Here is a 141,235-nt window from a genome sequence, read left to right on the forward strand (position 1 = left end):
ATGGTCTGGGGCTGTTTTTAATGGTTTGGGCCCCTTAGTTCCAGTGAAGGGAAATCTTAATGCTACAGCATACAATAACATTCTGCATACAATAACGATTCTGTGCTTCCAACTTTATGGCAACAGTTTGGGGAAGGCCCTTTCCTGTTTCAGCATGACAATGCCCACGTGCACAAAGCGAGGTCCATACAGAAATGGTTTGTCGAGATCGGTGTGTAAGAATGTGACTAGCCTGTACAGAGCCCTGACCTCAACCCCATTGAACACTTTTGGGATGAATTAGAACGCTGACTGCAAGCCGGGCCTAATCGCCTACCATCAGTGCCCAACCTCACTAATGCTCTTGTGGCTGAATGGAAGCAAGTCCCCGCAGCAATGTTCCAACATCTAGTGGAAAGCCTTCCCAGAAGAGTGGAGGCTGTTACAGAAACTGTATTGAGATCAAATGTTTAATCGATGAGAATATTAGCAGAAGGTTGGCCAAAATACATCTCACTCCATCTTCCCCCACTGCCGGCCACTGGGCTTCCTCTCATTACCATATTTGGTACTGAGTGGAATCGCCAACCGGATGCTTCACATTTATACATCTGGTGAAACATCCGTCTCATTGTTCCATCTGTGAAACAACTGTTTGAAGTCTCCATTAGTACAATGCCATATACAAACACAAGAGGGCAGTACACACTAAACAATTGACCTTGTGAATGGTTACAAGGCACAACATTAAATGTTTTAAAAGACAAAGACACAAAGACACAATGTTGACAAAGACACTGAACAGAGGCAGCCAAGGCAGCAGGGGCACCTAGAGGGAAGAGGTACAGGTTAGTCATACTTTTACTGCATATCAAGCTGGATTATAAACTGGTTGTAAGACATGAATAAACACTGGACCTGTTTAAATTAAATAAACACTCAGAAACTGCCCTTGAAGGTGAGGGCTTCCGTGCTCTCTGGTTGTCTCCAGATGATAATGGCACAAAGGGTACAGAGCAGGGCCAGGAGAATCTGAACGCTTGTCATGTTTAACACATGAACCAAAATAAATACTTTCAGGTAGATAGATATTAGGCATGCAATGCCATTCCAAAAGTTGCAACGTTTAAGTGTTGTGAATCTGTAGATGTGGAGGAAATGGATATGGATTTTCATTCGGTTTGATAAGCTTATTGATTTTTACATTTTTATATAATTATTTAAAAAAATACTCAAATAATTCCATCTACTGTTGAGAATCAACAAAGGCATAGAATGTCATTATAATAAACATTTATTTAGAAAAGACAACATTGAAAATACAGCTCATTTCTACATGACAGACATATATTCACAGTATATAAAACCAAAGACAAAAAATATCATTCATATTTATGTGACAGCATTTAGAGTAGTACTGATCAATCACTACTATGGCCTGATAGGAGTCTTGGTTTACCAGCCCCTGGTATCTGAGGCGGGCGGTATTTTCAGGCACTGGTTTCTTTTTGAGATTCTTACAAGTTCTCAAGAAACAATAGGTTGTTAAAATGTGTGTTAAGAAGCACAAGTATAAAACACCTCCTTTGAATAAGTGTCCATTTGTATAATATTCAGCATTATACAAATATGATACAGCTATTCACATACTGTACATTAGTTATTACTGTACTACAACTCACTTAAAAGGAAAACTCCACACAAATACTATTTTGGTATTTGTTTCATTAGTCCATTGTTGATATTGGCCCAACATCTTTTGCAAGTCAACAATTAACTTTAGATATCATTTTTCTAAATACAGAAATACAGTTGTTATGATGCATTTTGCATCATATAATGCATCAGGTTTTGTACGGTATTTTCCTTTAACAAACCATAGAACTCAATTATCCTCACCAATTCCAGTGTCTTTACAGATGAGCACAAATATACTTCAGATTTAGAGAGCAGATTTTGCTGGTCAAATTCCTTATGTCCTTGACCTAGTGTCTCCAATGCACACTGCATTTTGGTCAAGCAGCACCACAACTAGTGATTAATAGCAAATGGAATCACAAGTTGAAGTCTCAATCATTTGGTGGTGCAACAATTTTGCTATATAAAGTAAATCATTAAAGGTGGTTGTCAAGAGTACTTTAAAAACTGTACATGTAAGAATACAATAACATCTATAAAAGAACATTACTTTAACTTAATTTGAAAAGCATAAAATAACTACATATAAAACAATTCTACAGAATATAATGTTCAGATAAAATGATGCAAACTCGACAGCTAAGCTTCCAAGAACAAATTTCAACGGAAACAAAAAAAACATTTGCTAATATGTTTTCACAAGAATCTACAACTAAAGCTCCATCAGTGGTAGTGCATGACCAGGACTAAAGTCACTGCCTTTAAGATTCAACACAGAGCCACTGAATAGACCCCCAGGGTACTGGTCTTTATTAAACACCTGTAGAGACAGCTCAAGCATTGGAGGCAGGCAGAGATCTCAAACTCAAGTATGTTCATATAAAAAGGGTAGTTCTGATTTGTAAAGACAAACTCCAGTGAGATAAACAGAGATACATGAAGGGTGGGGGGGTACAAGAGTACAGTACGGCCTAAAATGTATCAAATTAAGATGACACAGCAGCAGCCAGCCACAGTGGGGCAAAACAGTATTTAGTCAGCCACCAATTGTGAGAGTTCTCTCACTTAAAAAGATGAGAGGCCTGTAGTAATTTCATCATAGGTACACTTCAACTATGACAGACAAAATGAGAAAAAAAATCCAGAAAATCACATTGTAGGATTTTTTATGAATTTATTTGCAAATTATGGTGGAAAATAAGTATTTGGTCACCTACAAACAAGCAAGATTTCTGGCTCTCACAGACCTGTAACTTCTTCAAGAGGCTCCTCTGTCCTCCACTCGTTACCTGTATTAATGGCACCTGTTTGAACTTGTTATCAGTATAAAAAACACCTGTCCACAACTTCAAACAGTCACACTCCAAACTCCACTATGGCCAAGACCAAAGAGCTGTCAAAGGACACCAGAAACAAAAATTGTAGACCTGCACCAGGCTGGGAAGACTGAATCTGCAATAGGTAAGCAGCTTGGTTTGAAGAAATCAACTGTGGGAGCAATTATTAGGAAATGGAAGACAAGACCACTGATAATCTCCCTCGATCTGGGGCTCCACGCAAGATCTCACCCCGTGGGGTCAAAATGATCACAAGAACGGTGAGCAAAAATCCCAGAACCACACGGGGGGACCTAGTGAATGACCTGCAGAGAGCTGGGACCAAAGTAACAAAGCCTACCATCAGTAACACACTACGCCGCTAGGGACTCAAATCCTGCAGTGCCAGACGTGTCCCCCTGCTTAAGCCAGTACATGTCTAGGCCCGTCTGAAGTTTGCTAGAGAGCATTTGGATGATCCAGAAGAAGATTGGGAGAATGTCATATGGTCAGATGAAACCAAAATATAACTTTTTGTTAAAAACTCAACTCGTCGTGTTTGGAGGACAAAGAATGCTGAGTTGCATCCATACCTACCTTCTGTGAAGCATGGGGGTGGAAACATCATGCTTTGGGGCTGTTTTTCTGCAAAGGGACCAGGACGACTGATGCGTGTAAAGGAAAGAATGAATGCTGCCATGTATCGTGAGATTTTGAGTGAAAACCTCCTTCCATCAGCAAGGGCATTGAAGATTAAACGTGGCTGGGTCTTTCAGCATGACAATGATCCCAAACACACCGCCCAGGCAACGAAGGAGTGGCTTCGTAAGAAGCATTTCAAGGTCCTGGAGTGGCCTAGCCAGTCTCCAGATCTCAACCCAATAGAAAATCTTTGGAGGGAGTTGAAAATCCGTGTTGCCCCGCAACAGCCCCAAAACATCACTGCTCTAGAGGAGATCTGCATGGAGGAATGGGCCAAAATAGCAGCAACAGTGTGAAAACCTTGTGAAGGCTTACAGAAAACGTTTGACCTCTCATTGCCAACAAAGGGTATATAACAAAGTATTGAGATAAACTTTTGTTATTGACCAAATACTTATTTTCCTCCATAATTTGCAAATAAATTCATTAAAAATCCTACAATGTGATTTTCTGGATTCTTTTTCCCTCATTTTGTATGTCATAATTGAAGTGTACCTATGATGAAAATTACAGGCCTCTCATCTTTTTAAGTGGGAGAACTTGCACAATTGGTGGCTGACTAAATACTTTTTTGCCCCACTGTAAATGTAGTGGTGCCAGGATGTCGTTTCAGCAACTTTAAGGTATAGCTACAATATCTCCACGTATTCTGTGGATGAACCTAATATGCATATACTGCTTCAGTTACACAGGGACTAACCACTGTGAAGACAATATCATCATTACTTGGACTATTTTACCATATGTTTAAAAACATTTTCAATGACAAAGACATCACTGGCAACAGATTGTTCATAAATGCCTTCAGGATATTTAGTTCCCACATCTCTGTGGTGATATTTCATCTTACAGAACAAGCTGACACCAACAATAAATACTAGTTTCTGCCACAAGGCGTACACTGTTAAATACATTGCTCTGTGACAGGTGATGGACAGTTTGTCTACGCCAGCAATCCCCAAAACACCTGCATCAGGCCTTGATCCACTAACCCTGTGCTGTTTACCCAAGTACACAGAGGTTCTGACCAAGATTGTAAACCCCATAGACCCACTGTTTACACATGGCCCTAACCAACACTCCTGGCCAGCTGTAGTTCATATTGCTGCTGGACACCAGGGGCTAACAATTAGAGGCACAGACACAATCAAACTTGGAAGAGACTAACGTCTAATAAATAAAATCACTAGTAATGTTAATAGTAATGTTTCAACTGTTAAAAATATAATTCCTCAAATGTCCAATAAAGCTTAAAACAGAGATATCCCAAAAATGGAAAAGAAAACAGATGAATTGTAGTGTCAGTCAGTTGAATTGTCTGCCTTCACTGCAGAGGTATTATGTGTGGGGTTTCATCCAGCTGTTCAGGGGCTCATCCCCTCCACCTCACTCTCGTCTCCCCCCAGGTAGATGTGCTTCTTCTTGGTCTGGAGGGCAGGCTCATATTTCCCACGGGTGCTGCTGGCTGCCGCACTGCTGTGCCAGATCCCATAAAAGAAGTAGATTGCGAATCCTGAGGGAAGGAGTAAGAGGAATGGTTAGAGGAGTCCACACAAACTAAGTTAATATTCTGCTGCTCATAAAAACAGACTTAGTTTTGAGATTCTATGGTGACTTTAGAAACATCTCCTATTGTGTAGAATGTCACGTTAACTCACCAATGGCCATCCACACAGCGAAACGGCACCATGTAGCCAGGTCCAGCTGCATCATGAGGTAGATGTTGACAAAGACACTGAACAGAGGCAGCCAAGGCAGCAGGGGCACCTAGAGGGAAGAGGTACAGGTTAGTCATACTTTTACTGCATATCAAGCTGGATTATAAACTGGTTGTATAAGACATGAATAAACACTGGACCTGTTTAAATTAAATAAATATTCAGAAACTGACCTTGAAGGTGAGGGCTTCCGTGCTCTCTGGTTGTCTCCAGATGATAATGACACAAAGGGCACAGAGCAAGGCCAGGACTACACACACTGTGACCCACACAGGCTGAACCTCCATCAACTCATCCAGCTTCCCTGCCAGCACCACACACAGCACAGTGATGAGCAACGCTAGAAAGGATGAAGAGAGAGCAAGTTAAAATCAGCTTTCTAAAAAAAAGAAGAGCTGCTTTGAAAACAACCAATGGTCAACCGCATCAGACGGCAAGTGTGGGTGAGAGAGGTGTCACTCACAGATAATGGCCGTGGTGGCATAGACGATGTTCCCGGAGGTCTTGGTAGGTAAGGCACCACTGGGGAAGAGGAGGAGGCAGGGGGTGAATTTTTCCCTGAGGGGGCGGTCCTCCAGATCCAGGCCGTACTCATCTCCACTGTCCCCCCGGGCCACCTTCTCCCCTCCAACCAGCTCCACTAGCTTTTCTGTCTGACTGGATGAGCTCAGGGTGCCGGGCTGGTACCTGGACAGACAGACAGGTCAGTCTCCTGGAACATGGGAGGTATTCACACTGAGCGTGCCATGTAAAACACCATAAGCAAATCCAGTATAGGAGGATAATCACCATTTCAATATCACAAATGCTAGGTTAGGTATTAAAGTATGTTTAAAATAATGTGGTATAAGTCATCACCTACCTAAGGATAAGCACACAGATGGCCACTAGTGAGTAGGCCAGCAGTGTCCCTATGGACATGAGATCAACCAGGGCAGCCAGGTCAAAGAGAAAGGCCATCAGAGCTACAGGGAGAGGTGACAAAGCAGCATTACTCACTACATAAAGACAATCTACTCCATGAAGTTGGTTCATTACCATCATACTCACTACATAAAGACAATCTACTCCATGAAGTTGGTTCATTACCATCATACTCACTACATAAAGACAATCTACTCCATGAAGTTGGTTATTTACCATCATACTCACTACATAAAGACAATCTACTCCATGAAGTTGGTTATTTACCATCATACTCACTACATAAAGACAATCTACTCCATGAAGTTGGTTATTTACCATCATACTCACTACATAAAGACAATCTACTCCATGAAGTTGGTTCATTACCATCATACTCACTACATAAAGACAATCTACTCCATGAAGTTGGTTATTTACACTAGTTATTCAAAAACAACGGAACAAAAAACAGCATTCCGTTGTTCAGAGAATATTTTCTACGGTCTTCCCTCATGCTGTACATTCCTACTTTCATACATAAAACACAGAACAGCAGGAGTTGACTACAGTGAAACCCAGCGGTAGTAGAGCAGAACCAGATGAATGAACAGAGAGGGAGGAGGGCTGAACTCACATGCCACACAGCCAGAGACTATAGTGGCCATCAGGGGGGTCTTGGTGCGCGTGTTCATGCGGGACAGGCCACGGAACAGGAGCCCATCCTCTGCCATGGCGTAGATCACCCTCGGCATGGGGAACATGGACCCAAGCAGGCTAGGAAAACAACAAACATTGACTACATAGCAAAGACAGAGTGACTTAAGTACCGATGAGTGTAGTGGATACGTTAAGGGAGCTATAGAACAGTAGCCATAGTGTGATCTCTCAGCCTAACTGACCTGGTGGAGAGAGCACAGAGGGAACCCACAGCCACGATGTAGCGAGCAGGATCCCAGCCCACGTAGTTGAAGGCCTCTGGCAGGGGGCTCTGGGTGTCCAGCATGTAGTAAGGCATCATGAGGGTGAGGGCTGCAGACACCCCGAAGTAGGCGAAGAAACAGATGAGCAGAGAGGCCACGATGCCCACGGGGATGGAACGCATGGGGTTCTTAGCCTCTTCGCCTGTGGGAAAATACAAGGCAGCACTATGAGAGAGGACCACCAAAGAGAACTACAAGGTAGCAACCATTTTAAAAGTGACATTTTGAATAACGGAAGGTAAGTGACTGTTGAGAAGAAACGAGGTGGACCCATCGAATGTTTATCGCTAGTGCAATGTAAATAGCTCAAATAACTTGATAAAGTACGACTAGAATTTATATATAAATGCCTTTAGTATTTTAATTTTGGAGAATCTCTTATACAATGGGGTAAAGTTATGTATAGTAACCCTAGGTGTAAAATAGCAAATAATGGCTACTTATCAGAAAAGTATTAAACTGTCAAGAGTTTGTTTAGCTCTGGAGCAGAGTAAGTAACTCACTGGTAGTGGCGATGCAGTCGAAACCGACGAATGCGTAGAAACAGGTAGCAGCACCGGACAGAATGCCACTGAGGCCAAAAGGAGCAAAACCACCCGAGCCAAACATCTTATCCACAACCCTGAGTGACAGAGGACACAGGGGGTTATACTGTTATGTTTCTGAAACCAAATGCAGAGATCAAACACAGCTAGTCAGATACAAACATGATTTACTCCGTACGATTGGTCTATAAGGGAATCTACAGCTAAATCTCAGCTGGTAGCCATATTAAATGAATGACTCACTCCTGGGATATGCTGGAGGTGTTGGTGTGGTTGGGGTAGGTACTAACAAAGTCCTCCAGGGTGAGGTTCCAGTGGTCTGGGTCTCCCTTCACAAAGCCTGAGATGATGATGAAGCCCAGCACCACCAGGTTGACCCCAGTGAAAATCTTATTGATCAAGGCAGACTCACTCACTCCAAATGCCAGCAGCCCTGGAGGAAGCAACATGATGGCATGATTAACACAAATCTCAATTTGTACATTGTCATTGGAGTCATTTCGCAGATGCTCTTATCCAGAGCAATGTACAGTTAGTTAAGGTAGCTTGGTGAGACAAATCAAGTCATATTACTATACTGTACATACAGCTTTTATGACGGGGTTATTAGTTATGTGCTGCCTCCCCGGGCCCCAACATTATCCATGTTGGTTGACAATGGGTCCTCACCAGTTAGTAAGAGCACGATGATGAGTGCAAACAGGTCAGGGTATTCAGCCAGCACGCCCCCCGGGACCTTCATGGCCATGGAAGACCTGAAGAAGAAAGAGATCTTCTCCTCCACTAGATTATCAAATGTAGAGCTCCAGGCTCGGGCCACACTGGCTGTACCTTAAGGACAGAGGACCAAGGAGAATAAGTTAACATGACGCAAAACATCAACCAAACTAAAGAGGATAAGCCATCCTAGAAATAAGCCTCCATCCATGAACATAGTGGCTCAATGCGAAGCCTTTGAATGCTTCACCAATTTCCAATCTACCAACTCACCGATGACATAGGAGAGGATGAGGTTCCATCCCGTGATGAAGGCCCAGATTTCACCAACCGTCACATAACTGTACAGGTACGCCGAACCCGTCTTGGGTACGCGGGCGCCAAACTCGGCATAACAGAGCCCGGCCAGCATAGAGGAGAGTGCAGCGATGAGGAAGCAGAGGACGATGGCAGGGCCAGCCTTCTCCCTGGCCACTTCACCAGCCAGGACGTACACCCCTGCCCCCAGGGTGGAGCCCACCCCCAGGGCCACCAGGTCCAGTGTGGAGAGGCAGCGGGCAAAGCGTGTTCCCTCATCGGAGCAATCCAGTGCCCTGCGTCGCAACAGGATCCGGCCGAAGGAGGCCATTTTTTCTATCATGGTTGTCTGTGGAGGGAGCTGGGGCCGAGGCTGTGATCAGTTGCTGATCAGAGCAGTGAAAATGCGTCACGAGCTGAGATCCAGCAGGAGAGATCCTAAGGTCAAACACAGTGGAGAAGCAGATTCATGAGTATATAAGAAAGTATATAGGCAAAACGTATGCTATTAGTTCTTGCTAATGACATGAAATATTATTATGATTTAAAAAAAATTAAACTTTAGTGTGTGTGTGCAATCCTGGTTTGCAAACCAACTGTCTCTGGAACAACAAACTGATTAACTGATCAGTTCTCGTGTACATGAGAGAGAGCAAACATGAACATTCAAGAAAATTGCCCTGGCAAAGGAATAGCCTACTACTAAAATGGCTAATATTTGGTCAAGCCGGGACATTACAATTGTGTTTGATGCCACACTAGTGGTTCCTCCTAATCTGGTAATTCCAGTAATTCTTCCATTTTGGCATTTGGTCCATGTTTTAAATCCCCCTCCTGCATGTTTCCAGACAACCAAACCACACATTCTTCTAAGAAACAGCATGCTGGTATTCTGGAACTTCCCAGAATTACATTTATTCACCTTAGGGCTTTATGAAAATAAAAAACAAACTGACACAGAGAGCTTTGATAAGCAGACATGGAAGTGAACACCAATATCTCTGTGAGTCATAATCCACTTATAACCTTCCTGGAGGACTACTGAGTTAAAGACATGCGGACCAACTTTCAGTCATCAGAAACAATTGTTTATGTAGTCTATTATAAACTGGGTGGTTACAACCCTGAAGGCTGATAGTCTGATATACCATGGCTGACAGCCAATCTACCACTGGTATGACAAAAAATTTATTTTTACTGCTCTAATTACATTGGTAACCAGTTTATAATACCAATAAGGCACCTCAGGGGTTTATGGTATATGGCCAATATACCACGGTTAAGGGCTGTATCAAGGCACTCCGCGTTGCGCATAAGAACAGCCCTTAGCCGTGGTATATTAGCAATATACCACATTTCCCCTTGTGTCTTATTGCTTAATTATACTCTAGTACCTAATAGGCTATATTCTATCACATATTCAAGTCCATATCAAGTTTCCAGAATACAGATAGTAACATTTTTTATCCTAATGAAATGATACCACGTGGTAAGACAACCACTTTGGCATTTAGCCTACCTACATTTCAAAAAAATTTGTATTACCAATTTCAACACTGTCACAAGGTTCATTTGCATTCCACCAAGAGCATGTATCAGCGTTTCCCCTATATTCATTTAGCAGCAGCGCCAAAAAATTGTCTCCACTCCAAAAGATGACTTAAAAAAAAAAGACACACACACACACGGTAAAAACGGTTTCAGTGTAAGCTTAAACGACTAAACTCATATATAATGTATATATTATAATGGAGCTATATATTTAGGAACTAGCCATCACCAAAATAAAAACTAGACAGTCAGGGAGAAACAAAAATCACAAAAATGTTATGGCATGGGGCCGCCACTGATTTTGTTCATGTTTGAGCCCCATGGCAAAAAGTGTAGAATAGCAGGAAATCATACTGAACAAAAATGATTTATGTCTGTACTAAAGCCCTTTTGTGGGTGGGCCTGGCTTCCCAGTGGGTGGGCCTATGACCTCCCAAGCCCACCCACGGCTGCGCCCCAGCACCGTCGTGTGAAATACATAGATTAGGACCTAATTAATGAAGTTCAATTGACTGATTTCCTTATATGAACTGTAACTCAGTAAAATCTTTGCAATTGTTGCATGTTGCGTTTATATTTTTGTTCAGTATAGCTTTAAAACAGCATTTTTTTTTGTTCAGCCCCATTACAAAATGTGTAGAATAGAGGGAAACTAGCTTTAAAACGGTAAAAGTATCTCTCCGCCAATGTCAAAATGTTTCGAATTGCAAGAAATTTGCTTTAAAAAAAAAATCTAACATTTCCATTTGGCGACTCTGCCATTGGCCACGCACAGTACTTAAGGTCATTATGGCTGCTGCTTATTCTACATATTGGAGACACTGCCTCTTCAGCAGCACACCACAGACACTATACAAAGCCTGGAGACTTGTAGCTTAGCCTGTGACACTTAGGCCTATAATAATAAATGTGTACAGGCCGATTCTACATGTTGTTATCCATAGAACACAGTGCACAATCACCGGAAAAGTGTTGAGAAAACTATTTGCAAACACAGAACAAAAAAAGGAATGGCAGTATAAAATAAACATAGCCCCTGGCCTCTGAAGGTATTGGGAAACTAAAACAATTGTTCAAAAATAACAACTTTCATGTATCGGGCATTGCGTCTGCCACATTAGTCACTGTCAACAGGGAAAATAGCCAAGCGGGTTTGATCAGGCTAGCAGCCGTGATTGGATCAGGATGGTGCTGGTATGGGACCAAGTAGAAAATAATTGCAGCCAACAATACTGTCTCCTTTCCTTGGACACGCACAATAGCTTCCCTCATTTCAGTCTGCATGGGCTTGGCATGTCCACCTTGTAACTTAAACCACTGTTCTAAAACACAGAAAGTATGACTGTGCTCTCTAGGGGTTGATTTAACAACTGAACAGTTACACAAGACTGACATGCTAAAACAGATACCGAGTGTGCTCTGCTCGCCGTAAAGAGTTAAACTAGCGATTAACCGCCTTGGGCCAGTAACCGAAAAGTTACTGGTTCGAATCCCCGAGCAGACTAGGTGAATAATCTCTTGATGTGCATTTGAGCAAGGCACTTATCCCCCCCTGGATAAGAGCATCTGCGAAGTTACTCAAAATGAAAACGTAGCCATTTTAGAGTTAGGCAGGCCGCATATGTGGCCCTGGGAATGTGCCCTCTGGGAGTCTCCCTGCCAGCGATTCATGCCCAGTGCCTGAGAGGTTTAGTCTGTTTTGTTCTGCCTACTCAGTAAGCTCTCGAGATAGCCTCTTTGGTCTGAGTGATGCAGGGTGGCTGGCCTGTGTGTATGCGTGACTGGATGTGTGAAACCAGGTTGTGAAGAAGCGAATGCTCAACTCTTCTAAATGTAACGTCTGAAAGCTCAAATCAGACATGCTCGTTGGAGCCTCCAGGCTGAAAGGGTTTAGTGTCCACCTGCCCTTCTCTGTAATAGGTAGGCTGTAGTATACAATGGATAGGACTACTTCAGCAGACCTAAATGACTAGGCCTAGGCTAATTGGCCTAATACCATTTGGATTGCATTTAGGCTTTTGCTGTGGTGCGTTTCACTAGCCCCCCACCTTCCCTCTGTAGTACAGTAGATAGTGACTATCAGGTGCCTCACTGAGCTTTTGTAAACATATCTAAAAGGATTATCCCAAGACTAACCAACCTGTTGATCTCATTAGGGACTGTTGCTCACTCTACACAAAGCATGTTATTGTTTTGACTCTCACTGTCGACAACATGTCTGTTTACTTCTTGTCTAGCCCCTTCTCTGCCAGTATGACAGTTTTTTTGTTATCATGGTGTCCTAAACTTGCTAGTGCTAAAAGATAAAACACACAAAACAAACACACTGAAGACCAAATGATTCGCTTAGTTATTATAGTGTACAAGAAACTGGAAAGAGTGGGTTCCCTTGGTGGTTATAGACAGAGTTCCTGCCCACTGGTAAAGTTCACTATTCTTATTTTTATACCCAACATGGCAGTCATAGACACTGAAATACATAGATATTGACTAACATTAGAAAACAATTAGGCTTACACACAATGTAGATGAGAAGACCCACAGAGATGATAATAAAGGTGGAAGTAGTGTGGTATGGGGGATTTATTGTCTCGCTCAGTCCCGGCGTGTGAGATAGAGAGGAGGGTTGGTCGACGGGTTGTTCTGCCGGTCACTTGCCCTCACCAGTCTCTAAAAGGGGGATTTGTAGAGAGATTGCACAGCTTGATCAATATTGTACTACATTGTTGAGGAGAGTTATGCAAGTATGCATATGCAACTAATAAACTTAGATTTTGCTCTACTCATAACAAAAAACATTAACTGTAACAAGCATACCCATTAATGAGTGCACTGTTCAACATGACTGGATCAGAAAATTGCGGCCCTACATTTCATGTTCGACTAACGACTGCAGACATCATGACCAGAAGAATCACGTGACAAACAGGATCACCATGTAATGTGGGTAGAGCAGCGTTAATTGGGGAGTGGATACTTTTTAAGAGGTTTGTACAAATGCAGCACTCTTGTCAGCGTAGGGAATTCAAGAGTGTCCTTTCAGCATTCTAATCTCAGTGGGTAGCTCACCCTTGGAGCTACGTGATGGGCGGCTACATTTCATATGTCATTGTCAATAGTTGTCCAGCTGTTTGAAGTCATGGAACAATCTGTTTTCTTGGCAAAGAAGGACATACTGCTGTGAGTGAACTGCACAACCCCTCAAACCAATGGAACCAAGCCAACAGGGTCCCTCCCTCCTTCCTCAAGGTCCAATACATTGCCTATGACAACTGACCAGTCTAGGACATACACCAGGCTAGGTGCAAATTTACCCCCGAACATTTCTGAAAAATGTCCCTGTAATTATCATTTATTTCCATCGATCAGCTTAGAATACTAAGGTGAACAAACACCTCCAATGCAAAAAGAGACCCCTTGAAAGAGTCAGAAGGTGAAAAAAATATAGAACATCATTTGTCCTCTGCATAATGACCAACCTGAACATCAAACTCAGTGAGTGCAAATAAAAATTGAAACCTATTGCCAGCTAAACCATTCTAAAGTGGTGGGAAGAACAAGAATAGCTAGCTAGGCCTATTGAGAGTGACATCATCCTGTTTATAGAAGTGACACCATCCTGCCATGCATAACTGGCATGAGACTGAAGTCAAACACCACAACACAAGACATGATCCTCAATTTGAAAATTACATTTAAAAAATGTTGCTACTGTAGTGGCTAGCTACAAATGTAAAACGCAGCCATCAAGATAACGTAAGCTACCTGCCAGTAGCCCAAACTGACGCAACACATCAAAAGGCGCTAGCTGTCATGCCAAGCCCAAAGACCTGTCTATTGGCTACTAAACTCAGTCGTAAAAATCCAAATAACTTCACAGACCTTCATTGTAAAAGGTTTAAACACGGTTTCCCATGCTTGTTCAATGAACCATAAACAATGAACATGTGGAACGCTCATTAAGACACTAACAGCTTACAGACAGTAGGCAATTAAGGTCACAGTTATGACAACTTAGGACACTAAGAGGCCTTTCTACTGACTCTGAAAAACACAAAAAGAAAGATGCCCAGGGTCCCTGCTCATCTGCGTGAACGTGCCTTAGGCATGCTGAAAGGAGGCACGAGGACTGCAGATGTGGCCAAGGCAATAAATTGCCATGTCAGTACTGTGAGACACCTAAGACAGCACTACAGGGAGACAGGATGGACAGCTGATCATCCTCACAGTGGCAGACCACGTGCAACACCTGCACAGGATCAGTACATCCAAACATCACACCTGCGGGACAGGTACAGGATGGCAACAACAACGGCCCAAGTTACACCAGGAACGCACACCAGGAACGCACAATCCCTCCATCAGTGCTCAGACTGTCCGCAATAGGCGGAGAGCGGCTAGACTGAGGGCTTGTAGGCCTGTTGTAAGGCAGGTCCTCACCAGACATCACCGGCAACAACGTCGCCTATGGGCACAAACCCACCGTTGCTGGATCAGACAGGACTGGCAAAAGGTGCTCTTCACTGACGAGTCATGGTTTTGACTTACATGGGGTGATGGTCAGATTCACGTTTATCGTCGAAAGAATGAGCGTTACACCGAGGCCTGTACTCTGGAGCGGGATCGATTTGGAGGTGGAGGGTCCATCATGGTCTGGGTCGGTGTGTCACAGCATCATCGGACTGAGCTCGTTGTCATTGCAGACAATCTCAACACTGTGCGTTACAGGGAAGACATCCTCCTCCCTCATGTGGTACCCTTCCTGCTGACTCATCCTGACAATGCCACGAGCCATACTGTTCGTTCTGTGCGAGATTTCCTGCAAGATAGGAATATCAGTGTTCTGCCATGGCCAATGAAGAGCCTGGATCTCAATCCCATTGAGCACGTCTGGGACCTGTTGGATCAGAGGGTGAGGGCTAGGGCCATTCCCCCAGAAATGTCCTGGAACTTGCAGGTGCCTTGGTGGAAGAGTGGGGTAACATCTCACAGCAAGAACTGGCAATTCTGGTACAGTCCATGAAGAGGAGATGCACTGCAGTACTTAATGCACCTGGTGGCCACACCAGATACTGACTGTTACTTTTGACCTCCCCTTTGTTCAGGGACACATTATTCAATTTCTGTTTCTGTCACAGGTCTGTGGAACTTGTTCAGTTTATGTCTCAGTTGTTGAATCTTGTTATGTCCATACAAATATTTACACATGTTAAGTTTGCTGAAAATAAACAGTTGATGGTGAGGATATTTCTTCTTTTGGTGAGTTTATTACACTAACCTGTGAAAGTTGTCTATGATCGGTTTGCTAGTTAGCTACCTTAGCGTGTGTTCGTAAATTCACTCTGGCTATCTACTCCGACTTCAGAGCACTCTCGTTTGAGCGTGCCAGAGCGATAAGGTGCTAAGTTGGACAGATCGAGTGAAAAAAGCTATTTTCCCCACACAACATCTCTCCTTCTCACTATCACGCATTAGTTTCGCTTCCCCACCCGCCATTTTTAAAAAGAGCCGATGGGGCTCCATTGTCTGCTTGAATTATGCAGAAACAGGCAGTGTTTAGGTCATGTAATTGATTATGTTGGAAAGGGGAGAAATTGTGCTTTACAATGGTATTGACATTACAGTTGATCTGGAAGTATTACGTTTTGGGGGCGCTAAAATAAGGGCAATTGTACGGACCAAGGCGATGTACGAGTTTACGTGAATTTACGTTAGCTAACAAGCTGGCCAACCTTGATTTGGGTGCTGGTCAGGACGCTCGGATCCTCCCTGGCCAGAGCGGCCAATTGAACGCTCCGAGAGCGAAACGCTCTGAATTTACCAACGCCCAGAGTGCACTCCAAAGCGAATTTACGAACGCATCCATATTTATGCTACACACATCCACATAGTTCATTGATGTGTTGTTTCCTAGCTAGTAGTTAAATATATAAATTACATTGATAACTAACATTAGTTAGATAACGTTTGCTAGTTGACTCAAGACTGTTTGTGTGTTTGCTAGCTAGCACGAACTGGCTAAACAATAATGAATTTACACTTTTTCACACGGCAGACAGTTGCAGTAATGTAAATATAAACTGCACGTATTTAATGAAATTGATCATTACAATACAATATTAGCAATATGCTAGTTAGCTATCGTCTAAAACAATCGCATAGCTAGCAATGCTGGTAACGTTCGTTGTAAGATGTTAGGTTTGGTAAACATTTGTTTCAAACAAATAAATACCACTGATCATTCGAACACCGAAACAATATCCTTGAATGTATTGTTTCAAAATTGAGTAACAGGAGTACATCTGACAGCACACGAGAAATAATTGCATCAGAGTTATATTAAAAGACTACGGAGCCTCGTGCAATTCATTCAAACACATGGACCACGATATCAAAAGGTATAAAGCAGACCTACTTTTCAGTTAAATGTGTGATGTTTGCAAGCTACTTTACCGTTGCTCTTCACTCTGAAGTGTTCGGAGGACCTAGCCACCGCACGACAAAATACTGCTGACTTCCATAGGCTGATGAAACATCCCGATTTCCTCGGTGAAATTTCCTTGTGGACTTTTGGATTTTTCAGAGGGCGGAGCCAGTGACGTGTAAATCATAGTATAAACAAGCCCTTCTTTATGGGGCAGTGCTATCAGGGATTCGTTGGACCTCCACACCCTAAACCCCACCTTAACCATTTTACATTTCAACTTCAAAGGGGGGTATGGACGTCCCAAGGATTCTAGATAGCAGGGACCCTTCTTTGAGGGGTGGAACAAACCATTCATGAATTCCAGGGTGCTTCTCAATGTTCTGAAGTGGCTTCCTCTGTGTGTGTGTGTGAGAGAGAGAGAGATTACACAAACCCACAAATAATTTGAAAATAAATCACATTTTGCTAAACTATCTATTGGGTGAAATACCACAGTGTGCAATCACAGCAGCAAAATGTGTGACCTGTTGCCACATGAAAAGGGCAACCAGTGAAGAACAAACACCATTGTAAATACAACCTACATTTATGTTTATTTATTTTCCCTTTCGTACTTTTACTTTAATTTGCACATCATTACAACACTGTATGTATACATAACATGACATTTGAAATGTCTTTATTCTTTTGGAACTTTTGTAAATGTAATGTTTACTGTTAATTTTTAATTGTTTATTTCACTTTTGTTTATTAGCTATTTCACTTGCTTTGGTAATGTAAACATATGTTTCCCATGCCAATAAAACGCTTTAAATTGAATTGAGAGATGAGAACTCATCATATTCATGTCTCCTTCGTCCAGATACTGGTTCAGGCAGCAGCCTGCCTTCCTCCAAAAGAGGCTTACCCAAGAATGGAAAGAGAGGGTCATTCTCTTTTCAAGATCTTTCAATCCAGCCACTGACCTGGCACCAAGGACTTTCCACGATATCCTCTGTAGCTTTCTCACCCAGATTAATAGAAGAAAAAGTGTTATTCATCTCCGCCCCCAATGCTCTTGTGTGGAGTGTTAGAGGTGCAATGACCATGTTAAATTAGGAAATACTGATGGTGAACTAAACCAAATAGAAACAAATGAGTCATGTGGGCAGAGCCAAGCACAAGTTTACGAGATCCTATTGCCGAATTTTTGCATATATTTGCATATTTACGTTAGGGAATGCCTACTCTGTGAAGTGTGCAGTTGCAATAACTCAATTCGCCTTTGCACTCCTTCGAAACAATAACATTTTTTAAACTTTAGCAAAAGGTAAAGTCTATCTTAATCCACTCTGGTCCTAACAGATTCTAGTTTTGGGAACAGAAAACGGTATTGAGATCAAATGTTTAATCGATGAGAAAATGTGCAGAATGTCAGCCAAAATGAATCTCGTTACAGCTTCTCCCACTGCCGGACACATGGCTTCCATATTTGGTAGTGAGTGGAAACGCCAAGCGGATGCTTCACATTGATACATCCGGTGAAATATCTGTCTCATTGTTCTGTGGTGTCACTATATGTATGACATATGGCCTCCCAAGTCCTCATATCTCATTGGGCATGCAAACTCTCCATAACAGACCATAATAAGAATAAAACAGAAATTAAAATATGCATTGACTAATTATATCCCACAGTGCTTCATTTGGTTAGTCTTTCTATTTTACTATTTTCAGTTTAACTTTGGTTAATACCCAACCTATTGTCCTTGCTCAGTGACGTCTGCCTCCCTCAAGGCCGGCATCGAGTTGCTCTTTCAATTAACTACCACTTTATCAAGCTAACAAAACTGCGTGTTTCCCTAAATAAAACAAGCATCGTCACCACTAGCCTTATGCTCTGGGATGGTATCGCCGTCTGCACCATTAACATAACACTGCTAATCTCACTACTGTCCCATGCAGTTCAACCATTCTGCCCCCTTTCATTGCACAGGACAAGGCCTGTAGATCAAAAGAGAGGCCTGTTTTTTTTGCCATCAGTAGATATTCTCAGTCTCGATTGACATCAAACATAAGCTCTGCAGTTTTGGTAATGGGTTCTCCAAAAACTCAACTCTTTACTTCACACATAATTTTTGTTTAGCACTATATTCTAAGAAATATGACATGGGGACGTGATCTAAAGCATGTTTAACTGAAAAAATTTGTAGTGTTTGTACTCAAGCATTATTTTATAGCATGAACAGCCCATTGTGAATAATTTCATCCCCTGCTATAGTAACTAACTGACCACACCTGCACACTGTATGTGGGGTGGCTACAAAGGAGCAGAAAATCCCATTATTTTAGTGCTACTTTCAATTAAATCTTAACAGATGGTTATTTGGGACAATTGTGTTGTATTACAGTCAACTTTAATTAGATTTTTGAGCCATGAACCATACAGGTCAGGTATTTTGGGGAGAAGTTTAATCCCCTTGACTACACTTTCCTTCCCCCTGTTAATCCCGCAAATTCCTAGAGTATGCTACTAAGAAATTAAAGTTAAAGTTTAACAGAGCAAGTAACCCCATTCATCCATCCACCAAACTACAGCACTCAGTACTTTGGTTGTCCATGGAGTGTAATTTTATATAACCATGCTGACCCATTTTTGAAGTTATTAGTTATACCAAGAGTTTACATTTTAACACGGATTATGATTGCTGGAAAATGCTTATAAAGGGAAAATAGCTGGTTTATTAGAATATGACTTGCTCTCGACTAAGAACTATGTTTCCATAAACTAATCTCTTGGAGCAACAGGGACTATTCTACTTCCGGAATCAGCTGGACACATACGAGGCCACCTAAGAAATGACATTCTAGTTAAAAATCAAATTCAGGAAATAAACAGTATGGTCCAGTACTAGATGCATTAGGAAACACATATCCCGACATGAATTTGAACAGACCATTTAAAAGAGACAACTGGACATAGCCCTACAGGTAGAGGGATTTTTATTTATGGTACAAACAAGGCAGCTCTTCTGAAAACGGAGATTAAATGTACAATGATAATAATGAAGACAAAATACATACGACAAAAAAGGCATTCAAGAAATACTTTAGGTCAATAAACTTCATGCCAAAAGCTTCTTTATCAATAAAAATGTGTGGATTATTCATCAGTCCCTTGTTTTCACAGTGGTTTGATTACCTGACATTACATTCCCATAAACAGACTGAAGACGATGCAAAGACTGGTAATGAATAATTCAAGGCAAACATAGTTAGAAAAAAAATCTGATAAGAAAAAGTAATCATAATAGAAAAATCTAACTGCATGAGAGCATGTTGGAAAGCCACAAATTCTTATTTGAATGGAAAATGCAAAGAAACATGGAATGTCATGTTAAGAGAAAAAGTATGGGAAGACCTCCCTTTAAAAAACGTATTTCCAATGATGCTACATTTTGCTTAACTTTGGAAGATACCATTGTTTACTGACATCCATCAGATATTTTAATCATACAATTGGAGAAACAATTTTGGTTACTGTGGGTACCAAGGGACAGAGAAAACCTTTAAGTATTCAATCATAATGTAAGAAATTAGACTATTACAAAAGTGAAACGTCTCCAGAAGGAATGACAGAAATAGTTTTTTTAAAAATTATTGATGTGTGAAAAAAAATGGGTAACCCATGAACTGGAATTACAGAACCATGAACATATAATCCTTTAGGCTATGCTGGGCAGAGAGAGTATAACAATTTCCTCTCAAACAGCTATCATATATACTTTACACGTAGACACAGACAGTATTCTATGGATGAAGATCATTAGAGAGAGAGATTGTGATTTGTGGATTAAATCATTCAAGAAAATAATTTATTGAGGGAGGGACAAAGACGAGTGAAACAAATGTAGCTGGGAGGTTGGGCAGATTATGAGGCATAGCTGGAATTGATACATAGAGGTGGACTCAACTACAGTGTCAAAGTGCTTTTTTTTAGGGGGAAAATTCAGTCAGATACAGATTTTTAAAAAGAAAATCTAATTTCTGTTTATGTGTAAATCTGCAACAATGTACTAACTTCCCTGTAACACACCCCATTTAGTGTGCTTGGCTACACAAACATTATAGGGCTGCGGAGGGCCGTGAACCGGTGTTGCTGGGGTATCTAGAAGAATATACATGTATATACAGTACAAGGCATTAGAGAGACAGAGGCAGCTGTCAGAGGTGGTTGCGGCTGCGACGGGGACAGGGCTCTGTATGCTTTATCGGGACGAGGTGATAAATCAGACGGGTTCTGGCCGGTGCTATGCACATCTCGCCTCTGGATCACTGGATCTGGATCCCAAACAATTGTGCCACATATGATCAGATATCGTCTTTCCATTAGTGAAAGAGATGTTCCACACATTGTGTAAAGTCAGGTCAGATTTATTTTATACTAATTAAGCAGCACAGATATAGTAGCTATGTGAACTGTCACTAACATCACAAGATTTTGTGGCCATGCTATCATCTGACTTCCAAAAGATTTTTGTGTTTAAAAAGTAAATAAACAGTCAAACTTACTTCATACCTGTATAAAAAGAGAATAAATAGAATCAGTAAACACACCACTCAATTCACCATACACAGTAGTTAGTATATACAACATATGAAATAAAACAATTACTGTAATTTCCGGACTATAAGCCGCTACTTTTTTCTCACTCTTTGAACCTCACGGCTTATACAATGACAAGGCTAATTTATGGATTTTTCCCGCTTTCACAAGATTCATGCCGCCAAAAAACTGAGCACCGTCAGATAATGTGACGTAAATCGAGCGCGCTCAAACTTCCCATCATTCTGATTACGGTAGTCATTTTGTCACCCTCATCATGGCAAAGACACGGAGAAATGCATATGATGCAGCTTTCAAGTTGAAGGCGATCGATCTGGCTGTTGGAAAAGGAAACAGAACTGCTGCACGGGAGCTTGGCCTTAATGAGTCAATGATAAGACGTTGGAAACAGCAGCGTGAGGAACTGACTCAGTGCAAAAATACAACAAAAGCTTTCAGAGGGAAGAAAAGCAGATGGCCCAAACTAGAAAATGAGCTTGAAGACTGGGTCAACACACAGAGAGCAGACGGCCGAGGTGTTTCAACTGAGGCTATTCAATTCCGACACCGAAGGAGATGACTTCAGTGGTTTCAGTGCACAGAAGGAGGAAGATAGTGACCAATGACTTTCTTGGTAGGCTACTGTTTACTGCAATTTTTTGTATTTTTGTTACAAGCCGTGTTTCGTTTAAAGGCCTATTAATTTTTGTAACAAGCCATGTTTAGTTTAAAAGCCTATTTATTTTTGTTACAAGCCGTGTTTCGTTTAAAGGCTGTGTAAAGTTCATTTGTTTCAATGTACCGGTAGGCACCTGCGGCTTATTTATGTACAAAATACATATATTTTTATAATTCAGTGGGTGCGGCTTATATTCAGGTGCGCTTAATAGTCCAGAAATTACAGTACTGCACTACTTTAAATGGCAAAGAGCTCAGTGGAAAAATAACAAATGAGAGAAGGGGAACAGAGCAAGGGAGAAGAGCAGAAAGCAGTCATTTCCACAGCCCATTGTCAAACCCAACAGCCGCACCTTTCCGGGAATGTAGTTACGGTCAAGGCTCTCGTCCTGCAAAAACATGTGAAGACAGCGCTCGTTTTGAGCGAGAGGATGACCTGCAATTCTAGAAAAAAAAGAGAAAGACATGAATTTATAAAAAAAAGATATGCATTTAAACATCTTGCCGACTGTGCATTTAAAAAATGGTGTCTAAAAATATCACTTTTAGTTATCCACACCAGCAGAAGCCAATTCCAAATCTGTCACCACAACATTGTTTCAGCTTACTTCACATTATTACAAAAAGGTTGATCTTGGTTAGCTCAAAATGTATGTTTTCTCCTGGCATCGGTTGTCTCAAGATGATCCTCTAATGTTTAATAAGTTAAGACCCACCTGTTAATGAACTGCTCAAGACCCACACGTCGCTCTTCGATGAAAGCCTCTTCAAAAATGCCTTCATCCCCACGGAAAGGTAGCTGTCTCTTCAGTGCCTTCCCAGGCAAGGGCGGCACTACAATCTGGAATAAATCAATAGCAATGTACTTAGTCCTTAGCCGTTCAAATAGCTGATTAATTTAACCATGACTAATTACATTATTATTTCTCTAACTAATGACATTAGTAATGTAATAAGCAACTTGTGTAGACGTCACCATTAAGAAAATCCTACTGTAATGATATGTAGATACAGTATTTATTATAGTCCATCTATATAGGTCCTACCCAAAATACATTTTAACCCAAAACAAATAGATACATCTTTCTCTCACCTTGCTGTCTCGCTCCAACTCATTCTTCAACCACTCAAAGTCACTGTATCTTCTTCGCACAATGGAATCCTTTAACTTAAAAATCGGCAGGTTTGTCTGCATTTAATGAAAACAGAAACAAGAATATTCTCGTCAAGAGACAGCCAACAAGTATATAACTAACGTTAGCTAACCCTGTTAGCCTAAAAGGGCTAGAAAGTTAACGTTACCTCAAAGGGTATTTGAATAACTTCCCTAGCTGACAATGCTAGGTTAGCTAGCTAGTAGGCCCGTTCTTAATACCTCAGTGAGTAGGCCGGACTAAATCCTGGGCCTCGATTTTCATCCACCCAACGTTCGTAAGCTATAACTAATTAGCTAGCTGAAAATGTTTGTAGGTTTAGCTAGATATGTAACGACAGATATCTATCTTCAGCAACCTACCCGCATACGGACTTCGTAAGTTGTGAAACGGTTCCGCCCGACTCCAACAGTTTGTGGGTCATAAACGTCAATTTCAAGAAAATTGCTGGGGGGACCATAAGCATCCGTCAGGTCCTGAGGCTTTGAATTTAACCGGCGAGTATCAGCCACTGTGGGATCTGACATTTTCCTTATCCGACAACCCGGTGAGTTCACGTCAGAACACTCAATACTGAGAAATAATTATTAGATATCCCCTTTCATTAATTTTATGTGGTATGTAAATGTAGTGTAAATGAATCTACCCTGATTTAGAGGGCCACCCTGTGCCCTCTCTCGCTACACACACCCAGCCACACTGAGGGAGTTCGATTATGTGCACCGGGGCTATGGCCAATGACGTAAAATGGGTAAAAGCGGTGTCGAGGGGCGCCCTCTCAAATGGATGGAACTGTAATCTGCGCCAGTAGGTCCTGTTTTATCAACAAGGCAACAATATGTATCGTTCAAAAACATACAATATCTCCTTTCTTTAAAATATATGCTCAAATGTTACAACTAGTTTTCATTGGGAAGGTAGATAAAGACTAGAAAGAGGTAGAAAGAGCAATACATTTTGCATGTGAAAACACAGAATCATACAAATTACTCTACGTGCTTAACCTTGGTTTTGAGACGACTTTCGGTGTCGGCCTAAACGGGTTCTAAAACGAACGCAATCAACGCTAACCCGGGAATGCCCGGAGCATTAATCGAATCCCCACACTGACTGAACGTGCCACAGTATCAAATGCGATCAGTGATGAGTACGTCCATTCTGGAAATGTCAGAAAATAGATTCAAACGCCTCAAACTTTAGACAAACATACTGTACATGTCATGCAGTGTTTTCAGTTGAAGTATGTTATTTGTCAGATAAACTCACTTCTGGGGCGGGGGGGGGGCTAAAGAAAGCAGGGATCAAATGTGATATTATTTTGAACACGAGGCACAATTCAAGCATAGATGTATTCAAATATAGGTGTAAAATAAGCTAACAGAGGAATTAGCCAATTATAACAATTTCTTATATAACTCTTTTTTTTTAAACTGCATTGTTGGTTAAGGGCTTGTAAGTAAGCATTTCTTGGCTGATTCACGTGATGTGTTGTCTCTACCTTCTTGCCTTTGTGCTGTTGTCTGTGCCCAATAAGGTTTGTACCATGTTTTGTGCTGCTGCCATGTTGTCATGTGGTGTTGCTACCATGCTGTGTTGTCATGTGTTGCTGCTATGCTATGTTGTTGTCTTAGGTCTCTCTTTATGTAGTGTTGTGGTGTCTCTCTTGTTGTGATGTGTGTATTGCACTATACTATATTATTTTGAATCCCCCATCCCCGCAGGAGGCCTTTTGCCTTTCGGTAGGCCGTCATTGTAAATAAGAAATTGTTCTTAACTGACTTGCCTAGTTAAATAAAGGTTAAATAAAATAATAAAAATGTCACGGTAAGTCAAATCAAATTGTATTTGTCACGTGCCACCTTACAGTGAAACGCTTACTTACAAGCTCCTAACAAACAATGCTTTAAGAAGTTAAGAGTTTTTAAAAAGTTAAGTAAAAAATGGATAAGTAAAAAAAATAAAATTGAAAATAACAAATAATAAAACAGCATCAGTAAAATAACAAGCAAGGCTATATACAAGGGGTACCGGTACAGAGTCAATGTGCCGGGGGGCACCGGTTAGTCGAGGTAATTGAGATAATATGTACATGTAGGTAGAGTTAAAGTGACTACTTATAGATTATAAACAGAGAGTTGCAGCAGCGTAAAAGAGATGTCTGGGTATCCCTTTGATTAGCTGTTCAGGAGTCTTATGGCTTGAGGGTAGAAGCTATTAAGAAGCCTTTTGGACCTCGACTTGGCGCTCCGGTATCACTTGCCCTGCGGTAGCAGAGAGAACAGTCTATGACGAGGGTGGCTGGAGTCTTTGACAATTTTTAGGGCCTTCCTCTGACACCGCCTGATATAGAGGTCCTGGATTGCAGGAAGCTTGGCCCCAGTGATGTACTGGGCCGTACGCACTACCCTCCGTAGTGCCTTGTGGTCTGAGGCCAAGCAGTTGCCATACCAGGCAGTGATGCAACCAGTCATGCTCTCGATGGTGCAGCTGAAGAACCTTATGAGGATCTGAGGACCCATGCCAAATCTTTTCAGTCTCCTGAGGGGGAATAGGCTCTTCAGGACTGCCTTAGTGTGTTTGGCCCATGATAGTTTGTTGTTGATGTGGACACCAAGGAATTTGAAGCTCTCAACCTGTTCCACTACAGCCCCGTCAATGAGAATGGGGGTGTGCTCGGTCCTGGTAATCCATCTGGCCCAGCGGCCTTGTGAATGTTGACCTGTTTAAAGGTCTTACTCATATCGGCTATGAAGAGCGTGATCACACAGTCGTCCGGAACAGCTGGTGCTCTCATACATGTTTCAGTGTTACTTGCCTCGAAGCGAGCATAGAAATAATTTAACCCGTCTGGTAGGTTCGTGCCACTGGGCAGCTTGTGGTTGTGCTTCCCTTTGTAGTCTGTAATAGTTTGCAAGCCCTGCCACATCCGACAAGCATCAGAGCAGGTGTAGTACGATTCAATCTTAGTCCTGTATTGATGCTTTGCCTGTTTGATGGTTCGTCGGATGGGACTTCTTATAAGCTTCCGGGTTAGAGTCCCGCTCCTTGAAAGCGGCAGCTGTAATCCATGGCTTCTGGTTGGGGTATGTACGTACAGTCACTGTGGGGATGATGTCATCGATGCACTTATTGATGAAGCCAGTGACTGATGTGGTGTACTCCTCAATGCCATCAGAAGAATCCCGGAACATATTCCAGTCTGTGCTAGCGTAACAGTCCTGTAGCTTAGCATCTGCTTCATCTGACCACTTTCTTATTGACCGAGTCACTGGTGCTTTCTGCTTTAGTTTTTGCTTGTAAACAGGAACCAGGAGGATATAATTATGGTCAGATTTGCCAAATGGAGGGTGAGGGAGAGCTTTGTATGTGTCTCTGTGTGTGGAGTAAAGGTGGTAGAGTTTTTTTCCCTCTGGTTGCACATTTAAGATGCTGATAGAAATTAGGTAAAGCACCTGTTGTATACAAATACAATTGGATTTGAATACATTCTTGAAAACAAATGAAGTTAGATACAATATCAGATTCAATTTACAACATTATTTGATATACTGTATATGAAGTGTCAGCTGGTCAGTCAATTCCAATGTTTAGATTTTAGCATGTAAATCTTGGTGGGGAAAACTCCCCACATTTTTTAAAACATTTTTTTATTTATTTAACCTTTTTTAAAACTAGGGTTAAGAACAAATTCTTATTTACCATTATGGCCTATCCCAGTAAAACCCGGACAACGCTGGGCCAATTGTGTGCCGCATGACAGCAAAGCCACTACACAACAACACTAAACAATATATTAATTTCACTATAACGGTGACAAACGGTGCCCACAAACGGTTAGGGCCTACATAAAGCTGTCCCAACAGATCTTTCTTTTCAGCACAATGTAGTGCATCCTTAACACTGCTACACCTGGCTATCAGCGGAGCCTTGAATGGCAGCAAAAAAGTTAATTTAGCCTCATTTACTGCCTTTAAAAAAATGTATAACAATAACAAATGGGGGGCATATGAGCAGACAATGAAAGCTTTTACAATAGTCGATGATTACATTTCTCAAAAACAGGCTATAGGTTACATGTGCACCACAAAGTCAGAACAGTAGGCTACATTTTGAGAGGGAAAGGTATCAAATTATTAGGGTGAGGCACATGGGCTACTAACAGTTTACTACAGAACACACATTTAGTATTACTTTTTTAGCTACAGTATACATATCTCCCTGGCATATTACATCATTTATGCGGCAGCATACAAGACATTTTAGGACTCACCTTGTTGTTCTGTGCTCACTTTGAACAGGAAGGTGGCACGGAGGTCCTTCATGGGCAATTTTTTTCATCAAATTTTGTAATCAAAGTATGGGATTCTCTGGATTTATGGTGCTTTCAAGACAACTGGGAACTCGGAAAAAAAGAAGGTTGAATCATGACATCAGTGATTTTCAGGACGGAGCTCTAGAAAGAAGCCCAAGTTCCCGACTTGGAATTCCGGGATTAATGACTGTTCTTCCCAATCGGAACTCGTTTTTTTGAGTTGGATGACTGTTTTCCCAATCGGAGCTAGTTTTTTTCCAAGTTCCCAATTGACTTGAACTCACTGAAGTCTGAGATTTCCCAGTTCCGAGTTTCTAGTTGTCTTGAACGTGGCAGAACTCATGCTGGATTGACAGCATGTTCAATGTTGAATGTTTATCCTTTTAAGCTTGGAAAGAGACCCTTAAACCCAGACCACGCACCCATTCCACTTAATAGTAGGCTAGTGATTGCTTTGCAATGCTTGCAGTTAATCACTGATTCCTTTCAAACCACTCATTGTTGAATTTGTGATTTCTAACTTGTTGTGTAATGTTTTTGTCCAATGGCTTATGAGCACTGATACCTTTGATCTATAATTTATATTCATCATTTTTTTTGCCATTTGCCAGCTAAGATTTTGAAAGTACGATGTTGACATAATCAGTCCAATCAAAGCTACGGTAGATTTAACGTGATTTGACGTTATTTATCTGTGGCCAATTATTATAATAATTTTTTATTTAATTAGGCAAGTCAGGCCAATGACCCTTGACCCTTCTTGGATTGGCACCTCTAATGTAACTCTATGGCAGCACCCAAGGGTCTAGAATTTTCTATCTCTACCCATAGATTTTATGGTGATGTAGTGTCATCATGACTGACAGAACACTAAACCAATCACGGCGCAACTAGAGAACCTTAACAAACCATACGCTCCATATTTTCCGCTGCCTGCCCCACCACCACAGAAATCCCTGAGCTAGGCTGAAACACCTGCATTTTGGAGCTGCCTTACATGCTGACCAGACCGCTCGTGCGCATGCATGCACATGTTGATTTTGTCCACCCACACCAGACACAATCAGGACACGCAGGTTGAAATATCAAACAAACTCTGAACCAACTGTATTCATTTGGGAAATGGTCAAAAAGCATTAAACATTTATGGCAATTTAGCTAGCTAGCTTGCTGTTGCTAGCTAATTTGTCCTGTGATATAAACCTTGGGTTGTTATTTTACCTGAAATGCACAAGGTCCTCTACTCTGACAATTAATCCTCAGATAAAAGGGTACACCGAGTTAATTTCTAGTCACCTCTCCTCCTTCAGGGCTCTTCTTCTTCTTTGGACTTTATATTGCGGTTAGCAAGCAACTTTAAAGTGCATTGTCACCAACTGGACTGGAATGTGGACCTCAGTTCATCTTTCAATCACCCATGTGGGTATATGCTCCTAAAAATCAATGAGGAGATGGGAGCGGCAGGACTTGCAGCGCATCAAGTGTCACAAATAGAACCAAGTTCTATTTTATCGCCTGGCTACACAGACACTCGTTGACTCGCGCGAGCAGTGTGAGTTCAATGATTGAATAACATGTACGTGTAAAATTATTCCGCAAAGCTCGCGCACGCGACGCGAGTGGTGTGGTCAGCATGTTACTCAAGAAAGCAAAAAAAGAGACCATGTTTGTCTGCAGCTTTATTATCTCAATGACTATGTTATTTTTTTTACATTGTTTGCAATGTGGGGCACCTGCCCTGAATGACAGGTCGCCACTGGTAGGATTACAGGATATCATGCAACATTAGGAAGCAACGTTTATCATATTTATTTAAGAGGAAATAGGCCAATAGCCTATAGTAATTTTTATAGCAGTAACCCCCGCTTGGAAACAACATTTTAAAGAAAATACTATTACAATCAGATTTAAAAAAAACAGATTAAAATATACCTTATGGAACAGCGGGGACTGTGAAGAAATATACACAAAGGTACAGACACAGGCGTAGGCATACAAGCGCTAGCACACTCACTCTCCACACATGTACATTGTAATATTGTTGTATGGTGAAATTATACATTTTGTATTGTAGATATGCAGTGGTGTAATAATGTTGTATGATGTACTGTTTTATCTTTTGTACTATTTTATAATTTGTTTTATATGTAATGTAAGTGCCTTAATGTGTTTGGACCCCAGGAAGAGCAGTGGGTATCCCTAATACATTTAAATACAAGCTCCTTTAAAATACAATTTTAATGAAGGTATAGGCTAATATTCCACATTTCAGATGCTCCCTCGATTCCAACGAGATACAGTGTGCTATAGTACAATTTCACAAGGGATTGTTTATAATATTAAAACTGTCAGCTGAACACTCAATCGATTACAACTATGTTTAACCCTGTGCTAAGATAATTTTTTCATTAGCTTGTATATTTATAGATGTCTTTTTTTTTTAAATGACATTATTAGAACCATTTTAGACATGCACGCTCATAAGTAGCCTAGCTCATAATGCTACGCTATATTGTATGTGGTCAGTTTGTGTAATTAACAGCGTTTTTTCTCGCAATAGGAGGGTATGTCATTATTGCAATGTTCAGTGCATTTTACGTTTTATTCTCTCTCAAAAATCGATGCTTTTAAAAATCTTACAAATGGTTGAACATCAAACAAAAATGCTTGCGTTTATTACGAATTGGGTGCCGTAATATTAAGGATGTTCATATGTTAAAATTCAACAACAAAAAATATGATAGAAATTCCCTTTAGCCCATGCATACACCCATCTAATACGTATTATCAATGAGGGAGAGCAAGCAAGTGCACACCTAGGTGAGAAGGGTAATTAGAATGCAGCCATTGTAAGTCTCATTCATTACCAGCTTGTTCATTTTCACTTGTGACAGGAAAAGTGGAAGCTGAGGAGGAGCATGTGGACAGGCAATCTGACTGGTCTGTTAGGATGGAGAAGTTGCTCTCAGATTCACTGACGCTGCCAGTTTGTGGAACCAGACTGTACTCACGAACAGGACAGGCAAGCTCAGTGAAGTTAGACTGGAAGCAAATGTCCTTGGAGATTTGACGCCAGGCCTTTAAAGGTAAAGGTTACATGTAATATGTGAGATATAAGATGGGATTTACACTGTAGATAACAGAAATAGAGAAACAAAGATCATAATGAAGTGCAATGCATGGGACCAGGGATAAATATTACCTCTACATTCTCATCTAGGTTCTTTCCTGGATTAGGCACAATGGGAATGAGGATGAATCTCAGTCGTTCTCTACAAAGAGATAAGGTCAGTTCAGAATCAGAGTATCACTTTTTTCAGAGGAAGAATGGAGGAGACTTTGATTTTTTTATAATGTAAACTATACCCCTTGATTTTAGTCTTTATTTGGGGCCTAAGTGTGGCGTTAATTTCTGTTGGCAAACTCACCTTTCCCTGTAGACCAGCATGCAGGCCAATATGAAGAGTGTCATGGTACCCACTAATGACAATACTGGCTTCCACACAGACATTGAGCTGCCAGATATGTCTAGGCCAAAGAGAAAGGTTGACAAAGTCCTGACAGAAGTCTGAGCACTACTTTATAACCAAAAAGCAAAGCAGAGATTTTGTATGTATTTACCTGTGATGTTATTTCCCTTCATGGAATCCCATTGAATAGGCTGACTCCATTCACTCCAGAACTCGGACTCGCCACACATGTCATTTACTCGTGCTCTCACTTGAAACTCATACCGACTGCTCTTTAACGGGAAAGCCACAGCATACTTCTGTTCCTTGCTTGGAGTAGATGTCTGAAGAAAGGAACAAAGAGAGTGGAGGAGAGAGAGAGTTTTTTCAAAGATTTGTCCAGCATTTTGTTGAAAAATGACCAGTAGGCTAGTGTTCAAACAGTGGTCCAACTCCTGAGTCCTGATCCATGCCCACCTTCCACTTGTCGCTGTTTATTCTGTAGCGAACTTCACTCTCAATGCAGAAGGTGTTCTTGCTGTTGTTCCAGTACAGATTCAGCTCTGGGTCTTTGTTCATCTCAACTGACAGGTTGACAGGAGGGTAAAGCTTCACTAGAAAAAGCATTAAGGAGGGTCAAATGTTAACGACACATCAAATGAAGACTGAAATAGGAAAAACACAAGTTAAAAAGCCTAAAGATGACTATTGCTCTTCATGTTACATGCTGTTCTGTATGTAAGGTTCTGATTTGATTGAGAAAAAGAACCTACCCATGCTTTTCAGGTTATGGTCCTGCACATAACTCATGTTCTGATGGACCAGCTTGGTTTTCAGTGTTCTAAACCTGTCAGACTTGTCATAGGACAGTCTACATCCCACAGCATAACTCTCCTCCTGGAGATATGTTGTGCACTCCTCCATATTATCTTTGATGAACCTAAACACATACCATGTGAAATTGATGGATGAGAATTAGTACCAAAGTACGGATATTCAAGATTTGACAGAGATACACCCCCCCCCCCCCCGTTTGTATTCGGACAGTGAAGCGATTATAAATGTTTTGGGCTCTATACTCCAATATTTTGGATTTGAGATGTTTCCTATGAGGCAACAGTACAGAATGTCCATTTTTATTCAAGGGTATTTTCAAACATAATGTATGTATTTTACAGTTTGGAAATGAAAGCATTTTGTGTATCTAGTCCCCCCATTTGAAGAAGTCTTGAGTATTTGGGCAAATTAACTTATGTATTATAGTAGTCAAAAGTGACAAACTTGTTGGATGCATTTGCAGTTTGTTTTGAGTTATATTTAGCCTAATAGCAACTGAATGGTGAATGATGACTGGAGTCATTTTCTTTCTGTGATAAGATGTTTCTGAACACTTCTAAATTAATCCTGATAATGCCATGATTAAGAAAATAAATCATGAATAGTGATGAGTGAGAAGGTTATAAAAAGATACAACAAAACATACTAACCTCTCACCATTACCAATAACAGGGGAGGTTAGCATTGTTAGGGGGTATGATCTTTGTGCCTCTGCAACCTTCTCACTCATCATTTTTTTCAGGATTCATGATTATCCATAATCCATATAGTATCCACATTAATGTAGAAGTGTCCGGGAACATCTTCATTTCTTAATAACAATAAAAGTTACTCCAAAATGACATAATACATTATTCACCATTCAGTTCCTATTGGGCTAAATATAATCCGAAATACAAACTAAACAAAATGCCCATGCATTCAAAGAGTTTGTAGAGTCACAAGGTTGATGTGGTCATTGAGTGCTAGGAATTTGGGACCAAATACTTGGCAAGCATTTTGGGCAAAGACCTCAACACCCATCACATTGCACTAACCTGCTGCTGAAAAATGTGAAGTTGACCTCTGGGATGCTCTGTTCACTCCAGATGCAGTTGACATAATCCAGATTAATGATCAGGCAGTTTACATCTGAAAAAAATGGAACAGAACTTGAAAATCTGTTTCTAATATGACATTACACTGAATCTTTTAAAGGGGAGCTGTGTTATGATATCAAGATGAGTTGCATAATTACATTGGGCGTTTACAGTGTTTTAAGAGACAAATCAGATAATATATATTAAGGGTCTATACCTTCATGTATATCATGACTAGAGTACTTTTCCACCATCACATTGTATGTGAATGTATGAGACAAGATGGATGGTTTCCATGTTACAGGAAACCACAAAGTAGTTGACGTCAATCTCAGACTAGCAGGGGACTTTTGATGTCGCATCAGCAATAGAAATGGCACATGAAACTTTACTTTTCAGATTATTTTGTGTTTCTAGGAAGTTATGTAATAGTTTGATCAAATAAATTGCCATAATACCTGGTATAAAGTGTAATTTGTTTATTATTTGATGACTCTCAAATAAACAGAAGGGTAATTAAATTGGCATTATGTAATTACATTACATACCAGGTAAGTCGATGTACATCAATTCAATAAATATAGTTCACCAAAAACTCTCAAGTTTTTGGAATGTAACGATTATATTTCCTGAACATAGAATATGTGTCATAGTCTAAAACAGTTATTAATAACTGGAGAAAAAAAAATAATATATATATATATATATATATATATATATAATTTGCTGAAACACTTTTGTGAACATTGAAAAAAAATTCAAGACAAATGTCAACTGAGCGGAAACCATCCATCAACACGATAGATTATCTTCTGATCATTTTATCTTATTAACACAAATACATGTAAAAAAAAATATAATAAATCCTACAAAAATTATCTAAGATTAAAAACAGTATCAAAAGTTAAGGGCACATTGGCCGGATGTGTTGTTGTAGCACCAGGTCTTACAGGTTGAATAAATTAACATTAAAATAAATGGCACAGGTGTAGTAGCATCATTATTCCAACAGAACAATCTTACTGGGGGTGGAGGGAGCCTCATATCCTTGGAGAGAGATGAGGAGAAACAACCAGCTTCCAACCATCTTCATGTCAAAATGGATGACAGTGGGAATTAACGTAACCAGCTATACTCTAACGTATTTGTGTATGGCTGCTCAGTGACTTCCTCTTTTATCCCCTTTAGTTTAACTTTTTTTTAAACAGCCATGGTAGGCGTTACATTTCCTGTTCCACTGGCCACATCCTTAAATCTATGAAAAACACAGAAAGACAAACTACAGAAAAGAACATTACAGGGGGATTGTACAGACCATTAATAATCTACAACTATAAAGTAAATTAACTATGCACGTTCATTAACAGTCAATTGGTAAGCGATAAACACAGAAGCTTTGTGTGTTGTTCTGTGTTAATAACATTTAGACTACGTTACCCAGCAGGCTATGCGGGCGCGGGAGTTGGTTAAAGAATGCCTTGCATGGCTAAACATGGAGTTGTCTAGCTGAAGTATATGTTCATTAAAAGTAGTTAAACCTACGCCCGGTTTGTCATTATATAAGGAACAAACATAACATGGTATCAGATTGGTAGTCGCTATGACGAGACAGAGAAAAGAAAGGAGTAACTCTGCAAATTTCCGCGACGAAAATTGAACATGCTACCACAAGTCAAGTGACGTGAGTAGTCGAAGATGCTTGCTTGCAAGAGCGAGGACAACAAATTATTTAAGTAATAGTCCTGTACAAGCTATTTCCATAGCTGGTAAATAAATTATTATAAGCCAGCTGGCTGACGATACTACACTTTTTTTCCTGAAACCAAATTCCCATATCGATCAATGTGATACAATCCTTTTCCAAAGCTTCTGGTCTATATCTTAACATTAATACATGTGAACTCATAGCTGTCAAAGATTGTGTGACACCTTCATATTATGGTATTCCAGTAAAAGAAGAACTTACATATTTAGGCATAACCATTACAAAGGATCAGAAGTCTAGAGGCGTACTAAATTTTAACCCTCTTATTTAAAAAAAACCCAGAAGAAACTAAATTAATGGCTACAGAAGGACTTATCTTTAAAAGGTAGAGTCCTAATAACAAAGGCTGAAGGTATCTCTAGACTAACATATGGTGCTCTGTCTTTATATCTTGACAGTAAAATTAGCAAGGAGATAGAGCAGATGCTTTTCAACTTTCTTTGGAGAAACAGTACCCATTACATTAGGAAAACTGTTGTAATGAACACTTATGAGTATGGTGGACTGAATTTTCTGCACTTTACTACTTTAAATAATACTTTTAATATCAATTGGATAAAACAATTCCTAAGAAGACTCACTTCTATCTGGAATTTTATTCCTCATCATGTCTTCTCTACTTTTGGTGGCCTTAACTTCATGTTGTTTTGCAATTATAATATTGACAAAGTTCCAGTGAAACTTTCTGCTTTTCATCGGCAGGTTTTCTTGTCATGGTCCTTAATTTATAAACACAATTTTTCTCCACACAGATATTATATATGGAATAATCGGGATATATTGTATAAAAATACCTCTCTGTTTTTAGAATATTGGTTCCGAAATAATATCCTATTGGTGCCAACTGGTAAATGCAGAGGGTCTTTTACTCAGTTATAAAGAATTCTTATCACTTTACAAGGTCCCTGTAACACCTAAAGATTTTGCAATTGTTTTAGACGCCATTCCCTCAGGTGTTGCTATGTTATTCAGGAACGTGTCAAGGCCTGACCCTCAGAGCCTACCTTCTGTTGACCCTGTTGACTCATCAGTAGGAAAGATTTGTTTCTCTTTTGATCCATTCAACAACAGAGCGATACGATCCTTGTTTCAGCAGGATGTTGTAACCTTATGTCCTGCCTTATTGGAATGGATTTATTGATAATATCTGTTGGAAAAAAGTTTGGCTGTTGCCACACACATACCTTACTTGTTAACAAAATTAAGGAAGTTTCCTTAAAAATTATTCATAAATATTATCTTGCCAACCACTATATGAAGACGTTTAAGGAAAACATCAACTCAAATTGCTCCTTTTGTAATGACCACCCAGAAACAGTTTTGCATCTTTTTTGGCATTGTATGCATGTAAGAAAACTGTGGCAAGACATCAGTAGGTTTATAATTGAACACATTTATGAAGATTTTACACTAATGTGGAGAGATGTACTGTTTGGATTCTTTACATACAATAGAAATAAGAGGAAACATTTTTATGTAATTCATTTCATTATTCTTTTGGCCAAATTTCATATACACAAATGTAAATTTACAAACAAAAAAACACATTTTCGAACCCTACAAAAATAAATTGAACTGTATTTTAAGAAGGTTAAATGCTCTACTAACAAAAAAGCTGTTAGAGATGTAAGTATATGCATGTCCCTTAAGGTCCTTGTGTAGTTGTAATGTGATATTGTACCCCCTAGATCGATTGTTTATTGTTTGTAATCTATGTATGCTTGTGTTCCCACATGTGCTTTATGAATTGATTTGTTGTTAATAAAAAAAATATTTAAAAAAGAGCGAGGACAACGAGCCTCAGCAGCGAGAGTGACAGCAGCGAGAGTGACAGCAGCAAGAGTGACAGCAGCGAGAGCGAGGCTGCATTGGAATCTGTTGACGAGCAAGTTGATGAGCAACATACTGAATGAAGTAAGGGAAATTGACACTGTTCCTGTTTTGAGGATTCTGTGTTATGCACTATATCCCGTTACCATATATGTGATTGAATATTATCTGCTGTTGGCTTGTGTGGATGTATGTGTTTTGCAATATAGCTGACTTGAAACATTGTTAACAGTTTCAGGGCCATGGGCCTTTCTCATGTTGGAAAAATACAGAATAACATGAAGACAGGAACTGTGCAATGAGTTGGGGGGGCACATTCAGAACGTAGTGTTGTGAGAACAAACGGTCTTTTGCGAGATAACGGTATCGAACATGAGCGCATAGATATTCTTCACAGCAACAGTTACATCTATCAACTGAAGCGCTTAGGGGGCTGGGACCAGCCTCTGCGCCAACAATCAACGATAGGCTGGGTGAGTTTAAACCACGCCCAGTCTCTACTCTGACAGGCCGGCTCAGAAGCAGGAACTATTTCTGTCAGAGTATATTATAATATCTTTGTCAAGATCAAGTCAGTTCTCTGTTTGCCCTGCGAGGTGGGACAGAGAGCCCGTATATACGAAAATTGCATTTACCACTTATTGCTTAGCTAATAAAAAATACATAGTATACAATCGGTGACTCATTGTCATATTTATCCTGATACCAGATTCAAATTAACGCAAATCGAACAATTGGTGACCCCTGAATGTGATCTGGTGAAGGATTTCGCTGGACATTGGTGTGCCAGCTGATTGGCCAGTACTGTCGTCGGACGGTGTGTCTCACAAATCCTGACCGGTCAACTAAAAAAGGTAAGCAGCCACCTGTTGTGAAAAACTAAAGTTCTGCACATCGGCGTCATCCAAATGTAGTTTTGTGAGACACCTGTTTGATGTAAGTAACCCAATTGTATTCAGTTATATTGATAAAGGATCATAAGGAATGATGTGGTGAATGCAATTTTGAAACTGATCAGATAATTTGTGATATGACAGTAAATGTAATGTACTAGATACTGGGTATCAGGTTTGTTTGAAGTTAATTAGTCAGGGACTATTAACAAGTGTGAGTGTGGGTAAACGTAGGTATAACAACAAATGTAATGTACTAGGTACTGGGTGCCACGTGTATGTGGTGGGTCGGCGAACCTACTCGAATGTATGTGTAAACGTAGGTATAACAACGAATGTAATGTACTAGATACTGGGTATCAAGTTTGTTTGTAGTTAATAAGTCAGGGACAATTAACAAGAGTGAGTGAAGTTCTGGGGCTACTCAAGTGTGAACGAAAGTGTGTATGTATGTGTGAATGGGGTTAATAACAAATGTATATGCGACTGGTCAGAACGTGTGAATGAAGTACATTAGATATTAGTCGGCGTACAAATATCGGTTTGGATGGTCTGTGGATAACGGTACAGGCAAGAGATCTGTGTTATACTGAGAATGGTTTACTGACTGATTGTAGTACATTGGGTATTAAGTCGGAGCGCTACTACCAAGTTTGAATGACCTGTGGGTATTTCTTGAAGTCATATCATAAATTATTAGGGGTGGTAGTAACGTTTACATAGATTAGAGTGACGATTTTACTTTGGAATTTATCCTAAATTCATATTACAATTTAACCCCAATTTTGTTTAAATTAAATAAAATAGAAGGCAATATAAACGTTAAAAATGACTAATCAGGAGGTCGAAAAAGTATTGAAAACATTCAAGTCTATTCTGGAGAAAGATTGGAAGGAACGAGGAGAAAAGCTATACAGGGAGTGGACAGAAGAAGGAGGCATTGCCGCGCCCAACGGGCTCCCAGTCCACAGGGAGCCTGGTTGGATATTGGAGACGCTAAAACGGAAAATAAGGAGAATCCTCGCTGGGGAAAAGCTTAGACCTTTGAATGAATATTTTCTGGGAATTCTCGGTGCCGGAGTTTGCGACTACAGACAATTATAACGGTATGGTTATTGGCGGGAAACTCAAATCATTTGAATGGTGTTGGGGTAAAGTTTTTGCCTTCGATGCGGGGGACGGGTTCGTGTCTCAGCCTTGACATCGATAGACTAAAATTCATTCTGATTGTAATTCAAATATTTATGGGTTTTGCCCGGATTGATACGGTTATTAGTATTTGTTCAAGATATGACTGAACGTTTTGATAGTTTGTTTAGGTTGAATTGAGAGACTAATTCGTTCGAGATAATGGCGAGGCAATTTCTATGTAATACATTGTGTTTCCCAAATGATCACTGGAATAGCCCATTGGGAATGGAGTCGTATTTTTAAAAAACGGTGCTGGGTCATGGGATGAGACAGTTGTTATCTAAATCTGATGAATTCTAAATAATAATGAAGAGACAATTACAATAGATTTGTGCCCATCGAAATGTTCTTATGAATTTAGCGAAGTACATGGTAGGTTTACATTTTGGGGTAGAGGAAGTTGGAAGGTAAAACTGCGTCATTACGTTGAATACACAATAACGTTCCTCAAATTATGACAGAGAAAATTGGTTGTCATTTAGAGGGAAAATGCGTGCATTATAGCTTTACATAAAGAAAGTTCCAAATATTTTTATTTTTTTTATATATAAGTAGCTGAATATCGTTTTACAATAATTCCCGGTTATTGATTTTGGTTTAATTGTTCAGATAACACCATTTGAAATTAAACAGGAGGTTAAGGTATACTATCATTAGGATCTGTTTTCATTATGGGGAACAATTAAAGGCCCGCAAAGTGGATTGCAGGCTGAGTTTATTTTATGTTAAAGGGACAGTGTACGTTTATCACAGTTGTGTGAGGGTCTAATGGCTGGGTATTTAAGAAGTATTTTGGGGAGACAATTTGGAGAAAGATTGAATGAGTTACATGAAACATAGAGTAAATTTAAAACTAATGATTGGAGGGAGTACATTTCCATTTTCCCAGAGACATGATATCTTAAAGGGGTACACTCACATATGAAATATTACACGTTTTTATTTTCTGAGTCTTAATTAAATATATTAAATATTTTGATAAAGGAATGTTGTTTAATATAGTAAGAAACACTTATTTGGAGGGGTGGTATGACTTATGACCTCCATTGTAACTTTCCTTTGTGGTCTGATCAGCCTCATTGGAAAGCCATTTGGATGGAGAATCTAGGGTCATTTGTAATACTGATAAAGGTAATTTAATACAAAAAGGCAGTGAAATTTACATTGTAGTGTCATATTTTCTCTGATGAATGTGGTGTGAAAATTAGCTAGGATAAGTTTTAATTATGGTAGACTCATGTTAAGTATTTGGGACATATTTTGAGCCAACAGGGCAGGGACGAAATTGAGATATTTGTGTTTGGTTTTAACACCTGTGTACAGGAGGGTGCTAGTGTACCTGTGTAATGGGGGAGGGTGTCCGTATGGGGATTACATGATAACCAACTTGGGACAATTCTGGGATTGGAGAAGAGGGTATCCTCATAGCATAGGGGATCCCACAAAGGTGGATAGGTTTTCCATGATATGGGGGAAACCTGGGAGCACTGTTGAACTCTGTAAAGGTGATGAAATCGTACTAACCCTCCAAAACTATTAAGCTCTCTGATGCAGGCACTTACACCCTCGGACTACAAAGGACCGGGACAGACACGATGGGTGTGTTTTCTATTAAGGTGCTGCCAAAACCACAGAGGTCCCAGACAAACCAGGGCCAGACACACTCCTCTACCACCCCTGGACCGAGCCTGCCACCCACCACCACTGTGTCAAATCCCATTCAGGTAATTAACGTTAGAGAAGATTCAGCTATTGATCAATTAGGCACTGAGACTGGTTTTGATGGTAGGGACAATTTGTGGCTGTCTTATGAGGTATACAGCTAAGACCCTGAAAAGAAAGGACTGCATTATATGTGGTCATGCTAGACCTGTTCTGGCTACACACCCATTTGCTATAGGAGAGGGGTGGTTGTGTATTCTGAGAAGTTTTTACCAGATTAAGCCCAATTCAACCCTCTGTTCCTCTTTGAGCCTTGTGTTTCCTACAATACCTCCTCATCGGGCCCCTTGGGGTGTTAAGGCATATGGGGGCAATTACAGTTGCATCACAGGTACAGGTAATGGCATAGACTATTGGAGATTGCCTGAAGCTGATTGCAGTAGTAACATGACCATCAATGCCACTTGGACAGTTACAGGCCTAAACCAAACTAGTGGTCTGGCTGATGTGTGGTGGATATGTGGACCCAAAGGAGTACTGAGACCCATTCTTAGAGGAGACTGGCAAGGTACGTGTGCTCTGACCAGTTTGATAATTCCACTGACCATTGTTGATGTTACTGCTGAACAGCTGTTGGGTTCTGTATCCAGGGGACCTGAAAACATTCCATCCCATGGGAGACATAGACGTAGTGCTCCATGGACGGAGGATGTAGTTGACATACACACTAATCTGTTGGGGGTGCCTGTTGGGGTTCCTCATGAATTTCAGGCATTGGGTAGGAATGACGGACTCTGGAACTTACTACCTATTATAGGTCCAGCCATAGTGGATGCAAGACAGACTGCATGGATTAATTATATCTCCTACAATCAACAGCGTTTTGTGAATTACTCCCGTGATGCACTCACTGGTATGTCTGAACAGCTGGAGGCCACATCTAGGGTTGCCAGACAGAATAGACTTGGTAGTATATCTAAGGCCCTTAGTGGGCTTGATGCACTATCTGCTGAGATGAGGACCATGGCGGGGGTGGAGCAGTCTGGACTGTTCTCTTGGTTGGGAGCCTGGTTTGGTAAGTACACTGGTATGGTGGTTACTGGATTTCTGACCCTAATTCTTGTATTTTTATTATTGATGTGTTGTGCTGCTTGCATCATACCGTATTTTAAGAAGTCTGTTACAGATGTGGTGAAGGCTTCAGGCATGATGCCTTTGCTTGATGCTCCAGTTGGAGATGCTGATACTGAATCAAGCTTTCAGGGGAGGATGGGGCTGACTGAGGATGACCCCTGGTTTGCTGTGGGTGAGGATGGGGCTGACTGAGGATGACCCCTGGTTTGCTATGGGTGAGGATGGGGCTGACTGAGGATGACCCCTGGTTTGCTGTGGGTGAGGATGGGGCTGACTGAGGATGACCCCTGGTTTGCTGTGGGTGAGGATGGGGCTGACTGAGGATGACCCCTGGTTTGCTGTGGGTGAGGATGGGGCTGACTGAGGATGACCCCTGGTTTGCTGTGGGTGAGGATGGGGCTGACTGAGGATGACCCCTGGTTTGCTGTGGGTGAGGATGGGGCTGACTGAGGATGACCCCTGGTTTGCTGTGTGTGAGGATGGGGCTGACTGAGGATGACCCCTGGTTTGCTGTGGGTGAGGATGGGGCTGACTGAGGATGACCCCTGGTTTGCTGTGGGTGAGGATGGGGCTGACTGAGGATGACCCCTGGTTTGCTGTGGGTGAGGTCGTGGAATGATAACTTCTTAAATACATAACGTGTACGATATAACTTGTCCTCTCTTATGTGAAGGTTTAGAGTCCCTGGGTGGCAAGGAGCCCACCTGGTACAGGATATGAGTAGCTGAGAGGACCAGATGGTTTATAATAATGCTTTACTCTATTTTCCATGACCAAAGTTTTGTCCTATATCTTACATGTCAATAAACAATAAAGTTTTATCCTGTTTTTGGTCCTCTCAGCTACTCCTATCCTGTACCACCCTTATGGGTGTCAAAAGGGGGAGACAAAAGCATATATCACTTGTTGATTTTTTTCTTCTATTTTTCTTGGTTGATTTTTCTGTTTTTCTGTAAAAAAATATATGTTTTATTAATAATAAACGTATTATTTTTCTGAAATGCTATTAACATATTACTATGTTGGGACCGCTGAAATAAAGGATAATGAGTGACACCCTTGTGGGTGCCAAAAGGGGAATCAAAAACTCCAGTTAATATAAATGTTAATCAACAAAGGGACGTGCATCACTTCATATATTCACAAAATATAAGTTTAAAGTTCCTGGGTTCATCAGCAACCTAGTATATCGGATGGTGTGGTTACACCCCTTGGGGGTGTAAAAAGGGGGATTATGAGGATTCTGTGTTATGCACTATATCCCGTTACCATATATGTGATTGAATATTATCTGCTGTTGGCTTGTGTGGATGTATGTGTTTTGCAACATAGCTGACTTGAAACATTGTTAACAGTTTCAGGGCCATGGCCCTTTCTCATGATGGAAAAATACAGAATAACATGAAGACAGGAACTGTGCAATGAGTTGGGGGGGGCACATTCAGAACGTAGTGTTGCGAGAACAAACGGTCTTTTGTTAGATAACAGAAGCCAGGTGCGAGATAACGTTATCGAGCATGAGCGCATAAGATATTCTTCACAGCAACAGTTACATCTATCAACTGAAGCGCTTAGGGGCCTGGGACCAGCCTCTGCGCCAACAATCAACGATAGGCTGGGTGAATCTAAACCACGCCCAGTCTCTACTCTGACAGGCCGGCTCAGAAGCAGGAACTATTTCTGTCAGGGTATATTTATAATATCTTTGTCAAGATCAAGTCAGTTCTCTGTTTGCCCTGCGAGGTGGGACAGAGAGCCCGTATATATGAAAATTGCATTTACCACTTATTGCTTAGCTAATAAAAAATACATAGTATACAATCGGTGACTCATTGTCATATTTATCCTGATACCAGATTCAAATTGACGCAACTCTAACACTACTCCTATGCAGTTAACACGCAATTTAGCTGACAATTGGAAACGTTTCAAGCAGAGATTCAATATCTACCTAGCAGCCAGTGCCAGTGGTTCAAGGGGAGATGATGACAAATTGAAAGCTTCCATTTTTCTGCATGTTATTGGAGAGGATGCATTGGACATTTACAATAGCTTTCAGCAAGGCGAGGCAAACTTGACATTGACTGTGCTAATGGCTAAATTTGAGGAGTACTTTGTACCAAGCCAGAACGTCACGTTTGAGAGATACAAGTTTTTCTCTCATGATCAGAAAGAAGGAGTCCGTTTTGACCAGTGTTTGACTGAGCTGAACACACTGAGCAAACCGTGTGAATTTGAAAAGCTGAAAGACTCACTAGTGAAAGACAGGATCGTCTGTGGCATACTTGATAATGGACTCAAGGAGAGATTGCTGCGTGAGCAAGATTTAACTTTGGATAAAGCAGTGAATATGTGTCGAGCAGCTGAAACCACCAGAGCACCAGCTAAAGAGCTGTGCAGGGATGAGACACACAATGCCTTACAAAACAAAAACAAGCAAAAGAGAGAAATCAAAACACTACATGTGGAAAATGTGGATTTATCCACAAGCCAAAAGAATGCCCTGCATATGGCAAATAATGTAACAACTGTGGGAAAAATAATCATTTCTCAAAATGCTGCAAAGCTGAGGCTACAAAGAAAAAGGTTCACACAGTCAAGGAGATGGAAGAATTCTTTGTTGATTCTGTGGAAATATGCAATGCAGTAAATGCTGAATGGATTGTGCCATTGACTGTGAATTAAACGAATACCATTCAAGCTTGATACTGGAGCACAGGTAAACCTGTTATCGCTGGATGACTACAAAACACTGAAGGTGAAGAGCAAAATACACCCGGTGAAAATTAATATTACTGGTTATACTGGGGAGAACATACCAGTCAAAGGTAGCTGCATAGTAACTTTACAGCACAAAGGAAAACTGTTCAGAGCACAGCTGCTGATTGTGGAAAAGAGTGTACAGCCTATTCTAGGAATCAATGCATGTGAAAAGCTCAATTTGTTGAAAAGAGTATGTAGTGACATCACAGACTGAAAATGACCAAGAATCAATACTGGCTGGGTATGAGGATGTGTTTGAGGGTCTTGGATGTTTACCAGGAGAACACAAAATATGTACTGATGACAAAATTACTCCAATTGTGCATGCATGCAGAAAAGTTCAATTTGCACTGAGGAAAAAGCTCAAAGAGGAACTCGGACGCATGGAAAAGATGGATGTCATCACAAAAATGGATGAACCTACAGACTGGGTAAGCTCACTGGTTATTGTGGTGAAAAAGAACGGCGATCTCAGGATATGTCTAGACCCGAGAGATCTCAACAAAGCAATCAAGAGAGAGCATTTCAAGTTGCCAACCAGAGAAGAGATAATGTCGCAGTTTGCTGGAGCAAAGTGGTTCAGTAAGCTTGAAGCCTCATCAGGATTCTGGCAAATGAAGCTAGACGATGCAAGCTCAAGGCTATGCACATTCAACACACCTGAGGGCAGGTACAGATTGCTTCGTCTACCATATGGGATTCTCTCAGCGCCAGAGGTCTACCACAAGACAATCCACATGATCTTTGAGCACATTCCAGGAGTGGAGACTATGATGGATGACATCATCATCTGGGGGTCCACAAAAGAAGAACACGATGCGAGAGGGAGACAAGTGCTGGACCTGACACAGAAAGTCAACCTAAAACTAAACAAGGACAAATGCGAGTTTGGTGTGAAAACACTTACCTTCGTGGGAGATGTACTTTGAGAGGACGGAGTCAAACCAGACCCGAGGAAAACATCAGCCATCAACAACATGGAGCGCCCGAAGAACAAGGACGATGTGAGACGCTTCATGGGCATGATCACCTACCTTGCAAAGTTTATACCTCAACTGTCAACACAGTCCGCTCCACTCAGATGTCTTCTGGAACAGAAAAATGAATGGGAATGGTCCCATGAACAGGAAAAGTGCTTCAAAAACCTAAAGAAGACAATCACAGAAGAGCCAGTGCTCAGGTTCTATGATCCAGAGAAAAGCACAAGGATTTCTGCAGACGCGTCACAGTTTGGCCTGGGAGCAGTTCTTCTGCAACAGCATGACGACACATGGCAACTCGTCGCTTATGCGTCCAGAGCCTTGACAGGAGCAGAGACAAGGTATGCACAAATAGAGAAAGAACTACTGGCAAGCACATACGCTCGCGAAAGATTTCACCAATACGTCTACGGACGAGATTTCGAAGTAGAAACCGACCACAAACCATTGGTGTCAATCGTGTCTAAGCCACTGAATGATTGTCCAATGAGAATCCAGAGAATGTTGATCAGACTGCAAAAGTATGATGTGAAGATGATCTATACCCCGGGAAAGTTCATGTTCGCCGCCGACACTCTTTCTCGAGCAGTTGACAAGAAGGAGAGCTTCGACACACAGAAAAACACTGAGATTCTGGCCTTCGTCGACATGATCGTAGCATCACTTCCTGTGTCTTCTGAGAGAATGGAGCTGATCAAAAGAGAGACCGCAGCTGACCAAACAATGACAGAGTTGAAAGAAACAACACTGATAGGATGGCCTGCACAGAAAAACAACTGTCCAAGGAGAATACAGGATTACTGGATATGCAGAGCAGAGCTCACTGTTGTGGATGACATAGTGTTCAAAGGCAACAAGATTGTCATTCCCATGACACTACGCAAAGAAATGCTACAGAAAATACACGAGGGCCACTTGGGTGAGGAAAAATGCAAATGACGAGCACGAGAAGTAATGTACTGGCCAAGAATGAACCAGGAAATCAGCCTGACCACTGCTTCATGTGAACTGTGTTTGATCTAAAGGCCAAAGCAGCAAGCAGAGCCGCTAATGCCTCATCCAGTACCCAACAGACCCTACTACAAAGTTGGAGTTGACCTTTTTGACTGCAATGGCAAAAGTCACATTGTTGTTACCGACTACTACTCAAACTACCCTGAAGTAGCAACACTGCCAACTACCTCCAGCAAAGCTGTAATCACCTACCTGGATTCAGTCTTTGCAAGACATGGGGTTGCGGCTGAACTGTACTCGGACAATGGCCCGCAGTTTTCAAGTTCTGAATTCCGATCGTTCGCTAACAACTGGGGATTCTGACACAACACCTCCAGCACCAACTACCCAAGGTCCAACGGCTTAGCAGAAAATTGTCAAAGGTCTGATGAAAAAGGCACACGATGGAAAGGAGGACTTCCTAAAAAATCTGATGATCTACCGCAGCGCACCGCTGCAGAACAGACTTTCACCTGCACAAATGTTGATGGGACGTCGCATCAGAACCAACCTACCCATCCATGAGGACTTGCTAACTAACACCCAGAGGTGCTCAGAAAGTCAAACTCACAAAGGAAAAACAGAAAGACAAACAAAAACAGCGACACGACAAAAGTGCAAGACACTTACCTGGACTGAATGTTTTGTTAATGTGAATAGAAATAGAGCCACAATAGAGTATTGTTGGACAGACTATATTTAGTTGAAAAACTATTTTATTTTTGAGGGAAAAAAATTGGGGGAAAGAAATGTGTGTTATTGAAAATTGCATGTTATGCAGGTTGAGTAAACAAATATGCAGGTTGAGTAAACAAATGTGATGTGACGTGTAGTTACATAGAAAAGTAGTTTTCTTTTAAAGGAAAGAAGATGTGTTATTAACATTTAGACTACGTTACCCAGCAGGCTATGCGGGCGCGGGAGTTGGTTAAAGAATGCCTTGCATGGCTAAACATGGAGTCTTCAAGCTGAAGTATATGTTCATTAAAAGTAGTTAAACCTACGACCCGGTTTGTCATTATATAAGGAACAAACATTTTGTACATAATTAGATTATAAATAACACTTAATCCAATGTTTGTTAACAATCAAAAGTTAGTAAAAACCAACATTTAGTATAGTATATCCTTTTGAATTTAAAGTAGGCTGTCTATAAATATGCGTTGTGGTGATACTGATTAACTTGAAGCAAATGAGAAGTTCCTGTGTAAAAAAAAAAAAATTACATTTAAAAAAAGTTCCAGTTAGTGTCAGTTCCACTACTTAAGCTTCAATCAAGTTGCCAGAATTCATCAGCTACATCATCTGTCTTTTTTCTACTTAAAAAGGGTACAGGCACCAGAAGGAAGTCTGTGGCAGGGCTTTGACACGGAAACATACAGGTGTAGGATCTTAATGTTGTGACCCTGTTGTTGCAAGAACATTTCCTGCACTTCAGAAAATGCTAACTTGTTGTGTATTCAAGGTTTAAAAAAGGGTTCTAAAGTTTGTAATTTCCACTTTAACATTTCAGACTTTATTTGCTCTAACAAAAATGTATCAAACCCTACACTATTTTTTTTTTATAATCCACACAATAATTCTAATTTCTTATTGTTGCAGGATTAAACTCCTCAAATTAAGATCCTACATCTGTAGACCACAATTTAATCAGACCATACTATCTTGAGCTAGTGTGATAAAATGTCATGCAGAGACACAAAGCTGGTGAACTATAGTGTTGCTTTTATGAAGATTGACATACAGTACAATATGTTCTTTGCAGCATTTTCCTGATAACGTTTCATCATTTGTTGTATTTTCCCTGTATCACATTGCACACTACAATGCCTCCATTCTTGATTCTGTTTTCACAATGTAATAAAAACTCCCAAGAGCACCCATAAACAGGAAATGACCCAAAATCAACTATTGAACCCCACCTTGACCACCCAGGTCTCTGATCTACTCTTAGAAAAAACGGTTCCAAAAGGGTTCTTCCAGTTCTCCATAGGAGAACCCTTTCGGTTACAGGTAGAACCCTTTTGGTTCCATGTAGAACCCTTTGTGGGAAAGATTTTACATGGTACCCAAAAGGGTACCTGGAACCAAAAAGGGCTCTTCGAAGGTGTATCCTATGGGGACAGCCGAAAAACCCTTTTAGGTTCTAGATAGCACCTTTTTTTTTCTAAGAATGCACCTCCAATTCTCCTCAGCTGGAATTTTTTGGCATAGATGACTGCCTTTTCCATGGGTTACTTTCTGCCTAGGAACATTCCGTTGTGTTGCTTTCTGTTAGCTAATTGTTGGATGCTGATAAGAGAGAACCGTGACTGGTGGCCCTCAGACTGGTCCCTAGGTGACTTGTTATAGAAGCAAGGGTGGCACGATACCCATCCGTCATGCCGTTTCTGTGTTTATTCCGGGCTTGGGCGGTTATGGCGCCAGGCACTTTTGCAGTGTGGGGCATCACGTCCTCCCATCCTACAAACACTGCATCAGCTCCAGATGCCAATAACTTTACAAGGCCAACCAGTGGATGACCCGAGCATGGTCTGTGACCAGTGCCACCTGTTGTAACAGAGCTTTAGCACCTCAGGCCTATGAGCTGTTGAGCCGTTTTACCCCTCATCATTTATTCTGCTGCTCTCATTAGTTGAAGGCATATTGGTTCAAGTGGTTCTACCAGCTTGATTGGCTTCCCTTGTCCCCAGGCTATTGACATATTTCTTACTCTTGTCTAAGACTCATGCCCTTGCGTTCAGTGTATGGAATCTCCTACAAGTATCAAGGGTCCAGTCTCAATAAAAGAGATCCGGCTTTATGGGTTGTGCACCGCGTTGGACTGAAACTGAGGCATTCCAACCAAGCTGACCACAGGAAGACACTCTCTATTAATCACCACTACCTGTCATCTTTTTGGAATGGTAGAAAGCAGAGCTTCCCACTGCCTCTGCACACTGCCTCAGACAAACAGAGAAAGACAGCGACAGAAACGCAGTAGTTCTCTGGATGCGTAATAGATAGATGGAGACGTCTATATTTTATGTTCTATATTCTATGTTCTTTATATGACTCCTTCACTTGTCCCTGCAGATTTCTGGATAACCAGGGTACACTCATAATGGACTCATCTGGACTTACATTGTACTTCACGGTACATCCCAAGGATAATGAACACAGTTTCAAGACGTGATGAAATAAGCAGAAGAAAGAACAGAGGGAGATGGCTTTTTTTAATCGCTGCCTTTATCAAAACCTGTTGTACGGGATGAGACTGAAGTGCCCCTCTTTGATCATGAAGCTTCCAGTGTGAGAAGACTCCATTCAGTGGACAACCAAAGAAAAATAAAGTGGAAAGCAGCTTGTGTATGTATTACATCTGTCAAACTGAGTATTGATTTAAACAACTTACAGAGATGACAGCCTTGTATAAATTAGCCACTTTTATGAAACCTTTTTGAGCCACTGTATCTACTAACAGGGCCGTAGTTTATCCCTTCGGAATAAATTCTGTTTTAACAAGTTGATTGGATATAAAGGAAAGACACTGACAGCCCTTGATATCTAGTGGTCAGTGTTAATTATATAAAAGTGTATTTTTTATAGTATACTTAAGCAATGAGGCACGAGGAAGTGTGGTATATGGCCAATATAACACGGCTAAGGACTGTTCTTACACGCATCGCACCGCGGATTGCCCGGATACAGCCCTCAGCTGTGCTACATTGGCCATTAACCACAAACACCTGAGATGCCTTATTGCTGTTATAAACTGGTTACCAACATAATTAGAGCAGTAAAAATACATGTTTTGTCATAACCGTGATATGCGGTCTGATATACCACGGCTGTCAGCCAATCAGCATTCATGGCTCAAACCACCCAGTTTATAATGTTTACTTAGTATGTGTTTACTTCACTTGCACAACATTAGGCAGATAATGTGTATGTCTGTGCCCTTGTGTGTGGGGTGGGTGGAGGAAGTGTTTACAGCATAAGGCATGCAACTGGCGCCACAGTTTAGGATCAGGAATCATGCCAGATGTCCTGCTAAATCTTTTTAAAACACAAAAATTAGGGTTGGTCAATGTCTGTGCCAACTTTACCCTAATCCATCACCTCATGGGTAAGACAACATTTAAAAGAAAATACCATTAAGCAAGTTAGTATTTAGTTTTAGATTTCACTTTAAGAAAGGATAAACATCAACTTCACGATACAATCCACTAATGTATTGATAAATGCTACCGTGTTAATTTCTTCTACTGTAACACATTTGGTAAATGGTCATTAACTGATAGTTCTGTGCCCAAAGGAGATTGTTTGTAAACAAAGTGGAAGAGAGACCCTCCCTTGTGGGAGGTGGCATTTACAAAAGAGGCGGAGTCTCAGGAGAAAGATTAATGACTTGCCACTGGACATTGGTTCAGGAACCTGTTCTAGTTCAACCTCCAAAAGTACAAGTGGGACGAAATGCTCGCGACCGCATGACTGGCATGTGTCTGTGATTACTAGCAAGTGTCCATTCAGAGATTTTGGATAATGTTTCCTCATTTAGAAAATTCTCTGGAAGATGCTTGTGATCAAAAGCTCCACAAAACAAAGAGACAGAAGGACAGAATTAATGGACAGAAGAGAAGCAGGTGAGTTACTTATCTAATGAATTACTCTTAATAAACAAAACAAACACACCACTTTACTTAGGTTTTTATTTTAGACATGGGAAAGTCAGGAGTGGATTTAGCACTAACTGACAAAACATAGTCTATTTGCATTAGAAATGTACAGGATTGTTTTGGTCATATACCGTCAGGTCCATAATTATTGGCATCCTTGCTGGGGCTATTTTGCTTCTACTGGTCCTGTGGCCCTTGTTAAGGTCAACGACATCATGAACATTATTAAGTACCAGAACATTTTATACCACAACCTGGTTGCCTCTGTCAGGAGGCTGACTATTGGCAGCAAGTGGATCTTCCAGCAAGACAATAACCCCAAGCACACATTAAATTCACAAAGAAATGGTTAATTGACCACAAAATCAACATTTTGCAATGGCCATCTCAGTCTCCAGACTTGATTACCTGTTAAACAAAACCTCTTTCTCTGAGCAGCTTTATTAGTATAAAATAATATAATTCCCCTTTTTTTTGTTTCATACAATATAGCTCAGTATTTGTATTATTTATTTATTTTATACTTTACTTTTCCCCCCTCATCTTTATCAAGGGTGCCAATAATTATGGACCTGACTGTATATGATCCAAACAATTCTGTACATTTCTAATGCACTTCAGGACATTTTGCAATAGTTAGCTATACCAGATATGCTATAGCGTAGTAGTTAGTTGCTGTATCTCTGGAAGCAGACAACCAAGACTGGTTGTGATAAGCTAGCATGACGTAGCTGTGATGTTGTTGCCTCCCATGGCTGAAAGTCGCCCTTTATCTCCTCAGGAGGTTCACACTCTTAGCTTCCCTCTGGCAGAGATACCAGTGATTTGGGCTGGATAACTATAGAATGTATGTCATGGAAACTGTAGTGTTACGTAAACATCCCCTCAGTTTTTCTCCCTAGCAGGGGTTGGAAACAATTATTTTCCAATAATTTTGTTGTGAACAGAACCACTATTGTTTTTTGTTTCGTTCCACAGTTCCGACCAGCAAAATAAAGTTCTGAACCCGGTTCGAACCCCAAAAATGTACCGTTTTATATTGTTCCTTTCTAAAAATCTACAGTTTTTACGTTTAGCCCATTAAATGACTTCACCAATCAGTGCGGACAGAGCAGGCAAACTAGGTTTACATGCGTGATGGACAGACAAATGTAGCCTAACTATTGGAACAAGATGTGACTGAAATTTTGTGGGTAGGAAAAAGCGTGAGAGGGTTGTTTGAGGAGGAGGCTTGAAGCGCTGGGCACCTTGTTATGTCATGCATTATCTGAATGACATCCACAGAACTTTTAATATCCTTTGAGCTAGCTAGATAACTAACAAGCTTGAGCTATCTAGCTCATATGTTTGTGTGAGTGTAGAGCTGCAACAGAATTAAAAACACGTCTTACCCTTTTCTAGTTAATAAATCCAAGGTAAAACGGGACAAATACACCTTTATTATCCATAACTAGCAGTGTAGTAGTTAATCCATGATTCTATAGCTAATTAAAAATATCCCTCCCTATATTCTGAGGGGGGGAAGAGCCTGCCCCTCCCCCCTTAATCTGCAGGAACCCCTCTTATTGCTTCTATTCGCCATTTTTATTTATTTTTAATTTTTAATTACTATCTTGTCTCATCGCTACAACTCCCGTACGGGCTCGGGAGAGACGAAGGTCGAAAGCCTTGCGTCCCCCGAAACACAACCCAACCAAGCCGCACTGCTTCTTAACACAGCGCGCATCCAACCCGGAAACCAGCCGCACCAATGTGTCGGAGGAAACACCGTGCACCTGGCTACCTTGGTTAGCGTGCACTGCGAGCGAAGGACTCTGTGTGCTAGCTAGTCCTAAGGAGGACTCCGGTACACAGCAGGTGGAAGGCACACCGTTTCACTAACTATCAAGCTAGCTTGTCTCGAGGTATTGCTAGTCTCGAGGTATTGCTTGCCTGAGGTACAGTACCTTATGATAAGCTGTCGACCACACTATCTACCAAGAGAGTTCTCATCTGTATTATTCGTATTTACCACCATAAAGTGAGCTGGCACTAAGACCGCTCTCAAACAACTCTATAAGGCCATAAGCAAAGAAGAAAATGCTCAACCAGAAGCAGCGCTCTTAGTGGCCGGAGACTTTAATGCAGGCAAACTTAAATCAGTTTTACCACATTTTTACCAGCATGTCACATGTGCAACCAGGGAGAAAAAAAAAATCCTAGACCACCTTTACTCCACACATAGAGATGCATACAAAGCTCTCCCCCGCCCTCCATTTGGCAAATCTGACCATAATTATATCCTCCTGATTCCTGCTTACAAGCAAAAACTAAAGCAGGAAGTACCAGTGACTCGCTCAATTCAGAAGTGGTCAGATGATGCGGATGCTACACGACAGGACATTTACCACCACAAAGCGAAGCTGGCACTAAGACCGCTCTCAACCAACTCTATAAGGCGATAAGCAAAGAAGAAAATGCTCACTCAGAAGTGACGCTCCTAGTGGCCAGGGACTTTAATGCAGGCAAACTTCAGTTTAACCAAATATTTACCAGCATGTCCTCCTTATTCTTGCTTACAAGCATAAACTTAAGCAGGAAGTACCAGTGACTCGCTCACTACGGAAGTGTTCAGGTGACGTAGATGCTACACTACAGGAATGTTTTTCTGTAGCCGATGTGAACCAAACCTTCAAACGGGTCAACATTCACAAAGCCGCTGGGCCAGACGGATTACTAGGACATGTACTCAAAGCACGCGCGAACCAACTGTCAAGACACTGACATTTTCAACCTCTCCCTGACCGAGTCTGAAATATATAAAATGTTTGAGCAGACCACCACAGTCTGAAATGTTTGTCTGAAACTCCTTGCTTGGTGGGTGAAACAAAAACATTTTTGGGCCTCTCTCTTCCTTTTCCTCTCTGGTCCAGCCAGAGTCCATCGAAGAACAGGAAGTTACCAAACCACAGAAGAAGATAAAAATATGTTGTTTTCAGTGATGGCTTCATGGGATAGCTAGCAACTTGTAAACAATTACCCATTCCTATAATAAGATGACCAGATGTCTGAAAATAAAACCGGGGACATTTCCATTGTGCCGGCCAATATATCATTAAAATATCCAATATGATTATCTATGAAATAAAAAAAGAGGGACAATTCAGGTTTCATGTATTTAGTCTAACAGGCACACTGTGATAGAGAAAACAACTATACTACAGAAACACTACAGACAAGACAGAACTGTCTGATCTGAACAGCCATTCAGTGGTCCTGCTAGTCTGGGTAGAACTGATCTGAACAGCCATTCAGTGGTCCTGGTAGTCTGGGTAGAACTGATCTGAACAGCCATTCAGTGGTCCTGGTAGTCTGGGTAGAACTGATCTGAACAGCCATTCAGTGGTCCTGTTAGTCTGGGTAGAATTGATCTGAACAGCCATTCAGTGGTCCTGGTAGTCTGGGTAGAACTGATCTGAACAGCCATTCAGTGGTCCTGGTAGTCTGGGTAGAACTGATCTGAACAGCCATTCAGTGGTCCTGGTAGTCTGGGTAGAACTGATCTGAACAGCCATTCAGTGGTCCTGGTAGTCTGGGTAGAACTGATCTGAACAGCCATTCAGTGGTCCTGGTAGTCTGGGTAGAACTGATCTGAACAGCCATTCAGTGGTCCTGGTAGTCTGGGTAGAACTGATCTGAACAGCCATTCAGTGGTCCTGGTAGTCTGGGTAGAACTGATCTGAACAGCCATTCAGTGGTCCTGGTAGTCTGGGTAGAACTGATCTGAACAGCCATTCAGTGGTCCTGGTAGTCTGGGTAGACTAAGAGCAGAAGAGAACATGAGCAAAATTGAAAAAATAGACAATAGTATATGTGAAATACTTAGCAACATCATAAAGAAATAAGACAATGATGAGATTGGTAACTACATAATATACTTATAGCAACCCAATCTGTATATTTCTCAGAAGAATGTATCTTCTTCAGGATTGCTCTGTCTTTGGCCAGCTTCTCCAGGAACTCCTGGCAGGGGAGGTTGAAGTTTGTCTTCACAATAAGCATAGGAACAGTGAACCTATTTCTTGCTGCTGTCCATATATCATTCATTCCGTTTCTTGGAAAGAGCCATTGTACCTCCTCTGTCTGCTCTTCTTACTCTCTTAACTTGTTCTTCTGCTCCAATCTTTCTCCTCTTTTCTTCACTCGTCTTCCTTCTATTTACCTTTCCACCGCACTCTGATACACTCTCCTTGCTTCACTCTTTTCAGTCCCTTAATTTTTCCTTCTCCTTCCTCTCCAATCTTTAATAATAAATAGTACACTATTAGATAACCAAAGTACTTTAACATTCCCATTTTAATTTAACATTTTTAATTTCACATGTATTTAACCAGGTAAGCTAGTTGAGAACAAGTTCTCATTTGCAACTGCGACCTGGCCAAGATAAAGCATAGCAGTTCGACACATACAACAACACAGTTACACATGGAATGAAAAAAACAGTAGAAAAAAAGAAAAAAGTCTATATCCAGTGAGTGCAGGCAACCAATTGGCTTTGGGGGTGACCAGTGAGATATACCTTCTGGAGCGTGTACTAAGAGTGGGTCCTGCTATTTATTTAATTTTTATTTAACCAGGCAAGTCAGTTAAGAACAAATTCTTATTTTCAATGACGGCCTAGGCCTTAACTGCCTGTTCAGGGGCAGAACGTCAGCTCGGGGGGTTGAACTTGCAACCTTCCGGTCACTAGTCCAATGCTCTAACCACTAGGCTACCCTGCCGCCCCTATGGTGACCAGCGAGCTGAGATTGGGCAGGGCTTTACCTAGCAGAGACCTGTAGATAATCTGTAGACAGTGGGTTTGGCGACGAGTATAAAGTGAGGGCCAGCCAACGAGAGCATACAGGTCGCAGTGGTGGGTAGTATATGGGGCTTGGTGACAAAACGGATGGCACTGTGATAGACTACATCCAGTTTGCTGAGTAGAGTGTTGGAGGCTATTTTATAGATGACATCGCCGAAGTCAAGGATCGGTAGGATGGTCAGTTTTTCGAGGGTATGTTTGGCAGCATGAGTGAAGGAAGCTTTGCTGCGAAATAGGAAGCCGATTATAGATTACATCTTTGATTGGAGATGCTTAGTGTGAGTCTGGAAGGAGAGTTTACAGTCTAGCCAGACACCTAGGTATTTGAATTTATCCACGTATTCTAAGTCAGAGCCGTCCAGAGTAGTGATGCTGGATGGGCGGGCAGGTGCGGGCAATGATCGGTTGAATAGCATGCATTTAGTTTTATTTGCGTTTAAATTAAGAGCAGTTGGAGGCCACGGAAGGAGAGTTGTATGCCATTGAATCTTGTCTGGAGGTTAGTTAACACAGTGTCCAAAGAAGGGCCAGAAATATACAGAATGGTGTCGTCTACGTAGAAGTGGATAAGAGAATCACCAGCAGCAAGAGCGACATCATTGATGTATACAGGGAAGAGAGTCTGCCCGAGAATTGAACCCTGTTGCACCCCCATAGAGACTACCAGAGGTCCGGACAACAGGCCCTCTGATTTGACACACTGAGCTCTATCAGAGAAGTAGTTGGTGAACCAGGCGAGGCAATCATTTGAGAAACCAAGGCTGTTGAGTATGCCAATAAGAATGTGGTGATTGACAGAGTCGAAAGCCTTAGCCAGGTCGATGAATACGGCTGCACAGTAATGTCTCTTATTGATGGCGGTTATGATATCGTTTAGGACCTTGAGCGTGGCTGAGGTGCACCCATGACCAGCTCGGAAGCCAGATTGCATAGCAGAGAAGATACGATGTGATTCAAAATGGTCAGTAATCTGTTTGTTAACTTGGCTTTCGAAGACCTTAGAGATGCAGGGTAGGATAGATATAGGTCTGTAGCAGTTTGGGTCTAGAGTGTCTCCCCCTTCCTTTGAAGCGGGGGATGACCGCGGCAGCTTTCCAATCTTTGGGAATCTCAGACGATACAAAAGAGAGGTTGAACAGGCTAGTAATAGGGGTTGCAACAATTTTGGCTGATAATTTAAGAAAGAGAGGGTCCAGATTGTCTAGCCCGGCTGATTTGTAGGGGTCCAGATTTTGCATCTCTTTCAGAACTTCTGCTATCTGGATATGGGTGAAGGAGAAATGGTGGGGGCTTGGGCGGGTTGCTGTGGAGGGTGCCGGGGAGTTGACCGGGGTAGGGGTAGCCAGGTGGAAAGCATGGCCAGCCGTAGAGAAATGCTTATGGAAATTCTCAATTATAGTGGATTTGTCGGATGTAACAGTGTTTCCTAGCCCCAGAGCTAGGTAGCTGGGATGAGGTGCTCTTATTCTCCATGGACTTTACAGTGTCCCAGAACTTTTTTGAGTTTGTACTGCGGATGCAAATTTCTGTTTAAAAAAGCTAGCCTTAGCTTTCTTAACTGCCTGTGTATATTGGTTCCTAACTTCCCCTGAAAAGTTGCATATCACAGGGTCTATTCAATGCTAATGCAGAACGCCACAAGATGTTTTTGTGCTGGTCAAGGGCAGACAGGTCTGGAGTGAACCAAGGGCTATATCTATTCATGGTTCTACATTTTTTGAATGGGGCATGCCTATTTAAGATGGTGAGGATGGCACTTTTAAAGAATAACCAGGCATTCTCTACTGTCGGGATGAGGTCAATGTCATTCCAGGATACCCCGGCCAGGTCGATTGAAAGGCCTGCTCGCAGAAGTGTTTTAGGGAGCGTTTGACAGTGATGAGGGGTGGTCGTTTGATCGCAGACCCATTACGGATGCAGGCAATGAGGCAGTGATCGCTGAAATCTTGGTTGAAAACAGCAGAGGTGTATTTGGAGGGTGAGTTAGTTAGGATGATATCTATGAGGGTGCCCGTGTTTACGGATTTCGGGTTATATCTGGTAGGTTCGTTGATACATTGTGTGAGTTTGAGGGTATCAAGCTTAGATTGAAGGATGGCCGGGGTGTTAAGCATGTCCCAGTTTAGGTCACCTAGCAGCACGAGCTCAGAAGATAGATGGGGGGCAATCAAATCACATATGGTGTCGAGGGCACAGCTGGGGGCAGAGGGTGGTCTATAGCAAGCGGCAACAGTGAGAGACTTGTTTCTGGAAAGGTTCATTTTTAGAAGTAGAAGCTCAAATTGTTTTGGTACAGACCTGGATAGAAAGACAGAACTCTGCAGGTTATCTTTGCAGCAAATTGCAACACTGCCCCCTTTGGCAGTTCTATCTTGTCGGAAAATGTTATAGTTAGGAATGGAAATGTCAAGGTTTTTGGTGGTCTTCCTAAGCCAGGATTCAGACACGTCTAGGACATCCGGATTGATGGAGTGTGCTAGGGCAGTGAATAAAACAAACTTAGGGAGGAGGCCTATAATGTTAACATGCATGAAACCAAAGCTTTTACGATTGCAGAAGTCAACAAATGAGAGAGCTTGGGGGATGGGAGTGGAGGTAGACACTGCAGGGCCTGGATTAACCTCTACATCACCGGAGGAACAGAGGAGGAGTAGGATAAGGGTACGGCTAAAGGCTAACAGAACTGGACGCCTAGTACGGTCAGAACAGAGAGTAAAAGGAGCAGATTTCTGGGCACGGTAGAATATATTCAAGGCATAATGTACAGACAAAGGTATAGTAGGATGTGAATACAGTGGGGGTAAACCTGTGCATATAGTGATAATGAAAGAGATATTGTCTCTTGAAATAGCATTTAAACCAGGTGATGTCACTGCGTGTGTGGGGGGATGGAACTAAATTGTTAGCCGAGGCGTGTTGAGCAGTGCTAGAGGCTCTACAGTGAAATAAAACAATAGTTACAAACCAGAACAGCAATCGACACCGCATGGTGACGTTAGGAAAAGGCATGCGTAGCCTGGTGATCATACAAGTCCAGTGCGTGGCTTCAAGCAGCTAGCGGCACGGGGCTAGCAGGCTAACAGACAGGCCTTAGAGGGATGACGCGACGGAGGGAAGTCTGTTGTGCCCCCCTCAAGCAGTTACATCAGCGGACGGATCAGCAGGGCTCCGTGTGGTAAACCAGGCCAATTGGCAAAATGTGTATAGTGGCCGAAGATATATGTCCGAAGGGCCTCTTAAATCAGCAGTCCAATGTGCTTAAGATAGCTAGCAGGCCGCAGATTAGCGGCTGTGCGTTCAGGGGTCGTTAGCTGCTATAATTCCAGGTGGAATAAAAATATAATAAAATATAATAAAAATGTTTATAAAAAAAAAATTGGTTCAGAGCTTGCGATAGGAATCTGGAGATAGAGAAGAATAAGTCCGACTAGCTCTGGTTTGAGTCACGCTGTACAGACTGGCGAGAGTTGTCCAGGATAAAGGTAGCTGATGACCGCTAGCAAAGGATAGCTGACTGCTAGCTAGTGGCTTCGGAATGTATTCGATGGGCCTCGTAAGCCAACAGTCCGTTGTGCTCTAGACATCTAGCATTCAGGGGACGTTAGCTGCGAAGGTCGGAAGGTGAGAAGGTTCAGAGCTTGCGATAGGTATCCGGGGATATGGAGAGAAGAAATAGGTCCGGTATGCTCTGGTTGAATCGTGTTGTCCAAACTTGCGAGAGCTTTCCGAGCTAAGGTTAGCTGATGACCGTTAGCTGGCTAGTTTATGTTGGAGAGATTCCAGTAATAGAGGCAAAGAAAAATACGTTAGAGAAAAAGCAGGTCCACACCACATTGGGTGAGGCGGGTTGCAGGAAAGTATTTTGAAGTAAGGGTTTTGAAAAATATAAAAAGATATGCGAAGAAAAATATATATATATACACGACAAGACGAAGGACAAATACAAAGACTGCTACCCATTGCTTGCCTCATTTTTGTATTTTATCTCAAAAACATTGTATGGAATAATAAATTGGCCGGCTCATGTAATCACCTTTCCTCCTCTATCTCTTTCACTCTTCTTCCCATCCAGTCTTCCTCCTCTCCTTCCTCTCCACTCTCTAACAGAAAACATTATGCTAATGTTATCCATGAAAATTTAAAAATATATATTTTCACACTATTTATTATAATCCCAAACCATTAAAATTGTAATCTACAAATAAATATGAAATATTCTCATAGTTAATTGTGCATTCATTTAATATAATCATATTTTCAAAATAGCCTGTCCATGTGAAAGTTTTTTAACCTAGCTACCATGACAGTAGCTGGCTAACCTAGCTAGATAACTAGTTGACATAGCTAATGTTAGCTAGCATAACCTATTTAAAACCTTATGGCGCAGATCATCTATCTATATAATAAATTGTGACATTTTAACATCACTAGCTAGTATCTCAAACGATTGTAACTTACCTGGCTTTAAAAGACGTTTGTGGTGATGTTGTGGATGAACTTGTCACCTTGTTAGCTTCTGGCCGAGTTTTCCACAGCAGTTTTCTCTAAAACTAGCGGGAACAAGTAGTTAGTAGAAGAAGAAGAGTGAATGAAGCTGCTATAGCGAGCAGCCCCCTCTGCTGGACGAAACAAGCACAACGCGATTGATAAGTCAACTGGTAGGCTCTGCTGCTCGGTCTTTCTTGCCACGTAAAATATTATTTCACTTTTCAGTCCATTTTTTAATGCACTGTTAAAAACGGGGACATTTCCGGGGACAGGCCACCAAAAACGGGGACTGTCCCCGGAAAACGGGGACGTCTGGTCACCCTATCTATACGTACTATTTTAATAGTAATGTGTTAACAGCCAATGTGTATTATATGACCGTTGCCTCCTGTTTAAGTTTATTGCAATGAAGTTTGTTTTGTATTCTAATTATTGGGTGGAAGTTGTTAGCTACGATGGTATCTTTAACCTAGCCTAGATTTTAGCCAGCTGCTCTGCAGTGCAAGCTAGCTTGACTTGCTATAAAGGTCGAGAAACAAGTTGAGGAAAAAGTAAACAAACAAAACACGTTTTATTATTACCAGAAACAATATATTTATCCTGTCTTGAATGAACAGATCATATCTTGCAATCTTCCAAAATACATGTGATCTCTGACAAGAGACAGGCTCTCCTCCATTTTGAATTAAAAACTATTTTCAGTTGAGGGGCAAGACTCCGTGAAGATGAAAGATTAAATAAGTCACGTAAACGGGGCATAAGTTTCTGAGTGAGGGCTTTGCATAGGAGTTTTGTTGCGTTTTGTTGTGGGACTAGAAAAAAATGCCTGGAACATAAAAGAAAGCCATCAACCGGTTCCCATGCTTTTAAAAACAATGGTTAGGTTCCAGAACAGTATGGATCACTTTCATTCCAAGTTCTGTTTCTGTTCCTTGAAAAATGTATTTATTTTCCGGTTTTCTGTTCTGTTCCCTGAACCTGTTCCAACCCCTGCTCCTTAGGCCCCTTCACTTCTTGTCTATCTCTGTAGTTATTTTTCTTCATTCCTCTCAACTGCATAATATTTTCAGAAATGTTCTCTCTCAATGGTATGACACTGCTTGTACCACAGGGTGAGTACGGAGCGGCTGCGGGCCCAGTCCCGTGTTGCAGCTAAGAGTAGGAGGGAGAGAGAGAGACGTTTGTTTGGGGAGCTGGCAGCATGGCTACCTCTGCCCTCTGGTCTGACTGGCCACATAGACAAGGCTTCTATCGTCAGACTCACACTGGACTACCTGCGTCTGAGAGCGCTGCTAGACCATCGAGACAATGTCACACCAGAGACCAGGGTCTGCTCTGACACAGTCCACTTCACCATGCACGGTAACAACATTCTGTTGGGTTTTTGGAATGTCAAGGCTTTTAGAGTGTTCAAGGGTTTAGAAATATAGTAGAAGGCATTGTCCTCTGTGTTATTTAGGGCGATACCCAATGGCAGGGATTTTCTCTGTGGAGACAGTGCTGGAGTCTGCTGTTGGGGGTTTCATGCTCTTGGTGTCTCAGAACGGCCAAGTTATCTTCACTACAGGGGACATAAGGACACACACTGGCATCAACCAGGTACAGTCATATTATACTGAACAAAAATATAAACACAACATGCAACAATTTCAATGATTTTACAGATTTTTACAATTCATATAAGGAAATCAGTCAATTGAAATAAAATCATTAAGCCCTAATTTCACATGACTGGGCAGGTGCGTAGAAATGGGTGGGTCTGGGAGGGTATAGGCCCAACCAATCAGAATGAGTTTTTCCCCACAAAAGGGATTTATTACAGACAGAAGTACTGTGGCTTGCGAAACTATTCACCCCCTTTGCCATTTTTCCTATTTTGTAGCCTTTTTGATTTTTGGGGGATTTGTATCATTAGATTTACACAACATGCTTTGTGTATGCAAAATATTTTTTTGTGAAACAAACAAGACAAAAAAACAGAACTTGAGCGTGCATAACTATTTACCCCCCAAAGTCAATACTTTGTAGAGCAACCTTTTGCAGCAATACAGCTGCAAGTCTCTTTGTTGCCTCTCTGATTAATGCCCTCCTTGCCTGGTCTTTGAGTTTTGAGTCTCTTGGCAGGTTTGTTGTGGTGCCATATACTTTACATTTAAAAAAATAATGGATTTAATGGTGCTCCGGGGGATGTTCAAAGATTCTTATATTTTTTTATAACCTAACTCTGATCTGTACTTCTCCACAACTTTGTCCCTGACCTGTTTGGCAAGCTCCTTGGTCTTCGTGGTGCCGCTTGCTTGGTGATGCCCCTTGCTTAGTGGTGCCCCTTGCTTAGTGGTGTTGCAGACTCTGGGGCCGTTCAGAACAGGTGTATATATACTGAGATCATGTGACAGATTAGGTAACACTTAGATTGCACACAGGTGGACTTTATTTAACTTATTATGTGACTTCTGAAGGTAATTGGATGCACCAGATCTTATTTAGGGGCTTCATAGCAAAGGGGGTGAATACATATGCCAGTTTAAAAAATATATATATATATTTTTAAACAAGTACATTTTTTAATTTCACTTCACCAATTTTGACTATTTTGTGTATGTCCATTACATGATATCCAAATAAAAATCCATTTAAATTACAGGTTTAAATGCAACAAAATAGGAAAAGCGACAAGGGGGATGAATACATTTGCAAGGCACTGTACTTCTCAGTTTTATCGGCTGTCAGGGTGACTGGTCTCAGATGATCCCGCAGGTAAAAAAGCCGGATGTGGAGCTGGCGTCGTTACATGTGGTCTGTGGTTGTGAGGCCGGTTGGATGTACTGCCAAATTCTCAAAAACGGCTTATGGTAGAGAAATTAACATTAAATTCTCTGGCAACAGCTCTGGTGGACATTCCTGCAGGCAGCATTCCAATTGCACCCTCCTTCAAAATTGAGACATCTGTGGCATTGTGTTGTGTGACAAAACTGCACATTTTAGAGTGGCCTTTTATTGTCCCCATCACAAGGGGCACCTGTCATTCACACGTCAGGTGAATGAATTATCTTGTCAAAGGAGAAATTCTCACTACCAGGGATGTAAACAAATTTGTGCACCAGATTTGAGAGAAATACGTTTTTTTGTGCGTATGGAACGTTTCTAGGATCTTTAATTTCAGTTTATGAAACATGGGACCAACACTTTACATGTTGCGTTTATATTTTTTGTTCAGTATATGTACATACAGTTGAAGTCGGAAGTTTACATACACTTAGGTTGGAGTCATTAAAACTAGTTTTTCAACTACTCCACAAATTTCTTGTTAACAAACTATAGTTTTGGCAAGTCAGTTAGGACATCTACTTTGTGTATGACACAAGTAATTTTTCCAACAATTGTATACAGACAGATTATTTCATTTATAATTCACTGTATCACAATTCCAGTGGGTCAGAAGTTTACATACACCAAGTTGACTGTGCCTTTTAAACAGCTTGGAAAATTCCAGAAAATTATGTCATGGCTTTAGAAGCTTCTGATAGGCTACTTGACATAATTTGAGTCAATTGGAGGTGTACCTGTGGTTGTATTTCAAGGCCTACCTTCAAACTCAGTGCCTCTTTGCTTGACATCATGGGAAAATCAAAAGAAATCAGCCAAGACCTCAGAAAAAAAATTGTAGACCTCCAAAAGTCTGGTTCATCCCTGGGAGCAATTTCCAATCGCCATGGTTCATCTGTACAAACAATCGTACGCAAGTATAAACACCATGGGACCATGCAGCTGTCATACCGCTCAAGAAGGAGACACGTTCTGTCTCCTAGAGATTAACGTACTTTGGTGCGAAAAGTGCAAATCAATCCCAGAACAACAGCAAAGGACCTTGTGAATATGCTGGAGGAAACAGGTACAAAAGTATCTGTATCCACAGTAAAACGAGGCCTATATCGACAAAACCTGATAGGCCGCTCAGCAAGGAAGAAGCCACTGCTCCGAAATCGTCATAAAAAAGCCAGCCTACGGTTTGCAACTGCACATGGGGACAAAGATCGTACTTTTTGGAGAAATGTCCTCTGGTCTGATGAAACACAAATAGAACTCATTGGCCATAATGACCATTGTTATGTTTGGAGGCAAAAGGGGAAGCCTTGCAAGCCGAAGAACATCATCCCAACCGTGATGCACGGGGTGGCAGCATCATGTTGTTGGGGTACTTTGCTGCAGGAGGGACTGGTGCACTTCACAAAATGGATGGCATCATGAGGGTGGACAATTATGTGGATATATTGAAGCAACATCTCAAGACATCAGTCAGGAAGTTAAAGCTTGGTTGCAAATGGGTCTTCCAAATGGACAGTGACCCCAATCATACTTCCAAAGTTGTGTCAAAATGGCTTAAGGACAACAAAGTCAAGGTATTGGTGGCCATCACAAAGCCCTGACCTCAATCCTATAGAACATTTGTGGGCAGAACTGAAAAAGCATGTGTGAGCAAGGAGGCCTACAAACCTGACCCCATTACACCAGCTCTGTCAGTGGAAATGGGCCAAAATTCACCCAACTTATTGTGGGAAGGTTGTGGAAGGCTACGCAAGTTAAGCAATTTAAAGTCAATGCTACCAAATACTAATTGAGTGTATGTAAACTTCTGACCCACTGGGAATGTGATGAAAGAAATAAAAGCTGAAATAAATTATTCTCTCTACTATTATTCTGACATTTCACATTCTTAAAATAAAGTTGTGATCCTAACTGACCTAAGACCATTTTTACTAGGATTAAATGTCATGAATTGTGAAAAACTGAGTTTAAATGTATTTGGCTAAGGTGTATTTAAACTTCCGACTTCAACTGTATGTTGAGTGTTCATATTGTACTGGAACTGAAGGCAAAACAGATGGAAAACAAAAAATATTTTTCTAAACAACAAATATTTTTATGTCACGTGTAGATGGATCTGATTGGTAGGAGTCTGTTTGACTTCATGCACCACTGTGACCAGAGGGAAGTCAGAGATATCCTCTCAAAAATGATAGGTAAAGGGGACTTCACATATTTTAAACAAGATGTTAGTTAGCAAAGAGGCATATTGTTTATCTTCTGTATCGTGTCTTTCTATCAGCTACTGAGAGACAACAGCAGTGTGACTTCCTCCTCCGTGTGAAGAGCACTCTGACCTCTCAGGGTCGAGCTGTCAACCAAAGACACACACGATGGAAGGTCAGTACTTCATACTAGTTTGAAGCAGTGTTAACATGTTGAAGGTCAGTACTTCATGCTAGTTTGAAGCAGAGTATTAACATGTTGAGTTTTATTCTTCTCTGTTGTAGAAATACAAACTTCACTTTCTCTTTTCTCTCTGTCTCTCACACACACAGGTGATTCACTGCGTTGGGGTTAAGAAACAATCTCACCTTCCAGAGTCAGCCTGTCTTGTCCTAATGTGCCGACCCTTACCCATCTCACAATGCATCATCAGGGATGCCAGCTTGAATCACAAGACCTTCCTGAGCGGACATCACCCGGACATGAGGTTCACCTACTGCCATTCAGGGTACAGTCACTAACTCCACTCATCTGGTGACGCTAATGAAACGAGACGAGTAATACAAGCATATTACATAATACTTTTCATACTGTTTTTCATATGATTTTGTTTCTAGTGTCAAGGAGCTGACTGGATATACAGAAACAGAACTTCTGGGCCAGTCTGTGTATCAGTATTACCACACATCTGACTGCCAGCACATTCACAAAGCACACCAGAGCTGTGAGTTACCTCGAATCATGAGGTGTATATAAATATTGTTAATATCACTAGTATGTTCTGACCATGTTAAATTGATATGTGATCATGTGTCTGGGACAGTGCTCTCTAAGGGACAGGCTACCATGGGCAGGTACCGTCTGCTGCTGAAAGGTGGTGGGTATGTGTGGGCAGAGACGGATGCATCGGTGGTGTACAACAACCAGACTGGGCAGCCCCAGAGTGTTGTCTGCATCAACTACATTCTAAGGTGAGAAGTGATGTTGGGGTCGGGGTCCAATGAAAGCATCTAATGAAATGACAACTCTTACCAAAACTGTGTGGATATGAAGTTGGTTAGACTAGATATCTGTTCAGCTGTTTACAAGTAAAATCCCTTGTTCCTTGTGCTACCAAGTTGTATGCACCGTATCTGGTGTAAAGATATCTTCTCTGTCCTTTTTCCGTTTGCCCTATCTCGTTGTCTCACCACAGTGAGGTGGAGCTACCAGAGATGGTGTTCTCACTGCAGCAAACAGAACCTCTACTGAGGCCCTGTTACTCTGATCTTGTGGGGCCCATCCTGCAGAATGAGACCTATCCTGCAGCAGAGACAGCTGTTCATCTACGCAACACAAAAATACCAACTCCAGGTCTGTCCCTTTAGCTGACGATTATTTGCATCTAACCGAAGAGGTGGTAAGAGACTTGTGGCATTGAATTGTTACGTTCCTCCCAATCTGATCTAGAACACAACAATGAGATCCAAACCTATGAGGGATATTCAGAGCTCAACCGAGAGGATCAAATGAACATGAACTCACTCTCTGTAAGTAGGCCTATCTCTTTGCTCACGGGTAAAACCTGGGCTGAAATTGGTAGCATGGTGGACTTTTTCAATCCATGGTGGACTTTTTCAATCCCTTTTTTAATTGCATATTTCCTCCCTGCAGGAACTATGTGAGCAGGACCTGGACTCGTTGGCTCCATACATACCCATGGATGGAGAAGACTTCCTCCTCACTCCAGTTTTAGATGGGATCTTGGCCATGATAGAAGGTCCTGTTCTTCCACCTGGTTTGGAAGGCCATTGTTCCTTGGGGAAGTCCCCTATATCTGCTGGTTCTTTCACCACACATCAAATGAAAACCTTGCAGATAGAGCCCCCTTGTGACTCAGGGGCGTCACATACAGTCAAAGAGTCAGAGTTCGGGTAAGCACCACTGTGTGTGGGCACAAGCTTCTAGTCTCAGTCAATAGGTAGACTGTTAAAAGGTATAAGCAAGTCCTGGTATCGATATTAGCATTTTTGACGCATTATGTTACAATCATCTATAAGTGACTTTGTTGAGCTTCACAATCAATTTGAGATACTTTCAGACATGATGCGTGAAAAATGCTAATATCGATAACAGTACTTGGATGGGATTTTTGCCACATGCTCAAACTCTGGAAACAATGCCAGGGAAACTAAACCAAATAATGGATTGCTGTCAAGGTGAAGACACCATTTTGTAATTTGGGTGAACTGTTCCTTTAACCGTTCATCAGTGGCATAATTGTTGCTGATTGTTTTCTTTGGATATAGGGAATCATACCATCATATCCTTGTCTCATTATTGGCCATTTCAGATGTTTCTTGGTCCTATATAACATCTGCTCTTTCTCCAGGGACCATATGAAGTCAGTCTATAGAGGAGGCAGTGCTGTGTTCAAGGAGGGCCCTGACTATGCCGGATTGGAGGGCCTTGTCCCGAACGAACAGTGGAGTGAGAAACACAAGTCCTGTAGACATCCACAGGCACTTATGGCTGCTGCTGTTAGGCTGCCTTACCGGACCGTGGAATATTTCCCCATTCACCCACAAGATGGATCCACTTGCTTGTGTGGATCACCATCAAGGCAAGTGTTGTGGAAATACACACAGCAGACCAAAATCCCAAGCACAGGCCCTCAGCCACCTACCAATCATATAGACGAGATGTCAACATGCCATGTTCCTTTCAGCCTGCCAGTACTGAGCAGGCTGGACTGTGAGGTCACACTGGGGCCAACCAGCTGCCTGCTTCAGGGGTCAGAGATCACCTCCGTCCTGGACCAGGCCCCCTCCAGATTCTTACACATGACAACATGGGGCATAAATCAGCTCTCCACCCAATATGCCCATCCTTGTTACGCACCCAGATCAGCTATTGAAGTCAGCTCTGGCACATCGACATCATATGCTGAATGGATAACATGAACTTGATTATCCCACGAATTGTGCCAATCTCTCCTCAACTAGGCCTATATTGTGACTTTTACTGGCAATTTAACTGACAAATGTGGATGCATAGCCTAGTTATTAAATACAGCATTTAATTACAATGATCAATATTAAAACTGTTGTCTTTGTTTTGTGCCCATACAAGTTACAATATATTTGAGTTTTTCTTATCCACTCGGATTCTACAGGCAAAAACTGCCATATATAGCTAGCTCTGTTATACAAAGATTCTCTGCTGTTTTTAAACCCCACTCCATGGGGAAAGTTTCGGTGAAGGAAGTTTATGATTAACCTTTTTTCACCATGGAGGGGCGTTTAGTCCGCTACGACCGCAACTGTCTGGGAGATGGGGACTAATCCCACCTCATGTTGTATAAATCCAAAGCAATTTAACGTAGTTTTGGAATGGTATATTCACTACAGTAGTAAACTGGTGCAAATAAATCGAAAAGCAAAGCATAATAACAAATTATTAACGCGCATAAAATTATTTTCTACGGATAAATTTAGATATTTTCCGCAAATATTCCAACCGACGAGGTGGCCGAGTGGTTAAGGCGATGGACTGCTAATCCATTGTGCTCTGCACGCGTGGGTTCGAATCCCATCCTCGTCGATATATACATTTTTCTCCATTACTTTTGCAAGTGTTGCGATGATCTATTAGTCTTTACAAGATAACGGCGAATTATGAATAATAAGAGTATTTTGTATTATAAAGCAAGACAAGTGAAGGCTTTATACAACCTGTTCACATAGTACTCTAAATCCTTGCATACTATAACCATTCTAAATGTCCATATAATGCAGATATCCGTATAATACGGTATTCATAGGAAGTGTTACCAAAATTAGGAAAAAGAAGAATATGGATATGATAACCTATTATAGCACTATTATGTATAGGCTGAGTAAAAGTCCTGATGATTGTGTTTATGTTTAATCTTAAATGTTAGAAGACACCCACATTATTTTGTTAGTGAAAGTGATACAGTTTTTAATCTGTATGTCACAGTAGAAAACATGGAAATAGTCATATTTTACAAATGTAGGCCTAGACCCTAACTGCGTGGGGGCGCTATTACCCAATAAAAGGCAAAAGGAGGCAGATTTAACTATTTCTCTTGGTGTTGGGTATAGAGAAATTGTAACGGACTATTTTTGTAGCCACTAAAACAAGCTGACCAGACCTCACGCGCACGTGCGTCCGCGTGTGCCATCGCGCGTATGTTGATTTTGCCCCCCCCACACCAGACCAACTATATTAACTTGGGGACAGGTCGAAAAGCATTCAACATTTATGGCAATTTAGCTAGCACGTTTATTGTTGCTAGGTAATTTGTCCTGGAATATAAACATTGGTTTGTTATTTTACCTAAAATGCACAAGACAATTAATCCACAGATTAAAGGGTAATTATCCTTCTTCAGGCTTCTTCTTTGGACTTCATATGGTGGTTGGCAACCAATTTAAGGTGCATTACCACTATAGACTGGTGTGTGGAGCTTAGTTCATCTTTCAATCACCCACGTGGGTATATGCTCATAAAAACCAAGGAGGAGATGGGAGAGGTGGGACTTGCACCGCATTAAGCTCCACAAATAGAACCAAGATCTATTTTCGCGCCTGGCTACTCAGACGCTCGTTGAATTGCGAGAGCAGTGTGGGTGCAATGATTGAATAACATGTATGTGTACATTTGGTTCGTTGGACAAAGCCTATGGAGAAATTAATGGCGTTTTTGTAAGGTTTTTGGATAAACACTGAAAATAAGGTTGGCGGTAAACACAGACTTAGGAGATCTTAATTTACATTTTGTTCCATGTGATCATTTTCATCAGCCAACTTCACTTTTTATGAATGTCGAAGCATAAATGTTACAAAGAAAAGCACATAAAGGCTTCATAATTCATAAAGGACATGTTAACTGACTGATATTATCTCATAGAACAACAAAATATAAGATCTCCTAAGCCTAGAACTTATATTTGGTGTTTATCCCCGAAACCCTATTCTTTCCCCATTCCTTTTCCCCATAGATATGGCTGAACAAACCAGAGGGAACTCATTTCTGTTTTAGGACTACAAGCTGGCTCGCTCTATTCATCGTCGTTTTCACGGCATGAGGTGTGTCAGTCAAACAAAACAGAAATGGTTTATTGATTTTTATTCAAATCCAATGCATACTCAGTGCAACGAATCTAGAAGGACATAATTCAATTTAGGCCTAACTAACAAAAGTGGGTACACATTACAAATGGCAACACATCCAAATATTCTGCAATTGGAGCATTTTGCTTGCACAGTGTTTCTTCTCCACACATGTTATGGGCTTGTTTCTCATCTAGGTTTCTTAAATGAATACTCTGAAGTTTATTCTGTTGATTATCAGTAACCTCAATAACGAGGTCTACAATACACTTTAGCACCTGCTAAATTAATAATTGTTTAAGACATTTTTCTGATGGTGGCGAAATAAGCACTAGCAGTGAAATATGAACCCCTTCCTCTCGATAAAGTCATCTCCCCTGTCTTCAGAAGCGTTTATCAGATCTTTACCACACCTAAAAAAACAGCACTTAATTTATGTTGTCATAATTAATAAGCACTATTTGTAGATTAACTTCAGACAGAGACACTATAATGTTCTGCAGGAGTATGCAGGGGTTCAGTTTCACTGTGATAGCAGCAGAGGCCATCAGATGGGTGGTCTGGATCCTGTTCTTTATTTAACCCTTTATTCATCTCCCCCCCCCCCCCCTATTCAGAACTGTTCATTAAAAAGTCAGTATGCCCTCTATTGGTCAAGCAGGAGATTTCGCCTTGTTCTTGTCCTCTGATTTGGAGGTGACGATCCAGCGGTAACAGTCAGTGATTCTCTTGTTTTGTTCTACAGCACAGCTAGTGCAGTACACAATGCCCAGAGCCAGCATCACCACAATGAAAACACACAGGGGCACCAGGAGTGCTACGAGAAGCCAGCTCTTGTCCTGCTTCCTTTTGCCCTTACTGTCAGGCCGCTCTGCCCCTAATGCGAATGCTGTTGTTTGGTCTGGAAGTGGGACTCTGAGTGTGATGGTGGGGGTGGTGGCGGCCTTAATCTCAGAGTTACTGTCTGGGGTTTCTACCACTCTCCCAGCCCCCCTGTCATTCTGGACTGCTGGGTGGTGGCTGTCACTAACGCTGGGCACCACTGAGGGATCACCTTCTTGGCTTTGAGTGACATCATCTTCCTGGGAGGATGAGCTGGGCAAGGGTGTGACAGTGTTCTGAGCAGGCTTTCTCCGTGTGAGAACATCCCAGTGTGAGTTATGGTCATTCGACGGCCTGTGTGGAACCGGCATAGAGGCTGTCTTCTCAGTAGGAAGCCTCTCAAGGCTGGTCTGCTCTGTCAGCCACTCCAAAGCTGTGGTGTCAGTAACCCAGTCTGGGAATTCGGGGACCCAGGAGAAAGAGGTTTGGTAGGATGAGGTAGCTGTGGATGAATACTCATGTTCACCCTCTGGAATGGCCTTACAGGAATACTGGTCTGACTGCAGCTCGTACCCTGCCTCACAATAGCACTCAAACCCACCCACATAGTTGAGACACTTCTGGTGGCAGCTTGTGGAGATCTGACAATCATCGATGTCCTGGCATAAGCCTGGATCATCGGGCAGCTCAGTGAAGCCTGGGCGGCAGTGGCAGGCATAGGAACCAGGGGTGTTCTCACATCTGTGTGCACAGCTGCTGGAATCTTTGCATTCATCGACATCCACACATTCTCCGTCTTCATCAGGCTCGTAGCCCTCATTGCAGCGACACTCAAATGTCCCAGGAGCATTTACACAGGTTTGAGGGCAGGGCGCCTGCAGACACTCATCAACATCCAGGCAGTTGCGTCCACCAGGTGCCAACAGGTAACCATTTGGACATTTGCAGCGGAATCCTTTAGTATTCTCTTCACAGTCAAACTCACAGTTGGCCGTGCCACAGGAATGGTTCGGCTGGCAGGTCTGGCCGTCCTCTGCCAGTGTGAAGCCGTCAGAACACTCACAGTAATAGTGTGTGTCAGCATTCTGACAGAAATGCTCACAGCCACCATTTTCCTCTTCACACCAGTCCTGGGGGCCATCAGAGCAGAGGGGGGCATCCTTTGACCAGCCCACACTCCCATCCTCCCTCAGCATGCAAAGAACAGACTGGTCTCCTAAGCTGTCTTCATTATCTGGGCAGGGCAAGGTGGCTACTGAACCAAAGGGGATGTGAGTGAGGATGGTGCTGAGCAGGCTGAAAGGGGTGGTATACAGTGCAGGTCCCCCTCCCTCACTCTTCAGAGAAGGGCACATCCCCCGGTAGGTGTAGTGACACATGAATCCATCCACAGCCAGTGAGCAGGAGCCATCCAGCCATTTGAAGTTGTCGTGCTGCTCCCGGGTGTCAGCAGCAGTGTTGACGCTTATGACGACACAGCGGGGTGCGGCACAGGTACTAGGTGAGTCCGCTCTCAGCCAGTTTCTGTACTGGGTGTCCTGTTCACCTGTGATCCATTGGAATCCCCTGAGTGGGCGTGTGGCAGAGCACTGCCTGGGCTGGCGATGGAGCCCAATCCACAGTCTGACCCTGGCCCGAGGGCCGCGCTGCTCCACCGACGAAAGGAGCTCATGGACCATAGCCGCTTCCTCAGAACTCTTTAGGGTTGCCAGGGAACCACGTTTGTCCTTGCAGAACCTTGCAGATTCCCGAAAAGTCTTACGTTGGAAATAGACGGCGTAGCAGCCATCTGCAGTGCAGAGGGCATCTTGTTCCTGCAGCTCTTGTCCCAGAGTCCAGGGAGGCCAGCAGGCACACAAGACTGTCAGAAGAGCACAGGAGCGCAAGGCACAGCTCATCTTCCCCATCTGTACCATTGTCTTTTCTCACCTAACTACACCTCTCTCTAAGTAATACTTTTTTTCTTTCTGCTTTTTTGTTAATACTCCACAACTTTTCCCCAAACAAAACTATTCTCTTACATTTAGTCAGAGGCCTTTCTCCTGAGCTCCTTGCTGGTCTACCTCTGCCTTGGTAGCAGCATTCTAACTGATCTGCAGGAGAAAGAAAAGAGACGGGAGGGAGGGGAGAAAGAAAGAAGGAGGGTATGTAAAGGAAAAAGGATTGTGTGTTTTTGGAAGAGGGGCTGGGTAAAGACTGACTGTGTGGAGGATGGGGGGGGGGCTGCTGTGCTGGACGATGGTTTTCTCTTGTGCCGTATGGTTTTCATAACTTTAAGGGAATGACTCGCAACCCTGCTACCAACCACCCCCCACCACAACAATTTCTTCAGCTCCAGCCACAATAATGGAAACTGATTCATTTTCCCAGTTTCTCAGACGGATGAAGAGTGGAGACGGTCAAAACTTATAATTGTTTTTGTTCTAATGACCGATCTTTCCTACAGTCTAGGCGTTTCCATTCTCTTTCTGATGTATATTCAACCGTGAAACAAACCATCTCAGGTACTGAATTCCATGTCCAGATTCTCGTAAAAAATCGTCTCAATTTTTCAAACGTCTGTTGGCTGTTACGTTTAGAGAGTTTTTCATGTGGCTGGATTTATCCCCCCCCCCCCCAAAAAAAACAACCCAAATATGATTTAGAATTGTTCATTCTTGACACACTCCTGATGCCTCGAGATGTGAAACATTGGTACAGTGTTGGATGATTGGGTCAAGATGTGTGACTACGCAGGTTTACATAATCTGTGGGAAATGGAAAGTATGCAGACAAATAGTTTGTGTGCAGAGCTTTTTAGGGTCAGGATGAAAAGGAGCAAGGGAGTTCACTGTGGCGTTAACAATACAATAGCCTCTGTACCAGTTTACAGGTTATCCAACAGTCACAGAGTTCAAGCAATGGCTGTTTTTGTTCTCTTTGTCTATTTTCCAACCGTCTCTAAATTAAGTCCACCTTTGGTTTCCAATACTGTGGGACTCACTACTGCATCACTGTCACAGCAGGTATTAGCTTGATATTTTTGACCATCCCTGGGGCAAAATACAGTATGTTTCAAACAGTCTGAAATCATACTGGTCTTTTCCAAGTCAAACAATTCTGGTTCAGGACAATATCCTTCCAGATGGCTCCCAGATCGTATTTTCCATAATGTGCTAGTAGGCTAGATACAGTACCATGCCAAGGGCTTAGTATAATACACATAGAAGAATATGTCTTTCCTGCTGTTGACATCTGGGTGAATTTGTATTGTGGGTTATATCAGGCACATGACCTTCTGAGACGCCACAGATGTCAAAACACACTTAACAGATCAGTATCAAAACACTGTTTGAATATCTGTTTTTTTTGGTCATCATTTCGTCTTCATTTTATAATGACCAATGTGAAGGTCCGGTTAGCCCTTGTCTGTTGACATAGTGATAGGAAACAGATCAATACAGTGTCTGCTCCTCCAATCACTGAGTGTTTAGGCCTACAATACAGTGTCTGCTCCTCCAATCACTGAGTGTTTAGGCCTATGCCGACACACTCATTGAGGTCATCTGGGGCATCAGCTCAGTGAGTTCCAGATGTCTATCAGATTGACCTGCTCTGCTGGCTTGAGTTTCAGTGCAAACAAATAGGAAACTTGAGCCTTATGAGTTCACTTCCTGCTCCAGGTCAACTCTGCAGAGCTTATCAAGCATGCATTCCTTTTAATCTCATATTTATATCTTTTTTTAGTTATTTTCTTGATTGTTTTATAAATGAATACATCCATGCTGCAGCTTGAGCTGCCCACACCTGGTGTTGATGAACACATGACCAAAAAAACAAATAACTTACTCATAATAAGTTAATGATAACTAAATAAATAATGTTTGTTAGCTTGACTATCACTGATTTGGCAACACTGAATAATTTATCTTTACATAGTTTGAAACTGTGAGTGCAGCTTTAATTGAAGTTATCCTAACACTGGCTGTCAGAGGAAGGCCTTAAAAATAGTCAAAGACTCCAGTCACCCTAGTCATAGACTGTTCTCTCTGCTACCGCACGGCATGCGGTACAGGAGCGACAAGTCTAGGTCCAAGAGGCTTCTAAACAGCTTCTACCCCCAAGCCATAAGAGTCCTGAACACCTAATCAAATGGCTACCCAGACTATTTGCATTACCCCCCCCCCCCCCCCCCCCCCTCTTTTACACTGCTGCTACTCTCTGTTATTATCTATGCACAGTCACTTTAATAACTCTACCTACATGTACATATTACCTCAATTACATCGACTAACCGGTGCTCCTGCCCATTGACTCTGTACCGGTACCCCCTGTAAATAGCCTCGCTATGGATGTTTTACTGCTGCTCTTTAATTATTTGTTACTTTTATTTCTTACTTTTTTGTTGTTGTATTTTTCTTAAAACTGCATTGTTAAAAATAACATTTGATTAGATGATTCTGTTCTTTGGGATTTGTTTAGCTTGGCTGACATGGCGCACATAATTCACAAGGTCAGCAGCGTGTATTCCTGTTATGTAATATCAGTGATCCAGAACCAGCTATGTTTGAACTGTTGAACACGGAGCCAAGTAACAGAAGTAACAGGACTCAAATGCGCTATGGTTTGTGTGAATAAAATCCAACACGGTGGTTGATTTTTTACATTCATTCTGTATTTTGTAAACTTGTGTGAACAGTGTGTGAAGAGAACGTTTTGTTCTTTTTTAGTTACAAGAAAGACTTGTTTCTCCCCAAACTAAGTCTTGGATCAATCTATGAATTAGCTAGCCAACCAATAGGAATGGTAAAACAATGAAGCCACTGAGAGCAGACCTCTGCCCAAGTACACACCAGACTAGACTATTTATCTATACCCATCTGGGACACTGACCAAAAATGAAGGGGTGTTCAGCTCCACATCTTTCCTCCTGACCTTACCGTTGCTGTAGCAGCAGGGAGGACACCAGGACTTTATAAATCTGACCAGCTCTCAGACAGAGCCCAGAGACCCACGGGGACCTCTCTGGCGTAGCTCTCAGACAGAGGAAAGAAAGATTGTCTGTGGCAGGAAGAGAGTCTTGTGGTAGGGATTGCTCTTTCTTCCTCTCTTTCTCACACTATTTCTCCCTATCTTATTCTCTCTCTTTCTCCCACTCTTTCTCCCTCTTCTTTTCCTTCTCTTTCTCCCTCTCTTTTGCCCTCTCTTATTCCCTCTCTTTCTCCCTCTCTTTTCCCCTCTCTTTCTCCCTCTATTTCTCCTTCTTTCTCCCACTCTTTCTCCCTCTTCTTTTCCTTCTCTTTCTCCCTCTCTTTCGCCCTCTCTTATTCCCTCTCTTTCTCCCTCTCTTTCGCCCTCTCTTATTCCCTCTCTTTCTCCCTCTCTTTTCCCCTCTCTTTCTCCCTCTATTTCTCCTTCTTTCTCCCACTCTTTCTCCCTCTTCTTTTCCTTCTCTTTCTCCCTCTCTTTCTCCCTCTCTTTCTCCCTCTCTTTTTCCCTTTCTCCCTTTCTTTTCCCTCTCTTTCTCACTTTATTTCTCCCTGTCTTTCTCCCTCTCTTTCTCAATTTCTTACTCTGCCTGGCTTTCCAATTAGTCTGCATGAGAGTCTCAGATATGTTAGCCCCTCCTGCTTCCAAAGAGCCAAAATCCAGCCTTCGCCGTTTTCAGTGAGGAGTTCTGGAGTTGAATTATGGAATTGCAATAGATAGAACAGACATGGTTCTATATATTCCATTCTATATATTCCACTTATATGTGAATATGCTGAGACCTAGCATCCTATTGAAAATGTCCCAGGTGTAGTATAAACTGCCACGACCTCTCTTATACCCTCTCCTCCTCTTTCTGTCCTCACCATTAATGCATGTAGCATGTGTTGCTCTTATTGCTGCTTGTGTGGAAATCATATGTTGCCTCTGTCTCTATGGACCTGGCAGCCAGTTTACACATACCTCAGACCTTGTCTGATATGCAGTGCAGTGCTAAGGCACAATAGATTAAAACGTTGCCTTTTATTGTGATTGATGGCTTGCTTTTGTCCAACTATTCCTACTGTATGTATGAACCCTGGAGATATTAAAGTAGTTCAGGTTCTCAGACTGGCTCCACCTGTTTTTAGTTACTCAGTAGACCTTCTCTGAGTCTCAGTATTCTCAGCTGATCTTTCTAGTTGTTGTTTTTTTTTTTTAATCATGTCATTTTTGTCATCTTTGATCCATAATTTCATATTTGGATATTCTCATTTACAGGTGTCTTGTTCCTTGACTTTTCTGACAAAAGGGCAAAGTTCAGGCTCAAAATCAGCCGTCTTGTATAGATGTAAACCGTATCACTGTTTGCTTGTGTTGGTCAGACCGCCCATGTCCTTCATGTTGGCTTCCAGGCACCATGCATCAGCCGCCCGAGGACTCCCATTAGACATACTGAAACAATTAACTACAGCCATGTGGTCAACTAATGGTAGGGAACAAATTCCCATTGATTTTGTTATGGGGTAAAGGAAAAAGAAGATAATTATATCCACGTCTTATACTACACTGTCTCAAACCGTTTGCAATTCATAAGCAAATGTTTTCAGGCTACCTCTCTTTCAACAAATACATTGAGCTCCAAAAGTATTGGGACAGTGATAATGTTGTTGTTTTGTCTCTATACTGACTATGAGGTTAAAGTGTCGACCTCATTCCAAATCCAAAATGCTGCAGTACAGAGCCAAAACAACATTAAAAAACCTTTGGAGCTCACTGTAATTACACATTCAGATGCATTAAAGGTACAATGCAGCCATTTTTATCTCAATATCAAATCATTTCTAGGTAACAATTAAGTGCCTTACTGTGATTGCTTTAAATTAAAATGGTTAAAAAAAATCAACCAAATTAGCTTCTTACCAGAGAGCAATTTCTCAAGCAAGAATTTTTCTAGGACTGTCTGGGAGTGGTCTGAGTGGGGAGGGGAAAACTGAAAACTAGCTGTTATTGGCAGAGGTTTGGAACTCTCATCCTTATTGGTCTATTAACTAATTTACCGGCTGGTGATGTCACCTTGCAGGCAAAACTCCATCCCACCAAAGCAGGCTGAAATTTCAGTCGGTCTTTTCAAACAGCTCTTACACTAGGAAATTAAAATAACTTTTACAATTTCATAGTATTATTCCAACTTCACAGTCTGGAAATATATATAAAATGTTTTTGACTGCAACGGGCCTTTCCTAAAAAAGAGACCAAGCATTTATTCAACTCTGAAATCTTGACCGTGAACAAAAGTTTCAGAGAGTTAATGTGTACATTGTGGAATTCCCTGTTTATTCCACCAGGTCCTAGAGGTCCCATCATGGTGGGAGTGACAACATAATAGAGTCATAATGACCTCCATAAAATAGGACCGTAATGTCCACACCATTGAATGACATTTAATGATAGGTTCTCTATGGTCCACACAGCTAGCTGAGGCTGCTGATATAGTGAGTGTACAAATACATCTAGGCCCCTGAACTTCTGGTAGGACATATGAGTAGAGGGTAATGGCTATATTTACCTATTTTTTTTATTAAACTTGGCAAGTCAGTTAAGAACAAATTCGTATTTACAATGACGGCCTATTAAAGATGACCATATTATAGTGTAATGAGACGTGTTTATGTCTTGAGTGCTGAGATGAAAGCCACCAGAAATACAGACACTACCCCCCAGTCTTAACTCTGTTCAGTCTCAATTCTTGCAAAACGAGAGGAAAATGAAGAACCTCCTCTACTTGCAGTGCTCGATACTTCCCAGATAGTTTGAGTGTTTTTTTTTGTTTTTTTTTACCAGACTCAGATTCCTGGCCAACACTGAAATCTCTATCCGACACAGTGTGGTATATCTGTTTCCATCATCAACATTTTTAGCTGTCAAGACTTGTCTTTGGTGGAAAATTAGGTCATGCTTTATGTTTGTGAGGGTTGCTGAGATTTATAAAGATTGTCCTACTTGAGCAGTATACTGATTTGTTCTGTCTTTCAACTGTGAAGAGGTCATTTATTAAATGTCTGATTACAACAATTACAACAATATCATCACAACCTCTTTTCCACATGGGATTTTGTCAACGCATTTGAGATCGGCTCTTGCTGAAATGTTGATGTCATCTTTATAGTTCTGTACATGCTCTACTCACAGTTTTATTTCACAACACTGAAGTGTGGGATGTAGCATTTAATGTTTTGTGAAATGGATAGATTTCAGAGGTTTCTCATTTCAGTGAGTTACAGTAAGCCTGTTAGCCCTATGCTGTACCAGTAATACAGATTTAGGAGACACCACACCCCGTCTCAGCTAACTCTGGCGATCCCTTCCATCTTCACTGAGTTAAGGAAATCTCCATTTAGTTTTTTTGCACTTTATTTATCAAATAATCTTCAAAGCCTGTAGGGATATTCAGATGTCTGATTGTGGACCTTCTTACTGACAAATGTATTTGTTTTCTATGATTGTGTTATGCTTTTTGTGTATTGACGTGTATAGTGATGTGTGTATTGATGTGTATAGTGTATTTTGATGTGTATATTGTATATTGATGTGTATAGTGTATACTGAAGTGTATAGTGTACAGTACTGTGCAAAAGTTTTAGGCAGGTGTGAATAACTGCTGTAAAGTAAGAATGCTTTAAAAAATAGACACGTTAATAGATTATATTTATCAATTAACTAAATGCAAAGTGAGTGAACAGAAGAAAAATCTAAATCAAATCCATATTTGGTGTGACCGCCCTTTGCCTTCAAAACAGCATAAATTATTGTAGGTACACTTGCACAAAGTCAGGGATTTTGTAGGTATATAGTCAGGTGTATGATTAAACAATTATACCAAACAGGTGCTAATGATCATCAATTCAATATGTAGGTTGAAACAATCATTAACTGAAACAGAAACAGCTGTGTAGGAGGAATCAAACTGGGTGAGGAACAGCCAAACTCAGCTAACAAGGTCAGCCATAATATTACAACACATATTATGGCTGAACTCAAATGTGCTGCTTGATAAAATACCTGTATTTATGGGAAAGATGTTTGAAAAGGGTATTTTGTTCTTAAATGATATTCTAAATTGGAATGGTAGAGTTATGTCTTTCATGGAGTTATCAGAATTATACGGGAAGGTCTGCTCAATCCAAGAGTTCAACCAATTGATTACAGCATTGCCCCAAAACTGGAGGAGGCAGGTGGCAGCGGGAGGAGGTAGGGAACTGGTCTGTCTGCCCAATATAAAGGATCAAAACTGGAGGAGGCAGGTGGCAGCGGGAGGAGGTAGGGAACTGGTCTGTCTGCCCAATATAAAGGATCAATACTGGTAGAGGAATAAAAATAGCATAAATAGGAAAGTATACCATTTTCAATTGAGGACCAAAATGTTGACATCTGTGCCATACAGATTGCAAAATAGTTGGGAAGAGATTTTTGATGTACTGATTCCATGGTACAGGGTGTATGAGTTGATATATAACATGATGCAAGATTCAAGACTTTGTGCTTTTCAGCTAAAATTATTATATAGAATTCTTGCCACCAACAAATGTGAATATTTGGGACGTAAAATCATCGAAGCTCTGCAGATTTTGTTGTGAGGATACAGAATCAATAGACCATTTATTTTGCCATTGCCCTCAGGTAGCCTGTTTCTGGTCTCAGGTTCAGGAATGGCTGAAAATGATCTAAAATTGACCCTAGAAATAGTACTGTTGGGAGATCTGGAGAGACCTGGTCAGTCAATTACTGATATACAATACTCTTAGTAAAAGTATTTATCTTCAACATGCAGCCTGTGGATTCTATTCGATTAGATAGATTGAAATTGTATGTTAAACATCATAGTTGAAATATATATGTTGCGTAGAAATCCGAAGAGGGTGGCCAGCAGAGATAGGTGGGATGGGCTGAGGGAAGCTGAGGGTTGGGATGTGGAATTGGAGACAAGTGGGAGTAGAGTTGCTGGGCGGGAGATAGAATGATGGCATGGGCTGAGGGAAGCTGAGGGTTGGGATGTGGAATTGGAGACAAGTGGGAGTAGAGTTGCTGGGCGGGAGATAGAATGATGGTCAAAGATGAAGTATAAAAAAGTCCAAATCAAAGGAAAAATAAAACATAATAAAAAGTACGTTTGAATGACACTGAGGGGCAGTGTTTTTACAACCAATGCCGATTTGCCTGAGGCTGATGCCGTGCATGCGTTTGTACACATGCATATACACACACTCTCATTCAAATACAGACATACACGGACACACACATATGTAAATAGTACCAGACATGCACTCAAACATATACAGTTGGCCCTGCTGTTATGATTTAGTTGTCCTTGATGTCTTTAGTTGTTTTTTTAATTTTTGCATTATAGTTTTCTTTTGTCTTTTCCTTTTTTCTCATGAGTCCCCAATGTTGGTGCATTTGGGGGGATCGCGAACCCTGAACTGTTCGTGTCCCCGTTTTTTATGGCCTTGTGGGAGATCTGTCAACTCAACTATGCAAGAAAACACAGGAATTGGGGTGCATAAAAATAGCAGCAGGTGCTCTTGACTGATGAGTCAAAATCTGAAATATTTGGCCGTAGCAGAAGGCAGTTTGTTCGCCGAAGGGTTGGAGAGCGGTACACGAATGAGTGTCTGCAGGCAACAGTGAAGCATGGTGGAGGTTCCTTGCAAGTTTGGGGCTGCATTTCTGCAAATGGAGTTGGGGATTTGGTCAGAATTAATGGTCTCCTCAATGCTGAGAAGTACAGGCAAATACTTATCCATCACGCAAAACAATCAGGGAGGCATCTGATTGGCCCCAAATTTATTCTGCAGGATGACAACGACCCCACACATACAACAAAAGTCATTAAGAACTATCTTCAGCGTGAAGAAGAACAAGGAGTCCTGGAAGTGATGGTATGGCCCCAACAGATCCCTGATCTCAACATCATCGAGTCTGTCTGCGATTACATGAAGAGAGAGAAGCACCCGAGACTGCCTAAATCCACAGAAGATCTGTGGTTAGTTCTCCAAGATGTTTGGGCCAACCTACCTGCCGAGTTCCTTCAAAAACTGTGTGCAAGTGTACCTAGAAGAACTGATGCTGTTTCAAAGGCAACGGGTGGTCACACCAAATATTGATTAGATGTAGATTTTTCTTCTGTTCACTCACTTTGCATTTTGTTAATTGATAAATATAAACTAGTAACACGTCAATTTTTGAAAGCATTCTTACTTTATAGAATTTTTTCACACCTGCCTAAAACTTTTGCACGGTACTGTATATTGATGTGTATACTGTATATTGATGTGTATACTGTATATTGATGTGTACAGTGTATACTGACTGATGTGTATAGTATATATTGATGTGTATAATGATATGTATAGTGATGTGTATACTGATGTGTATAGTGTATACTGATGTGTAAAGTATATATTGATGTGTATACTGATGTGTATATTGATGTGTATAGTGATGTGTATAGTGTATACTGATAAGCATAGTGATGTGTATAGTGATGTGTATATTGATGGGTATAGTGTATATCGATGTATATAGTGTAAATTGATGTGCATAGTAATGTGTATAGTGTGTATTGATGTGTATAGTGTGTATTGATGTGTATAGTGTGTATTGATGTGTATAATGTGTATTGATGTGTATAATGTGTATTGATGTGTATAATGTATATTGATGTGTATAGTGTATATTGTTGTGTATATTGATGTGTATAGTGTATTTTGATGTGTATAGTGTATATTGTTGTGTATATTGATGTGTATAGTGATGTGTATAGTGTATACTGATAAGCATAGTGATGTGTATAGTGATGTGTATATTGATGGGTATAGTGTATATCGATGTATATAGTGTAAATTGATGTGCATAGTAATGTGTATAGTGTGTATTGATGTGTATAGTGTGTATTGATGTGTATAATGTGTATTGATGTGTATAATGTGTATTGATGTGTATAATGTATATTGATGTGTATAGTGTATTTTGATGTGTATGGTGTTTAATGATGTGTATAATGTATATTGTTGTGTATATTGATGTGTATAATGTGTATTGATGTGTATAATGTATATTGATGTGTATAGTAATGTGTATAGTGTGTATTGATGTGTATAGTGTGTATTGATGTGTATAATGTGTATTGATGTGTATAATGTGTATTGATGTGTATAATGTATATTGATGTGTATAGTGTATTTTGATGTGTATGGTGTTTAATGATGTGTATAATGTATATTGTTGTGTATATTGATGTGTATAATGTGTATTGATGTGTATAATGTATATTGATGTGTATAGTGTATTTTGATGTGTATGGTGTTTAATGATGTGTATAATGTATATTGTTGTGTATATTGATGTGTATAATGTGTATTGATGTGTATAATGTATATTGATGTGTATAGTGTAGTTTGATGTGTATGGTGTTTAATGATCTGCATAGTACAGTCGTGGCCAAACATTTTGAGAATGACACAAATATTAATTTTCACAAATTCTGCTGCCTCAGTTTGTATGATGGCAATTTGCATATACTCCAGAATGTTATGAAGAGTGATCAGATGAAATTGCAATTAATTGCAAAGTCCCTCTTTGCCATGCAAATGAACTGAATCCCCCCAAAAACATTTCTACTGCATTTCAGCCCTGCCACAAAAGGACCAGCTGACACCATGTCAGTGATTCTCTCGTTAACACAGGTGTGAGTGTTGACGAGGACAAGGCTGGAGATCACTCTGTCATGCTGATTGAGTTCGAATAACAGACTGGAAGCTTCAAAAGGAGGGTGGTGCTTGGAATCATTGTTCTTCCTCTGTCAAATATGGGTTACCTGCAATGAAACACGTGCCGTCATCATTGCTTTGGTACAAAAAGGGCTTCACAGGCAAGGATATTGCTGCCAGTAAGATTGCACCTAAATCAACCATTTATCATTCATCAAGAACTTTAAGGAGAGCGGTTCAGTTGTTGTGAAGAAGGCTTCAGAGTGCCCAAGAAAGTCCAGCAAGCGCCAGGACCATCTCCTAAAGTTGATTCAGCTGCGGGATCAGGGCACCACCAGTACAGAGCTTGCTCAGGAATGGCAGCAGGCCGGTGTGAGCGTATCGGCACGCACAGTGAGGCTAAGACTTTTGGGGGATGGCCTGGTGTCAAGAAGGGCAGCAAAGAAGCCACTTCTCTCCAGGAAAAACATCAGGGACAGACTGATATTCTTCAAAAGGAACAGGAACTGCTGAGGACTGGGGTAAATTCATTTTCTCTGATGAATCCCCTTTCCGATTGTTTGGGGCATCCGGAAAAAAGCTTGTCCGGAGAAGACAAGGTGAGCGCTACCATCAGTCCTGTGTCATGCCAACAGTAAAGCATCCTGAGACATTCATGTGTGGGGTTGCTTCTCAGCCAAGGGAGTGGGCTCACTCACAATTTTTCCTAAGAACACAGCCATGAATAAAGAATGGTACCAACACATCCTCCGAGAGCAACTTCTCCCAACCATCCAGGAAACGTTGACATTTTGGGTCCATGGCCAGGAAACTCCCCAGACCTTAATCCAATTGAGAACTTGTGGTCAATCTTCAAGAGGCAGGTGGACAAACAAAACCCCCAAAATTCTGACAAACTCCAAGCATTGATTATGCAAGAATGGGCTGCCATCAAGAATGTGGCCCAGAAGATAATTGGCAGCATTCCAGGGTGGATTGCAGAGGTCTTGAAAAAGAAGGGTCAACACTGCTAATATTGACTCTGCATCAACTTCATGTAACTGTCAATAAAAGCCTTTGACACTTATGAAATGCTTGTAATTATCCTTCAGTATTACACAGTAACATCTGACAAAAATATCTAACGACACTGAGGCAGCAGACTTTGTGAAAATTAATATTTGTGTCAATCTCAAACCTTTTGGCCACGACTGTATATATTGACCTGTATAGTGATGTGTATTGTGTAAATTCTTGTGTATATTGATGTGTATAGTATATATTGATGGTATAGTGTATATTAATGTATATAGTGATGTGTGTAGTGTATATTCATGTGTATATTCATGTGTATAGTGTATATTGATGTGTATAGTGTGTATTGATGTGTATAGTGTGTATTGATGTGTATAGTGTGTATTGATGTGTATAGTGTGTATTGATGTGTATAGTGTATATTGATGTGTATAGTGTATATTGATGTGTATAGTGTGTATTGATGTATATAGTGATGTGTATAATGTATATTGATGTGTATAGTGTATATTGATGTGTATAGTGTGTATTGATGTGTATAGCGATGTGTATAATGTATATCGATGTGTATAGTGTGTATTGATGTGTATAGTGTGTATTGATGTGTATAGTGTATATTGATGTGTATAGTGTATATTGATGTGTATAGTGTGTATTGATGTGTATAGCGATGTGTATAATGTATATTGATGTGTATAGTGTGTATTGATGTGTATAGTGTGTATTGATGTGTATAGTGTGTATTGATGTGTATAGTGTATATTGATGTGTATAGTGTATATTGATGTGTATAGTGTGTATTGATGTATATAGTGATGTGTATAATGTATATTGATGTGTATAGTGTATATTGATGTGTATAGTGTGTATTGATGTGTATAGCAATGTGTATAATGTATATCGATGTGTATAGTGTGTATTGATGTGTATAGTGTGTATTGATGTGTATAGTGTATATTGATGTGTATAGTGTATATTGATGTGTATAGTGTATATTGATGTGTATAGCGATGTGTATAATGTATATTGATGTGTATAATGTATATTGATGTGTATACAGGGCTCATCTGTGAAAAAGACCTTGGCCTCAGCATGACTCCCTGTCAAAATAAAGGTTAAATAAATAAATGTTCATGCCAAGTTATTACATCCGTAAGCAGAAGTGGTAACGGCTTCTCTTACTCTGCTTTTCAAAGGGCTATCATTCCTCCACGCTTATATAGTGTTGAAGGGAATAATTGTGGTAGGATAATAGTACAAAATGACTCATAGATCATTGATTTACCAGATGAGATATAGACTCAGCTTTTCCATATTTCACACATATCAGCGTGTCTGTCACTGCCTTTCTGAGGGCAGGAAGAAATGGCCGTATCAACGTGAAGGATTATCAAAGGAAGATGACTGGATCCTGGTAAATGCATTAACAATAGAAGGTGATCCCGGAAAAGGGAATGCCACATGAAAGCTTTACCGGAATTCAAGCCTCAGACTCTTGACGACTGCCTGTGGAAGTCCACAACCTTTCTCTCTAAAGGACAGGGTGGAAGGTGCCCTTGAGACTGGTACTAAGTCACCCTGGGAGACGCAAAAGGACCAAGTTCTCTCTCTACTCTGCTTCTGTTTCTCCTGTTGAAATGGTTCATGCTTCTGTAGTAACGGTTTATTGTTGGTTGTGTAATAATATACAATGGTTGTGGGGCATTATGAAACCCTTTGGTCTATAGTTGATTTGAAGACTATATTCTGCCAGATGGATTGTGCTAGCTACACATATTTCTTACCTAGTGATTCAACATTGTAGATTTGTAAATATGCCAGATGATAATTGTTTTATTGTTGATGACAGGGGTTGACAGTTCCTTCTTGATTTGTTTAATATATGTATACCTCTAAATGTCTCTATCTCCATTACACACAAATCATCCCATAGTCAATTATACTATTTTTGATCTCAGGAGTTTAATTCATATAATAGGGAGGGGACATTTATTCAAATAGACTAAATGTTTTTTTTTTTTTACAAAACACCGGAGCACACAGAAGCATGCACATGGTCACCCCACTGATCTCTGCTTGTGGTCCTGGACCCTCTGCCTGTGGGTCACTGTGATCTCTCTGAGGGCCCTTGGCCTGTGGGTCACTAGGATGTCTCTGAAGGCCCTTGGCCTGTGAACTGGCTATTAGTGGGGCTTTAGCTCGATGGTTGCCATATGGTAATAAACTCCAGGCAGTCTCCAGTTAATTCTCTGTGATGTGGTGCCTTTGTCCTTGTGCTGTTTCCACAGTGCCTCATGAGGACGCTGGAATGAAAGTTTCCTGGACCTCAAGCGTTCCTGAGCCAGGCTCTCTGAGCCAGGTTCTATCAAAATAATGGAAATAATGTTTCCAGGCAACAACCATCTCAACCTTCTGAGTCCATTCAAAGAGCTTTATAGACACTCAGAACCGATGAATGTCGTTTGAACCCATGTCAATTGATGAGTGTCATTCTTATGTGAACCCCTCTGTTGTGGAGACAACGGACAGCTGCTGAACACATGCCTGACACTCAGGAAAAATGAAACACGATAACCACTGTGTATACATTTCATCCCATTTAGTAGAGAAAGAATGTACATGGCACAGGGTCATTGTACAGCAGCCGTGGTGCATTGTAACGGACTGTACGGTTTCCAATAGGACAAGACACAGGAAATATTTTCACACATGAAGGAATTGTCTGCTCTCGCACAGCTTGGAAAGGTTAGTGCCCTGCTTGTATAATAATCCCATTTGAGTGTCTTTTCAAGAAAAAAATCTTCAGAGCAGCTGATATTCTACCCAGAAGCAGGACTGGAGCCCACTGGTCCATGCTGATTATAATGAGCAGGATTAAGGGGACAGAGGGGCATAAATATACAACTGGAGATTTGTGAACCATTTTAGGGCTGCAAAGTAAGTATTTACAGATAGTTTTGGCAATCTAGGTAAGAAAACAATTTAGCCATTGACCTTAGTGTTTTCTGTTTCTAAACGTTTATGAGAGTATGATTCATAGAATGTCACCTCCCACTGTGCTAACCCCGTAAAATCTCTGTCCCCTGTTCAGACAGTAAAACCTGACGTTATTCCTCACTAAGGGGCGTCAGGGGGATGCACCAACAACCATATGTGTGAAACAGCTACTGGCAAGCTGAATGGATTTGTTATGGGCATTTAAAATACTCTGGAGACAACAAATAAATATTCCAAGTAGAAAACAGTTGTTTTCTTTTTTGAGCAAAGGTCATGCTGGGAGCTGGAATACACATTACCTTGAGTATGGTTTTAACAGCATAATGGGCTAAACTCACTAGTATATTTCAGTGGAATATGAGGCCAAATAGGATGGAGATTGTGGAAATGGTTTTAGACAGACGTGACTAAAGACCTGAAACATTAAGATTCTAACAAAGAAAATGAACATGTGAAACGAACGTCAGTGTGTTGCTAACAGTTTAGCTTCCTCCACTGTCCCTGTCCCCATACCGGGCTCGAGACACACTTCCTTGACAATGTAGCAACGGGTTGAGCTATCGAAAAATCTCTCACCGCGGACATAGATTGAACGAACCATGTTGCTATGGAGCTGAGGGTGGCATCAGGAGCATTCAGTGTGTGAGCCAGGCGCTAGGTTGCAGATGGGTGCTATGCCATTGGGGGCGGCAGCGTAGCCTAGATACGAGTACCATACTAGTAAGATACCAGTAACATCCTAGTAAGATACCAGTAACATCCAAGTAAGATACCAGTAACATACTAGTAACATACCAGTAAGATACCAGTAACATCCAAGTAAGATACCAGTAACATACCAGTAATATACCAGTAACATCCAAGTACGATACCAGTAACATACTAGTAACATACCAGTAAGATACCAGTGACATACCAGTAAGATACCAGTGACATCCAAGTAAGATACCAGTAACATCCAAGTAAGATACCAGTAACACACTAGTAAGATACCAGTAACATACCAGTAAGATACCAGTAACATCCAAGTAAGATACCAGTAACATACTAGTAAGATACCAGTGACATACCAGTAAGATACCAGTAACATCCAAGTAAGATACCAGTAACATACCAGTAAGATACCAGTAACTTCCAAGTAAGATACCAGTAACATACTAGTAAGATACCAGTAACATAAGAGTAAGATACCAGTAACATCCAAGTAAGATACCAGTAACATGCCAGTAAGATACCAGTAACATCCAAGTAAGATAGCAGTAACATACTAGTAACATACCAGTGACATTCAAGTAAGATACCAGTAACATCCAAGTAAGATACCAGTAACACACTAGTAAGATACAGTGCCTTGCGAAAGTATTCGGCCCCCTTGAACTTTGCGACCTTTTGCCACATTTCAGGCTTCAAACATAAAGATATAAAACTGTATTTGTTTGTGAAGAATCAACAAGTGGGACACAATCATGAAGTGGAACGACATTTATTGGATATTTCAAACTTTTTTAACAAATCAAAAACTGAAAAATTGGGCGTGCAAAATTATTCAGCCCCCTTAAGTTAATACTTTGTAGCGCCACCTTTTGCTGCGATTACAGCTGTAAGTCTGTCTCTATCAGTTTTGCACATCGAGAGACTGACATTTTTTCCCATTCCTCCTTGCAAAACAGCTCGAGCTCAGTGAGGTTGGATGGAGAGCATTTGTGAACAGCAGTTTTCAGTTCTTTCCACAGATTCTCGATTGGATTCAGGTCTGGACTTTGACTTGGCCATTCTAACACCTGGATATGTTTATTTTTGAACCATTCCATTGTAGATTTTGCTTTATGTTTTGGATCATTGTCTTGTTGGAAGACAAATCTCCGTCCCAGTCTCAGGTCTTTTGCAGACTCCATCAGGTTTTCTTCCAGAATGGTCCTGTATTTGGCTCCATCCATCTTCCCATCAATTTTAACCATCTTCCCTGTCCCTGCTGAAGAAAAGCAGGCCCAAACCATGATGCTGCCACCACCATGTTTGACAGTGGGGATGGTGTGTTCAGCTGTGTTGCTTTTACGCCAAACATAACGTTTTGCATTGTTGCCAAAAAGTTCAATTTTGGTTTCATCTGACCAGAGCACCTTCTTCCACATGTTTGGTGTGTCTCCCAGGTGGCTTGTGGCAAACTTTAAACAACACTTTTTATGGATATCTTTAAGAAATGGCTTTCTTCTTGCCACTATTCCATAAAGGCCAGATTTGTGCAATATACGACTGATTGTTGTCCTATGGACAGAGTCTCCCACCTCAGCTGTAGATCTCTGCAGTTCATCCAGAGTGATCATGGGCCTCTTGGCTGCATCTCTGATCAGTCTTCTCCTTGTATGAGCTGAAAGGTTAGAGGGACGGCCAGGTCTTGGTAGATTTGCAGTGGTCTGATACTCCTTCCATTTCAATATTATCGCTTGCACAGTGCTCCTTGGGATGTTTAAAGCTTGGGAAATCTTTTTGTATCCAAATCCAGCTTTAAACTTCTTCACAACAGTATCTCGGACCTGCCTGGTGTGTTCCTTGTTCTTCATGATGGTCTCTGCGCTTTTAACGGACCTCTGAGACTATCACAGTGCAGGTGCATTTATACGGAGACTTGATTACACACAGGTGGATTGTATTTATCATCATTAGTCATTTAGGTCAACATTGGATCATTCAGAGATCCTCACTGAACTTCTGGAGAGAGTTTGCTGCACTGAAAGTAAAGGGGCTGAATAATTTTGCACGCCCAATTTTTCAGTTTTTGATTTGTTAAAAAAGTTTGAAATATCCAATAAATGTCGTTCCACTTCATGATTGTGTCCCACTTGTTGTTGATTCTTCACAAAAAAATACAGTTTTATATCTTTATGTTTGAAGCCTGAAATGTGGCAAAAGGTCGCAAAGTTCAAGGGGGCTGAATACTTTCGCAAGGCACTGTACCAGTAACATACCAGTAAGATACCAGTAACATCCAAGTAACATACCAGTAACATACCAGTAAGATACCAGAAACATCCAAGTAAGATACCAGTAACATCCAAGTAAGATACCAGTAACATACTAGTAAGATATCAGTAACATACCAGTAACATCCAAGTAAGATACCAGTAAGATACCAGTAACATCCAAGTAAGATACCAGTAAGATACCAGTAACATACTAGTAAGATACCAGTAACATACTAGTAAGATACCAGTAACATACAAGTAAGATACCAGTAACATACTAGTAAGATACCAGTAACATACCAGTAAAATCCAAGTAAGATACCAGTAAGATACCAGTAACATCCAAGTAAGATACTAGTAAGATACCAGTAACATACTAGTAAGATACTAGTAAGATACCAGTAACATACCAGTAACATACCAGTAAAATCCAAGTAAGATACCAGTAAGATACCAGTAACATCCAAGTAAGATACTAGTAAGATACCAGTAACATACTAGTAAGATACTAGTAAGATACCAGTAACATACTAGTAAGATACCAGTAACATCCAAGTAACATACCAGTAACATACCAGTAAGATACCAGAAACATCCAAGTAAGATACCAGTAACATCCAAGTAAGATACCAGTAACATACTAGTAAGATATCAGTAACATACCAGTAGCATCCAAGTAAGATACCAGTAAGATACCAGTAACATCCAAGTAAGATACCAGTAAGATACCAGTAACATACTAGTAAGATACCAGTAACATACTAGTAAGATACCAGTAACATACAAGTAAGTTACCAGTAACATACTAGTAAGATACCAGTAACATACCAGTAAAATCCAAGTAAGATACCAGTAAGATACCAGTAACATCCAAGTAAGATACTAGTAAGATACCAGTAACATACTAGTAAGATACTAGTAAGATACCAGTAACATACCAGTAACATACCAGTAAAATCCAAGTAAGATACTAGTAAGATACCAGTAACATACTAGTAAGATACTAGTAAGATACCAGTAACATACTAGTAAGACACCAGTAACATACTAGTAAGATACCAGTAACATACTAGTAAGATACCAGTAACATCCAAGTAAGATACCAGTAACATACTAGTAAGATACCAGTAACATACTAGTAAGATACCAGTAACATACAAGTAAGATACCAGTAACATACTAGTAAGATACCAGTAACATACCAGTAAAATCCAAGTAAGATACCAGTAAGATACCAGTAACATCCAAGTAAGATACTAGTAAGATACCAGTAACATACTAGTAAGACACCAGTAACATACTAGTAAGATACCAGTAACATACTAGTAAGATACCAGTAACATCCAAGTAAGATACCAGTAACATACTAGTAAGATACCAGTAACATCCAAGTAAGATACCAGTAACATACTAGTAAGATACCAGTAACATACCAGTAACATCCAAGTAAGATACCAGTAAGATACCAGTAACATCCAAGTAAGATACCAGTAAGATACCAGTAACATACTAGTAAGATACCAGTAACATACTAGTAAGATACCAGTAACATACTAGTAAGACACCAGTAACATACTAGTAAGATACCAGTAACATACTAGTAAGATACCAGTAACATCCAAGTAAGATACCAGTAACATACTAGTAAGATACCAGTAACATACTAGTAAGATACCAGTAACATCCGAGTAACATACCAGTAATATACAAGCAACATTCTAAGTAAGATACCAGTAACATAGCAGTCATTACCAGTAAGATACCAGTCCTCCTGATTTTTGTTTCAGATTTAAATAGTTGTGTTTGACATAGTAGTTTTTTTCACACTCATATTTAGAGTATGTGTGTGTGTATGTGTGTGTGGGGGGGGGGGGTCTAATGTAAAACAGGTCCACTACCATGGTGAGTATGAGGGGTAACGTGGCAGCTGGCACAAAGCCCTCCAGTCGAATGCCCATTACATCCCACAGGGAGGGGCCCAGTTTAAGGGGGAAGAGAAGACAATGTGAATAGAAATATAGCCTTCAATAAGCCTCCTGTACTAATTTCCCACCGATCCAGAAATGTCTGACTCAACTCAAGTTAAGTAGGAGTCTTACACATAGATCTGCACACAGCCTCCACAATTGTAGAGCAGGCTACGTAAACAATAATCAATGACTTAATTGCAACTTTGAAAAACATGATGGATGTTGAGGTTTGGTTCTCCTATCTTTGCAATTTACCGTGATTCCCACCCAATCTGCCCATGCTTTCAAGACAGGAGGTGACAGAGCAGAGACCACCAACACAGTGGTGAAACACCTTTTAATCACACTGGGACTTTCCCTGTGTACAAACACACACAGGTCGTTAAGCAAATAATTTGCTTTGCTATAGCACTAGTACACAACATTACACTATTGACAGACTGCTGTGTGGACTGGGACTGCTGTGTCCCAGTATAAACTACCTACAAAAGAACAGGCAAGAAGTAAACAGGACAGAATGGACACCCTGCACACTCCATCAAGCGTCAACAAACTATCATTATTATCCAACTGGCATACTTGTGTTGAAATCATGCATTTTTAAGTCTTCCCCTGCCATGCGAAGGCCTACGAGAGTTTGAAGGTAAATTGTCTTGATAAACTATTTGATGTCAGATGGTGTACAGCTCAAGAGGATTATCAGTATGCCAAAATAGCTTCAGAATAGCTCATGTCCAGGTTCTGTATTTTGTGCTAACTCTGACCTCTGCTGGTCATTATACGTATCACATTCCCTTTCAATAGAAATGTTAGGGTCTGAAAGACCTCCTCAACCAATATATAGAGTCAACACAATACTCATAATGGTAACAATAACAATATACTTTATAACTATGGACTGCAATGTCTTCTGGGCGTTAAAAACATGTTAAATTGTGCACAGCAAAGAAGAAATAACTAGCAAAGGCCAAATGATTGAATTAGTGGATAGAAGTTATTTGTAGTTTTAAGAGAGATGTTGATTGGTTAGTACACTACAGGACCATACTTTTTGACACTTGATCGTCGAACATCTCATTCCAAAATCATGGCCATTAACATGGAGTTGGTCCCCCCCTTTGCTGCTATAACTCCCGAGTGGCGCAGCAGTCTAACACACTGCAACTCCGTGCTAGAGGTGTCACTACAGACCCTGGTTTGATTCCAGGCTTTATCACAATCGGCTGTGATTGTGAGTCCCATAGGGCGGTGCACAATTGACCCAGTGTGGTTAGGGTTTGGCCGTTGTAGGCTGTCATTATAAATAAGAATTTGTTTTTAACTGACTTGCCTAGTTAAATAAAGGTTAAATAAAAATATAACAGCCTACACTCTTCTGGGATGACTTTCCACTAGATGTTGGAACATTGCTGTTGGGACTTGCTTCCATTCAGCCACAAGAGTATTACTGAGGTTGGGCGATTAGGCCTGGCTCGTAGTTGGCGTTCCAAATCATCCCAAAGGTATTTGACGGGGTTGAGGTCACGGCTCTGTGCAGGCCAGTCTAGTTTTAACTCACCGATCCTGACTAACCATTTCTGTATGAACCTCACTTTGTGCACGTAGGCATTGTCATGCAGAAACAGGAAAGGGCCTTCCCCAAACTGTTGCCACAAAGTTGGAAGCACAGAATCGTCTAGAATGTAAGTGTATGCTGTAGCATTAAGATTGCCCATCACTTGAACTAAGGGGCCTAGCCCGAGCATGAAAAACAGCCCCAAACCATTATTCCTCCACCACCAAACTTTACAGTTGGCAGGTAGCGTTCTCCTGGCATCCTCCTAACCCAAATTCGTCCATCAGACTGCCAGATGGTAAAGCGTGATTCATCACTCCAGAGAATGCTTTTCCACTACTCCAGAGTCCAATGGCGGCGAGCTTTACACCACTCCGGCTGACACTTGGCATTGCGCGTGGTGATTTTAGGCTTGTGTGAGGCTGCTCAGGCCATGGAAACCCATTTCATGAAGCTCCCGACGAACAGTTATTGTGCTGACGTTGCTTCATGGTGCAGTTTGGAACTCGGTAGTGTCTTGCAACCGAGGACAGATGATGTTTACATGCCACACACTTCAGCTGTCCCATTCTGTGAGCTTGTGTGGCCTACCACATCGCGGCCGAGTCGTTGTTTTCTCCTAGATGTTTCCACTTCACAATATCAGCACTTACAGTCAACCTGTGAAGCTCTAGCAGGGCAGAAATGTGACAAACTGACTTGTTGGAAAAGTAGCATCCTATGACAGTGACACATTGATAGTTACAGAGCTCTTCAGTACAGGCCATGCTACTGTCAATGTTTGTCTATGGAGATTGCATGGCTGGGTGCTCGATTTTATACACCTGACAGCAATGGGTGTGGCTGAAATAGCCGAATCTACAAATTTTAAGGGGTGTCCACATACTTTTAGTGTATAGATTAAGGAAGTCTGATCGGTCCGCTAACAAACAGATTTTACTCAATAAAAAAACTGTTCTACCTTCCCCTGGTATGTTGCTTACCATCCAACCGCAAATAACACCTTTATCAAAAAGGCAAAGGATATCAATGGTGATGCTTAAAGGCATGTGGAATTCCCAGCCAGACCCAGTTCTACAGTATTTATTCAGGACAGCAAAAGTTTCTCTTGTTGTAATCCCCATACTAATTTGAGATGCTGGTGTTCTTTTCGGTCCTCTGTCCTGCTCTCCCTCTATAATGATCATTAAGCATAGACATCTGCAGTTAAAGTTGAAGCAAACATTCAAACATGAAAACAATACAATCAAACAAAGCCTAACTGGGGTAGGCTATGTGTGCCATACTCTCCAAAAAAATTCATTTCAACACATACCAAAATCTAACCTTCCTTTAATGCTGGATCATGGAGACTAATGGCATGGTTGAGCTAGTAACAGGGCCGGTTCCAGGCATAAGCGACGTGGTTGCTTAGGGCCCCCACGACCAAATATATATTTTTAAATCAGGAACTGAGTCGGGTCTCAATTTACTTTTGAGAGTAACAATAGTAGAAAACACCAGGTGAAATTTCAAAATTTGCTTGTGTTACTTTTTCTCTTGTTATGTCTCTCACTGACAGTCAATCAATTAGCCATGACAGCTAACAATTGTTAGATTGGTAGTTAGTCTAGCCAGCTATCTAAACTTGTAGTAATCATGACCGGGCAAGTGTGCAGGGAACCTGACCTCCAGGGGGCCCCCATTGATTTTGTTATTCTCACTATCAGACCATATTAACGGAGCATGTCATTACAAAATGTGTAGAATTACAGGAAATTAGCTTTGAAACTGCAAAAATCTCTCTCCATCCCATGGCAAAATATGTAGAATAGCAGAAAACGTGCTTTAAAACTGCAACATTTTCTCAAAGTCCCATGGCAAAATATGTAGAACGACAGAAAATGAACTTTAATAAGTAAAATTTTTCACTTCACTGTAAGAGGGGGCCTATATTGTTTTGCTGCAGGGTGGCAAACTATTAAGTGCAGTACTTTGGACCAGGGCCCTACAGGCGGCAGGTAGCCTAGCGGTTAGGAGCGTCGGCCCAGTAACCGCAAAGTTGCTTGTTGGAATTCCTGAACCGACTAAGTGAATAATCTGTCAATGTGCCCTTGAGCAAGGCACTTAACATTAATTGCTTGCTGTGCTGAACAATGGGCAGTTCAATACCTCTGTCAGTTAAATATGTTATGTGTGTATTTGATCTGGATAAGAGCATCTCCTAGAGCCGCCCCTGGCTAGTACTGTAATAATGAAAGGGAAGTTGTCAGACACCAACCAGAGGTTGCCCATATAGTATAGGGAACATGTAAAGCTGTGATGGAACAGCAGCATTCTGAATTGATGTGAGGTCAAATAAAATGCTCAAGTATTGGACATGCCTTAATTCCCTCCTGTTTATGGCCAGCTTCCACTCCAGAAAGAACCAAATGCTGTCAGCCTTTGGTTATGCACTCAATCATTAGGTAACAACAACATAATTGATTATACACATTCTAGATTAGAAAACAGAGAATCAAAAACAAACAAACATCACAGTAATAAAACCACCATGTAATAATAGTATCATATAGCAATGATTAAATCAGACATTAAAGATGTGGACACCATGATGGCAGGTTTCCATTTACCACGTGGTCCCCAGGTTGCGAAAACTGTTTTGACTTCACCATGTCCTCTCTTTTTCCTCAACAGCAGCCCTATATCGTGTTTGTGTGCACGGGCCCAATGATTTATGGCCAATATACCATGGCTGAGGGCTGTGTCCAGGCACTCCGCGTTGCCTCGTGCATAAGAACAGCCCTTAGTCGTGGTATATTGGCCATTTACCACACCTCCACAGGCCTTATTACTTAAGTAATATAGTCAACCATAGTTGAAAGAACATCCATGATTTCTTTCAATCACACTAATATATATATATATATATATATATATATATATATATATATATATATATATATATATATATATATATATATATATATATATATATATATATAAAAAAATATGTGATACATATGAGAGACAGAAAGTGCTGGATTAGTTACAATCATCAGTTATGCCTTATCACATTTTTTTTATTAAGATATTTCCACTTCTGTGCATATCGTTGAATTTTTTTCTTATTTTTTAAAGAGTTGAGGGGGGACTATTCCTTCAGCACAAAACTTTCTTACTCACTCAATTATGGGCATTGGTCAAGAGGTAAAAAATGTCAGCCAGTTCTTGAAGATCCCACCACCATATTTTCCTGTTCTGTCAGAAGTACCCCAACTTCAACCCAATACTGTTACTCTACTCATGGGCCTCTGGGGGTGAGAGGAGAGAGCAGGACCGTCCTAACAGCATCCTCCCCCAGACTGCCTCACTGGAGTGCTGTCAATCTTCAGGTTGTGCTTCTCTCCTCCTGCCGTGGCCCCGGGCCCCATGCGCTTCTTAATCTCAGCCGCCATGGTCATGAAGGATTGCTCCACGTTAGTTGCGTCCTTCGCACTGGTCTCCAGGAAGGGGATGGATAGGGAGTCAGCAAATTCCTGTTTGAGGAGAATGAGATGGGTCAATCACCAGTCTGACTGCAGTAGTAGGGTGCTTCAATTGCAAGTAATAATGTGTCCCAAGGGTTGATAATTGAGCATGTTGACCAGGGCATAAACTGAGCAACCGCCAAACGCAGGTAGATTTAGGTACTAGCGGGTAAGAATGTCTATTTCCACAACCATGCTGGTGAGTGGTCAATTTGCAGGGTTCTACAATGCGAGCGTTACATTCACAAATAAAAAAGTGTGAAAAGTAAAGTATGAAAAATGCAGCAGTAGCTGTTTTCAAAGTATTTCTTAGTTTTGTTTAATAGCTGCTAATCACACAAAGAAATAAGAATCCTATACCCCTCCTCACGCATCAACATTGCCTTGCAGGGGAGCTGTGCACACACTGAAGTGCTGATAGATTCATTTTGAGGCGCTGTGCACAGGCATAAAAGCTGGTCCAATTTACCCTAAACAAATCTACAAAGTGAGACTTAGTCCTCAAGCTCAGTTGTTTTTCAATGTTAGTTTGAGTCTGCTGCTTCAACTGATAGTGAAGACACGCTCTATAGTCAGATCAAAAATCTCACAGACACTACTCATTTCCTGTTAAATTAAATTGAGCAATATACCACATTACTTCTTACATTTCTTGTTTTAGAAACATTACAAAGCATGGTGATCTGTTTTTTTATGTGTTTATGGCCCCCAAAAAATGTACTGGTGAAAATATTTGAGTGGCTGGTATATTTTCTTAATTTACCTGCCACAGTGGCTGGTAGACAAAAAGTACATTTTAGGCCCCGATGTAAACTACAACAAACTAAGGCTACAGAGTATAATATACCCAAATACGGTGGTTAATCTGTATGAGAGTCCACGTTTCCTGAGGACTCACCTTGGCTGTCGTGTAGTCTACTACCTTCTTGGTGGTGAGGTCACACTTGTTACCCACCAGCAGCTTGTTGACATTCTCGCTGGCATAGCGGCCAATCTCCTGCAGCCACTGCTTTATGTTGTTGTAAGACTCCTAGAAAGAGAAAATACCTCAGTTACGTGTTGTCAAGAAATGCAGGTTGACTCATAGATGTTAATTAATGTTCTTTGTGGAGGGGCGTCACTAACCTGATCTGTAACATCATAGACAACGATGATACCATGGGCTCCTCTGTAATAGCTGGAGGTGATGGTGCGAAACCGCTCCTGACCAGCAGTGTCCCACTAAAGACAATTTAAAATATACAAGTTAAACGCACTACATGAAAGCATGAACTGCAATTAAACTTCCCAGGACAGCTTCCAGAGCTGCTGACTCAACTCACAATCTGTAGTTTGATGGTCCGGCCGTCCAATTCAATAGTTCGGATTTTGAAGTCCACGCCGATGGTGCTTATGAAACTTTCTGTGTAGGTGTCATCCTGAAATGCATCATAAAAAATAAAACACAGCTTTAAAATCAACCAATGGACACACAGTATCCATCCAAACGTTGATGTAAAGCTGAAGACTGATCAAAATGCCAGTAACACTGAACACTGATAGGTCTTACCGCAAATCGAAGCAGGAGGCAAGACTTTCCCACCCCTGAATCACCAATCAGAAGCAGCTTGAACAGGTAGTCACTAGGGGGAAACCAGGTTAGGGAACATTAAATAACAAACTAACAAATCTATTCAATCAAGCCCCCAGCATTGACTTTCATCTGGGTCTCTGGGGAGTTAGGCTAAGTTCATATGCAATGCTGTCATTTCCATCTGAAATTAGCTATGTTATTATAGCTACAGTTGCAAGGGTGTGCAAAGAAATGTCAAAGAGGAAAATGTCAATTATAAACTTGGTGGGTCGAGCCCTGACTGCTGATTGGTTAAAAGAGCATTCCAGCCGGTGCCTAATCCACAAATTACTACCGGCTAAATCTATGACGTTAAAATGCCTATTTACTCTGTTCCATCTAACTGCGCAATCCACTGTCTCATCAGCCCAGGCAGGAAAGTTATAAACTTGATCTCCACTATAAAAAAGCATCTAGACATTATCTCACACTTTTTTTAGACTAACATTTAGTTTAACAGCGGAGATTTGTATAAACCTTGCTGTCACAGTCTCTCTGACATTTGCAACATTGTTTCAATATTCAAAATCGATCTCCAACTGTCCCAGAGTACTGAACCTTTAGGGGTCGGGAGTCTGGACGAGAGAGGCCGGCAGCATTTCTCAGCCAGTCAAAATCATGAATCAGCTGGCATAATTTTTATGGATATATACAAAGTAATGTCAATTGAAACAAGGTCAATCGAAACAAAGTGCAGTTAGTTTGCAGTCTTTCCAGCTTCAGTCTGAAGTGATTGTGTTAGCTGTGTTGTTGGCTAGCTCCTATGAACAACAGTGTCCTGAAGAGAGAGCACGTTTTCTACACCAGACGAAATTGTGCCTCATTAGCTCATTGTTATAGATGTGTCCAAATAAATGTCACTAGAAAACAGCTTAAACAAATGCAGCTACTGTTGTTATTCTGTCTGCACTGTTTGACGTGACTAAATTAGCAGTAGTTGTCTAGCTAGCAAGGGATAAGAACGTTGCCAGCCAGTACGGCAATGTAACATTTAGATTGAACGACTGGGTCGCGTCCATAGATACAGAACAAAAAGACTGAACGACTGGGTCGCAGCTCTGGCAACCGAACCAGCCGGCTTGGTAGCAACCCTAGATTTGTTTCAGGACTACATCTTGTGGAAGGATGAAATACTATGAATAAATTCATCAAATGAACATCAATCATTTTCCGGTTGTCGTGGTAATACTATGAAAGTGTAGATGCCAATCACTATATAAGCTTTAAGTTGAAAAAGCCTGGAAGGTAGGAGAGATTTTATTTATTTATTTAACCAGGTAGGCAAGTTGAGAACAAGTTCTCATTTACAACTGCGACCTGGCCAAAATAAAGCAAAGCAGTTCGACACATAACACCACAGAGTTACACATGGAGTAAAACAAGCATACAGTCAATAACACAGTAGAAAAATAAGTCTATATACAATGTGAGCAAATGAGGTGAGATAAGGGAGGTAAAGGCAATAAATAGGCCATGATGGTGAAGTAATTACAATATAGCAATTAAAAACACTGGAATGGTAGATTTGACAGTAGATGAGTGTGCAAAGTAGAAATACTGGGGTGCAAAGGAGCAAAATAAACACAGTAGAGATGACTAGAAACGAGTCGGCCGGTCGTTGTGTGTGGATTAATTGTCAGAGTAGAGGACCTTGTGCATTTCAGGTAAAATAACAACTCAATGTTTATATCCCAGGACAAATTAGCTATCAACAGCAAGCTAGCTAAATAGGGCAAATTAGCTAGCAAGTGCAAGCTAACTAGCCATACAGGTTCAATGCTTTTCGACCTGTTGCCAAATTAATGTCATTACAAAATAAATTAATGCACGATAGCGCACGCGCCCAGCCGGTTTGGGTTCCGTGTTAGCCGTGGTTTATTGGTCATATATACATACACACACACCTCCTCGGGCATTTTTGCTTAAATATAGAACGTTGCAAGAGACAACTAACTGGATCAACAATATTATACATTGTTTTGTCAGCATTGCTTTTGCTATGATCATGACAACATTGTACCAAAACAACCCGATATGGTGGCAGATGTAAGGCACAGAGCGAGCTAGTACGTAAACAAAAGATGACGCAGCGATTTGTGATTTAACGTTAGCAAGCTAACAGTAGCTAGTTAGCTAGCTACATTTGTTTTCACTCAGAAAAACATCTCATGTTTTTGTGTGTGCAGTTAGCTACTGTAACTAGCTATGTATTTAAGGGCACTTGTTTTACTTGTGTATTTTGTTTTGCGGTAGACGTGTTTGATGTACTGTAGTGATATAAATGGTTGATTGTTGATCATTTGTATAACGAATATTTGTGCCTGATATTTGTAATTTGTACTTGGAATTAAGAATACAACAAACTGCTTGTTACATCATCGGTGTTATTAGATATGGAGCTAACAAAAACAACACCTAAACATCAACTTTACTCACTATTCAGGATTCATGGTGTCCGAAATCTGTTTTCTTGGCCCTGTCTGGGTCACACACTCATCTTCTTGGTAGCTAGCTGCGTTGCTATCGTAGTAGGAAAGAAGACTTGTTGTTGTAGCTAGCTAACGTTATTGTACAGAAAATAAATTTGCTAACGTTAGTTTGGCAAATGGTCCTGCAATTTCACGAGCCAAAATGTTTTGTATAGCTTGTTGGTTAGGTAAGTAACTCAAGTGTTCGGTGACTAACCAATTTAGCTAGAATTAGTGTTGCTAGGTAAACATAGCTTTGTTTACCTTGTTGTTCTCGCTTTACTTGTTGCTTACTCGTCCTCATCCCTAGCCCTTTGCGCATGTGTCAGTGAGTGATGACGTTAAATAGTTTTCCTACACAGATTGGAAAATGTAGTTCAGCCAAAGTCCTTGTGAAGGTTCTTCTGGCCAGCTGCGTCTTTCTTTCCCCATCGCAGTTAAGCCAAAACCACGCCCCTTTATTCAGAGGGGCGTTCTAAAACGCTTTGAGCGCTCTCCAAGTCCGGAAGTGAATATCAGGTAGCGCGAAATTTCAGTCACTGATTAATAATATTTGCCATGTTTCAACATTTCTAAAATATAATAACAATGTTGTGGACCGAGCTAGCCATTAACGTTCAAAGACAGATTCAATGGCTGTAGTATAGCGTATTCGACTGAATGATTAGCTAATAAATATTTGAGAAATTATGAATAATAAGCATATGATTTGACCTGATAATAGACTACTAATGATAATATAACAACTTCAAATTCCGAGCTAGTAACGTTAAGTAGTTTAGGTTAATTTAGCTCACCTTCAATTGAGGGAATTCAGCAGAGTTCTCAGAGACATTTTTACAACTCATTGAAAATAAATACATGATAATAATATGCCTACATTACGGTAGGCAGCTAATTGTTCAATTACACTTTCTTTCCTTACAATACACATTTTCTGAACCACCAAAGGAGGCGTATTTATTCTTCATGCACAAACGTAATAAATAATAGTGCAAGATCAAGATAATAGATATGTTCAGACCACAATGACATCTATCCACGAAAAAGTGAAGTAGTACCACATAATTTAATATGACAACAAATTAGAGAAAACTTATTCAAACAAACTCTTAAAATGTATTATGTATCATTCACAGGTTTAAACAAAACATTGCGTATCCTTTTTAAAAAGAGGCTTGGACAAAGTAATACTTTATTGTCACATCATTACATTTTCAGATCTACCCCTCCCCCCCCAAAAATGTCACATGCTTCGTAAAAAAAAGGAAGAAGTGTTGACTAACAATGAAACGCTTACTTAAGGGCCCTTTCCAACAATGCAGAAAACAAAACAAAAATTGAAATAGTTGAAAAAATAGAAGAAAATAATATTAATAACACCATGAATAATAGTAATCATCATCTATGATAAATAGCACATAACATCGAACAAGCCATTGGTAAATGTTGACTCTATTAATACTAGACAATTTGACAGAGAATAAAGGTCTTTGCTAAAAATAAAAAAAAACATTGAAAGATCTGCAGTGTCAGGTAATTCATTTAAATTTGTTTTAACTAGGCAAGTCTTAAGAACAAATTCTTATTTATAATGATGGCCTACCCCTGCCAAACCCTAACTCGGACAACACTGGGATAATTGTGTGCCACCCAATCACAGCCAGGTGTGACACAGCCTGGTATCAAACCAGGGTCTGTAGTGACACCTTTAGCACTGAGATGCAGTGCCTTAGACCGCTGCACCACTTGGGAGACTCAGAATAATAGAGGGACATACAGTATTATATACAGGATGGTATGTATGTTTTCCAAGTAGGACTACTAGCTTCTGTCTACAACTAGTTTCACCTTTATTCACTATTCTCTTTTTATTTCATTTCTGGTTAGATCTGACTGTTCATGCCACTTGTAATATGACACACCTAACCCAAACATTTCTCATGCACATGTCCAATCCATAAATAATAGAAAGATTGATAAAACACAATTACAAGTCATCACCAGAAGTCATCAAGACATGATACTCTCATAAACTTGAGTCTTTCATCAAACATATGGGTCCAAAGTAAAACACAGAGCTGATGTTACCAAACCCTCCTGTATACACATAACTGATGTTACCAAACCCTCCTGTATACACAGAGGCCTGATGTTACCAAACACTCCTGTATATACAGCGGTCTGATGTTACCAAACCCTCCTGTATACACAGCGGCCTGATGTTACCAAACCCTCCTATATACACAGAGGACTGATTTATTTTGTGTCTAAACACCAGACCGTTCATTTCATAGCCAGTTCCACCAAAGCATTCAGGCAAAGTTCTCTTATATTGTTGATGAGATCAGTGAGATGTTTATAGACATAAAAATAAACATTATGGCCTATACATCTGAACCTCTTAGCTTCATGGCAGTCTAAAAGTACACAACACATCTGTTTGTACAGTGGGCTTTCTGTCTATTGAATGACAGAGTAAGGCACATTGACAGACTGAATTGGAAAGGTCCTCGTTTCTCAATCAAAAGTACTCCATGGATGGGCGACCTTCCCAGAGTCTCTTACCTCAAGGTACAGAGGGATTTATTTATTCAAGTATCTCCAAAAGGGAAGGCACACAGCCCCAGCACCCCCGGGGGTATAATTGTTTATTAACGATCAGTCCCAAAATCCCAGTTAAGGATTTGTTGGTGGTGACATGTGGTGACATGTTTGTCTAGGAGTGTTTCATATTGTAGGTTCCTGAGTGACAGAGAGCTTGGTTTGAAGCAGAGATTGAGGAGGTTTAGTTGTAGATGGGTTGGTATTTAAGGCACTGCGCTATTTGTCATTGTCGTCCCTACTCTCACTGCAGCACACACTTGTCTTTGTTGCTGAAGTTCCTGCGTCTAAGCTCCAGCCCCCGCTCCAAACGCTCATCCTCCTCTACGGCACTGAGGACACACAAACACACGCATGAACAACCACACAGTACTGCATCGTTTAAAACGTGTGTAGAATATGCGTGCTTATGCGTGTGCATGCTGCACACTGCATAAGCATGGCTGTATAACAAACAGATGGGCTAGACTCACCCTCTCTCCTTGGCGTCCAAATCCCTGACCAGCTCGTCCCTCTGGTTGACCAGAGAGACCAGTTCCTGCAGTAGGAGCTCCTCCCGGTGCTGCTGGGCCTTAGTCTTCTGCCACTCTGAAGAGAGGGGGGATGAGGCAAGATAGAACAGTTGTGGTCATACGCACGTCCTTAAAAAATGTAGTATTATAACAGAAAAGCTCACACACCGAATATTTTTTTTTTTTTTTTTTACCTTTATTTTACTAGGCAAGTCAGTTAAGAACAAATTCTTATTTTCAATGACGGCCTAGGAACAGTGGGTTAACTGCCTGTTCAGGGGCAGAACGACAGATTTGTACCTTGTCAGCTCGGGGGTTTGAACTTGCAACCTTCCGGTTACTAGTCTAACGCTCTAACCACTAGGCTACAACGTTTCAAACCACAAGGATCTTCTTCAGGTCAGATCTGTATCAAAACATTGTCAATAAAGGTGGTAATTTGGAGCATATTAAGTGTGTGGGCCTTTCTGTTGTTTTCAGGGATGAGAGACGATATCATAGTCATTATATATACACACACAACTGCTATAGGTCTACAGTCGTCTCACTGGTTGTGTTCAATGTAAACAAGGTTGTGTTTATGCATTGGACTCACTAACCTTCATTGGCCATCATGGCTCTAAGTTCTCTATTCAGTAGTTCAAATCGTTTCTCCAAGTCCTGCTCCTCCTGCCTGTTAAATACAATACATTCAATTAGCTGCCGTCTGCTGGGCACACACACAGAACATAATATGGCGCATTTCAGTTCAAACCATTTCCTAGTAATATAATCATGTTACGTATTCTTAAGAATAATAGATGTGTGAGTGGTGTGTTATGTCTTACAACAGCTCCAGATGATCCTGTCTCCTGATCAGGGCGTTCTTCTTGTTGACCAGAGTGAACCACTCCTGGATCAGTTTCTCTTCCTCGTCACGGTCGCTACCTGGAGCAAGGACACAACACATGGCACCTCAGAGGTTAGACCCTGTTATATCTACTGAGAAAAGTAATCTGTGGCCTTTGATAAGCACACGTAAAGGTAAGCCTGGCACTTCCTGTTAGGTTTACAGCCACTTTTTTTTATATTGTTCTGTTTCTCACTTGATTCCATCAGTCTTCTGAGTCTCCTCTCCACGATGCCTGCTCGGTTGTCGATGTGCTTCTGTTCAGTCTCCAGGGCTTGCAGCTCACTCAGCACATACTGACTGGTGTCCTGCAGACGCGGACCATGAAGACACAGCGACACACATTGCCAAAACGGACATGCAAGGACAGACACACAGATGAACATAGACGACAAAGAGAAAACGGTCAGGAGATTAGAGGGAGAAACAGTGTCCAGGGTGGTGGACCATTCTTGATACACATGGGAAACAGTTGAGTGTGAAAAACCCAGCAGTGTTGCAGTTCTTGACACACTCAAACCGGTGTGCTTGGCACCAACTACCATACCCCGTTCAAAGGCCCTTAAATATTTTGTCTTGCCCATTCACTCTCTGAATGGCACACATACACAATTCATTTCTCAATTGTCTCATGGCTTAAAAATCCTTCTTTAACCTGTCTCCATTGATTGAAGTTGATTTAACAAGCAACATCAATAAGGGATCATAGCTTTCACCTGGATTCATCTGGTCAGTCTACATCATGGAAAGAGCAGGTGTTCATAATGTTTTGTAGACTCAGTGTATATAAAACACAGCAAATCAGATTTTTAACACTACTGGGCCTTTAAGCTAAACATAGAGAGAGAAGGTGGCCTAAACCAAAAGAGAAAAACAAATATAAACAGTCAAGTGGATAATAATGTGAAGTCAAGGCAAAGGTTTGAACTGACCAGAGTATCCTCCTCCTGGCTTGGGACACTGGACTCCTGGACTTGTGCTGGGCTCCTTGACTCTACACACAGACCAAACAGTGAGACTGCATATTAGTATATTTACAACAACAATAGAAAAAACTCAGAGTATGCAGCCTTTCATATCATGCTTTACGCATTGTCCTTTTCTGTTGTCTGCTCATTCAGTTCAGGTAAAAATATCCCGGTAAACCTCCTACCGGATTCTGAGGAGACATTCTTCACTTCTCTGTCTGATACACTTTCAGCTGACTGGACAGGAGACACAAACACAATAGACATGATAGGTAAAGAGAAACATGGCCTGGTTTAAATAGCAAAACATTAGCACATTAATTGAACATCAATCTCTGTTAAAATACAAGAAAACAGTTTTAAAAGCTGGGAAAGTATTCAGCATGTACCTCTGTGCTCTTAGATGTGCTACTCTGCTGTTCCACCACATCCCCTTCATCCATGGACTCACTCTTCAGCCGCAAGCGCCTTTTCCTCACCAGGTCGGCGTCTCTTACGTGACCAAATCCTGATTTGGCTGCAGAGGTGTGTGACCTGGGTGGAGGCACGGGGGTCTGTGTCTCTCCCGTTCCCCCATCCAAATTCCCAGCTACGCTTCCCTCCTCTTCCAATTTTGTCACCCGTTTAGTCCGGGGGGGTGGCACTAGGCTCCCATTGGGCGCCTGTTCTGTAGCACTGTCCTCCAGGGAGATGCTACCTTCCTGTAGCTTGCGGGCACAGAAGCGAGCAGCAGCATCCACATCAGAACCCTCACTGGGCTCAGTCACTGCATAGCTGGACTGGCTGCTGTTGTGCTCTATCTGAAGAACACTCAGCTCCTGCCCCGTAAAGTGGGTGCGGATCTGACTCAGGTAAGTCATGATGATCAGGCGGTCTGGCACAGAGAGCAGCACCATGTCTGAGGGCTCCAGCAGTCGGGAGATGCCCAGCGCAGCGAAGCCATCAAAGGCCTATGGGAGAGGGAATAGTCAGGACAAAAAACAATGACTTCTGTGTTCCTTATAGACATTATGTATAATTATGTAAATATGCCATCAATAAGCTCATTGACGTTTTCACCTTCTTGTTGTTTAATTTGATATCGTTGGGTTCCAGTGCCTCAAAAGCTCTAAGAAAAAACACCAGTAGTTAATAGAAGGACGGAGAGGTCATTTTCTATTATTTTGTGAGAATTTCTACCCTATTTCCTGTAAGGAGATGGGATAATTCTACCTCTCCTACATTCAGCTGTATGGGTGGGTTTAAAGTACATGCGTGGACTACTAATAAAGTTGCTCGACATTTCACATTCAGACTAGGATCGAATATTGTGGATGATTTATCTGATTAGTGATTAAGTGCTTACATCTTGTCGGGATAGAAGTGGTGTAGGATGGAACAGAAAGCCAGACCATTACGCCAGGAGGTGTTAAAATTAGTGACCTTCACTCCCTTATAACCCTGTGTAACCACCTGGCACCACTCCAGTAAAGACCTGCTGGAGCACACGAGACCAGGACTGGGCAGAGGACCAGGCATCTGAGCAGGGTGTGAAGGAGAGAAAGGAGAGAGAGGAACAGAGGGAGAGAGACCTGTTATAGGTGACATTCTCATTAACATATTCAATGTTCAGCTGTGTTTTAAATATAATTAACTGTTTATATTCACTTGTAAAAAAATAAATATGAAAATCAAATGTACCTCCTGGCTGAGGACGAACACATCCTTCCCATGGGCTTCGTCCTTGTCCGCAGGGGGAGTGGAGGCCTCTGGGGAAACTTCCTGGAAGACCACAGGAAAGGAAAGGGGTTTCTTCTTGCTGCGTCGAGGAGGAACAACCGTATCTGATGCTTGACCAGAAGGGACCTCCTTATCTGCTGGGGTCTGTCCATTGGACTGTGGCTCTTCACTGCCTGAGTTACCCTGGACGTTACCCTGGATGTTACCCTGGATGTTACCCTGGGTTGTGGTGTCTGGTGAGGATGGCTGAGAAGCTTTCTTAGAGCATCTTGTTGGGACAGCCAGGTCACTGGACTTTTCCCCCCCCTCAGCCGTCTCAGATCTATAGAGACAGAAATAGGAGAAATAAGACGATGGGACAGCAAAGGCAAGTTTCAGTTATACACTCCAAAATGATTGGGAAAGACAAACCTTTTTGTTGTTGTTTTGGCTCTGTACTTCAGCAGTATGGATTTGAAATGACGTACAAATATCATACCCCCGCAAAAATGCTAACCTCCCTTGTTATTGGTAATGGTGAGAGGTTAACATGTCTTGGGGGTATGACATTTGTGCATCTATAACTTTCTCACTCATCATTATTCACAATTCATTCAGGATTATCCATAATCATGGTAGCATCCACACGAATGTAGTGTTTAGAAGCATTTTCTATTCTTATCTACAATAAAAGTGACTCCAAAAGGACATATTATTTACCCTTAATTTCTCCTGGGCACAAAATCATCTGAAACACATCCAAAAACAAACGGCAAATGCATCCAACTCATTTGTAGAGTCACAAGCTTTATGGAGTCATTGGGTGCTGGGAATATGGGACCAAATACTTCACTTTTTACTACTTTAATACACATAAGTGAATTTGTCCCAATAATGTCCAAAAAGTGCTTTAATTTCTAAACAGTTCACCCGATATGGATGAGAAACCCCTGAAAGTAGCACAGTTATTGTATAATTTCTAAACAGTTCACCCGATATGGATGAGAAACCCCTGAAAGTAGCACAGTTATTGTATCATTTCTAAACAGTTCACCCGATATGGATGAGAAACCCCTGAAAGTAGCACAGTTATTGTATAATTTCTAAACAGTTCACCCGATATGGATGAGAAACCCCTGAAAGTAGCACAGTTATTGTATAATTTCCAATGCAAAGTGCTGGTGGACAGAACAAAAACAACACAATTGTAACTGTCCCAATTTTTTGGAGCTTACTGAATATCCTGCAAAACAAACAAAAGCTGTTTAAAGTTAAGCACGGATTAATGTGAATATTATTTTAACTGTGCAAGTAGTTACAAGAGCCAGATGACATGATCTGATTAACTTCGAATTGTTCTGCCAACTTACTGTTGATCCACTGATGAATCTACAGTGCAAAGGGTGGTATCCTGTTCTATCTCAACGCCCTTCTCTTCCTCCTCAACCCCTGATTCAGTCACATTCTTATGGGAGACTGTCTCCGCTAATTCAGTCAATAACAAGCACTCCTCTTGGGCAATGGCACAGAGAAAGGTAGAGAGCGGGCCATTGTCCATTTCAAGTCCTCTGTCAACAGGTACCCCATCTGTCCCTGTTTCTGTCCTCGGTGGATTGTCAAGTTCACAGTGGAGTTTGATGTCATACTCTCAGTGGTTGCCACCAGGTCCTCCAGGACCTGTCCATGACTAGTGTCAGTAATAGTCTCTGATGGGTTACTATTTGATGAGGAGGTGGCTATGGTAGAGGGCTCACAAATGATTTCCTGCTGACCTTTCCTTCCATCTAGGTCTAGGGGGTTTGACTCAGGCCTGTCTAGACTGACTTCCTGGGGGATCACTGGTGATGGAGTCTCTTGCTCCTCACTGGCCTCGGAGCCTGGGAGATCTTCTGGGTTCAGAGAGAGGTCTTCCTCATGCAAAAAGGGGATCAGGCGTTTTCTGACGCAGGGGGCAGGCACAGGTACATCTGATGTCTCTTCTTCTGCCAACTGACTAATATTAGCCAGTAGCAACTTTTCCTCCTTTATGAGGCTTAGGTCGTCTTTGGGGGGTTCTGCAGGGCTTATGTGAGGGACCTTGGGACATGTAGTAGATGTTCCAGGTTGAGACGGTGGTAGAGGCCATGGGACCACTGAGTTGACAGAGACAACTTTCTCATTGTCATCCTCCTGGTCAATGCTGGTCATTGGCTCCCTTCTCCTTGACTGTCACCAGAATGCTATCTGAAGAAGTTGTTTCCATGGCGAGGATGAGTGGTTTTGGAATGTCTTCCTTTAGCATCAGTGTTAAGGGTCTTCTTTGTTAAGCTATCTGTGCTGCTCTCTTGGGCCATTGCCTCATTACTTGTATTATCTGGTGGAGGGACAGTTTTCTTTTGTTTTGGTGGAGTAAGGTAACTGGCAACAGGTGCAGTGTCTTGACTAACTCTTTCTGGGCCTACTTCCTGAAGAGGCACTGGAGGAGTGATATTTTTTATTTTTGCTGCGATGACAGGGAAGTGGTTCCAGTTCAATGGTCCTGGCAAAAGGTCCTGCAGGAGGGGACAACACTGACATGGCCTGCTGTATGGACAAACCATCAGGGCGTGTGTCCTCGTGTTCAGCAGGTGGTGAAGAAGATAACACCCCTGGACTGTGAAACAGAGATATCAATGTTAGCCATCTGGCATGGCTACAATAGCAATTCAATAAATTCCCCAAAATGCAGACGACCACCCAATTCTCAACAATGTCACAGACAAAAGACAACGGTCAACAGTAAACATCAACACGGCAAGCTCACTATCAGGTAACGTCCAGTTACATTACATTTCATTGGATTCAGTTCACATGCTCATTCAGCACCAACAATTCAACTTTCTCCTCATACATTCCCTGAACAACATTTCATTGGATTCAGTTCACATGCTCGTTAAGCACTAACATCCAACAATTCAACTTTCTCCTCAGGCATGGTAGTAGACTTTACGCACAAAGATATAAAAAACACAAGTTCATGACAAATAACTTTACGAGAAATCTTTACAAGATCACTCAGCATAAAGAAAATACTGTACCACTCCAAATGTCTGACGACACAAAGCCAGTCAAAACTTGACAGAGCTCCATTCCTATGGCATGAATAAAATCTTCCTCATTAAACCATGCAGGAAAGTAGTGCAGAGAGCGACAGGAGCTCAGGCACTTACCCCCCATCTACTGTATGTAAAACACTGCTAGCCACACTGTGCCCATATCCTCTTGCCCATCTCAAACTCCAACTCATCTGAATTGCTGTCAGGGAGGAACACTGGATCGTCTCCTTACAGGCTTTAGCCCCATTAACGATGGTAGTGTCTTCGTCTTTATTTTCTTCCAAGCACTCTTCATAAGCTATTTCCTCCAGCTCTGCTTCTCTCGGCGGTGGGAAATCGTCTGTACAGCCTTTTAATCCTTTTTGTATTCTAGAGGTGGTAACACATCACTCTCTGGTTTACCCACAGTCTTCTCTTTCAGGGGTTCTGTGATCTCCGTCAGTGGTCTGTGATCTCCTTCAGTGGTTTTGTGATTTTATTCAGTGGTTCTGTGTTCTCCTTCAATGGTTCTGTGATCTCCCCCACTGGTCCTGTGACCTTTAGTGGTTATGTGATCTCTATTAGTGGTTCTGTGATCTCTTTCAGTTGTTCTGTGATCTCATTCGGTTGTTCTGTGATCTCATTCAGTTGTTCTGTGATCTCTTTCAGTGGTTTGGCAGTCTCTTTGTGTGGTTTGATGATCTCTTTCCTAGGTTTGGTAGTGTCTTTATGTAGTTTGGTGGTCTCCTTCAGTGGTTCGGCCTCTTGCTCAATTTTGTTGGTTGTTTCCTTTAACCATCTCTTGCGCCACAGTAGCTAAACGCAAAGTCTCCACTAAGCTTATCCTTATCCACTAAGCTACTTTGCAACTAAACTCAGCAAAAAAAGCAACGTCCCTTTTTCAGGGCCCTGTCTTTCAAAGATAATTCGTAAATATCCAAATAACTTCACAGATCTTCATTGTAAACGGTTTAAACACTGTTCTCATGCTTGTTCAATGAACCATAAACAATTCATGAACATGCACCTGTGGAACAGTCGCTAAGACACTAACAGCTTACAGACGGTAGGCAATTAAGGTCACAGTTATTAAAACTTAGGACACTAAAGAGGTCTTTCTACTGACTCTGAAAAACACCAAAAGAAAGATGCCCAGGGTCCCTGCTCATCTGCGTGACGTGCCTTAGGCATTCTGCAAGGAGGCATGAGGACTGCAGATGTGGCCAGGGCAATAAATTGCCAAGTCCATACTGTGAAACGCTTAACACAGCGCTACAGGAAGACAGGACAGACAGCTGATCGTCCTCGCAGTGGCAGACCACATGTAACAACACCTGCACAGAATCGGTACATCCGAACATCACACCTGCGAGACAGGTACAGGATGACAACAACAACTGCCCGAGTTACACCAGGAACGCACAGACTGTCCGCAATAGGCTGAGAGAGGCTGGACTGAGGGATTGTAGGCCTGTTGTAAGGCAGGTCCTCACCAGACATCACCGGTAACAACGTTGCCTATGGGCACAAACCCACCGTCACTGGACCAGACAGGACTGGCAAAAAGTGCTCTTCACTGACGAGTCACGGTTTTGTCTCACCGGGGGTGATGGTCGGATTCGCGTTTATCGTCGAAGGAATGAGCGCTACACCGAGGCCTGTACTCTAGAGCGGGATCGATTTGGAGGAGGAGGGTCCTTCATGGTCTGGGGCGGTGTGTCACAGCATCATTGGACTGAGCTTGTTGTCATTGAGGTAATCTCAACGTTGTGCGTCACAGGGAAGACATCCTCCTCCCTCTTGTACCCTTCCAGCAGGCTCATCCTGACATGACCCTCCAGCATGACAATGCCACCAGGCATACTGCTCGTTCTACGCGTGATTTCCTGCAAGACAGGAATGTCAGTGTTCTGCCATGGCCAGCGAAGACTCCGGATCTCAGTCCCATTGAGAACGTCTGGGACCTGTTGGATCGGAGGGTGAGGGCTAGGGCCATTCCCGCCTGAAATGTCCGGGAACTTGCAGGTGCCTTGGTGGAAGAGTGGGGTAACAGCTCACAGCAAGAACTGGCAAATCTGGTACAGTCCATGAGGAGGAGATGCACTGCAGTACTTAATACAGCTGGTGGCCACACCAGATACTGACTGTTAATTTTGATTTTGACCCCCCCTTTGTTCAGGGACACATTATTCAATTTCTGTTAGTCACATGTCTGTGGAACTTGTTCAGTTAATGTCTCAGTTGTTGAATCTTGTTATGTTCATACAAATATTTCCACATGTTAAGTTTGATGAAAATAAAACGCAGTTGACAGTGAGAGAACGTTTATTTTTTTGCTGAGTTTACTTACCATTAGCTAAATCTTCCCCCTAACCCTAACCTTAACCGTTTTATCAAACCTGTCCCCTAACCTTAACCCTTTAACTTAACTCCTAACCCTAACCTTAACCCCTGGCCTAGCTTACGCTAGCCAGCTAGCTAACATTAGCGTTAGCCACTTAGCCACTGCGAGCTAACATTAGGCACAACAAATTGGAATTTCATAACATATCATACGTGTTGCAAATTCGTAAAATTATGTACGAATTACAATTCGTAACAAATGATATGAATTGCAATTTGTAACAAATAATACAAATTGCAATTCATAACAAATAATACAAATTGTAATTCATAGCATACGAAATGGATGATGGATATCCACAAATTAAAACATACCATACGAAACTACTAAATGGCGGCTCTCTGATTTACGTACAGAATAATACGAAATGCTCTGAGACCACGTTGTCATTAGACATTGGTCCAGATGGCTGAAGTATGGAAGTCAAGGTCTCATAACTAGAGAATGGGGATATTTGAACTATGTTTTTAGGTTACATTTACAGCAGGCATGGAAGATGCAGACTTTAAGACACATTTCAAGGTGACATAGTTGGACACCTACTACTTGTTCATATTTCCATCCAATCTTTATACACATAGATCTGAAATCTGTAAAAATGGTATAAACAAACTTTTTGTCATTCAAGCTTTGGATCTTATTGCTAACATGCTTTTACAAGCAAGGGTACTAAATGTCCCTAAAATGTCTGTGGCCATGCTGATCAAAGCTGACAAAGCTGAGTAAGCCTCGGTTGCCTCTCAGAGTTACCCTCTGTACAGGCGGTAGGTAGCCTAGTGGTTAAGAGCGTTGGGCCAGTAACCTAAAGGTCGCTGGTTTGTGTCCCCGAACCGACTAGGTGAACAATCTGCTGATGTGCCCCTGGAGCAAGGCACTTAACTCTAATTGCTCCTGGTAGTCGCTCTTGATAAGAGCATCTGCTAAATGACTAAAATGAACAGGGCACCCACTAATGCTCTCATGAAGACATCAACATCAAGACCCTCCTCCTGTACAGCTACAGCAGCCTGTCCAAAACCTGCTCATCTTCCAACACCTCCAATGTTCTCTCAGCGCTCTTCTTCGACACTGGATCTACCTGCTGCTCATTGTTGGGATGTCCAGGGCAGAACATGGAAGAACCTGACTGACTTGCACCTTCCTCACACTCAGTGTGGACAACAGCACATTTTTCCAGATACAATCTATTTTTCTTAGAATGGTGAATTGGGCCTCCTCAGTCAATGGTGTGTCAAAGGGTCCTGAACTGTCACAGTGAAAGTAAATGTATGTTTCTCTATTTTACTCAGAGGGAGATGGGAGGAAAATGTCCTATAGGTACTCAGTAATGTAGATCTCTGTTACAGACACCTGTCTAGATGGGCTGCCACGGATACAGATATGAAATGACACACTTGATTGGACACTAATCTGAAACCAACAGAAGGACTGGAATCCATAGAGTCATGATCCATAGGTAATGACTTCTAATATGGGGAAAATGACTAGTCTCCAGAAAAGTTATGGCCTAAACGCAGTGTTATTGGCACTTGTTGGTGAGCATTAAAACATTTTTAAAATGTCAACACCACCACAATTATGTATGTCTAGTGTAAATGTGCCTCACAGACACTTTATGCCATGCTGTGATGTGTTCAACCCCCAGTAACTTACCCTGTTTGCAAGGTATTCTTTGTTGGCTCCAATGTGCTCATGCCTACTCCCTCTGTCCCCTTCTCCTTAGTTTCCTCCTCTAAAGTAGCCCGCAGAGGCCTTTCTGCCTCAGTTACAGCCTCCCTACTGGGAGGACGCTTCATATCGCACGGCCCCTCTTTCTTCTTAACATCTGACTCTGCAGCTGGAGAAATGTCTCCTTCCACTGACACAGGCGTGTCTAACAGCAATGTGCGCTCCATGGTGAAGCTACCGACAGCCTTCGCAGGGAGATCCAGGAGGGGTGTAGTCAATATTGACGGTACACTATCTTTACCATTTTCCTCTTCAATCATCTGTTTTCTAAGTGATTCAGAAGACTGGGTCACTGTGGGCTCTGGGGTAGCAGAAGACTGGGTAGTGGGATCTGGGGTAGCAGAAGACTGGGCAGTGGGCTCTGGGGTAGCAGAAGACTGGGTAGTGGGCTCTGGGGTAGCAGAAGACTGGGCAGTGGGCTCTGGGGTAGCAGAAGACTGGGTAGTGGGCTCTGGAGTAGCATATGACTGGGTAGTGGGCCCTGGGGTAGCAGAAGACTGGGTAGTGGGCTCTGGGGTAGCTGTAGACTGGGTAGTGGGCTCTGGGGTAGCAGAAGACTGGGCAGTGGGCTCTGGGGTAGCAGAAGACTGGGTAGTGGGCTCTGGGGTAGCAGAAGACTGGGCAGTGGGCTCTGGGGTAGCAGAAGACTGGGTAGTGGGCTCTGGGGTAGCAGAAGACCGGGTAGTGGGCTCTGGGGTAGCAGAAGACTGGGCAGTGGGCTCTGGGGTAGCAGAAGACTGGGTAGTGGGCTCTGGGGTAGCAGAAGACTGGGCAGTGGGCTCTGGGGTAGCAGAAGACTGGGTAGTGGGCTCTGGAGTAGCATATGACTGGGTAGTGGGCCCTGGGGTAGCAGAAGACTGGGTAGTGGGCTCTGGGGTAGCTGTAGACTGGGTAGTGGGCTCTGGGGTAGCAGAAGACTGGGCAGTGGGCTCTGGGGTAGCAGAAGACTGGGTAGTGGGCTCTGGGGTAGCAGAAGACTGGGCAGTGGGCTCTGGGGTAGCAGAAGACTGGGTAGTGGGCTCTGGGGTAGCAGACGACTGGGCAGTGGGCTCTGGGGTAGCAGAAGACTGAGTAGTGGGCTCTGGGGTAGCAGAAGACTGGGTAGTGGGCTCTGGGGTAGCAGAAGACTGGGTCACTGTGGGCTCTGGGGTAGCAGAAGACTGGGTAGTGGGCTCTGGGGTAGCAGAAGACTGGGCAGTGGGCTCTGGGGTAGCAGAAGACTGGGTAGTGGGCTCTGGGGTAGCAGAAGACTGGGCAGTGGGCTCTGGGGTAGCAGAAGACTGGGTAGTGGGCTCTGGGGTAGCAGAAGACTGGGTAGTGGGCTCTGGGGTAGCAGAAGACTGGGTCACTGTGGGCTCTGGGGTAGCAGAAGACTGGGTAGTGGGCTCTGGGGTAGCAGAAGACTGGGCAGTGGGCTCTGGGGTAGCAGAAGACTGGGCAGTGGTCTCTGGGGTAGCAGAAGACTGGGCAGTGGGCTCTGGGGTAGCAGAAGACTGGGTAGTGGGCTCTGGGGTAGCAGAAGACTGGGCAGTGGGCTCTGGGGTAGCAGAAGACTGGGCAGTGGGCTCTGGGGTAGCAGAAGACTGGGCAGTGGGCTTTGGGGTAGCAGAAGACTGGGCAGTGGGCTCTGGGGAAGCTGAAGACTGTGTAGTGGGCTCTGGGGAAGCTGAAGACTGTGTAGTGGGCTCTGGGGAAGCTGGCATCTGGAGCAGCTCTGATTCATCTGAGATGATTTGCTTGTGACCCTCAACTCTGATAATAGCAGCTTCTGGTTTAACATCGTTGTCTGAGCTGAGAGGGCAAACATATGTGAAGGACATCAGTATTATGACACAGTGAATACTTACAGATCAGACACTCAAAATAACTGTAGGACAGGGCCAGGCATTGTCTTACATTTGAACTATTGCCAAGGATTACCACCAGACCATAATTCACACATATATGGTAAACTTGAACTGGGGTATCCCTGAAGTCATCAATTACTCTCAGTGTTATAGAGATGCCTCCCTTCCTTCCACACTTACCCTGTCTCCAGTGATTCTACATCTGGCACTAACATGTTCTCATCTACTTCCCCCTGTTCCTCCCTGAGGACTTCATCTTTGATCATCACTTCTCCAGAGTCCTGCTCTGGTTCCTGATCATTAGCTTTCTCCTCCAGGGCCTTCCAGAGTGGAACCTCTGGCTGCTCCAGGGCCACTGTTGGAGGCTGAGGCTGTGGGTCTGTCTTCTCTGGCAGTTCTACATTCTCCATTGCATCCTCAGCTATGGTGTATAATGTGAATCTCAATTGGATCATAGGTTCAAGGACTTCATATTGCGGGGGATCAGACATTTTGGGTGTCTCTAGGCTTACTGGAGTAGCATCCATGGTTTTACCCATAGAAATGGAATAACTACTGTTTGATAGTACATCTACTTCTATGGTTTTATCTACACTGACACTGCCTGATAAGGGAATTGTTTCTGCTTTTGATGACACATGGTCAGAAGAACTGAAAGAGAGACCGAAGGTGACATGGAACAGGACATGGAGTGTGACAGAGGAAATGAGAGTTAGACAATAGAAAGGTTGACAAGGTTAAAGGACATTTCGTAGAGAGGAAAATGCTAATAAGATGTGCTCTCACTTACCGCTCTTTCAGAACACAGTTAGCATCTCTTCTGTGTTCTTCCAAAACGCCTGCCTCCTCTTTCGCTGCGTTCCATTCAGAACTATGTGACTCCTCTACACTCTTGTTCACTTGAACTTCTAGAGTGGCTGATTTGTGCTCATCAGCTTGTGATAATGAGGCCTTCTCATCCCGGGGTTGATGGTCCATATGTTTCTTATCATTCTCTTTGGAGCCCATAACCTCCTCAGTCCATGACGGCCTTTTCGCTTTGATTGGCATTTTCATTTCCTTGTCTTTGCTGGGAGGACCTGCCTTCAGGGCAGCCATGCTTTTCATCATTTCCTTGTCTTTGCTGGGAGGACCTGCCTTCAGAGCAGCCATGTTTTTCATAATTTCCTTGTCTTTGCTGGGAGGACCTGCCTTCAGGGCAGCCATGCTTTTCATAATTTCCTTGTCTTTGCTGGGAGGAACTGCCTTCAGAGCAGCCATGCTTTTCAAATTTTCCTTGTCTTCATCTGACCTGTTGAGGTCATATAAACAAGGTGAATGAGGCACTGGGCTCTGTTTCCCGTGCTTCTTATCAACGGGCTGCTCTAGGCCTTTGGCGTGCTTCTCAGCTGCATCTCCACACGTGATGTTTCCAATCTCTGGAAGTGTCTTTGTGTCAACTGGGCCGTGCTCTACGTGGAGCTCCATTGATGTTGGCACTCCAGTTGACTCTGGATCAGCTGTCCGTTCAACACTGTGGAAAGGGACATTGATGTTAAGGGTCTGAGCATCAATGGAGATATTATTCTCAGAAGTGCGCGCGTGTGTGCGTGCATGCGCGTCCGTGTATGTGTGTGTGTATGTATATATGTGCACGTGTGTGAGTACACTTGCAATGGCAAACATATTTTTTGTGTTAAGGATGTAAGGATGACATGTTATTATACATCATCACATGAGGATGAGGAAAAAGGATGAAACTGCAGCACAGTGTTAGTGTGTGCTTGTCTACGGAATGTCACACTTACCCTCCATCCTGATGATCCATTCCAGTCATCAAGGGGCTGAATGGTGACCTCTTTACTACGCCCACTTTTGATGTTTCTTCATCTGCATTGTCCTCCAAAAATAAGTTACCGGCCATGACTGACGGATCAGGCGTCTCTATGATTATGTCATCAAGGTCGAGCTCAGCCAATGGCGGCTTGTCTGCACTAAAAGGTTTTTCACCCGGGGTTGAGGCAGAGTTGTCCTCTGGTTTGGCAGGTTGAGAAGGCACTTCTTTGGTCTCATTGGATTCCTGTTTAAAGTCAGGCTTCTTTTCAGCCAATGGCATGTTATCAGCACTAAAAGCTCCCAGGTTGTTGGTAGAAGGCTCTTTAGGGGTAGTGCTCTCTGGTGCTTCTGTCTCTGGGCTAGAGAAAGGCCATGGAGGAGGGAGTGCTGGAATAAGCTCTGCTGAGACTTCTGTGTGAATAGGGCCAGGAACACCAGTTGCTAGGTCGCCATCTTGCCCAGAACTGAGGAACAAAGATACTTGGTGTCAGAGCTCAGACGTTGAGCGCAGGGAGGTTGCGGGGAACACAGCAGGCAGGTCACACACATTGGCAGGGTCATGAACCAGTAGTGTTAGGGAGGGTTGTGCTTTATAGAAGGTGAAATGAAAGTAGGTGTAACAAGACAAAGGGGAGGGGGTGAGTAATATGTTGCCACTCTTTACCAATCCTCCCTGTTTGAGGCCATACATAGGCCTATTTCTGCCCTTTATGAATCAACAGGGATCCATCAAGCAGGAGGTCAGATTACAGCGTGTCTCTGCACTATTGCTGTAAAGCTGAAATCATGGCAATGGTTCCTTTTACTCCATAAAACCTTTGTATCCATTGGCATCCATTTTATGGTTAGGCAAAAAATTATAGCAATCAATAGAGACGAAAAAGGCAATTTTTACACCAACAAATAACTTTCAATTCATTATTATTTTTCAAATAATCTTTCTCTAAAACGTTTGGATATTGTCCCATACAATAATCTGTACTCTTACTTTTTGTTAATTTTGCCGACACCGCTGCAGATCCCCAGTGACCCCACTAGACCCCGACTTTGAATACCACATCACACAGCAACAAGACAGCAACAACTCCATTTAAAAAGCTGTGAAGTGGCTGTACGTACGGTGTACCATCACTAGGAACTCACCCTTTAATAGTACTGGCATCTTTCAACCCCACAGCTTTCTCAGCAGAGGCTTGTTGGTTCGTGATCCTGATGGCGCCAACAGTCCTGGGGGAGTGAGGAGACTCGTCCCCTCTCAGAGCCAGGGGAACGGTCTCACTGGACACAGACGCCGTCTGCTGCTCTGACAGTTTCGGACCTAGAGCAATCAGGGAGTAAAACATATAGATTATGCTATAATTAAGCAATAAGACCCGGGGGGGTGTGATCAGGGGTTAGTACAGTTTGCACATTAGACTGATAGTATAAATATAGTGAGAACATGGCAGAATGTCTCACCAAGAGTAGGACTGTGGTAGTCCTCTTCTGTGAGAGTCTTCAACTCCCTCTGTATCTCTGTAAAACACGCACACATACACACATCATGTCATGGGGATAACGTATAATATTATGTTATTTCAGTGTGTACAATTACGGCACTCAACAGTGCACAACATGATTTATACAGTATGTAAGTGTTGTTAGAACTGATATTTTACGGGCAGCAGTAACAGAACGTTCTACTCCATTACATATGCAGCAGAATGTGTCATTCTGTCTACAGACAACAGGTACTTTGTGCAGGATATATTCTTAGCTAAGTACACCACTTCATTGGTACTGTGCCTTCAGCACTGCTCACAGGCATTGAAATGAATTGAGTTAAAGCTACATTTGGCCGTGGAATACTGTGGTTGTCTCAGTGCTTTGCCAACAGGTAGTGTCGGGCAAGGGACAAACTGTCCAGAATGGTTTTATTGATGAAACTAGGCTGACGTCTTGGAGCTAGTTGCCCTCCCATGTCCTAATGGTTTTCATGCTGTGAGACCTGTTAGTTCAGTACCTGACTGGGAGGCAGTGAGAACAGCTGAGGCAGGGACAGTAGCAGGAAGCAGAGGGACAGGCTTGGGTAGAGGGTGAGAGAGAGGGGCAACAACTAGGGCAAGTTTATGGTGGGTGTTAGGGTGAGGAGTTGGAGGGTTGTGAGAGAAAAGACATTTGACAGGAGGTGAGGACTTAGGGAAGGGGATGGAAAGGGGAGGAGAGTGAGGGTTACACAGGGCATCCAGGTCTAGGCTAGTCAACAGGGGTACAGGGGGGACAGGGGCCATGGCATCTCTGGGAGAGGGACAGAAATAGGAGGGGGACAGGCCAGAGGGGCCTGACACAGGCCTTGGCCTCCCCCACTCCCTCTGCCGGACTGAGAGAAGAGAGGTGATGAAGGGGATCGACAGAGAGAGAGTAGGGGTGGGATGAGAGAGAGAGAGAGAGAGAGAGAGAGAGAGCGAGAGAGAGAGAGAGCGAGAGCGAGAGAGAGAGAGAGAGAGGGAGCGAGAAAGAGGGAGCGAGAAAGAGGGAGAGCGAGAAAGAGGGAGAGCGAGAGAGAGAAAGAGAAACAGAATTGTAAGTCAAAGATTGTAGGTAAACAAAGGAAGGGAGAAGAGAAAAATGATATAATTAGTTCAGCAACCAGAATTAAGAGTGAAGACATAGCAGCAAGTCAGCTTGTCTCACGCTCCAATATAATACAACCGAAGAGAAACAAGCTACACAAGCTACAGTATAACTACAGAAGTAACACAAAGTTATCAGCTTTGGCTACCTGGCTCAGGGTTTGGGAGCTGGGGTTTCGGGAGCGGTGGGTCTGGCTGGGATAGGGCAGTAAAAGGGTTTTTATCTTGAGGAGAAGCAGCAGCGGAAAAGATAGAGGGGGAGGAGGGACGCTGATAAGTTGATACAATCTGAGGTCTGAAGACATTTGAGCGATCTGCTGTAGAGGAAGAGGGGGGTGGGGGGGTGGGCATCAGTCATAAAGGACAGGAGAGGACTGAAATATGATAGTGTAAGAAAAAGTACAGCATGAGACACTCAAACCTCTATGAGTCAAACTTAAAGACATATAATGGCTAATGTGATAAAGTAGGTGGCCTTTGACCTATGAACTGCCATGTGTCTGGTACCTCTCTGTGGGTCGGAGGGGGGTTGAGAGATGGTAACACCCCGAGGCTTCAAGTCCACTGCAGGGCCACTCAGAGCCCCTGGGAGACTACTGAGAAAAGACCCAGGTACTAGCAGCAACAAGGAAAGGAAAGGGAAAAGAGGGAAGATAAATAGCAGAAACCAATGAGTGAGAGCGATGACCTGGTGGAAAGAGGGAAGAGAAATAGCAGAAACCAATGAGTGAGAGCGATGACCTGCTGGAAAGAGGGAAGATAAATAGCAGAAACCAATGAGTGAGAGCGATGACCTAGTCGAAAGAAGGAAGATAAATAGCAGAAACCAATGAGTGAGAGCGATGACCTGGTGGAAAGAGGGATGCCTTAAAACGTGCACTGATGTTACTTTTACTTTTTCTAAACCACAATTTCCTGTTAATACTGCAGAGAACATTTCTGTTATCTTACAGTAACACTGGAAGTCTTAAACGAAAGCAAACAGGTTCAAAAGTGCCCCTGGTTGATGCTACTAATCATTTCCATGTTGCTCAAAATCACTCTCATTAGACAGGCCAGACAAACCTACAGCATGCTCTTGCTGGGTGATACTTATGTTGAAAATAATTCAAAGCAATTCATAGGTAAATCAGGGAGTACCATCATGCAGATTGAGAAAGAAGTGAAGCTTCAGTAATCACTTGTTAAGGCAGCATCATTCAGTCTATCTGCCTGGCTGGAGGTACCTGAGCCGCAGCTGGGACGGAAGATTTTGAGCAGTGGTTGATAGTGGGTAAAGACTGGCACTGAGGGAACTGGGGCTCCTAGGGACACTAATGGCACAGAGGCTGATAGAACTGATGGAACTGGTGGAACTGATGGAACTGGTAGAACTGGTAGAACTGGTGGAACTGAGGGAACTGATGGAACTGGTGGAACTGAGGGAACTGAGGGAACTGATGGAACTGAGGGAACTGATGGAACTGGTGGAACTGAGGGAACTGATGGAACTGATGGAACTGGCTCAACTGATGGAACTAATGGAACTGGGGGAACTGGTGGAACTGAGGGAACTGAGGGAACTGATGGAACTGGTGGAACTGAGGGAACTGATGGAACTGAGGGAACTGATGGAACTGTTGGAACTGAGGGAACTGATGGAACTGGCTCAACTGATGGAACTAATGGAACTGGGGGAACTGGTGGAACTAAGGGAACTGAAGGAACTGATGGAACTGGTGGAACTGAGGGAACTGATGGAACTGAGGGAACTGATGGAACTGGTGGAACTGAGGGAACTGAGGGAACTGGTGGAACTGAGGGAACTGATGGAACTGGCTCGACTGATGGAACTAATTGAACTGGGGGAACTGGTGGAACTGGGGGAACTGGTGGAACTGATGGAACTGGTGGAACTAATGGAACTGGGGGAACTGTTGGAACTGATGGAACTGGGGGAACTAATGGAACTGGTGGAACTGGGGGAACTAATGGAACTGGTGGAACTGGTGGAACTGATGGAATTGATGGAACTGGTGGAACTGATGGAACTGGGGGAACTAATGGAACTTGTGGAACTGGGGGAACTAATGGAACTGGTGGAACTGGTGGAACGGATGGAACTGGTGGAACTGGTGGAACTGATGGAACTGATGGAACTAATGGAACTGATGGAACTGGGGGAACTGGTGCAACTGGTGGAACTGATGGAACTGGGGGAACTAATGGAACTGGTGGAACTGGGGGAACTAATGGAACTGGTGGAACTGGGGGAACTGGTGCAACTGGTGGAACTGATGGAACTGGTGGAACTGGTGGAACTGGTGGAACTGGTGGAACTAATGGAACTGATGGAACTGGGGGAACTGGTGCAACTGGTGGAACTGATGGAACTGGTGGAACTGATGGAATTGATGGAACTGGTGGAACTGATGGAACTAATGGAACTGATGGAACTGGTGGAACTGATGGAATTGTTGGAACTGGTGGAACTGATGGAATTGATGGAACTGGTAGAACTGGTGGAACTAATGGCACTGATGGAACTGGGGGAACTGGGGGAAATGATGGAACTGGGGGAACTAATGGAACTGATGGAACTGGGGGAACTGGTGGAACTGGTAGAACTGATGGAACTGGGGGAACTGATGGAACTGATGGAACTGGGGGAAATGATGGAACTGATGGAACTGGGGGAAATGATGGAACTGATAGAACTGATGGAACTGGTGGAACTAATGGAACTGGTGCATCCATCAGCTCTAGGCCAGAACAAGATGAAGAACAGAACAAGGGGAAGAGAGGCAGGGTACCTATGCCAGGGGGTTTCTTTAGAGGTGCAGGCCTCCTTCCCGGGGGAGGCACCGGGCAAGCAGGAGGGAGAGGAGCTGGCAGAGAAAGTGGTGAAAGAAAACAATGAGAATTAAAAAGAAGGGACAGGAGATAGACTTTAAAAAAATGAAGCGATAGAGTGGGGATGCCATTATTTATTGGAGAGAAAGGAAAGCATCAAATAGAGAGATGAACAACAGAAAGCATCAAAGAAGGTAAGGTTTTATCTGACAATGTATGTATGAGTGTATAATTGAAGTGTACAGTACCTGCGGCAGCTTTGCTAATGCTAGCTCCAGCACTAGACCTCCTGTCTTCCTCCTCATCACTCTCGTTGAAGTCGTCAAGGTTACCGATGTCTGTGGGTTTGACACTCATCAGACTGGCCAGGCTCTGCATGTCTTCGTCCCTGTGGGAGAGTAACACAGCATTGTCATCTAAAATACATAATGAAGTCATTACTGATGTTATTACTGTAGTGGTAATTATGAATCTATCATTAGTGGGATATTATGGGATGGACTCACGTGGCTTTCCCCTCTCTGAGAAACACACAGGACAGGGAGAGCTTCAGAGTGGCCTCCAGCACCTTGACAGACAGGGGCTTCAGCTTCAATGTCAGGTCTTGCTGAGTGGGAGTGGCACTGGCAAACTTCTTCATGTTCACGTCCACTGCAGCCAAGACCTTACGTTGACCCTTTGTCTCCTGCAAGGCAAGCAGCAGGGATACATTCATGAGTGGGCTTTAGTGGTACCATTAGATGATCTTTAAAGAACTTCTATATTTCAATGCTATGAGATATTGTATTAGATGGAGGAAGAAAGTACACTCACACTCTCAATGACAAATGTCCAGTCTTTGTCTTCAAACACATCAGAATGGGGATCCTAGTGGGTAAGTACAGAGATGGAAATGACAGGGGAAAAGGACACATGTTGTTGTACGTTGTCAATTTACATTAGAAATGTCTAAAGATTGTTTATCAAAGAAGCAAATATCTATGGTGCAGTGTACTCATGAATACCCATGGGATGATATTTACCCTGAAGAGTGTGAGGGAGATATCCACGTTTTCAGGTACGGGCCAAACCACCATCCCCCTGTAGGGGTTCTTGATGCCCGGCTGCCATCCATGAAGCTAAAGAGAGAGATCAAGACAACAAGACTACATCAAAACATGAGACAAATGATGGAAATGCATCCCTGCCATCCTGGTGGGATAAGAGATGTGCTGACTTGAGGTAAGTAAAACTGGGTGAGTATTTACCTTAGAGCACATACGCCTATTTCTTCTGGTCCAAACCACCCTGACTTTATCTGGTTGCCTAAAATCAAACAAAAAGGGACAACGAGACAAGAAACAGTGAGAAATGCAATAAATTGTTTTGTAGATTATTTTAGTCCTTACATAATTCAGCATAAGTTATCTTCTATGCCGTTTCAATGTAATAATTTCCACAAAAACACTAATACAAACATCAACACACAAGTTCTCTGTTATTTGTTATGAAACAATTTTCTGAGAAGAACGGGACTGCTTCCCCAGTCAGTGTCATCCCTGGTGGTTTAACTCCAAAGAAACAGTTTGTTTTACACAAACTGAACAACGCAAGGGAATCGTGCCCTAACAGATGTTCTATTCCACAACAGATGACGAAGAGGGTGGATAGCAGACAATCAGCTGGAACCCAATACACACAACCCAAAGGCTGGAAGAGACACAACATGTGTGTGTGTGTGTGTGTGTGTGTGTGTGTGTGTGTGTGTGTGTGTGTGTGTGTGTGTGTGTGTGTGTGTGTGTGTCTGTGTCTGTGTGTGTGTCTGTGTGTGTGTCTGTGTGTGTGCCTGTGTGTGTGTCTGTCTAAAGTAAATCTCGGAATCTATTTTACATGACATAATGCATTCATGAAATATGTCATAGGCCTACACAAATGTTTGACTGTTTGTCAGATGTATTGCTATTCTATTGGTCCTCAATGTGTAATATTATACAAGTGTTGCTCGGTCTCCACTGACTGGGAGAAGTTTCCAACCCTTGGTTTGCCTCTTGTGTTTGTTAGATGGAGAAGCTCGGGCTTCTGCAACACAGGAATAATGGAAGGAGGCTGCATTAAGGCCAATGGCACTGCTTTCTTGAGGCCTCTGGGGGCGGGGTACCTCACAAGAGGAAGGACTCATATTGCTCAATCAAATTGTAATGCACGTGAAACGCAGGCCCTGTTTAATATATTACTATTGTAGGATCTATCTAAAGTGAATTGAAGTTCCTCTAGTGCAGGGGACTCCTTACTGACATAGAGAGTCATTGAGCTAATACAGCCTGTTTAGGAGAACATAGAAAGCAGGGGAACACTCAGTTCTGTCTCGGATTGTTAGAGCAACAGCGCAGGGGGTTGGGGGTTGTTTATAAAACATTGTAGTATCATAGGGCACAGAAATAGACTGACATACTGGGACAGGCAAACCCATTACAACAGGAGAAAGCACACCCATACTCCTTCCTGAGTTACCAGAGGCCAATATGACTCACACCAAAATCAGGCCGCTGTGTCATGCTCCAGCTGTCATAAACTCAACCAGAGGCAAGACTGATCATTTATTGAGACTGAAGACTTTGACCCTGACAGCTGCAACCAGTAGTAAGGCTTTCTCAACAACAAAAAACTCCCCCTCATTGGTTCTCATGTTAGAACAGCTTATTACTAAACATGAGATGGAAAGTGTGATCACTCTTCATGTTTCTGTTATTATAAGTGATACCCAGTTCAACTGGAGAGCTTCAAGTTCTTCTGTGTTCACATCACTCAGGATATATCATGGTCCAAACACACCAACACAGTTGTAAAGGCACAACAATGCCTTTTCAGAAGGCTGAAGATATTTGTCATGGTCACTCAGATCCTCAAAATCCTCATGGTCACTTATATCCTCGCGCTGCAGACGGCTATACCGGCCCGCTAATACAGGACTATTAAAGGCCCAGGGCACTTTTTTTATATTCAAAAATGTTTCTTTAAATATTTTGTAATTATTCTGATTTTTCAGGGGGTGCTGCATCCCTCAGCATCCCTACTTCCCGTGGCTTTGACAGCTTCACCATTGAGAGCATCTCGACTTTCTGCATCAACGTTTTGTATGGCAACTGCTTGGCATCTGACCGCAAGGGGGTAGTATGTACGGCCCAGGACATCACTGGGGCCGAACTCCTTGCCATCCAGGACCTTTATACCAGGCGGAGTCAGAGGAAGGCCCTAAAAATTGTCAAAGACTCCAGCCACCCAAGTAATGGACTACAAGCAGTACCTGAGCGCCAAGCCATAAGACTGCTGAACAGTTCATCAAATGGCCACCTGCACAATTTACATTGACACCCTTTTCTTTCTCACTGATATTCTTGCACTGGCTCTATGAACACTCACTGGACTCTACCCATACACTCACTGGTCGGAGATTTACATACACTTAAGTTGGAGTCATTAAAACTCATTTTTCAACCACTCCACAAATTTCTTGTTGACAAACTATAGTTTTGGGAAGTCGGTTAGGACATCTACTTTGTGCATGACCCAAGTAATTTTTCCAACAATTGTTAACAGACAGATTATTGCATTTATAATTCACTGTATCACAATTCCAATGGGTCAGAAGTTTACATACACTAACTTGACTGTGCCATTAAACAGCTTGGAAAATTCCAGAAAATTATGTCACGCTTTAGAAGCTTCTGATAGGCTATTTTACATAATTTGAGTCAATTGGAGGTGCACCTGTGGATGTATTTCAAGGCCTACCTTCAAACTCAGTGCCTCTTTGCTTGAAATCATGGGAAAATCAAAAGAAATCAGCCCAGACCTCAGAAAAAAATTGTAGACCTTCACAAGTCTGGTTCATCCTTGGGAGCAATTTCCAAACGCCTGAAGGTACCACGTTCATCTGTACAAACAATAGTACGCAAGTATAAACACCATGGGACCACTCCATCATACTGCTCAGGAAGGAGACGCGTTCTGTCTCCTAGAGATGAACGTACTTTGGTGCGAAAAGTGCAAATCAATCCCAGAACAACAGGACCTTGTGAAGATGCTGGAGGAAATAGGTACAAAAGTATCTGTATCCACAGTAAAACGAGAACTATATCGACAAACCTGGAATTTGTGGGCAGAACTGAAAAAGTGTGTGTGAGCAAGGAGGCCTACAAACCTAACTCAGTTACACCAGCTTTGTCAGGAGGAATGGGCCAAAATTCACCAACTTATTGTGGAAGGCTACCTGAAACTTTTGACCCAAGTTAAACAATTTGAAGGCAATGCTATCAAATAGTAGCTGAGTGTAAACTTCTGACCCACTGGGAATGTGATGAAAGAAATAAAAGCTTAAATAAATCATTCTCTCTGCTATTATTCTGACATTTCACATTCTTAAAATAAAGTGGTGATCCTAACTGACCTAAGACAGGGAATTCTTACTAGGTTTGAATGTCAGGAATTGTGAAAAACTGAGTTTAAATGTATTTGGCTAAGGTGTATGTAAACTTCCAACTTCAACTGTACTACACTGAAATTCCAATACACACATACTAAACTGACACTCCAACACACACATATACACACACACACACACATCGACACACTTTCACACTCTTCACATACTCTGCTGCTACTCTTTTTATTATACACTGCTCAAAAAAGGGAACACTAAAGGGAACACTAAAATAACACATCCTAGATCTGAATGAATGAAATATTCTTATTAAATACTTTTTTCTTTACATAGTTGAATGTGCTGACAATAAAATCACACAAAAATTATCAATGGAAATCAAATTTATCAAGCCATGGAGGTCTGGATTTGGAGTCACACTCAAAATTAAAGTGGAAAACCACACTACAGGCTGATCCAACTTTGATGTAATGTCCTTAAAACAAGTCAAAATGAGGCAATGAGGCTCAGTAGTCTGTGTGGCCTCCACGTGCCTGTATGACCTCCCTACAACGCCTGGGCATGCTCCTGATGAGGTGGCGGATGGTCTCCTGAGGGATCTCCTCCCAGACCTGAACTAAAGCATCCGCCAACTCCTGGACAGTCTGTGGTGCAACGTGGCGTTGGTGGATGGAGCGAGACATGATGTCCCAGATGTGCTCAATTGGATTCAGGTCTGGGGAATGGGCAGGCCAGTCCATAGCATCAATGCCTTCCTCTTGCAGGAACTGCTGACACACTCCAGCCACATGAGGTCTAGCATTGTCTTGCATTAGGAGGAACCCAGGGCCAACCGCACCAGCATATGGTCTCACAAGGGGTCTGAGGATCTCATCTCGGTACCTAATGGCAGTCAGGCTACGTCTGGCGAGCACATGGAGGGCTGTGCGGCCCCCCAAAGAAATGCCCCCCCACACCATGACTGACCCACCGCCAAACCGGTCATGCTGGAGGATGTTGTAGGCAGCAGAACGTTCTCCACGGCGTCTCCAGACTGTCACGTCTGTCACGTGCTCAGTGTGAACCTGCTTTCGTCTGTGAAGAGCATAGGGCGCCAGTGGCGAATTTGCCAATCTTGGTGTTCTCTGGCAAATGCCAAACGTCCTGCACGGTGTTGGGCTGTAAGCACAACCCCCACCTGTGGACGTCGGGCCCTCATACCACCCTCATGGAGTCTGTTTCTGACCGTTTGAGCAGACACATGCACATTTGTGGCCTGCTGGAGGTAATTTTGCAGGGTTCTGGCAGTGCTCCTCCTGCTCCTCCTTGCACAAAGGCGGAGGTAGCGGTCCTGCTGCTGGGTTGTTGCCCTCCTACTGCCTCCTCCATGTCTCCTGATGTACTGGCTTGTCTCCTGGTAGCGCCTCCATGCTCTGGACACTACGCTGACAGACACAGCAAACCTTCTTGCCACAGCTCGCATTGATGTGCCATCCTGGATGAGCTGCACTACCTGAGCCACTTGTGTGGGTTGAAGACTCCGTCTCATGCTACCACTAGAGTAAAAGCACCGCCAGCATTCAAAAGTGACCAAAACATCAGCCAGGAAGCATAGGAACTGAGAAGTGGTCTGTGGTCACCACCTGCAGAACCACTCCTTTATTGGGGGTGTCTTGCTAATTGCCTATAATTTCCACCTGTTGTCTATTCCATTTGCACAACAGCATGTGACATTTTTTGTCAATCAGTGTTGCTTCCTAAGTGGACAGTTTAATTTCACAGAAGTGTGATTGACTTGGAGTTACATTGTGTTGTTTAAGTGTTCCCTTTATTTTTTTGAGCAGTGTATATCATGATTGCCTAGTCACTTTTACCCTTTACTTTTACGCTTATAAGGAAGGACATTCAACACGCACAGCACTTACACAAATGACTGATGGTTGGCTGGGAGAAATCGATGATAAAAATATTGTGGGGGCTGTTTTGTTAGACTTCAGTGCGGCTTTTGACATTATCGATAATAGTGTGCTGCTGGAAAAATGTATGTGTTATGGCTTTACACCCCCTGCTATATTGTGGATAAAGAGGTACCAGTCTAACAGAACACAGAGGGTATTCTTTAATGGAAGCCTCTCCAACATAATCAAGGAAGAATCAGGCATTCCCCAGGGCAACTGTCTAGGCCCATGCACGGCTTATGCACGGTATGCAGGTATTTTACCACGTTTTGTTTTCACGCCATTTCCGGTCACAACTTGCAGACTTGTTTGCTGTGCGTTTTGTTGCCAACCTTACTTTGCTACCTGACAACTTTACGGTTTTTACTTTTTAATTACCGTTTATATTTTTGGTTTTTCCCTCAACTTTTTTTTTTCCATTCAACTTTTTCACTCCGGATGCTTTATCTGGACATGGTTCGTCAGGACCTCCAACAGCCGAAGCTAAGTAGTAACATTAACATGATGCCTTCTAATTGCAGTCGCTGTACTCATAATATACATGAGAACGATCGCCTTACGGCGAGGATAGCTGTGCTACAAGCCCAGCTTCAGACGCAATCGTTAGGCAAGGGTAATTTCAGTGTAGGAAAGGATGAAACAGCGTCTGTGCCACCAGTAAGTACAGATAGTAACGTTAGTATAAATCCCCTCGCACAGTCCCCGCAGCCGGACAACTTTCTCACGGTTTCTGGAGGGAAATGCTGTAGGAATGCTCAACCGGTGTCGCTCATTCAGCTGACAGAAACTTTCAACCGGTTTTCCCCATTAAGCAACAAGTTGGAGTCAGAGGCCGAGCCTTCTCTTGTCTCTATTCCTCCCGTTACGGGGTCTGAGACGCCGAAGCTTCCCACCATTAGCTCTGACAAATTGAAAACTCTAGTCATTGGCGACTCCATTACCCGCAGTATTAGACTTAAAACGAATCATCCAGCGATCATACACTGTTTACCAGGGGGCAGGGCTACTGACGTTAAGGCTAATCTGAAGATGGTGCTGGCTAAAGCTAAAACTGGCGAGTGTAGAGAGTATAGAAATATTGTTACCCACGTCGGCACCAACGATGTTAAGATGAAACAGTCAGAGATCACCAAGCGCAACATAGCTTCAGCGTGTAAATCAGCTAGAAAGATGTGTCGGCATCGAGTAATTGTCTCTGGCCCCCTCTCAGTTAGGGGGAGTGATGAGCTCTACAGCAGAGTCTGACAACTCAATCGCTGGTTGAAAACTGTTTTCTGCCCCTCCCAAAAGATAGAATTTGTAGATAATTGGCCCTCTTTCTGGGACTCACCCACAAACAGGACCAAGCCTGACCTGCTGAGGAGTGATGGACTCCATCCTAGCTGGAGGGGTGCTCTCATCTCATCTACCAACATAGAACATAGGTTCTAACTCCTCTAGCTCCACAATGAAATAGGGTGCAGGCCGGGCAACAGACAATATAAATTCACAGACAATACAAAGATTCCTTGATGTCCTTCCAGACTCCCTCTGTCTACCCAAGGACGCCAGAGGCCAAAAATCCGTTAACTACCTAACTGAGGAACTCAATTTAACCTTGCGCAATACCCTAGATGCAGTTGCACCCCTAAAAACTAAAAACATTTCTCATAAGATACTAGCTCCCTGGTATACAGAAAATACCCGAGCTCTGAAGCAAGCTTCCAGAAAATTGGAACGGAAATGGCGCCACACCAAACTGGAAGTCTTCCGACTAGCTTGGAAAGACAGTACCGTGCAGTATCGAAGAGCCCTTACTGCTGCTCGATCATCAAATTTTTCCAACTTAATTGCGGAAAATAAGAACAATCCGAAATTCCTTTTTAATACTGTCACAAAGCTAACTAAAAAGCAGCATTCCCCAAGAGAGGATGGCTTTCACTTCAGCAGTAATAAATTCATGAACTTCTTTGAGGAAAAGATCATGATCGTTAGAAAGCAAATTACGGACTCCTCTTTAAATCTGCGTATTCCTCCAATGCTCAGTTGTCCTGAGTCTGCACAACTCTGCCAGGACCTAGGATCAAGAGAGACACTCAAGTGTTTTAGTACTATATCTCTTGACACAATGATGAAAATAATCATGGCCTCTAAACCTTCAAGCTGCATACTGGACCCTATTCCAACTAAACGACTGAAAGAGCTGCTTCCTGTGCTTGGCCCTCCTATGTTGAACATAATAAACGTCTCTCTATCCACCGGATGTGTACCAAACTCACTAAAAGTGGCAGTAATAAAGCCTCTCTTGAAAAAGCCAAACCTTGACCCAGAAAATATAAAAAACTATCGGCCTGTATCGAATCTTCCATTCCTCTCAAAAATTGTAGAAAAGGCTGTTGCGCAGCAACTCACTGCCTTCCTGAAGACAAACAATGTATACGAAATGCTTCAGTCTGGTTTTAGACCCCATCATAGCACTGAGACTGCACTTGTGAATGTGGTAAATTACCTTTTAATGGCATCAGACCGAGGCTCTGCATCTGTCCTCGTGCTCCTAGACCTTAGTGCTGCTTTTGATACCATCGATCACCACATTCTTTTGGAGAGATTGGAAACCCAAATTGGTCTACACGGACAAGTTCTGGCCTGGTTTAGATCTTATCTGTCGGAAAGATATCAGTTTGTCTCTGTGAATGGTTTGTCCTCTGACAAATCAACTGTAAATATCGGTGTTCCTCAAGGTTCCGTTTTAGGACCACTATTGTTTTCACTATATATTTTACCTCTTGGGGATGTCATTCGAAAACATAATGTTAACTTTCACTGCTATGCGGATGACGCACAGCTGTACATTTCAATGAAACATGGTGAAGCCCCAAAATTGCCCTGGCTAGAAGCATGTGTTTCAGACATAAGGAAGTGGATGGCTGCAAACGTTCTACTTTTAAACTCGGAAAAAACAGAGATGCTTGTTCTAGGTCCCAAGAAACAAAGAGATCTTCTGTTGAATCTGACAATTAATCTTAATGGTTGTACAGTCGTCTCAAATAAAACTGTGAAGGACCTCTGCGTTACTCTGGACCCTGATCTCTCTTTTGAAGAACATATCAAGACTGTTTCAATGACAGCTTTTTTCCATCTACGTAACATTGCAAAAATCAGAAACTTTCGGTCCAAAAATGACGCAGAAAAATTAATCCATGCTTTTGTCACTTCTAGGTTAGACTACTGCAATGCTCTACTTTCCGGCTACCCGGATAAAGCCCTAAATAAACTTCAGTTAGTGCTAAATATGGCTGCTAGAATCCTGACTAGAACCCAAAAAATGTATCATATTACTCCAGTGCTAGCCTCCCTACACTGGCTTCCTGTCATGGCAAGGGCTGATATCAGGGTTATACTGCTAACCTACAAAGCATTAAATGGGCTTGCTCCTACCTATCTCTCCGATTTGGTCCTGTCGTACATACCTACACGTACGCTACGGTCACAAGACGCAGGCCTCCTAATTGTCCCTAGAATTTCTAAGCAAACAGCTGGAGGCAGGGCTTTCTCCTCTAGAGCTACATTTTTATGGAATGGTCTGCCTAACAATGTGAGAGACACAAACTTGGTCTCAACCTTTAAGTCTTTACTGAAGACTCATCTCTTCAGTGGGTCATATGATTGAGTGTAGTCTGGCCCAGGAGTGGGAAGGTGAACGGAAAGGCTCTGGAGCAACGAACCGCCCTTGCTGTCTGCCTGGCCGGTTCTCCTCTTTCCAATGGGATTCTCTGCCTCTAACCCTATTACAGGGGCTGAGTCACTGGCTTACTAGGGCTCTTTCATACCGTCCCTAGGAGGTGTGCGTCACTTGAGTGGGTTGAGTCACTGATGTGATCTTCTTGTCTGGATTGGCGCCCCCCCCTTGGGTTGTGCCGTGGCGGAGATCTTTGTGGGCTATACTCGGCCTTGTCTCAGGATGGTAAGTTGGTGGTTGAAGATATCCCTCTAGTGGTGTGGGGGCTGTGCTTTGGCAAAGTGGGTGGGGTTATATCCTTCCTGTTTGGCCATGTCCGGGGGTGTCATCGGATGTGGCCACAGTGTCTCCTGACCCCTCCTGCAGTGTTTATGCTGCAGTAGTTTATGTGTCGGGGGGCTAGGGTCAGTTTGTTATATCTGGAGTACTTCTCCTGTCCTATCCGGTGTCCTCTGGGAATTTAAGTATGCTCTCTCTAATTCTCTCTTTCTCTCTTTCTTTCTCTCTCTCGGAGGACCTCAGCCCTAGGACCATGCCTCAGGACTACCGGGCATGATGACTCCTTGCTGTCCCCAGTCCACCTGGCTGTGCTGCTGCTCCAGTTTCAACTGTTCTGCCTGTGATTATTATTATTTGACCATGCTGGTCATTTATGAACATTTGAACATCTTGGCCATGTTCTGTTATAATCTCCACCCGGGCACAGCCAGAAGAGGACTGGCCACCCCACATAGCCTGGTTCCTCTCTAGGTTTCTTCCTAGGTTTTGGCCTTTCTAGGGAGTTTTTCCTAGCCACTGTTTTTCTACACCTGCATTGCTTGCTGTTTGGGGTTTTAGGCTGGGTTTCTGTACATGACTTTGAGATATCAGCTGATGTACAAAGGGCTATATAAATACATTTGATTTGAAATTGGATTACCTTTTTTTCAATCTTACATCAGATATCAGCTGATGTAAGAAGGGCTTTAATGACATGCCACTGGCTTTGAGTAATGCCAGTTCGTCTCTGTATGCGGATGACTCAACACTATACACGTCAGCTGCTACAGCAACTGAAATGACTGCAACAATTAACAAAGTGCTACAGTTAGTTTCAGGAATAAGTTAGGAATAAGTTAGCCCTAAATATTTTTTAAAAACTATTTCAAAAACTAAAAGCATTGTATTTGGGACAAATCATTCACTAAAGTCTGTCCATAATAAAGCGCTACTCTACCTTCTTAACAGCACTATCAACAAGGCAGGTCCTACAGGCTCTAGTTTAGTCGCACCTGGACTACTGTTCAGTCGTGTGGTCAGGCACCACAAAGAGGGACTTAGGACAATTGCAGTTGGCTCAGAACAGGGCAGCACAGCTGGCCCTTGGATGTACACAGAGAGCAAACATGAATAATATGTATGTCAATCTCTCCTGACTCAAAGTAGAGAAGAGATTACTTGTATTTGTGAGAGGTATTGACATGTTGAAAGTACCGAGCTATCTGTTTAATCTACTAGCACACAGCTTAGACACCCATGCATACCCCACAACACATGCCACTAAAGGTCTCCTCACAGTCCCCAAGTCCAGAACAGACTATGGGAGGTGCACTGTGAAGCAACACAAACATAGGCAGAGACACATGCATACACACACCTGATACACACACGTATACATTGGATTTTGTGTTGTAGATATGTGGTAGTGGAGTATGGGCCTGAGGGCACGCACTTAGAGTGTTGTGAATTCTGTAATGAATGTATTGTAATGTTTAAAAAATTGTATAACATTCTTAATTTTGCTGGACCCCAGGAAGAGTAGCTGCTGCCTAACTAATGGGGAACCATAATAAACCCCAGGAAGTGTAGCTGCTGCCTAACTAATGGGGAACCATAATAAACCCCAGGAAGAGTAGCTGCTGCCTAACTAATGGGGAACCATAATAAACCCCAGGAAGAGTAGCTGCTGCCTAACTAATGGGGAACCTGTAATGCTTGTCGTCTAGGGAAGGAGAGGACCAAGTTGCAGCGTGGTAAGCGTTCATATTATTTAATGAAATATGCAACACTAGACAAACCAACAAACACGACACACAAACAGTCCTGAAAGGTGAAACAAAAACACTAAACAGGAAACAACCACCCACAAAACACAATGGAAAACAGGCTACCTAAATATGGTTCTCAATCAGGGACAACGATTGACAGCTGCCTCTGATTGAGAACCATACCAGGCCAAACACAGAAATAGAAAATCATAGACAAACTAACATAGACAAGTCACCCAACTCACACCCTGACCATACTAACACAAAAGACAAAACAAAGGAACTAAGGTCAGAACGTGACAGAACCATAATACATACAAAATACAAATACAAAACTACCTTGCACCCCTGCACATTGACTCGGTACGCCTGTTATTGTTATTTTATTGTGTTAATATTTCCTTTGTTTTTTCATAATAACTCTGCATTACTGGGAAAGGGCTCATAAATAAGCATTTCATGATCGAGTCTAAACCTGTTGTATTCGGGCACATGCAGCAAATAAAATGTGATTTGAATTGATCCATCACCCTGATGGGGCTCAACACTCCAAGGTTCAATGTGCGGGACGTTGTGTCAGATTTCAAATGGTCTGTGTTTTAGTCCAAGTTCAAATCTTATCTGCTAAGAAAGAATGATATAGTCACACTACTGTACAGTACACAATAGCACATGCTATAGCTCTGTTGGAACATGACAGAATACGCAAGGACATGGCATGGCTGGCAGTCCTGTTTACAAATGACATTATTGTGTAGTCTACTGTGGTGCAACTCAGACACTCATTGAACAATCTTGAAAGATCACATTGAAAGATCTCCCTTATCATGGTTGACAGAAAATAAGTACGTAGTAACTTTCGGATTTCGCTAAGAGTGAAGAAAGCATTGTTTTGATTGAATCAATTATGAGGCCCTTCTCCTCTTAAGATCAAACTAGGCAAAGGCTAGCCTAATTGATGACATGTATGATGACATCAACACAGATAGCCTAATTAACAGTACAAATAAAAACCAACAAATCCAATCATAGTGAAACAAATTAAGTTAGACGTGATATCACTCTTGAAAACATTTGCCCTGTTTCCCAGTATCTGGCCATGACAGGGCATCATCATCATCATCATCATGATAGAGATTCCCCTGTCAGCTGAGTGAACTGAGTAATGTCTGTTATTTATCAGTCTGACAGTGATGAGGTAGGCTTGTGGTAGGAGTATTGATGCCTATTGTGTGCATTACATCTACAGTAGACCTGTGCCTATGGGACACAGTGTTTTCAAGCCACTTCGATACTAAGTGATCTTCGTAGCAAGTTAGGAGAGTATTTTTGCAAACCCTATATATTTTCGTAACCTTAACCTCTGCCTCCTAACCTGCTACGTTAATTCTCCTGAACTGTTGCGTAAATTCTAATTAGTTACGAAAAAGTCACGGTGGTATCAAGTGGCGTGAAAATAGTGTTTATCCTGTGCTCATAGCCTACTATAATTACAATACACGCGGAAATGTAGAGGCTCAATTCGATTCGATTTCACAGCCACAAAATTGCCTATAGAGTAAAAAAACATTGGTCTTCATTTATGGCAAGGGTAGCAATGTGGTTAAGGTTAAATGTTAGGTTTAAAATAACATTTTAAATATAACAATTGGAGAAACAGGCAGAGTTTATCCATCATTAGGACTTTGTGGTTGTGGTAGCTAGTGACGACAGCTCACGCGCTTCTCTTATTCATATTACTGTTTCAGAGGAAACAACGAACTAACAGCATTCTGCGCTCTTCCTGTAACTCTGTTGTCACTAGTACGGAAATGGAATACGGTCCGTTATGGTTTGGATCAAATAAATGGAATAGGTTCTTGACAAGGATGCCTAAAGCAGTGTCCATGGTGGTAGGCTGCGCAAACTTCACATTAAAGTAGAAATATTACAAGGAGAAACGCCCTTCACGGGAGCAGATAGATAACGTGGGTCAATAGGATGTTGTGAAAATTAGTTCGTTTAACCTAAATAAATGACATAACCTACCATTTCTTCGTGCATTCCAACACAAGTTCTTGATAAGACGCCACAAACTGGAATTTTGAAGCTTTCTTGCCAACGCGTTGTAATCTTTTCCAAACCGAAGTCATAATTTGGTTGAGGTATTACAAAGTTTTAGAAAGTAAGTTCCACTCTCTTGTAACTCCTTTCGGGATGGTTGTTCAATGACAGTTCGTGGTGTGTAAAACCGTTGTCTTCAAGCTGACCGTGTTCAAAAGGAACAGCCGCAGGTGAAGAAGTTGAGTTGAGTCACATAAAACTGTCGCCATCAACTAAACGCATCGAATAAAAAAAACATGTAGCACGGAACTACCGTAATTATTAAATACAGTATTTATAAGCGGAACCGAATCCACTGTCGTGCGCATTTCAACACTTCCACATGGTCAGAATAAGGAAAAACAAATATCCTAAATGCAACTGCTAGTCCACAATATGCATTCCCGAGTTAAAAGACAGTGTCGACAATTCATCCAGGTATATAATAGCTGTCCTTCGCCCAGCCAGGGAAATAAAACTGTCCGATAAAGCCACCATAACACATTTTAGGCAACGTTATACTGACAGTGCAATAAACTCTCCAAGTGGTATCATTTGTTGAGTCTGTAGGCTGCAGATAAAGAAGGGGAGCGGTTGCAAAGCATTGATGACGCGGCACTATGCAAAATTCCCTGTCTCTTATCTTTTTGCCTATCCGTATAACAGTAAACAATAACATTTCAGACTTTGGATTCCGTCCATGGTACGATGCCACTGTCAGTATGATGACCGTTAACGAGTCAGATGACACTTATCCAACTTTTCTGAAGTATATTCAAAATGAATACTTTGTCCTGAATTGTTCACTCAAACTATTGTTGGCACTGTTCTCTGCAGTATACATTGTATCCATTTGTAAAGTGCTCTTGCCTATTTTGACACTTTTATCCTAATATTTGATTTACATTTTAAGAACATCCTTTAATTTCCTTACTGATCTAAACGGTTTGTGATTCAATTTGGGCCAAACGCACATTGGGCAATAAGATGATGCATGATTTTCCATGAAGAGAGATGTCCTGTCCCAACGGGTATTCGAAGTAGCCATGCATAGGGATTTTCCATAGCTGTGTGGAGTATATTTTTGGAAGGAGAAGAGGGAGGGGTGGGTGGACAGAGGCAGCTGGGGACAGAGAAGTGTGGTACAGCCTACATGTGGAACACAGCAGCTGTGTACCTCTCCTTTCCTCTTTGCAATAGTCTTATAACAACATTGACAGAGAGGATGCACGATCGATCACAGACTATAAAAAAATCAAGGCATGTTATGACTAGGAGTTATGTACATTTATTGAGCCTGATTATGTTCAGAACGTCATTACTTAACATATGGAACTACACTAACAATGTTTTACAGTATTCAGGGAAGAGATCAGTGAAGTAGACAGCTGGCTAGAGCCAAGAGTTTCCTAACTCAACCCCACCTTGTTCACTGAGACAGAGTGAGTGTTCTGCCAGGCAGCAGCGGATGTGTAAGTCATGAGTCAACATGTTATTTATCTTGACTCAAGCAGCAAACACATCACTATCAGTGTCTGGGAGTCATAAGGCCAGGTAAAGACCTGAAATGAGCAGAGGACTTGTCTAATTTATCTTTGCTCAGACTGTAGGTTAACTATCATAAACTGAGTTGAAGCCACATTACATTTGTTTTCATGCTCACGCTACAAGTGGTTAAATCGGTCAGCTAATACAGGACTAGTAAAGGCCTAGTGCACTACTTCATTTTTTAAATTGAATTGAGATTTTTTAGGGGGTGCTACAGCACCCTCAGCACCCCTACGTCCCGCAGCTGTGTGTGGCCTATTTATAGAAATACATGGGACTTTCAACAAGGAATGTAATAGCTCTCACCTGTTTTAATGTTCTGTATTACTTGAACGATCACATTGAATATCTCCCTTATCATGGTTTATAGAAAATAAGTGCCTAGTAACTTCAGGATTCCGCTAAGAGTGAACAATGGATTGTTTTAATTTGATCCATCATCATTAGGCTATTGATTGAGGCCCTTCTCCTCTTAAGATCAAAGAAGGCAAAGGCTAGCCTAATTGATGACATGTCTGATGACATCAACACAGATAGCCTATTGAACAGTACAAATAAATACCAACAAATCCAATCATAGTGATAAAAATTAAGTTATAAGTTATACCACTCTGGAAAATATTTGCCCTCTTCGAAGTATCTGGTTTATGTTAGGGCGTCATCATCATTGTGATGATACAGATCCTGCTGTCAGCTG

General features: G+C 42.0%; 7 protein-coding genes, 1 long non-coding RNA gene and 1 other non-coding gene across 20 annotated transcripts; 3 read left to right on the forward strand and 6 right to left on the reverse strand.

Annotated features, from left to right (window-relative positions):
* Positions 1-1,687: 1,687 nt before the first annotated feature.
* slc7a3a (solute carrier family 7 member 3a) lies at positions 1,688-17,868 on the reverse strand. Of its 6 annotated transcripts, none has more exons than XM_090226554.1 (14): positions 16,803-16,914; positions 14,898-15,168; positions 12,871-13,019; positions 8,775-9,236; positions 8,454-8,615; positions 8,028-8,217; positions 7,743-7,861; positions 7,159-7,381; positions 6,894-7,033; positions 6,216-6,318; positions 5,817-6,040; positions 5,527-5,693; positions 5,294-5,402; positions 1,688-5,148 (listed from the first exon to the last, which is right to left on the reverse strand). In XM_090226554.1, the coding sequence occupies exons 4-14, from the start codon at positions 9,139-9,141 to the stop codon at positions 5,000-5,002; spliced, it is 1,953 nt and encodes a 650-aa protein (XP_090082680.1). In that variant the 5' UTR covers positions 9,142-9,236; positions 12,871-13,019; positions 14,898-15,168; positions 16,803-16,914; the 3' UTR covers positions 1,688-4,999. The 6 variants fall into 6 exon arrangements, with proteins under 6 accessions (XP_090082680.1, XP_090082678.1, XP_090082679.1 ...); XM_090226552.1 differs by having other exon boundaries at positions 12,867-13,019; positions 16,803-16,901; XM_090226553.1 differs by lacking the exons at positions 14,898-15,168; positions 16,803-16,914 and adding an exon at positions 17,742-17,868 and having other exon boundaries at positions 12,867-13,019.
* A 1,873-nt stretch (positions 17,869-19,741) lies between these two features.
* On the reverse strand, positions 19,742-23,622 carry LOC110510150 (sorting nexin-12). The gene is made up of 5 exons (XM_021591501.3): positions 23,556-23,622; positions 23,133-23,228; positions 22,756-22,880; positions 22,393-22,483; positions 19,742-21,096 (listed from the first exon to the last, which is right to left on the reverse strand). The coding sequence occupies exons 1-5, from the start codon at positions 23,559-23,561 to the stop codon at positions 21,088-21,090; spliced, it is 327 nt and encodes a 108-aa protein (XP_021447176.2). The 5' UTR covers positions 23,562-23,622; the 3' UTR covers positions 19,742-21,087.
* Positions 23,623-29,171: 5,549 nt separating this feature from the next.
* Positions 29,172-60,147, reverse strand: LOC100136033 (cytokine receptor common gamma chain). 2 transcript variants are annotated; one of them, XM_090226185.1, is made up of 9 exons: positions 60,041-60,147; positions 59,616-59,682; positions 32,829-32,922; positions 31,728-31,894; positions 31,432-31,568; positions 31,127-31,298; positions 30,934-31,033; positions 30,708-30,777; positions 29,172-30,583 (listed from the first exon to the last, which is right to left on the reverse strand). In XM_090226185.1, exons 4-9 carry the CDS (start codon positions 31,876-31,878, stop codon positions 30,362-30,364), a joined length of 852 nt encoding a protein of 283 aa, XP_090082311.1. In that variant the 5' UTR covers positions 31,879-31,894; positions 32,829-32,922; positions 59,616-59,682; positions 60,041-60,147; the 3' UTR covers positions 29,172-30,361.
* LOC149970356 (uncharacterized) lies at positions 34,444-37,139 on the forward strand. The gene is made up of 2 exons (XR_016493214.1): positions 34,444-34,551; positions 36,419-37,139. It is a non-coding gene; the product is annotated as an uncharacterized LOC149970356 (long non-coding RNA).
* hif1al2 (hypoxia inducible factor 1 subunit alpha, like 2) lies at positions 49,181-68,183 on the forward strand. Of its 2 annotated transcripts, XM_021591498.3 has the most exons (12): positions 49,181-50,706; positions 61,182-61,432; positions 61,530-61,669; positions 65,007-65,091; positions 65,178-65,275; positions 65,434-65,609; positions 65,719-65,825; positions 65,925-66,072; positions 66,297-66,454; positions 66,551-66,630; positions 66,755-67,014; positions 67,473-68,183. In XM_021591498.3, the coding sequence occupies exons 1-12, from the start codon at positions 50,606-50,608 to the stop codon at positions 68,041-68,043; spliced, it is 2,175 nt and encodes a 724-aa protein (XP_021447173.3). In that variant the 5' UTR covers positions 49,181-50,605; the 3' UTR covers positions 68,044-68,183. The 2 variants fall into 2 exon arrangements, with proteins under 2 accessions (XP_021447173.3, XP_036823171.2); XM_036967276.2 differs by lacking the exons at positions 61,182-61,432; positions 61,530-61,669 and having other exon boundaries at positions 50,469-50,706.
* A 418-nt stretch (positions 68,184-68,601) lies between these two features.
* On the forward strand, positions 68,602-68,683 carry trnas-gcu (transfer RNA serine (anticodon GCU)). The gene has a single exon. It is a non-coding gene; the product is annotated as a tRNA-Ser (tRNA).
* Positions 68,684-70,219: 1,536 nt separating this feature from the next.
* cd248b (CD248 molecule, endosialin b) lies at positions 70,220-75,771 on the reverse strand. Its single transcript, XM_021591497.3, has one exon. It carries the CDS (start codon positions 72,954-72,956, stop codon positions 70,872-70,874), a length of 2,085 nt encoding a protein of 694 aa, XP_021447172.3. The 5' UTR covers positions 72,957-75,771; the 3' UTR covers positions 70,220-70,871.
* Positions 75,772-97,299: 21,528 nt separating this feature from the next.
* LOC110510145 (ras-related protein Rab-1A) lies at positions 97,300-102,331 on the reverse strand. 2 transcript variants are annotated; one of them, XM_021591496.3, is made up of 7 exons: positions 102,109-102,331; positions 101,813-101,896; positions 99,314-99,386; positions 99,087-99,182; positions 98,890-98,985; positions 98,663-98,794; positions 97,300-97,773 (listed from the first exon to the last, which is right to left on the reverse strand). In XM_021591496.3, the coding sequence occupies exons 2-7, from the start codon at positions 101,824-101,826 to the stop codon at positions 97,579-97,581; spliced, it is 606 nt and encodes a 201-aa protein (XP_021447171.1). In that variant the 5' UTR covers positions 101,827-101,896; positions 102,109-102,331; the 3' UTR covers positions 97,300-97,578. The 2 variants fall into 2 exon arrangements, with proteins under 2 accessions (XP_021447171.1, XP_090082684.1); XM_090226558.1 differs by having other exon boundaries at positions 101,813-102,315.
* Positions 102,332-102,894: 563 nt separating this feature from the next.
* On the reverse strand, positions 102,895-140,019 carry LOC110510144 (EH domain binding protein 1-like 1b). 4 transcript variants are annotated; one of them, XM_036968043.2, is made up of 22 exons: positions 138,937-140,019; positions 126,054-126,111; positions 125,829-125,924; positions 125,620-125,673; positions 125,313-125,491; positions 125,055-125,194; positions 120,821-120,877; positions 120,506-120,680; positions 119,335-119,826; positions 118,338-119,060; positions 115,626-117,491; positions 108,498-108,858; positions 108,163-108,335; positions 107,877-107,925; positions 107,207-107,767; positions 107,003-107,054; positions 106,782-106,843; positions 106,046-106,157; positions 105,788-105,887; positions 105,560-105,633; positions 104,922-105,036; positions 102,895-104,780 (listed from the first exon to the last, which is right to left on the reverse strand). In XM_036968043.2, the coding sequence occupies exons 1-22, from the start codon at positions 139,038-139,040 to the stop codon at positions 104,693-104,695; spliced, it is 5,691 nt and encodes a 1,896-aa protein (XP_036823938.2). In that variant the 5' UTR covers positions 139,041-140,019; the 3' UTR covers positions 102,895-104,692. The 4 variants fall into 4 exon arrangements, with proteins under 4 accessions (XP_036823938.2, XP_090082682.1, XP_090082683.1 ...); XM_090226556.1 differs by lacking the exon at positions 115,626-117,491; XM_090226557.1 differs by lacking the exons at positions 115,626-117,491; positions 118,338-119,060; positions 119,335-119,826.
* Between the last annotated feature and the right edge of the window lie 1,216 nt (positions 140,020-141,235).

The sequence above is a fragment of the Oncorhynchus mykiss genome, chromosome 29 (assembly GCF_057628025.1).
Source record: "Oncorhynchus mykiss isolate SJ-2025 chromosome 29, ASM5762802v1, whole genome shotgun sequence".
NCBI classification, from domain to species: domain Eukaryota; kingdom Metazoa; phylum Chordata; class Actinopteri; order Salmoniformes; family Salmonidae; genus Oncorhynchus; species Oncorhynchus mykiss.

Excerpts from the sequence above, each read along its gene's own strand:
- slc7a3a (XM_090226553.1), bottom strand. The coding sequence starts at position 9,141 with ATGATAGAAAAAATGGCCTCCTTCGGCCGGATCCTGTTGCGACGCAGG. Across the intron at positions 8,218-8,453 it reads CATCGTGCTCTTACTAACTG|GGCTGCTGGCATTTGGAGTG; the intron begins GTGAGGACCCAT and ends TGCTTCCTCCAG. Across the intron at positions 7,382-7,742 it reads CGACTGCATCGCCACTACCA|GCGAAGAGGCTAAGAACCCC; the intron begins GTGAGTTACTTA and ends ATTTTCCCACAG.
- LOC110510150 (XM_021591501.3), bottom strand. Across the intron at positions 22,881-23,132 it reads AGTTGGAGCGAGACAGCAAG|ATTGTAGTGCCGCCCTTGCC; the intron begins GTGAGAGAAAGA and ends GATTTATTCCAG. Across the intron at positions 22,484-22,755 it reads CTTGAGCAGTTCATTAACAG|AATTGCAGGTCATCCTCTCG; the intron begins GTGGGTCTTAAC and ends TTTTTTTTCTAG.
- LOC100136033 (XM_090226185.1), bottom strand. The coding sequence starts at position 31,878 with ATGGAGGAGTGCACAACATATCTCCAGGAGGAGAGTTATGCTGTGGGA. Across the intron at positions 31,299-31,431 it reads TAAACAGCGACAAGTGGAAG|ACATCTACTCCAAGCAAGGA; the intron begins GTGGGCATGGAT and ends TCCTTTCTTCAG. Across the intron at positions 30,778-30,933 it reads ATGCTGGTCTACAGGGAAAG|AGAACGACTGAGATTCATCC; the intron begins GTGAGTTTGCCA and ends ATCTCTTTGTAG.
- hif1al2 (XM_021591498.3), top strand. The coding sequence starts at position 50,606 with ATGTTTCCTCATTTAGAAAATTCTCTGGAAGATGCTTGTGATCAAAAG. Across the intron at positions 61,670-65,006 it reads CACACACTGGCATCAACCAG|ATGGATCTGATTGGTAGGAG; the intron begins GTACAGTCATAT and ends TGTCACGTGTAG. Across the intron at positions 66,631-66,754 it reads TGAACATGAACTCACTCTCT|GAACTATGTGAGCAGGACCT; the intron begins GTAAGTAGGCCT and ends TCCTCCCTGCAG.
- cd248b (XM_021591497.3), bottom strand. The coding sequence starts at position 72,956 with ATGGTACAGATGGGGAAGATGAGCTGTGCCTTGCGCTCCTGTGCTCTT.
- LOC110510145 (XM_021591496.3), bottom strand. Across the intron at positions 99,183-99,313 it reads GCCTCCTGCTTCGATTTGCG|GATGACACCTACACAGAAAG; the intron begins GTAAGACCTATC and ends GATGCATTTCAG. Across the intron at positions 97,774-98,662 it reads TAGACTACACGACAGCCAAG|GAATTTGCTGACTCCCTATC; the intron begins GTGAGTCCTCAG and ends CTCCTCAAACAG.
- LOC110510144 (XM_036968043.2), bottom strand. The coding sequence starts at position 139,040 with ATGACTTCGGTTTGGAAAAGATTACAACGCGTTGGCAAGAAAGCTTCA. Across the intron at positions 125,674-125,828 it reads TCTCCCTCACACTCTTCAGG|GATCCCCATTCTGATGTGTT; the intron begins GTAAATATCATC and ends CTTACCCACTAG. Across the intron at positions 120,878-125,054 it reads CATTAGCAAAGCTGCCGCAG|AGATACAGAGGGAGTTGAAG; the intron begins GTACTGTACACT and ends CGTGTTTTACAG.